General features: G+C 44.5%; 2 protein-coding genes across 3 annotated transcripts; both read right to left on the bottom strand.

Annotated features, from left to right (window-relative positions):
• Window positions 1-3,693: 3,693 nt before the first annotated feature.
• On the bottom strand, window positions 3,694-19,459 carry TM4SF19 (transmembrane 4 L six family member 19). The gene is made up of 6 exons (XM_077826512.1): window positions 19,187-19,459; window positions 12,777-12,973; window positions 10,318-10,395; window positions 7,379-7,548; window positions 6,390-6,579; window positions 3,694-4,560 (listed from the first exon to the last, which is right to left on the bottom strand). Exons 2-5 carry the CDS (start codon window positions 12,951-12,953, stop codon window positions 6,390-6,392), a joined length of 615 nt encoding a protein of 204 aa, XP_077682638.1. The 5' UTR covers window positions 12,954-12,973; window positions 19,187-19,459; the 3' UTR covers window positions 3,694-4,560.
• Window positions 19,460-62,090: 42,631 nt separating this feature from the next.
• Window positions 62,091-117,788, bottom strand: UBXN7 (UBX domain protein 7). Of its 2 annotated transcripts, XR_013347064.1 has the most exons (12): window positions 117,687-117,788; window positions 114,212-114,359; window positions 112,146-112,213; window positions 108,090-108,155; window positions 104,253-104,365; window positions 97,321-97,467; window positions 96,864-96,954; window positions 94,778-94,905; window positions 92,513-92,906; window positions 91,595-91,674; window positions 68,394-70,103; window positions 62,091-66,619 (listed from the first exon to the last, which is right to left on the bottom strand). XR_013347064.1 is itself a non-coding variant. In XM_077825879.1 (11 exons), exons 1-11 carry the CDS (start codon window positions 117,757-117,759, stop codon window positions 69,942-69,944), a joined length of 1,470 nt encoding a protein of 489 aa, XP_077682005.1. In that variant the 5' UTR covers window positions 117,760-117,788; the 3' UTR covers window positions 62,091-69,941. The 2 variants fall into 2 exon arrangements, 1 of the variants encoding a protein (XP_077682005.1); XM_077825879.1 differs by having other exon boundaries at window positions 62,091-70,103.
• Between the last annotated feature and the right edge of the window lie 18,936 nt (window positions 117,789-136,724).

The raw sequence follows: 136,724 nt of genomic DNA, 5'->3' as shown, positions 1-136,724 counted from the left end.
TCCTGATCACTTTCCTCTCATGTAAGTGCTTCAGGATTGATTCTTTGAGGACCTACTCCATAATTTTTCTGGGGACTGAAGTGAGGCTGACTGGCCTGTAGTTCCCAGGATCCTCATTCTTCCCTTTTTTAAAGATTGGCACTACATTAGCCTTTTTCCAGTCATCCAGGACTTCCCCCGTTCGCCATGAGTTTTCAAAGATAATGGCCAATGGCTCTGCAATCACAGCCGCCAGTTCCTTTAGCACTCTCGGATGCAACTCGTCCGGCCCCATGGACTTGTGCACGTCCAGCTTTTCTAAATAGTCCCTAACCACCTCTTTCTCCACAGATGGCTGGCCATCTATTCCCCATGTTGTGATGGCCAGCGCAGCAGTCTGGGAGCTGACCTTGTTCGTGAAGACAGAGGCAAAAAAAGCATTGAGTACATTAGCTTTTTCCACATCCTCTGTCACTAGGTTGCCTCCCTCATTCAGTAAGGGGCCCATGCTTTCCTTGGCTTTCTTCTTGTTGCCAACATACCTGAAGAAACCCTTCTTGTTACTCTTGACATCTCTCGCTAGCTGCAGCTCCAGGTGCGATTTGGCCCTCCTAATTTCATCCTTGCTCTGGCAGTGGCCACGAGCTCTCAGGCTTTAGGTAGCAGGACCCTTCTTCCCAGTGTCGCCCCTGCCCCATCGGGGTTACGATCCCCCTCCAAGTCTGGCCTGCCAGGTGTCTTGGCTGGGGGCATTTACCTGCGCTGGGCCCGCTACCCAGGGTCCCCCCTCACTCTCCCCAGCTGCTCACCACACCCAGCTCTGGACTGCTCCCGCCTCAGCTCCAGCTCCACCACTCTGCCTCAGCACAGCTGTTGCTGCTCTGCCTCTAGCTCCTTGGGCTGATTCTCTGGCCCCCTGGCTCTGGTTGCTGCAGCTCTCCTCCCAGCACAGGTCTGCTCTGCGGGCTGCTTCTGTGACTCTGCTCCCAGCTCAGACCTCTGATTCCTGGGCTGCTTTTCTGGCTGGCACAGCTCTGCTTCCTAGCTTAGCTTAGGCCCCTGCTTTCCCCTTACCTTGGCCCCACTCTGTCTGACCCAGGCAATTCCAGCTCACACGGAGGACGGGACCCTCCTGACTCCCTGAATAGCCTGCCCGCCCTGTCAATCAGGCTGATCTGGAGCATTGGTCTCTCCTCATTGTTCCTGGGGACTCAGTCTCAGGATCCTGATTTCTCATTGACCCTACCCCTTACTTTTAGTACTGGAGCTAGCTGAACAAAACACCCCCACTGAATGTCAGTAAAGGGACAATGGTCCCCTTACACTAGCAAACAGGCGTGTGAGTTAGAAAACTCTACATATGTGAAAAGAAAAGGAGTACTTGTGGCACCTTAGGGACTAACCAATTTATTTGAGCATAAGCTTTCGTGAGCTACAGCTCACTTCATCGGATGGTGGAGCTGGAGCTGAGGCTGGAACAGTCCAGAGCTGGGTGTGGTGAGCAGCTGGGGAGAGTGAGGGGGGACCCTGGGTAGTGGGCCCAGCGCAGGTAAACGCCCCCAGCCAAGACACCTGGCAGGCCAGACTTGGAGGGGGATCATAACCCCGACGGGGCAGGGGTGACACTGGGAAGAAGGGTCCTGCCACCGAAAGCCTGAGAGCTCGTGGCCACTGCCAGAGCAAGGGTCTGGCCCACCACATCCCTGCAGCTCACGAAAGCTTATGCTCAAATAAATGTGTTAGTCTCTAAGGTGCCACAAGTCCTCCTTTTCTTTTTGCGAATACAGACTAACACGGCTGCTACTCTGAAATCTACATATGTGGGCAGCCTGCCCCTGGACTCTCCATCACATTCTGGCTAGAGGTGAAGACACCACTCCTGGTCCAGACAATCCCCCTAACCCTTTAACTCCCTGCTCCCGTGTCCCCCTAAAACTGCCATGTGTGGTATTGCAAGCTCCTTTACAAACCGATTCGGAGAAGAAAGTTGCAATAGAATTAGTTTTCTTTTGCCTTTTAAGGATGGAGAAAAGCAGCCATAGCAAAGCTTGGCAGGTGCTGTGGTTTTAGCTCCCTCTGGTGGTGTCTAGGAGACTTCTGAATTCACAGTGAGTAGGGCTATGACTGTCACAGAGGTCATAGATTCTGTGACTTTCCAGAACCTCTGTGACGACTTCTGGGGCAGGGCTGTAGCAGCTGTCAGCCCTGGGGCTGCCAGAGCAGCAGCTGGGCTTGGGTCAGCTCCCCTGGGGCTGAAGCAGCAGCTGTCAGCCCCTGTCACAGGAGCAGCAGAGGGGCTGGAGAAGATGCAAGTCCCGGCAGTGTTCTTTGTCCCCTTTCCCCAGGGTATTTTTAGCAAAAGTCAGGGACAGGCCATGGGTTTCCGTGAATTTTTGTTTGTTGCCATGAGCTGTCTCTGACTTTTGCTAAAAATAACCATGACACAATTTTAGCCTCAACAATGAGAGAAATGAATGGTCCCAGACTGCCTTAATGTTGAAGGACAGGGCCTGATTTTTAAAGTCATATCATTCTTTGATAGGCATTACCTCATGATTAAAAATTGTGTAGTCTTTTGACAAAAAGTGTCCAATAAAACATATCCAGCATGTAAACAGTGTGGCTGTATCAGTTCTCTCCAGCAGTTCAGCGTGGATCTGTTTCAGTAGCTACTAAATGTCCATGGGCATACCCAATTGACTTCAATGGGTTTACGAGTCATAAACTACATCATTCTAGCCTTTGTAGGCCGACAAGATATGGGAATGGGGCAGGGATGACTTAATTCACTCTGCCTTTGGAGAAAGCATCCCTCAGTCCGGACCGGTGTACCCTCTAGGCTGTGCGGTCGGGCAGCTGCCCAGGAGTGATTTAAGGGCTGCGCACTTGATTAGCAGAGCTGTGCACATCTGTCAGCATGTGTTTAGGTGCCCCTCCCCCCCGCTACTTTGCAGCCATGTTGCTGCTGCTCCTGGGACCCTCCTGCAGAAGGGGAAGAAGAGGGGGGTGCTGATGTCAGGGTGTCCCCTTCCCTCACCCCTGTACCCCATCTCCACAGGGCAGGGGAGAGGGGACAGCCTGGCTCAGGACTCTGAGCGGCAGAGAGCTGCTGTGGTCTGAGGTTTGAACGAGCCTTCCAGGTGAGTGACTGAGTCAGTGCCTTAAAGAGACAGTGCACGGTCTCTCAGACTTCCCCAGCAGCCAGCTCACACACTCACACACACTCCCAACACATACTTGTATTATTGTTGTTACTACTTGGTACTTCCTGCAATGCACATATATTCTCGGTAATTTTAGTCTTTCAAAGAGTATTTTTGTTTAACTGGTCTACACATTTCATAATTATTTCTCTCTTACACTTAATTTTAATTCTTTGAGTAGTGAGTTCTAAAATGCCTAATCTGTCCTGGCTGGAGTAATTATCCCTATAATATCTTTTTAAAATATATATTATATCTAGGTGTTTTGTTTCTGTTGGTGGCATACATCCGCATATTACCTTAGTGCACTAACAATTTATTCCACACATGGATGGAAAAAATTAGAGAGAACACTGGTCCTGACCCAGAGTCCAGGAATTGGTTTCTCTCTCTTCAGAGATGCCAAATAATGATCAAACCCAATGGCAGCATCCAGAAGGCTCCAACTCAGTATGTCTAAATTCAGATTTATTAGATTAATAAATTAAATAAAATAAAAAATAAACCACGTTTTGGACTAATGTCACTATAAATATCGCTACATAGGCTACAGTCATATGGGTTGTGTAAACAGGAAAAAATGGGGCTCATGGCTATTTTGCTTTGTTATGATGAATAAAGGTCAAAAAGGTTATTGGTCCCAAGTGATGCCCCCTTCCATCTCTTTGTCATTAAGAAAAATGTAAGCTCAAGGGTCACATAGTCCATCCATAGTCTCTCTGTTAATCAGCAGCCCTCAGACAGGCCAGTTTCAAGCCACTAGTTAGAGGCATTGCCTCAGCACAGATGAAACCACAGGGTGGGAAAACCCAGATCAGATGACACAGGATTCATTTGTTCTTCAAAGCAATCCCTTGCATGTGCAGAATCTGTCATGTCTAGTGCCCTAGGTCTTGGCTTCTTTCCAGACTTGCACAGTGTTCTTCCCTTGACAAAGGGTCTGTACATTTCCTGAATCTGGTGCTAAGGGAAATCCCACCCTTCCCAGACAAAGGTAAACAGCTAGCACAGATTATTTCCGCTTCCTCCGGGGTTTGTGCCTGTAGAAATCAAAGGGTATTCATATAATGGCCCCATCAATTCAGTACAACGTGTTCATACAGAAACTACATTGAAGCTCCATCACACAAGCATAAGTCTGATATCCACCTCTAGCTGCCACCCAGGTATAAGATGGTGGCAGTGATTCTAGTGTGTATTAAATGTCCTTGTAGTGATGAGTAATATGGCTACCCAGGAGACCACGATCGGTTTAATATTTGCACAGGTGTAGCTGATGTAAAGGCTCAAAGCTCTGGGATGATCACCCCTTTGTAAATGCCACCTCTACTCTGCACAGCAAAATCCAGGCAACACAGGAGTCTGATGTGCACTGAACCTGCAACAAAATCAAACAGCAGATCAGCTTAGAGGATAGCACTTTAGCCTCACCTGTAGTGGGAGGAAAGCAAGGATAGTCCATCTCTAAATTATCTGTTTCCCACAGCTTCCCAGATGTGCTCAGAGCAGCCCCCGATGGCACAGCAGTGGAAATGGCAGCAGCCAGTACATCCTAGCCCTCCCACCAGCGCTAACATCAGTCGAGCAGCCACAGGGCAACATTAGAAGATTGACTGATTGCTTGAAAATCTTCAGTTTAGACAAGGCTTTACTACCACTGGATTTTTGTTCTGCTTTCCCTCTCTTGCCTGGTAAGGACTGGGTGTGACTGGGAAACATGGTGGGTTTGCAGAGCTAGCTTCACTCAATTGGTGTTAAGTAGGTTTTTTTTTTTTTTTTTTTTTTTTTCAAATTAGCCACAGTTAACACTTCTAGGAAGTCAAATAATAATGTAGGGTTCCCCCGCCAGTTTTAGCTTGATCAGTTCAGCACATGCTAAAATTAAATGTGGCAGAATTTTTTAAAATAAGTTTGATGGATGAGATCAATATTTATTTTAAAGCATTTTTTCTGATTTGTATCTATTTTAACTTTCAGAGTTATGCAAAATTATGGGCAGTTTAAATTTTTTCACCAATTTTTATTTATTTAAATGTTCATAGCTGTGGGAAATTATCAATCATAATTATTTAATGACAGTAAACGGTGACATTCAAAACTGTTAAAACAAATTGTCTCTATCACATCCAAATATACAAAATAAATATTCTTAAATCAAACTAATACGTTTTCAAGCAGCATTGTTCTTATTTTGCCTGTCTGTAAATTTCAGTTATGAGTGAGAGGAATGTTTTTTATTGCTCGGTGTGTGGAGGCACAGCAGGGTGTGTGTGTATGTGCGGGGGGGGGGTGCATGCGGGTGTGTATGGTGAAATTGACATTTACTGATTAAAAAATTGAATCCTTCCAAGCCTACCTAAAATCCTCATCAAGACGAGGCCTGATTCATTCTACTGGCTGAATCCATCATCACATTCTTGCCTGTCTCCACTAGCATTTGTCACTAGCTGAAATAAACCCTGCCTAGAAGGAATATTCAGGGAGATTTCTTTTTCTGCTACTGGGTTCCTAATGCTGGGATTGACCTAACCGTGTGGGAATAAAGGGCTGCTAGGGGAGCATGCCTCAGCCCTGTCTGAGCACTGGCTACATCTGAGCATTCCAGAGCCCCATTACACTGTACCATCACTGTGGGCCTGCAGTGAGAATATCAGTTGATCCAGTGTAGTATAGTGCACTACAAGATGTATCTCAGTCAAGACGCTACCCTTGGTGACCAGACAGCAAGTGTGAAAAATCAGGCCGGGGAGTAATAGGAGCCTATATAAGAAAGACCCAAAAATCAGGACTGTCCCTATAAAATTGGGACACCTGGTCACCCTACGCTACACATCATCTGCTTTGAACACTACACTTCAACCCACGGCTGCCTCTCACACAGCTGCTCTATAGATAGACTCCTAACCCTTTACTCCAATCCAGTAGAAGGGGTAACTTGGGGTCAGCCAGCCGTGCTCTCACACTGTCCTCCGCTTTCTGCCCTGTCCACCACATTTTACCTTGCACTGATACATAATTCCACTCCCACTCTGTGCAGAATCAAACCCTTATTGTGCATCACACCTGGGCAAAGTCTCAGCAAAAAGATGATGCACTCAGATCATGCAGGAAAGCCTGCAGGAGTTTTTGCCTGAAATTCTTGGTGGCACCATTCACACAGGAAAGATGAGGAAAAGCAGTGACAGAGTTATTAGGAATTGAAATTACCTATTTGCCTTCACATAAGCCACAGAGGCATCCAAAGAAGCCATTGATGATCTGAAGAGAAGCCAGGACCATTTCGACCACGCTGATGACCAGCAGAACAGAGAAGAAGTAAATATTCCAGGCTACAACATTCGGGGGCTCAATGCAGACTGAATTCCAGAGAGATTGGTCATACAAATAATTCTGAGCCCTTAAAGAGAGACTCTGATGAGACAGTGATAGGACAAAGACATCTGAAGAGATGACATGCAGTTGATTGTGTAAAAAGTGTGTGTGTGGAGGGGGGCATGTGTTCCCTTTTTGCTTCATTGTGATGGATAAAGGCAGCCTGCTACTTTTGTAATTTTAAAAATAACATGAATCTGATCAGACCTTCCTTGACTTTTCTGAAGGACCTCATAGGGGTCTCAGATATGTGTATTGTGAGCTATCAGGTCTGAATTATAAAACATCAACAAACACTTCCTTCCCCCAAAATATTCAGTAGCCATTAAAGTTAAATAGCAAAAGCATGGAATGCTAAAGATGCCCTACACTGACATCTGCTCAGCTTGAGCACATGGCTCTTGTTAATGTAATAATTTCAGTTTCTCCAGGCACTGCAGAGCCATCCCAGCTAGACTGGACCTGATCTAATGGAAAAAACAAGCAGGTAAAAACCCCCACCCTTAAAATCACCTTTCAGACCTGTCTATGTATTATAAAGCCATAAGAGGAAATAAGCCCCCACTAGTCCCCCATTTTAAGGTCATCTTTAGTGGCCATTCATCCTGGACTGCTCCACTCCCTGTTTCCTGGCAAGCCAGCTTGCTGTAATGCTGGTTTAATGCTCCTCAGCAGGAGGAGAACTTCGTTCTCAATGTTACCAAGTCTGTTGAATGCTGAATCATTTAACGTTCTTCCTCAGATTGTTGGATTAAGGGAAGAGATGAAGCTTTGTGAGTATTTTAGCCCTACTTCTGCCTGGACATCACACAAGCTCCTTCTACCTGGTGTGGAAGGCCTGGTTTTCCATGTTTATGAAAGGGTAATCCCACTGCGGGACTTCAGTCTGGTTGTATAGACAGAGGGGTCCATTTGTCAAGCCCACACCCGAAAGGATAAAGCAAGCAGTAGATCCCAGCAACGCCAGCCCCGACAATACAATGGAAAGGAACATCTGTGGGTAAAAGACACAGAAACAAACTTGTAATTCCAGGTGATCATGCTTCTCTCCTCAAATGTCAGGAGTCCCGCATGGCTGGACCTACCCTTAGCAGAGACTGGAGCAACAAAAAACTGCCAAGGGCGTGAAATGAACTCTAATGGCCTCAGATGCTGCAATTACAACTGCTGGAAGAAGCTGGGAAACCCTTGCAGCTCCTGTATGACTTTAACCAAAGGAGTCACTGCAGATGAGAACTGTCTCGGCTCCTAGCCAGAGCTTCTTTACAACTGCAACATGAGTCCTGATCCCCCCCCGCCCTGCAACTTGCACCACCAGTTACAGCTACGTGCCATGACTTCAAAACACGGACAGATCAGATCGGCCGCTTGCTGCGTGCTGGAAGAGAATACACAAGGCAGAAGACCCTGTGCACTTAACCCCCTCCCAACACGTTATTGGGCATATGTGCACAGGAAGTCACTCAGAAAGTAATCAAATCAGTCCCATGGCATGATCCAACACAAAGTGCTGGCAGGAGGCAAGGCTGCTGTTGTGGTTCTCCTCCTCCACTTCAACTTGCTCATCCACACTCAGCCATGAGGCATTGAGGCCATTTGCAAAAGTGGACCTGATTTGCAGAAGTGCTGAGCATGCGTGACTCCAGCTGGAGGCCATGAGAGCTGCAGGCCCTAAGCACCGCTGAACATCAGGCCCAGGTGGTGCCCAAAGTCAGTGGCTCCTTTTGAAAGCGTGGCCTTAGTGTACAAGATTACTGTGATGGGAGCATATGCTGCTTTATACTCTTCCGGAAAGCTGCATTTGCATGAGATATCCTGGGAAAGGGCTAGGGGAGATTACCCTTCCAGCTCCATTAGGGCAGGTACGCTGGCTATTTCCCTGCCATTGTCAGGTATGTCCCTTTAAAAGGCCTAAGGATCAGAAACTCCCATCAGGATTGCAATGCCAAGAAAGGCAGGTTCCTTGCTTCTGCAGGCTAGAGGCAAACTGCAAGCTCCAGCATGGGATTTTTTATTTTTATTTTTTTTTGTCCTGCCTAACAGAACAGCCGGTGGGGACAGAGCAGTGAGTGATAACTAGGGTCCTGTTATCACGCAAGCTCTTGTGACAATATCATTCAGATCTGCATTGAAGAAAGGGCTGTATCCTTTTTACCATTAGAGACCCAGCACCCTAAACCTGCGGGTGGGTGCGGAGATGCGGATAAAGGAGGATTTGCAAAATGGGGGCTTAGCTCACCGATTTAGCGACTTACCCAAGCTCATACAAGGAGCAGGGCTGCCAAGAGCAGGGCAAAGGGGACCCCCAAAAATGCCTGTACCTGATTGGAAATGGGAGGGGGTGACGCCCCAGCAAACATGGTGTATGGGGCCCCAAATTTCCCTTGATGGGCCTAACAGAGAGTTAGGCTTGCCAACTTTCTACTCGCACAAAACCAAACACTCTTGCCCTGCCCCACCCCTCCTCCAATGCCCTGCCTCTGCCCCACCCCTTCTCTGAGGCCTTGCCCCCCGCTCACTCCATCCCCATTCCCTCTGTCACTCACTCTCCCCGCCCCCACTCACTCACTCATTTTCACTGGGCTGGCTCAGGGGGTTGGGGTGCAGGAGGGGGTGAGGACTCTGGCTGGGCGTGCAGGCTCTGGGGTTGAGCCAGGGATGAGGATTTTGGGGTGCAGGAGAGGGCTGTGGGGTGCAGCTGAGGGGTTCACAGTATGGGAGGGGGCTCCAGGCTGAGACAGGGGGTTGGTGTGTGGGAGAGGGTACAGTCTCTGAGCTGGAGGTGCAGGTTCCAGGGTGGGCCAGAAATGAGGGGTTCAGGGTGTGGGAGGGGGCTCTGGCTGGGGCAGGAGGCTCAAGTATGTGAGGGGGAGGGCTCTGGCTGGTGGTGCGGGTTCTGGTGTGGGGCCAGAGATGAGGGGTTTGGGGTGTAGGAGGGTGCTCTGGGCTGGGAACGAAGGGTTCAGAGGGTGGGAGGGGGAATTAGGGCTGGGGTAAGGGGTTGGGGCATGGGAGGGGGTCGGGGTGCAAGATCTGGGTGACATTTACCGCAAGCAGCTCCCGGAAGTAGTGTCATGTCCCCTCTCCAGCTCCTAGGCAAAGGTGCGACCAGGCGGCTCTGCATGCTGCCCCATCCGCAGGCACCACCCCCTTAGATCCCATTGGCTGTGGTTCCCAGCCAGTGGGAGCTGCGGAGGTGGCAGTTGGGGAGGGTGCAACATGCGGCTCCCCCTGGGTGCCCCTATGCGTAAGAGCCAGAGGTGGAACATGACGCTGCTTCCGGCAGCCGTATGGAGCCATGGCAAGCAGGGAGCCCGCCTTAGCCCTGCTGCTCCGCTGACGGGACTTTTAACAGCCCAGTCAGTGGTGTTGACCAGAGCCGGTCAAAAACCGGACACCTGGCAACCCTACAGGGAGTCCAGGGTGGAGCAAGCACCTGAACCGAGGTCTCCCGAGTTCCAGGCTAGTGCTTTAATCACTGGATCACCCTTCCTCTCTTTGCCACATAATTGCAGCTCGTTGGGCTGTCTCACTCCCTATCTAAACAGTGGCCTGTTTGGAACATAAGCCAAGGAAGTTTTCTTTCTACTTGTCTGCAAAAAGTCTCGTTCCCTTCTGGGGCTACGCTAACACAGCACCATTAAATCTGGTGGCCCAGTGACAGAGAGGTGTGGCCTGTTAACTCCAGAACTGTGGGTCTGGAGTCTGGTTCTGCAGCTAAAATAAGAACATTTTCCACAAGTCAAAGGAATCTCTGTCTTACATTCCGGCAAGTTCTGCAGTCGGAGGAACGGCCACAGCGCCACCCAACAGCCGTGATCTGAGTTGCAGCCAGAAGAACCTGAGAGAGCAGGAAATGATTCAGGATGAATGGGACGATCCAGTCTGCTGGCACCAAGAGCTGGCAGTTAGTTCTTTCCCTTATTCAGCATGGAGCAGTTATGAACTACCCTTCATCCCAGTCTTAAAGATCCCAAATCCTGCAACAAGACCTGTGGACGGATCCTCATGCCTATGCAGAGCACCACCGAAGTCATTCATGGAGGTTCTGGCTTGTGCTGTGCTCCTTGTGTGATTAAGGCTAAAGTTAGAACCCTGGCAATAGGCTGTACCATGTCAATCTAATATCTGTCTGCAACATCTAGGTGGCTGCTTATGAGCGTGTGCTTTTCTTTTAGAGAAAACATTTTGCTGCATATGGAAAGTTAGAAATGTCAGAAGGACCAGCATTTAGAATCTGTTATCCACCACCATCTCTTTATTGTGTGTTTGTACAGAGCCCTGCGACTAAGTCCTGGGCTGTAACTAGGGCTCGTAGGAGCTACAGTAATAAAAATAAACCATAACAAATCGGGGTATGCAAAATGGAAGATGAATTCCCAGTGAAATAGAACTGGGACTACAGACACCTGAGTTCTATTACCAGGGCTTCGACAAAGACAAATCACTTAATGTCTATGTGCTTCAGTTATGAACATAACACATGCCTTTAAAGTGGCGATACGGGGTAGAATACTGGACTCACTGAAGTCTATGGGAATTTTGCCAAAGACGTCAATGAGGCCACAGGAACTGATTTTCCTCGAGCAGCAAAATGGTATTATTACTGTTTAAAACCAGCCAAGGAGCCATTGCAAACAATCGTGCAGGAGACTTTGTTAGTTATACTGACACTAGCATAACATACCAGTAGCCAGCGGGGAGCCGAGCTAGGCAAACAATAAGAAAAGTTAATTTAAAAGCATCCCAGAATTCATCAAATATGCTATTAGACTATTGTTGGCTACCCCACTCCATCCCAGTCCTTGCCAGGGCGCCTGATTGCACTGCCGAGGTGCAGAGCAAAGCATTGCCATACTGGAGCAGCTTTCTTGGAAGATAACGATCATTTCACTCAGTGGCCTGATGTGTCACCGTGAACCTGGCGAGGCTCCAAAATGGCCTCCCTGGAGAGCAGCATGGAGAAGTTTGGATTAGCAAATACAGAAGTTACTAGCACCAAGCAGATGGGCAACATGACGACATGGCATGGGCGGCGGGTACCATAGCCTGGGGGAGGCTGTGCCTCCCCAAACAGCCAGGCATGGCCTCACCCATGCTCTGCCCCCAGGCTCCCTGCTTCTGCTCTGCAGCCCGGCTCCAGGGGCCGGGGCTGCACCACCCGCCCTCCTGGCGCTCCAGGGCTGGGGGGGGCCTGCGGTGGCACTGCCTGCCCTCCCTCCTGGCGCTCCAGGGCTGGGGGGGGCCTGCGGTGGCACTGCCTGCCCTCCCTCCTGGCGCTCCAGGCCTAGGGGGGCTGTGGCCGGGTGGGTGGCTGTGGTGGTGGGGTTCTGGGCTCTGGCAGAGGGGGCGGAAGGGGTGGTGTCTGGGGGAGAAGGGACGGGGCTGAGAGCTAGCCTCCCGCAGCTGGCGGTTCATGTGTTGCCCATGTGACATAGAAGTGATTCTTGCTAATGGTCATTATACCAACTGAGGACGTTATGGAGGAAAGGACTAATTAGTTTAATCTGTTAACTGTTCCAAGAAGTTTGTAAATATGTGATTTTCTTTTCTGTTACCCTTAGGACTTGATCCAAAGCCTGTTAAAGCTGATGTGAGTCTTTCAGCTGACTTCAGGTCAGGGCCTATACAGTATATAGGTATGAGAAGTATGTTAGTGTCAGCCACCAGCATACAAAGCCCTATAGAATCATAGAATATCAGGGTTGGAAGGGACCTCAGGAGGTCATCTAGTCCAACCTTCTGCTCAAAGCAGGACCAATCCCCAATTTTTGCCCCAGATCCCAAATGGCCCCCTCAAGGATTGAACTCACAACCATGGGTTTAGCAGGCCAATGCTCAAACCACTGAGCTATCCCTCCCCTGAGGAAAAAGGGGACATAATGACATCCAGAAGCCTTTCATAAGGCTGTAAGGGGTCACCCTGATCATCCAGTCTGCCCTGCTGTCTAACACAGCCCATAGAATGTCAGCCAGGGGTTGTAGCATGGAGCCCAACTGTGCCCCAGCTTACCAACATCCCCACTTCTCAGATGGGGAAACTGAGGCACAGAGTGGGGAATGAACTTGCCCAAAGTCACGCAGCAGGCCAGTGGTATCATGCCCTACCCACTGGACACATTGTGCCTTGGTCCTGTGACTCCCGTGGTGAATGTTCTGTCCAAGACAGTGCACACATGCTGGGGAAAAGGGAAAGGAGGGCAAAGAAGTCACACCACTTACAATTATGCCTCCTCCCCAGACTCCTGGCACTTGCATAGCCTGTTTGGTGATGTGGCCCTCCTTCAGATAGCTCCACATCCAGCTGGGAAAGAGGAGGAGCACGTTGGCAGCAATGGAAAGCACACCCAAGGCAATGAGGCATGGGCCCAGAATCCGAGTGCACTTCCCTACGCACATTGTCGGCAAGCCAGTGAGCCCTGCACAGAGGGGAGGGGAAAAAAGAATGATTGGATTTCACAGTCTCTGGGCCAGATCCTCAGCTGGTAGAAGGAAAAGTAGCACCATAGGCTAACGGCATTTTGGGTTGTATAAGTAGGGGCATTGCCAGCAGATCATTCCCCTCTATTCGACATTGGTGAGGCCTCATCTGGGGTACTGTGTCCAGTTTTGGGCCCCACACTACAAGAAGGATGTGGAAAAATTGGAAAGAGTCCAGCAGAGGGCAACAAAAATTGTTAGGGGGCTGGAGCACAGGACTTATGAGGAGAGGCTGAGTGAACTGGGATTGTTTAGTCTGCAGAAGAGAAGAATGAGGGGGGGATTTGATAGCTGCTTTCAACTACCTGAAAGGGGGTTCCAAAGAGGATGGATCCAGACTGTTCTCAGTGGTACCAGATGACAGAACAAGGAGTAATGGTCTCAAGTTGCAGTGGGGAAGATTTAGGTTGGATGTTAGGAAAAACTTTTTCACTAGGAGGGTGGTAAAGCACTGGAATGGGTTATCTAGGGAGGTGGTGGAATCTCCTTCCTTAGAGGTTTTCAAGGTCAGGCTTGACAAAGCCCTGGCTGGGATGATTTAGTTGGGGATTGGTCCTGCTTTGAGCAGGGGGTTGGACTAGATGACCTCCTGAGGTCCCTTCCAACCCTGATATTCTATGATTCACCACTGACTTCTTCAGAGCTTCGCTGAGGATAGGACTCCCCTTCTGGGTTTGTATGACATCTAAATGCCATTTCTGAGACTTACTTAGGTACTTAAGCCATGGGCACTTGCCTCTTTGCTTGCTGTTAAGGTCATGTCTGCCTTCTCACTAGGGCTGGATGTTTTCGCTTTAGCTGCATGTACCCAGGTAAGAGCATTGCCATAACCATGGTAAAGGATTGACAAGAAAGAGCTGTATATACCCAATGTATTTCCGCTTTGTTTCCACTCTCCATGCTGCTGGCTAGCACAAAAGAAAACAAGGGAGATGTTGGATGCTTTCGAAAACCTGGCCTCTTTATTTTGGTGAGCTCTCAAAATCCAATCCAATGGTGAGTTCTGACAGGGGCAATGGAAGCTCCCTAAAAGTGTGTGTGGGGGGGCACTGGTGCCTGAAATGAGGCCCCACCCTTGCGCTGTCCCTTCCCCCAAGGCCCTGCCCTCGCACTGCCTCTTCCTCCAGGGCCCTGCCCCCTGCCACCTCTTCCCTCAAAGCCCCACCCCTGCACCGCCTCTTCCCCCAGGACCCCGCCCCCTGCTTCCTCCTCTCCACTCTCTCCCTCCTGGCCAGTACAAAGTGGGAGGGCATAGCCCTCGTACTTTAAAAAGTCATGGGGCCATGGCCCCCTGGTCCCCCAGTTCTGGTGCCCCTGAGTTCTGAGCACTTGAAAAATCTGGAGCCTAGTGTATAGCTTCCATCTGAAAAAATTCTCTGACAAGGATAGGAATAGCCCTTTTTCTGCACATCATGATAAAAATTAACTGCCAAGAGATTTTAGCTGTTTGATTGTGCCCTTTCCTGAAATCTATCTATCAGCTATGACCTGGCATACCAAATATAGTAGATAAAATATTTGGTCAATAAAGCAAAACCTCTTCATCTCTCATGACACAAAGATACCATGGATAAAGAGACGTAATCCATAACTAATCTAAAAATCCCAGCCCTAGGATGAGAGGGGTGACCTTCTGGTGCAATACTGAGATGTCTCATTTAGACAGCTTTTTAAAGGATATGAAGAAAAGCAAACATCTGCCCAAGAACAGCAATTAGTCAACACTACCAGATTGCTACTAATCAACACCTAGCTCTTCCCTCGCACTTTGCAGCTAGAGTGCTCAGTGCACTTCACAAAGGAGGTGAGCACCATCATCATTCCATTTCACAGAGAAGGAAATAGAGGCACAGAAAGGTGCAGTGATTGCCAAAGGCCATTCAAATTTGGGAATAATACCTAGATCACCAGGATCTCAGTCCCTGTTCTAGTCTCTGGGTTTAAGCAGCTTCTGCTGTTACAGCAAGCTAAGAAAGGAGCCCGGCAAGGCCAGATTCTACTGGTCAGCACTGGAAATAGTTGGAGGCTTTCTTTCAAGTGGGGGCTAAGACTGAAAGATATTGATCTGCACCAAAGTTGGCTCCTGGGTAGATTCTTGGATTTCCAAACCAATTAAATGGTACATTTTGCCATCCATAAAGACAGCTGAACAAATCTTTGTATCTATCAGTGGCTATTGCACAGATCTTCTATAGTCAATATATTGCAATGGGATTGCAACTTTAGTAATGTCCCAGATCAGAGAGACTGTTTCTTGACAAAAACCCCACATAGTTTATGACAAAGCAAGAACATATTTAAATAATCCCCTCTTGAAACTCACATCCCAGGCAGAGAAAGGTAAGTATCTCTAATAAAATCAACAAGCTTTGCTGGAGTGAGAAACGCCTTAAATAGGAACTTAAAATGTTATCTCCACAGTCTTGTGGTCAAAATTTTGTTTGTCTCCCCAAATGTCTTACAGTTTGAGAACAACAGATAAGACAGGGCCAGAAAAGGAACTCTGTTTATATTAAAATCTCCAGGGCAGGGACTGTCTCGTACCATGTGTTTGTAAAGTGCCTCGCATGCTGGGGCTCTAATCTCGGTTGGGGGCCGTAGTCACTACCCTGGGGTTTTTTTGCCTTCCTCTGCAGCATGGGGGACAGGTCATTTGCAGGTTTAAACTAGTGCAAATGGTGAATTCTCTGTAAGTGGAAGTCTTCAAACCATTATGTGAGGTCTTCAGCAACTCAGCTAGAGGTTAGGGGTCCATTACAGGAGTGGGTGGGTGAGGTTCTTGGCCTGCGATGTGCAGGAGGTCAGACTAGATGATCATGATGGTCCCTTCTGGTCTTAAAGTCTATGATATAATAAATCCTAGAGGGATTTATTATCCCTGTGTTGGTCCAACCAACAGATCTTCTCCAGAGCAGTTTCTACCAATTTATCAATCTCTTTACACTTGCCCCACTCCCCTGCCCTTGCTTATAATGATTAGGGTCTCCTGGCAAAGACCAGAAACTAAACTATGCAACTTTGCGAACAACCCACACAGCTCAAACAGTGAATTCTGATTGAATACTCAAAGGAACTTGTTATGAAACTGGTTATAGCAACCCATAGGTGTTTGTACAAAAACAGTTTCAAATAAGAAAAAAGTCATGATCTGTTCATGGTCAATATGAAAAGAGAAGGGGAAAATCTAACCAAGCTGTTTGCTCTGAATACTTTGACCAGCTCCACTTAATAACACTTTGCCTTGTCTCTTCAAAATTTTACTTGGAATTTATTTACAAAGTAGCAGTGAACATCATTTGATAACATTCGGACTATTTTAATCTCATTTACACTAGTATGAATCCAGTAATGCTACTGAAGTCAACTGAGTTACCATGGATTTACATTGGTGTGACAGATTAGAACATGATTCAGTGACTTTACTGTGAGTTTTGAAGCTCACTGACCAGATTTAGTCTAAGGGACAACTTTTCACACCAGCATATACAGTTTAAACTGGAGATTTTGGCAAAGTGGTGGGGTTTCCAGTTTAAATCTCTTTCTATCCCGTGCACAGGATATTTAGTGTTTATGTTTCAGATACAACATTTTACACAAATTCCTCTCCTAGCCACATCTTCCTAAAGTCCTCAGGCCAAATTCCACTCAGTTACACCAGAATACATTTGGAATAATTATTCATTTCAATAGAGTTACCCCTGTTTAAACTCATGGGTGGGGGAATCATAGGCTGGCGGAAGTTGTGCCTCCCCAAACAGCCAGGCATGGCCCTGCCCATGCTCTGCCTTCAGGCCCCTCTTCTCCTGCTTCCCACTCTGCATGGCTCCATCCCTGTGCAGTGGCCCTGGTTCGGTGTGGGGCTGCACCGCCCGGCCTCTCGGTGCTCTGGGGCTGCACTGCCCATCTGCCCTGCACTCTGGGCCTGGAGGCGCTAGCCGGGAGGGATGGGGGGCTGGTGGCTATGGTGGGTTGGGCTCTGATGTGGGGAAGGCGCGGAAAGGGCAGGGCCTCAGGTGGAAGGGGCAGGGTTGGGGGCTAGCCAACCCCAGCTGGCATTTCATGCACCGTCCGTGTTTAAATTGATAAAACCAAGACCAAAACTTGGCCCTACATCAGAAGAAAATTAGAGTTCCTGTCTATCGGCAATAGTTGTGAGGATAGATCAGTTTCTCAAATAACCTTTTCCCGATCATTTAGCATCTCCTTTGTGAATGGCTTGATTAGTAAACAGTTTGGCACCATTTAGTAAGAGTAGCGTAGTGTTCTTTTGAAATTGGGTAATATCAATCTAGATTCACTTTACTTTGTATAACAAGGAACTTCAAATTATAAAGGGTCAGTGCAAAACTCCATTTTGGGCGGTATTGTAGTCAGATAAAGTTAACTTCTGGGCATTTACTGGTGCAAATAAAGTGGCAACATACTTACAACATGCAGTGATTTTTAACTATGGCTAGTAGTTTTGCAGACAACAGCAGCAGCAAATGAAATTCAGTCTTGCCGGGCCATTCAGTTAACTCACATGAGCATATGCCCATTTGGGTTAAACAGATTTCCAGTGTTTTTTATAGTATCATGCCTGAACAGTGCAGTTACTATTTAACTCATTTATTTGATGCATCTGGATTCTATGGCATTTATTGTGCAATCACAGTAAGGCAATCATTTTAAAAATATTTTGCTTCAAAAAAATAGACCGACTGGAACTGTTGAAGTGAAATTTCAGAAGTGAAAGTCGAAATAATTATGCAACAACCCCTTGTAGACCTCTGATGTCCTGAAAAACCTTGGCATCAGGGGCAGAACACATCAATTTTGCAAGAGCTGAAGTAGGTAGAACAATTCATCCTGCCAGAGCTGAACCAGAAGGAAGCGGACATGGAACCCATCAAGCTGCCACTCACTGAGAATTCTCTTAGCCCAGCTATTTCACGTTCTAAGGAAGCTTGATATCTGAAACCACTGCAGTGCAGAAGCCAGCCAATCAGTGCAACTGACTAGTGACAAGCTAATCAGGTGCCAGGAAGACCCTAGAGTAACCATATAACCCTAGAGTAACAACATTACAAGATGTGTGCACTATTGCTTGGGATACTCTGCTCTCAACCCTTTGCTAATGTAAATTCACTGACACTGATGGACTTGGAGAGGGTGCTAGACTGACAGTTGGGAAGTCCAGTGTGATTCTTGCCTCTGACACTGAGCTGCTGTACCCTCTTCAGGGACTCATGTCCCCTTAGAATCATAGAATATCAGGGTTGGAAGGGACCTCAGGAGGTCATCTAGTCCAACCCCCTGCTCAAAGCAGGACCAATCCCCAATTTTTGCCCCAGATCCCTAAATAGCTCCCTCAAGGATTGAACTCACAACCCTGGGTTTAGCAGGCCAAAGCTCAAACCACTGAGCTATACCTCCCCGCCCTTGTGTGCCTCTGTTTCCCCTACCACCTGTTGCCTTGTCTATTTCGATTATAAGCTCTTTGGGGCAGGCACTATGTGTTTGTACAGCACCTAGCACAATGGGGTCCAGATCTCTGTTGCACTCTCTAGGCACTACCACAGTACATTGCTTAGCCTTCCAAAGAAGCTGCTCTTCAGGGCCAGGTGTGATGTGGGCACCACCTGCTAGGAATTGGACTGAGTCCACAAGCTGATTCCACACTGGCAGTCGCACATGATGGAAGACAATGACCACCAGAACCTCCCTGTTTCTTGTACCAAGTGACATCCCTCGGGATGCTTTGGAAATGGTATCAATCTCTTTCCCAGAAGATGTTTAACTGCTTTAATTGACCTTTCCCCTCAAGCTGCAAACAGGTTCTGTGTCAGCTGATCTCATACACAACAGGCTACTGCTGGGTCACTAGAGGAGATGAAATCCAGAAGGGAGAAAGATTTTACACCAACAATCACAAATCAACAAGCACAGATGCCCAAGGCTTGGCAACAGAGGTTGAATCAGTCCCAGATTGGGAACCCCAGAGAAACTCTCCAATCCCTCTAACCTTCCATTGATGTTAGACCCAGGTGCTACGGTAATACAAATAAATCATCATCATCACTCAGAGCAGATGCATTCGGTCCCTAAATCATCCTTCTCAAGTAGCCCACAGTCACATCAAATCCCAGTGAATGCTTTCCTTCTCCACTTACCTGAGAGAAATGAAGTGATGTGATGCAAAAGCAATGAGTTGTCTCCCAGTACAATGGCAGTCTCACCTCTGTCTCCCCCAATGGACAATATCTAGGTTACTGGAGAGGGTCTAATGAGGCTTGTTATCGTCCCAAGGAAAGGCGAAGATCCCTGAAGAGTCATGGATATTGGATATTTATAAGTGTTTTGACTGTATCAGGCTGTCTCCAGTTTTTCCCATAGATGGTCTGAAGTTCTATTCATCCGTCACCCACACACCAGTCATATGCCTCATCTCTTCCACATGACTGACAGCTCTGAAGTGGTGATGACACATTCTCAAAAAAGCACCTTGCACTCATGGAAGGAAATGAGAATTGTTACTAAACAAGAAAGCTGGTTCCTGGAGGAAGGGTGGGGCAGAGCGTGTGCATATTTGCATGGAATGATGTGGGCATCCAAGAGCCAGGCAGAGTGGCTGAAGCTGATTGTCTATGCAAGGAGCTTCCCTCTGTGCCCCTGGCATGTGAATTAATCAAGCAAACGTGAATGGCTTGGACACCCAAGGCCCTGATCCTGCAAACACTTGCAATGAGACCCTGCTGAGGCCATCTGTGGGGACTGGATCTGGGACTGCTGGAGCTAAAGGCATGACTCTCTTACTGCTGGAGCGAAAGAAGCAGCGGCATTACATCAGAGACAGTAGCAGACCTGACGACTATGCTGTGCTCCAGACTCTGGAAGCGGACAGATAGCCACGCTATCAGAACGGGTTATGCACTTAGGCAGGTGTGTAACCCTACTCACATGTAGTGCCACTGAAATAAATTGAAGCACTCAGATGCATACTTATATGCATGATAGGGTCTGATCTTGCTAACACTTAAGGAAGCACAGAAAGATTGTTCTACAGAGACAACGGATACACACACTTCTGTCAACACATCATCAAATGCAAAAATGGTGTGCAAGAGGTTCATTGCATTTAAGAATGTCCCAAGTTACTGTAATGACAAAATGTCAAGATAAGAATATTAAACTTTACAAGTATCAACTCAACATTTATCAGGTACTTGTCACTAAAGAAAAATGCATTCATCAAGTTATGTTTATTCCAGTAATGCCTGGTGATCTACTGAGAGCAGGGCCCTACTGTGCTATGTGCTATATGTACACACATGAAGAGACAGGCTCTGCCCTGAAGAGCTTACACTACAAATAGCCTACACATCCAAAGGGCAGGAGAAAGGGATATAACATCCAAAATTCTTGGGAAAGCTCTATGGACATCTTAAGGAGAAATCTATTCCTCATAAGATAATGACAATTTTTTTAAACAGAGCTGTTTCAAGTCAGTATTTCACGACATGGAAAAAACTTTCCGTCATACTTGGTAGCAAGATTCCACATATGAGTTAATAAATTATTATTAGATGTTAGAAGCATGTTACAGAAATTAATGGCATGTATTGTAGCAGGTTATCAGCACATCAGCAGAGACTGTTAGAAGTATGTCTAGAAGTCTGTCTACTGTCTAGATCCATCCCCTTTGGAACCCCCTTTCAGGTAGTTAAAAGCAGTTATCAAATCCCCCCTCATTCTTCTCTTCTGCAGACTAAACAATCCCAGTTCACTCAGCCTCTCCTCATAAGTCATGTGTTCCAGTCCCCTAATCATTTTTGTTGCCCTCCGCTGGACTCTTTCCAATTTTTCCACATCCTTCTTGTAGTGTGGGGCCCAGAGCTGGACACAGTACTCCAGTTGAGGCCTCACCAACGTCGAATAGAGGGTAACGATTATGTCCCTCAATCTGCTGGCAATGCCCCTACTTATACAGCCCAAAATGCTGTTAGCCTTCTTGGCAACAAGGGCACACTGTTGACTCATATCCAGCTTCTCGTCCCTAGGTCCTTTTCTGCAGAACTGCTGCCTAGCTATTCGGTCCCTAGTCTGTAGTCGTGAATGGGATTCTTTCATCCTAAGTGCAGAACTCTGCACTTGTCCTTGTTGAACCTCATCAGATTTCTTTTGGGCCAATCCTCCAATTTGTCTAGGTCCCTCTGGACCCTATCCCTACCCTCCATCGTTTCTATCTCTCCCCCCAGCTTAGTGTCACCTGCGAACTTGCTGAGGGTGCAATTAATCTCTTCATCCAGATAATTTTAAATGTACTGTTTGTTAAATGTACTATTTGTAAATGTAATGTTAATGGAGACCAGACTTTTAAATCTATTGAGGCACATCTTGGGTGTTTTAGGATTTTTTTTCTTGGATTGACAAGTAAATACCTTAATAGGAGAGACTTCCGGTATTCAAATGCTGCATTTGCATGTCTCAAACTAAATCTGCAGCCTGGAATGCCTGATGAGCGACATCTATTAAAGGACACCACAATTCAGAAGTAGAGATAGTGAACACTAAAAACACGCTGGAAAATACACATTTGTTGAAATTCTGCAGATTTGCATTCCAATATGTATACTCACACTTTAAATATTTGTGACGCTATCCTCAGTTATGATAGCTCATTACTGCAACTTTAGTTTCCTGACTACTATCCCAAATTATGTATAGGCCCTTCCTTCCATCAGTGTTTCCCCAACCCCTCCCCATTACCAACCCCAAGCATTTAAAAAGCATGACATTTTAAAATAAGTTTTGGATTCTTTTTGTTTGCATTCTGGTTTTTGAGCCATTGGGATTCACATTTTCCATTTTTCCTCCACAACCATGAGGACTAGAAACTTTGTTTTTCAATGAAAGCTGGGATCTTCATGTGACTCCAGGCACTGGGGCTTTGAGGAAAACATCCAGTATTGGGAGACCGGGCAACCCTGATGCTACTTAAAAAAATTAAAAAAAACCCCAAACCCCCAAAACCAACCCTTTTGAAACTAGAAAAAATCTAAAATGAAACCAATAAGTAGTGTCTGTTTATGCCGCTTTGGTTTGGTTTTTTGCTGTAAATAGATATTCATGATTTTAAAAGTTCCTTTGCATGAATTTGTGATGCATTCAAATGCTGAGCACCCACTAATTTTTCCCTGTAGGTGCTCCAGCCCCGGAGCACCCACAGAGTCGGCGCCTATCTATATAGGGGTACTCTGGCAACCTGTCCTCAGTTCCTCCTCTACTCAGTCATCCCCTAAGAAACAACCGAAGCGGAGGGGAAGGAGAGAGGGGAGTGGAGCACTCCTAGGGATACACATCTCAAAGAACTCCAGTTACTGCTCAGGGTGAGTAACATTTCCTTCTTCTTTGAGTTGTGTCCCTATGTGTGCCCCACTTCAGAGCAGTATCCAATGAAGGGGCAGAAGCTTCAGAACAGAATCCAGAACTGAAGACTGCACTGCAGAGCCAAGTGCTGCATCAGATCTGAGGCCATGGAGCAGGGTGGAACACTTCGAAAACACATAGATTGGAGACTAGCTATCTACATAGCTCAGGTACTGGGACATTCTTCAAAAATGCAGTAGTTATTGCTTGTGATATGGTTGAATGCGCTCTCAGACCTGGGGGTTCTGAGGACCTGCAATGTCATACCAGGTGTAGATACTACAAATTATCCATTTTGAAAGTCTTTGTGCAGAAATGGAAGCCCTCTTAGATCTGTCTGTGAAGGCTATGAAGAGTATAGGCAATCTCCTAAACTGCTTAGTCCTATCAAGGTAGAAGGCCAAGGGCCTTCTAAAGTCCAGAGTCTGGAAAGAAGATTCCCAAATTGTGAGGTTTTGGAAAAAATTCTGGTAGATGGATAGATTGGTTATGATGAAAATCCGATGTAACCTTGGTTAGGAACCTAGGATGTGGATGTAAAGAGACCTTATCACAAAAAAACATGGTAAAGGGGGAATCTCTCATAAAGGCTCTAATCTCCTTGACCCTATGGGCTGACACAATGGCGACTAGGAAGGCTGTCTTCGCAGATACATGAAGTAGGGAACAGGTTCAAATGGAGGTCTTGTGAGGTGGTTGAAAATCAGGTTGAGGTCCCAAGATGGGGTGGGATGTCTAGTGTGGGGGTAAGAGATTACCCAGACCCTTAATAACTCTGGAAGACACCAGGTGAGCAAAAATGGAGAATCCTTTGACTGGGGGATGAAAGGCTGTACCTTGACATAACTGATGGATAACCCGGATGTCTTCGGATCCAGCAATGAATCTAAGATGAGGGAAAGGGAAACTAATTCAGGCCTGAGGTAGTGACGACTTTATCAACGGATGAATCTCTTCCATTTCTGCAGGTAAGTAGTGCGGGTTGACATTTTTCTACTGTTTAATAACACCAGCTGCACTTCTATTAGAGCAGGAAACCTTTAATCCTGAGAACCATCCAGGAGTCAGACTCTGAGTGTAGAACTGCCAGGTTGGGGGGAAGTGTGTGACCTGGATCCTGAGGCACGAGATGAGGGATGGTTGGGAGCTTGACTGGCAGTTGGCCACAGCTGAAGCAGGTAAGGGTACAAAGCTTGCCTCGGCCAGGTAGGTACTATGAGGATAACTTACCTGGCCAGATCTTGTTCATCATCCTTAGAATTGGGGGTGTTGGGGGAAAGGCATAGAACAGACTCCTCTTCGACAGTAGAAGGAAGGCATCCCCTAGGAAGTGGTGACCCAGACCCCCCGAACAGAAGAGAGGGCACTTCCTTTTCTTGGAGGTGGCAAAAAGATTGATCTCTGGCCATCCCCATCTCTGGAATATCTCTCAGGGGACCTGAGCATCCAGGTCCCATTCATAGTCGTGGCAGAAGTGTCTGCTGAGGGCATTGGCTGTGGTGTTCCGGAAGCCTGGAAGATAGGCTGCTGAAATCTGGATGTGGTTGGTTACGCGCCAGTTCCAAAGCTTTCATAGCTTCAGCTCTCAAGGAGGGGGATCTTACTCCTCCTCCTTGTTGATATAAAATATGCAGGACATTTTGTTCATCAAGACTGATTATTTTGTACCTGATGAAGGACAGGGCTTTCCTGACTCCCCTGAGCTCCAACAAGTTGATGTGGAGACTGGTTTTGTGGCGTCTCTGTTTTTATTTGCCCTAAACCATGAGTGTGCCAAGTTGGGCTTCCCATCCTAACAGGGATGCACCAATTGTTAGAGTTGCTGATGGGGTTGGGTAGCAGAAAGAAATGCCCGCACAAACATGGAATTGCTCCTTCCAGCAGTTTAGGGAGTTCTTTATGTGCAAGGGGACCACCACCTGCCTGTCCAAGGCATCTCTGGTCAGAGAACAGCAGTTCTCAACTAACCTTAGAAGCAGCAGAAGCTCAGCCATGCATGACTGGTTACAAAGATTCATGCTGCCATATGACCAAGGAGTTGGAGACAATTCCTTCCAGATGTCTGATGGCTTCCCTGAATCATCCCTATCAGTCTTAACAGAGTCATGAATCTATCTAAAGGGAGGTATGCTCTGGCTGTCACTGAGTCCAAGTAGGCCCCCTATCAACTGTATCCTTTGCACTGGTACTAACATGGATTTCTTTGCATTCAGCTATAGGTCCAACTCCCAGAACAGAGCAACAGCCTTTTGGATGGATGACAACATCGCCTTGAAAGAGCGGCCTTTGAGAAACCAGTCATTGAGGCATGGGAAGACAAGAATTGCTTCCTGCTGAAGGTAAGCCACCACTACTGCTAGAACCTTTGAAAACACCATTGGGGCCTGTCATAAATATAAAGGGAAGGCTAACCACCTTTAAATCCCTCTTGGCCAGAGGAAAAACCCTTTCACCTGTAAAGGGTTAAGAAGCTAAAGATAACCTCGCTGGCACCTGACCAAAATGACCAATGAGGAGACAAGATACTTTCAAAGCTGGAGGGGGGGGGGAACAAAGGGTTCTCTCTGTCGTGTGTTGCTTTTGCCGGGACCAGAGCAGGAATGCAGGTCAGAACTCCTGTAAAGGGTTAATAAGCAATCTAGTTAGATATGCATTAGATTCTGCTTTGTTTAAATGGCCGATAAAATAAGTTGTGCTGATTGGAATGTATATTCCTGTTTTGTGTCTTTTTGTAACTTAAGGTTTAGCCTAGAGGGATTCTCTGTGTTTTGAATCTGATTACCCTGTAAGGTATTTACCATCCTGATTTTACAGAGGTGATTCTTTTACTTTTCTTTAATTAAAATTCTTCTTTTAAGAACCTGATTGCTTTTTCACTGTTCTTAAGATCCAAGGGTTTGGGTCTGTGTTCACCTATGCAAATTGGTGAGGATTTTTATCAAGCCTTCCCCAGGAAAGGGGGTGTAGGGCTTGGGGGGATTTTGGGGGGAAAGACATTTCCAAGTGGGCTCTTTCCCAGTTATATTTGTTAGACACTTGGTGGTGGCAGCAATAAAGTCCAGGGACAACAGGAAAAAATAGTTTGTACCTTGGGGAAGTTTTAACCTAAGCTGGTAAAAATAAGCTTAGGGGGTTTTCATGCAGGTCCCCACATCTGTACCCTAGAGTTCAGAGTGAGGAAGGAACCTTGACAGGGCCAAAGACAGGCTGAAGGGAAGCACTTGGTACTAGAAATTATCTTGGTCTATGGTTAAATGTAGATATTTCCTTTGTGATGGATGTATACTTATATGGAAATAGGTGTCTTGTAGGTCGAGGGATGAAAACCAATCACCTTCCTCTGGAGAATAAATTATAGGTGCTAAAGTCACCATCCTGAACTTCTGAGGCCTCAGAAACATGTTCAGCTGTCTTAGATCTAAGATTGGCCTCAAACCTCTGTCCGTCTTTGGTACTGGGGAGTATTTTGAGTAGAACTCCCTGCCCCTGTAAGGGACTGCTTCTGTTGCTACTAGCTAGAGGAGATAGTCCACTTTTTGCCTTAATAGCAGTTTGTTAGAGGGTCTCCTGAAGGAGGGTGGAAGGGAGAGAATGCCCAAAACTGGATGGTATAGCCCAATATTATGACCTCCAAGACCCATTGGTCTGTAGTGATCCATTCCCAAGCCTGGTGGAGATGGACAAGGCCATCCCCAGAGTACGGGAAATGGGCTAAAGGACACAACTGTAAAATCAGAGGAGTGGGAGGATTGAGACCTTTGGCCAACCCATCAGAACGGCTGTTTTGATGTCACCTGGGTGGCTGTGGAGGGTGCATGGGCAGACCTCTTCCTCTGAAACCTGCCTCTTTCTGGAGGATTCTGGAGGTCTTTGGTACCTCAAGAACTGAGCAAGGCATGAGCTCTGGGCACTCTGTGGCCTACTGAAACATTTCTTGCTTGTAGATGTGTAAATGCCCAAAGAACGTAGGGTAGCCCTGGAGTCCTTAGGCATGTGCCGGGAGTCATTCTTGGCCTTGAGAAGAGCTTATTACCATCAAAGGCAAGGTCTTCTACAGAAATCCCAAAAGCTGGAGCCAGAACACCCTGTGCATAACTACTGCAATGGAGGTAGATCTGGCAGCAGTGTCCACAGTGTCTAGAGCGTTTCTCAAATGCAGCCACTGTGGCCACATGCGGCCACCAGGGGCTTTTCTTGCTGCCACAGCCTCCTGGGCTGTGATTGAGGGAAGCAGTGGCCCATCTCCCAGGGCCACCAGCGGGAGTTGGGCCCTGTCCCCCTCCAGAGACACAAACATTGGAGGTGCAGGCAGCTGGTGAATTCCCTCCTCTTCCAGGGGCGGAGGGACAGGCTTCATCCAAATGGTAGCAGGCCCTGGTCCCAGGCTTATCATCCACGCCATCATCCCTGGGCCCGGCAGCCTCCCTGCCCACCTCCCAATCCAGGGCTTAATTTGTCCCCGGACTTGCTGGGGCTGAGTAAGTCTGCTGTGAAAAGTGATAGTAACAAACATACAAATAGAAAAGGAGTACTAGTGGCACCTTAGAGACGAACCAATTTATTTCAGCATAAGCTTTGCATCCGATGAAGTGAGCTGTAGCTCACGAAAGCTCATGCTCAAATAAATTGGTTCGTCTCTAAGGTGCCACTGGTACTCCTTTTTTTTTTGCGAATACAGACTAACACGGCTGCTACTCTGAAACCAAACATACAAATATCACTTTTCACAGCAGCAGACTTACTATCTAGCAAGTTTTTTTAAAAAAGCAACCAAAAAAAGCAAAAGAAACAAGAACAAAAAGACAAGAACATGCAAAGCACCTTATTTGTGTTTCTATTCTGTTTAAGTCCAGTATAGAGACCACTCTACATTTTTTTTATTACTGAGTGGGGGAGGTTTAGGAAAAACTTTTTCACTAGGAGGGTGGTGAAACGCTGGAATGCGTTACCTAGGGAGGTGGTAGAATCTCCTTCCTTAGAAGTTTTTAAGGTCAGGCTTGACAAAGCCCTGGCTGGGATGTTTTAATTGGGGATTGGTCCTGCTTTGAGCAGGGTGTTGGACTAGATGACCTCCTGAGGTCCCTTCCAACCCTGATATTCTATGATTCTATGAGTCTAAAAAAACCCTACATCAATAAATTACAATGATTTGGACATGTATATGTGCATATTTATTTGTTTTTCCTAAAGTTAATTAAGTATTTTAGGAAAAATTGTCAGTGTGGCCACCAGCAAGAGTTGGTGGCTGCACTCTGAAGTCACCAAAAAATTTGCTGTGAAAACCCCTGGTCACTTGGAGAGCTGTTCTGACCATCAGCTGACCCTTTGCAACAATACAGCGGAATTGCTCCCTGCAGTGGTGTAGCAGTTGTTCAGCAGAGGCTGTGAGCTTGTTATAATTAGTAAAGTTATAGTTGGCCACAACTGCCTGGTAGTTTGGAATGAGAAACTGAAGGATTGTGGACAAGTAAGACTTTAATTCAAAGAGAGCCATTCACTTTTGGTCCTTATCATAGGGGTTAGCCCTCAAAAAGTGCTGCCTACCCCACTCATTCACAGCATCCACCACAGGGAAGCTAGGTGAGACATGGGAAAATAAGAAGTCACAGTCCTTAGTGGGTACATAATACTTCGTGTCCACCCATTTGCATGTTGGTGGAATAGTGGCCGGCATCTGCCATACTGTCTGAGTCGGATCCAGGGCGGCGTCCCTGGCAGGTAGCGCCACTCCGGAGGGTATTGCCTGTGCTGCTGATCTTTGACCTTCTCCGGAGGGACCTGCAGAGTTTCCACTACCCTTCTCATGCGGTCATGGGACTGTCTGAAATGGTTGGCAACGGAAGGAAGGGGAGGCATGAGCGGCTTATCTGGCAACGTCAACGAAATGAGAGTCTCAGGGGTGAATAGCCTTCAACTCCTCAAACATCTCCTCCTGCCTTGGCAGGGTAGAGGGAGGGAGTGAAATCCCAGTTTACCTAAGGCACAATACCTGTGGTCTATTGAATTGCTGCTGATAGACAGTCCAGGGTCCAGTATGGCCATTTCGGGGGCCCATAAGGGAGTAGGGTGGCATACAGGGTTGGTTCCACCATGCTTGATGAACTGCAGGGCCCTCTCTGTATAAGGATGGGTTCAAAGGGGTTGTAGGAGAACCTCAACAGCAACAGGGACTCTGATTCATCTGACACCAAGAGGTCCCTCGAGTATCAGAACTCCTGTGGTACCAGAAAGGACCCTGGTACCGATACCATAGCCAAATTTGCCATGGCTGGAGCCAAAGGTACCAATGATGATCTGTGTACTGCAGGCTTTGTAGATGTCAGAGACTGATGCTTGCTCAGCACTGCGGGTATGGCTTGTACAGGTACCCACAGCTGAGCTAAGCGCATTGGTACTGATGGTTGGGCTAAGGTGCATGACGACACCAACACTGAGCGGGATGTTCAGTGCTGATGTAGGGGCTGAGCTCGATGGTACCCTGTGCCCACTCTCCTTGCTAGTGGAGGATACAGGAGCCTCTCCTTGGAGCTTCAGGGCTTCACGGGCCTGCTGGAACCGGAGCATGAGTCCTTGGCCTCCGGTACCCTTGGAGACGAGGGACCACAACAGGGACCTGGGTTTTTTTGGAGCTGGCTCGTTAGGTATGGAGTCTGGGCTCCTCTTTTTGGCAGTCTTCCCAGCATGCTCCAAAGGATTCTCTTTCTTAGGTGAAGTATGCCCTAAGGCTGGATCCAGGATGCCGGAGCTATACAAGCACAGACGTACAGGAGGGGGATGTCTCCTGACCTGGCTCAGAGGGTAGCTGTAGGGACCATTCCATTGCCAGCAATCTGAGCTTTATCTCCCTGTGCTTCCTAGCCCTGGACTTAAGGGCTAAACAAAAAGCAGCACTTCTGGGAGATGTGGGACTTCCCCAGGCAACTGTCACCCACTGGCAATAGCCTCCCGGCAAGAGAATCAGCATTTGAAGCCCAGTGAACCAGGCTTCTGCTAGGAAGACAAGTCTCCTGGGAAAAAAAGAGGGAAATGGTCCTCTCACCTAAAACTAACTAACTAGTTGTAACACTAACAACAACTCTAACTCACTTTGATAGAAAAAAGAGTGAAAGAGAGCCAAGTACACTCTAGGCAGACATGCTAGTGTTCCGTCTTGGGCCAAGGAACTGAGCGTGGTTCACCTGCACACCTCTTCATAGCCTTGAGGAGGCTGCCATGAGGAGGCACAGTGCATGTGTGTGGGCTGAATGGGCACCGCTAACTAGAACTCGCCAATCAAGGGCTCAAGCAGTACATGCACACCTGATGCACAGCACCCATAGGGACAATACTGGAAGAAGAACTACACTGATGGCCCTTGAAGTATCAGAAACAAAGCCCAGAAATTCACCTACTGGCCTGCCTAATAAGGCTGGTGGTAAAAAGGTGAGAGAGCAAGAGGATTCTCTCTGTGTCCCAGAAGCGAGTGTCTGAACCAGGACAGCCCAATGAGTTGTAGGAGAACAGATATTTGCAGTATGGAGAAGGTTAGAGAGAATGCTCCTTTCTGGTTTAAACACATGCAGCTGTGGAACAATGCCGGCCAATGGAAATGACAGCATTAACCTGTCAGAAAAGCCCTGGATTGAATGAGCTACTCCTGGGGGAATTCTGTACCACTGTGCAATGCAGAATTTTGCAGAAATTAACATTGTGTATGAAAAATTTCCTTCCCCCCCCCGACCCTCACCTGAAATGGGCTACAGTGCTGCTAGCCACCACTAGGGGACATGGGACTCGGTGGAGCCCAGCTCATACATAGAAGACACTGCTTGGAGGAGGGAGAAGGAGCTAGAGCAGGGCAGGCAAACTTTTTGGCCCGAGGGGACACATCTGGGTATGGAAATTGTATGGGGAGCCATGAATGCTCACAAAACTGGGGGTTGGGGTGCGGTAGGGGGTGAGGGCTCCGGCTGGGAGTGCGAGCTCTGGGGTGGGGCCAGAAATGAGGAGTCCAGGGTGCACGAAAGGGCTCCGGGCTGGGGCAGGGGTGCGTGCGTGTGTGTGTGTGTTTGTGAGGGCTCCAGCTGAGGGTGCAGGAGGGTGCTCCAGGCTGAGACCGAGGGATTCGGAAGGCAGGAGGGGGATCAGGGCTGGGGCAGGGGGTTGGGGCGTGGGAGGGGGTCAGGGGTGCAGGCTCCGGGTGGCGCTTACCTCAAGCAGAACCTGGAAGCAGCGGTATGTCCCCGCTCTGTCTCCTATGTGGAGGTGCAGCCAGGCGGCTCTGCGCGCTGCCCCATCCATAGACACCACCCTTGCAGCTCCCATTGACCACGGTTCCTGACCAATGGCAGCTGCAGAGCTGGCACTTGGGGAGGGAGCATGAGGAGACCCCTGGCTGCCCCATGTGTAGGAACTGGAGGGGGGACATGCCGCTGCTTCTGGGAGCCATGCAGAGCCACGGCACATGCAGAGTGGGGGCAAGCCCCTAACCCCACTCTCCAGCTGCAGCCCCAGAGCCCGCTCCCTGGTGGGAGCTCGATGGCCAGATTAAAATGTCTGAAGGGCTGGATGTGGCCCCCCAGGCCATAGTTTGTCCGCTCCTGAGCTAGAGGGTTTCTGGCAGCTGCTGTTCCCAGCATGCCCTGAGGGGAGAAGAGGGCAGTATTCAGAAAACTCTGTGCAAGCCTGGGACCAAGCATCAGGCTGTTTTTCCATCTGGATCCCTGGGCTCTGGGGAAAAGGGGGACGGGTGTCTGGGCTTGGGGGAGTAGGGGGAGAGACAGGGTGCTGGTATCTGGGCTGTGGGGGGCCTGCGGTTGGACTCTGGGGAGGAGAAGGTTTGGGTGTATTGGCTGGGGGAAGGCCCTACAGGTGGGCTCTGGGAGGGAGGTGTTGTGGGTGTCTCGACTCCTGGCTGGCTTCTGGGGGAGGGGGGAAGAGAACAAGAAACAAGAACTGGGTTGTCATGGGTGTTTCTTTAACTCTCTACTTCCGGGGGATTTTTTGTCTGTGTCTGTATTGTTACAGATATACTTGCTGACAGGTATTTGGAAATAAATTACCAAAATAATTGAAACTAGCATGATTATGTAGTGTTTATTTTGACAAATAAAATTAGCAGAATTTTAAAATATTGTGTGCAGAATGTTTCAATTTTTGACACAGAATGCCCCCAGGATTAATGAGCACAAGGAGATGATTTTCCTCTTCCCTCAAGGATGAGCCCTCTGGTGGCATGAGAAGGAATGCTGAGATCCAAGGACTAGAGTCAGTCAGGAGGAAAATTGGGTTTCTGAATCAAACCTGTTATTTGCCATCATGGCTGTTCTTAGAGAGACGATTGCACCCAGGGATGAATGCACCCTGGATAGTAGCTCAATCTCCAGAAAGTAGTGTCCCTGGGCCCAGTTGTCCTTTGCCCCCTCATACAGGGCTCTCTGGGATGAGAGGTACATTTCCCCCACTCTTCCCAGCACCTGAGGGAACATCAGGGGAGGTCAGTGCCAGAGCGAAGGGAGCAGATGCTGAGGTATCACCGACACTACTCCCCCTCAGTGCTGAAGCAGACAGAGAGTGCTGCATTTCTCTGCCTTGGACAACACAGAGAGGTGACCTGAGAGAACCAAGCCTCTACTCTTTTTCCCTTCAGCCAGGCAAAGAAGGATCCCAAGCCATACCCCTGCCCCATGCAAAACTGGGGTCCTGATCCATTCAGCACCTGCACCCACCTTCGTGCTCCTGGTCAGCTGAGGCAGGACTTTGATGCCCCTTTAGCTGGAGTTAAAAGCCTGTTCACTTGGGGCGAACAGGCTGGAGTGGAGATGCTCAGTGTCAGCGATACCTCATGTTTGATACTGGATGAGACTAGGGACTCTGCCACTTTGTGCAGGACAGAAGAGGACTTTGGCAAATAGGTCTTTGGAATAGATATGCCTCGGGGCATTGCTGCCGAACACTCTGTATTGGACTCAGTCACTCAGGCCTGGAGAGTCTTCCCGTTCAGCAGGGGTTTGAAACAACTTTCTGATTTTCATGGGTTGAGAGATGAGGCAGATGGGCTACCTCTCTGACTTGTGACCTTCTGTCAGGCACCAGACACTGAATGTGGGCTCTGAAACAGGCATCATGCTGAAGCACGAAGCACAAGACCTGAAGCCAGCTTAGCTATGTCTATGAGGCCATGTGTTAGGGAGCTGACTGCAGCCAGGGAGGACACTTACAAAGAAAAGCTGGCTGAACAAGACTGACATTAGGAAACAGGACCTAATGAATGGCCTCCAAATCACAGGGTCCCGGACAATATAGGCAATGGGCAAGCCTAGAGTTGACCATAATAGCTGAGAATTTTAAACACTGCTTGGCCTTATCTACACTAGATTCAAAGTAGTATTTAAAACAGTGTTTACTAACATGTTTCAAAACATAATCTATTTTCCCAGTCTAGATGTGACCACCAGTGGAAGCAGGGAGAATACAAAACATGCTCTAAGCACCTTCAGTTGTCAGCAGGAACTGAAGAGCAGTTCGTGCCAGGCTCCTTATTTACACCTTTGCAGGAAAGGCCCAGTGTTAGCAAGTGCTCTCAGTGGACCTTGCTTTGCTTTCTAGAAGACCCTATGGTCTGGGGGATGTGCTTATCCTGAGTGTGCAAGTCCACATGGGCAGTTCTTCACAGAGAGTCAATTGTCTTCCTCCAGGAGAAAATCTGAATTTGCCCTAACATGGAAATACCCGTTTATTCTTGGATAGCATGACTTACTCAGCTCAACCTAGTGATTGCTTAACCTTGAGAAGGCAGGTCACAGCACCAAAGAAACATTCCCTTAAGAAATTCATGGTATTGAAACAGCTGACAAAAGAGAGTAACTCAAGGAGTTTCTTTTTACAGAAGGAAGAGGAAGTGTTTTTTCCACTGGAAAAGTGTTGCAACTTCATCTTGTGTCCTTGATACGTCAAACCAGCGTGAGCAGCCTGCATTGCTACACCGATGGTCTGATCAGCTGTGGCTCAAAGCAAACCACACAGTATGAAACATCAGAAATAGCTTTTCTTCTCAAGTTTGTAGCATTCTTACCCTCCCTCATTTAGGGACACAGCAAAGTATTTTTAGAACTATATGGGAGGGCAACACCTTTCTGAATAAGAGGTGAAACGGTCACGTTTCACATCAATTCCAGTTGTGAAAGCAACAATATAATCAGGTCTGGATGAAGAGCTCAATATTCAGTCACCAGTGATGAGGATCATAACGATGACCCTGTACAAATGACTCAGATCTGGCAAGATGCTTTCATTCATTTTTTCTCCCCACTATTAACATAGCTTGAGTGTTGTATAATAGCTGCTGAAAAGCTGGTGGTCACTTAATCTAGGAAATCTGCATGCCTTTTGGCAGAGGTTAATATATCACCGGCATGGGGATGGAAGTCAGAGGCCATGGCCACTTATTTGTATCAAGACAGTTCAGTTTAGCTTTGTGACAGCACAACCTAAATGCTGTGCTCCACAGAGTTGAAATGATTTACACTTAGCAAGGGACATAGGTCAATAGAAAGAGTTTCTTTATAGGAGCAAGAGAAAGCCAAAAGAAAGTGTAGGTCCTCTACTTAGTGAAGAAGGAGAGGTAATAATGGATGACCCCAAGAAGACTGGTTTCAGAGTAGCAGCTGTGTTAGTCTGTATTCGCAAAAGGAGTACTTATGGCACCTTAGAGACTAACCAATTTATCTGAGCATAAGCTTTTGTGAGCTACAGCTCTCTTCATCGGATGCATTCAGTGGAAAATACTGTGGCATTTAATGATTATTTTGCTTCAGTCTTCACAAAAAAGGTAGTGTGGCTAAATACTTAATACAATATTCAAAACAAGAGAGAAGGAACACAAGCCAAAACAGGGAAAGGATAGGTTAAAGAATAATTAGATGGATTCAAGTTGGTAGGGCCTGACAAAATTCACCCTAGGGTACTCAAGGAACTAGCTTAAGCAATCTTGGAACCATTAGCGATTATCTTCAAGAACTCATGGAGGATAGGTGAGGGAGTCCCAGAGGACTGGATAAGGGCAAACACAGAAGCAGCCTTTTAAAAGGGGTGAGGTGAGGGGAGGAGGGAACTGGAGACAGACAGCCTAATTTTGATAAGTGCAAAGATACTGGAATAAAGTATTAATTTGTAAGCACCTAGAGGGTAAAAGGTTACAAGGAATAACTGACATGGATTTGTCAAGAACAAATCACGTCAAACCAACCAAATTTCTTTCTTTGACCAAGTTACTACCATGGTGGATGGGTGGAATCTGTAGACATGATATATTTTGATTTTAATAAGGTTTTTGACACAGACCCACATGACATTCCCATATGCAAATCAGGGGAAAGTGGTCTAGATTAAATTACTATAAAATGAGTGCACAACTGGTTGAAAATTTGGACTCAAAAAGAAGTTACCGATGGTTTGCTTTCAAACTGGGAGCGTGGCTCTAGTGGGATATCACAGGGGTCTGGTATGATTCAATAGTCTCATTAATGACATGGATAATGAAGTGGACAGTATGCTTATAAAGTCTGCAGATGACACAAAGCTGGGAGGTTTTACAAGCGTTTGAAGGACAGGATTAGAATTTAAAATGAGCTTGACACATTGGAGAACTGGTCTGAAATCAACAAAATGAAATTCAATAAAGACAGGTACGAAGTACTTCACTTAGGAAGGAAAAATCAAAATGTACAACTACAAAATGGGGAATAATTGGCTAGGCAACAGCCCTGCCTAAAAGGATCTGGGGTTATAGTGGATCACAAATTGAATACAAGTCAAAAAGTGATGCAGTTGCAAAAAAAGACATCATTCTTGGGTCTATTAACAGAAGTGTAATTGTCACTAATTGTCCTGCTCTATGTGGCACTGATGAGGCCTTAGCTAAAGTGCTATGTCCGATTCTGGGCACCTCACTTTAGGAAACACAGATAAACTGGAGAGAGTCAAGGAGAGCAACAAAAGTGATCAAAGGTTTTGAAAACCTGACCTGTGAGGAAAGGTTAAAAAAACTGGGCAGGTTCAGTCTTGAGAAAAGACGACTTAGGAGGGACCTAACAACAGTCTTCAAATGTGTTACAGGCCATTATAAAGAAGACAAGTATCAGGGGGTAGCTGTGTTAGTCTGTATCCACAAAAACAACAAGGAGTCCGGTGGCACCTTAAAGACTAACAGATTTATTTGGGCATAAGCTTTCGTGGGTAAAAACCCCACATCTTCAGATGCATGGAGTGAAAATTACAGATGCAGGCATGAATATACTGACACATGAAGCATAGGCGCCAACTTCTCCTGGTGCCAGTGGGGAGGTCGACCCCCCAACCCTGACTCCACCCCCGCCCCACCCCTGCCCCCCTTCCAACCCCTTCCCCAAAGTCCCCGCCCCAACTCTGTCCCCTCCCTGCCCCTATTGGACTCCTTCCCCAAATCCCCGCTCTGGCCCCATCTCTTCCCTGCCTCCTCCTCTGAGCACGCTGCATTCCCTCTCCTCCTCCCTCCCTCCCACAGCTTGTTACACCACAAAACAGCTGTTTTGCAGCAGCAAGCACTGGGAGGAGAAGCGGGGACGCGGCTTGCTCAGGGGAGGAGGCAGAGGCGGAGGCGAGCTGGGGCGGGGGGGACGGGGGGGGAGCTTGGCTACCAGTGGGTGCAGAGCACCCACCAATTTTTCCCCGTGGGTGCTCCAGCCACGGAGCACCCAAGCAGTCGGCGCCTATGACATGAAGAGAAGGGAGTTACCTTATAAGTGGAGAACCAGTGTTGATAGGGCCAATTCAATCAGGGTGGATGTAATTCCCCAATAATTGATGAGGAGGTGTCAATACCAAGAGAGGGAAAATTGCTTTTGTAGTGAGCTAGCCACTCCCAGTCCCTGATTCAAGCCCAAATTAATGGTGTTAAATTTGCAAATGAATTGTAGCTCTGCAGTTTCTCTTTGAAGTCTGTTTTTGATGTTTTTTTTGTTGAAGGATGGCTACTTTTAAATCTATTGTTGAATGTCCAGGGAGATTGAAGTGTTCTCCTACTGGCTTTTGTATGTTATCATTCATTCCTGATGTCTGATTTATGTCCATTTATTCTTTTACATAGAGAACAGTGATCAGCTGATCTTCATGTCCTTTGAAGGTAGGACAAGCAGTAATGGGCTTAATCTGCTGTAAGGGAACCTAACTGCCAGACTGTGTCAGATCAATGGTCCATCTAGCCCAGTATCCTGTCTTCTGACAGTGCTCAGTGCCAGGAACTTCAGAAGACATGGGCAGAACAGGGCAACTGAGTGACCCATTCCATGTCATACAGTCCCAGCTTCTCGTAGTCAGAGGCTTAGGGACACCCAGAGCACGGGATTGTGTCCCTGACCATCTTGGCTGGTAGCCATTAAAGTTCCTGGAGGATAGGTCCGTATCTAACTCTTTTTTGAACCTAGTTATAGTTTTGGCCATCACAACATCCCCTGGCACCAAGTTTTACAGGTTGACTGTGCATTGTATGAAGAAATACTTCCTTTTGTTTATTTTAAACCTGTTGCCTATTAATTTGATAGGGTGTCCTGGGGTTCTTGTGTTATGAGAAAGGGTAAATAACACTTCCTTATTCACTGCTCCACTCCATTCATGATTTTATAGACCTCTATTATATTCCTCCTCCTCCTCCCCATCATTTCTTTTCTAAGATGAACTGTCCCTGTCTTTTTAATCTCCCCTCATATGGAAGTTGTTCTAGCCCCTTAATCATTTTTGTTGCCCTTTTCTGTACCTTTTTCGTTTCTAGTTTCTTTTTTGAGACAGGGTAACCAGCTCTGCTCACCGTGGTCTAGGTGTGGGCATGCCATGGCCTGTGCTATGTGGGTCAGGCTAGATGATCATAAGCATCCCTTGTGGCCTTTAGAAACCCTCTGTCCTTCTTTGGCAGAAGACAGAACTTTCCATGGGCCTGTTATAGCGAGAGCTGGTGAGAACATTGTAACTGAAATGAGAGTTTGGTAAGAAATGCAGTTTTGAACAAGAGCCAAAATGTTTTGTGGAGATGTCGTGGGTTCCACAAAGCTTTTGTCACATAGGTGTTTGGGTCGGAGATAGACACGCTATAGGATGTAAGAAATCTAGGTTCAAGTCCTGCTCTGCCCAATTTGGCGTGATCTGGGATGAAAAGTGCTGCGCTGAATCAGGCACAGCACAGCAGGGAGTTGAATCTTGGTCTTCCTCACCCCAGGCCAGCACCCTAACCACCAATCTACAGACCACATGACAGACACTCACACAAAAACAAATTTCAAAATCTCAGAAGTTGTTGTGAAATGGAACTGTCATCCTCCAGTCAGCTCTAATTATAACCGCTGCTTTTGGGTTTCACTCAACTCTTCTGCTGGGACTGGCTTTCCCACACACACTAGGTTTTGATGAAGTTGCATGGTGAGTTAGAATTTAGGAAGGGAATGGATGGACAGCTAAAGGATGGGTAACATACAATGGAGTCTTTCATTACTAGGTCACCAGTTCAACTCCAGCCTGGGTCAGCCCTAAATCATTAAAAGAAGGTTGTTCAAAGTGAAGTGATTTAGAGGTTTGTGTCCACTTCCTGGAGGAGAGGCATCCCCTTTAAAAAAACAACAACACAGCATCATAACTGCCACTCTTGTTAACAGGCTCAGTAGAAAGATCATAAAGACAAATATGTGATCCCATGATAGCTGGTCCCGCCAGGCAGAGGGACACTGATGGGGTTGCAGGGAGAAAACTGCATAGGCAATAGCCCCGCTGGAGACACAGGTAGGATTTTGTTTTCCAGAGCTCTCAGCATGGTATCTTTCATGAAGTACTAACCATGCTTAACTTTTGATACTCGGATTTAGCTTATCGAGAACAGTGAACTTTAACCTAATTTTAGGGCTAAGGGAGTCGGGTCAGATGAACACACACAAAACAAGAACCCACCTTCGAAAACATTAGTAATTTCTAAAGAGGTCCTCACATGACTGTACTTCTTGTTTTTTTGACCTAGATAGCGGAAGGGAAAAAAAAAACCCACCATAAATCAAGAGGTATTTTTGACTCAGTCAGTACTTAAGATTTTGCAAGCTAGACAAGAAATATTGCAGATTCATGCTGTTTTCCCTTTCAGAGAGGTGGAGATGAACATTCCAATTTCTGAGATGGATTGTCTTTAGTATTGTTTCCTTTAGTGTAGCTAGAAGACTGATCTATGTGGTGAAGTTATAGGACAGGTAAACTGGGTAGGCAAGGGAATGCTGATTTTAAGATAGCACTAGGAATTAAGCCTTGGAGACAGCAGAAGTTGCCTCTCTCAGGCTCCTTTGGCAAATCTCCATGGCTTCTATAGTGAAATACTAGTGCAAAACGGGGGAACCTTCCTGAACAAGCTTTTGCTTTGGTTGGGCCAGGCCTGGTGCAGATGTTATCTGTCACTTTCCCTGATTCTATGCTGACACATTGTATTACTGACACCCAGCTGAATGACACTTTAAGGACAGCATAGCAGAGTTGTTGCCTGGCAGGTAGTCAACTCCATGACCTGTCAACACTCAAGAGAACAAAAAGCTGGTGGAAGAAGCTGTGATTTTTTTTAACACTGCCTGTAATGTACATGTCAATCAACTACAATGATGAATATATTTGTCCCTGTTTATTGAAGGGATGTAAGTAAGTGTAAGAAGAGTCTGAATGAGCTCTCCCCTGCCATCTAGTGATGAGCTGTGGAAGAGGACTTCAGGAGCTGATCTCATTTGCATGGGCACACCCACCCTGCCTATGTGGTCAGCATGAGGGGATTGCTTCCCCAATTGATTACTTTGCTTTATATTCTAGTTGAGTCTTTCCTGATTTGGAGAAGAATGTTCTGAACTTCAGCTGACCAGCTTCTTCTGATGGATGTCATCCAGCCAGCATCCAAGGCTGTCAACTGTAATTACCTATGCTGAGCCTGGATGTATGATGTGACCATTGTACTGCGAGGCTGTCAGACAGCCAGTAAGGTTCTGGGGGAGGTGCACTAAGAGTTTCACCAGATCTGAATACTAGAAGTGCCCACACCAAGCAAGGACTTTTGCAAGATTTATTAATGGATCTTGCCTCCATTTTCTCAGGACCCTCTATCATGGGGAAGGCATACCCCAGTCCTGATGCCTAGGGGATGAGAAAGCCTTCAACAGGGAGTCTGGACTGGAACCCCCCTGGAACAGAACACTGGGTATTTGTTGTTCTGGTCTGTGGCAAATAGGTCTATGGATGGATAAACCCCTTGCAAAAGATGCCCTACAACACTAGGTCCTTAATTGACCCCTTGTGGTTGTCTGAGAACTGCCTGCTGAGATGAGCCACTAGTGAGTTCTAAATGCCTGGAAGATGCAGGGCCAGCAGCGTGATCTTGGTGATGGATGCCAAGTGCAGAGGCAAATGGCCTCCTGATAGCAGTGAGATAACCTGCCTCTTCCTTGTCTGCTTTCATAAGACATAGCTGTGGTGTTATCCAGCAGCACTTGGATTGTGGATCCCTGGAGACAAAGCAGCAATGTTTTGTATGCCAGGCAGATGGCTCTGAGCTCTAAGAAGTTTATGAGCAGTTGAGCTTCTTAAGGAGACCATAGGCCCGGAGTTTGAAGGTGATCTTGGTAGGCAGTAGTGCAGAGAAGCTCGGCCCACATGAACTGCGGCTTTCCCACCAGTTTAATCAGCAGAGGACTTCTTGAGGGACCATGACCAACATGTGCATGTGGTGACTGCTGGCTAGATACACTCATTTCAATCTAGGCAAAGTCTGGCAAACTGCATGACACAGGAGCATGAAGCCATATATCCCAGAAGTCTGAAGCATATGCTTACTGATATATTTGGGTGAGCTTGGAGTTGGTTGATGAGGTTCAGTTTGGAATTTCTTGGGGAAGGTAAGGTCTTGCTGACCTGGAATGCAAGCCTGCTCCTATTAACTCTGCTTTGAATCAGAATAAGGTGAATTTTTCTCTGGTGATTTTGAGGCCTGGTGAGGCAAAGAGCACTAAGGTTACTCACCTATTGGTGTGATCTTCATTAAGTCAGCCAGTTATCAGCAAGGGTACACCTGAATTCCTTGTTTCTTTAGAGGAGCTAACACTAGCGTCAAGCACTTGGCAAACACCCTCAGTGCTGTGGGAAGGCCGAAGGCTAGAGCCCAGAACTGGCAGCGAGATGTTTCTGCTAGGAACATAAAGTATTTCCTATGGGCTGAATGAATGGATGCCTGAAAACAGGCATCTTGAAGGTCAAGAGCCACAAACTAGTCTTGTGGATCTAATGAGGGAATAATGGAGGCTAGAGTCCCTATTTTGAACTTCAAACAATGGATGAATCTGTTGAGACACTGAAGGTCCAGAATGGGACACCAATCCACTTCCTTCTTGGAGATCAGAAGATAATGGGAATAACTCCACTGCCCCTGAACTCTAAGGGCATCTGCTCCACTTCTGCTGCATCTCAGAGCAAGTCCACTTCTGGCTTCAATCATATCTTGTAAGATGGGTCCCTGAAGAGGGCATGGGAAGGTGATTGTGGTGGAGATAGGAGTGGAATTGTATGCAATATTTTTTGCTGACACTCTGTCAGACCCACTACCATATGGTGATCCCAGTCCAGGTTTTCCAAAAATATGCATATTTGGAGACCGGCACAGGAATGTATTTTTCTGCCAAGCAGATCCAGTCTCTTAGAGTCATTTTCCCTTGAAGTTGTTTTAAGGGGCCCTTGCTGCTTGGATCTTTCCTGAACAACCACTACAACGAATGAGCCTGGAACCAGACGCAAATGAAAGTACTAGAAGCCATTGAGGAAAACTTTGTACGATCTGCCCTTTTAGAAGTGGTACATATAGATGCTGGAGTCTGCCACAAGTCCTTTACAGGCTCTAACAATCCCTTGTCAATGGACATAGTGAGTCTAGTAGGCATGGAAGGATGCACAGCATGTCTAGCAGCTGGGGTGACTTTCTCTTCCAGTGCTTCCAGCAGGAGGTCAAGGGCTTTGGCCACATATTTCATCAGGTCTTGGAACACCTTAAAGTTATCTGTTGGACGAGATAGAGATTGACTGCCTGATCAGGAGAGGATGACAAAATTGCCACCAGGATCAATTGTTTCTCTACTTCTGCCCATTGCAGCTCTCCTCACTCTCCTTCTGTCTCTCTTTGATTTGTGATTGCATTAACTCACCTGTATTCTACCTCTTAGGGGAAGGGAATCAAACTCTAGAAGGCAGGGGGGAGGGGGCAAGAGGATGTTGGCTAGTAAGCATATGACTGCATACCCCAGGGTGACCACTGGAGCCATGACTGATCAGCATAAGGAGACGAGGGGGCCTGTTCCCTGCAAGACCCATGCCTTCTCCTGCCCAAAGAATGGCCTCTAGGCTACCCTTTCCCGTGTGCTAAGGTGCGCCTGCTCCCCTTCTACGTGAGTAAAGGAAGTCACCAGTACCAACATCTCTACCACTGTATGAGGGGTACCATGCTTTTGGTGACCAAAGTTATAGTTAGCACTACAGTAGATGGTTTAAATCATCACATGGAAAGCCTCAATTTAAATCAGGAATTTTAATTGTTTTCTAAAGGCAGGTGCACTCCCATTGGTGATATCATTAAAGCATGTTGATTTACAACTAAATAGAGCCCTTACACTAGATTTGGTATATCTTTTTGCTACTTAGGAAGGTATATAGTTGTAGTGTACATTTATTTAGGTAATTACATAGTTCAATATTTTCAGATTAATTCTACATTTCTAGTATGTTAGAAAATGGTGAATATGCTGCCTATTTTCTATTGACTTTTTGCTCATGCTTTGTGTCAAGCTGCATTAGGATAATAACTACAATTTAATTAAACATACAAAATTGCATATATGATTTCTTTTTTATTAAATGATACAAGCCCTTAATATAGCACATGATCTATTGTGCGATGCTGATAAAGTTTGACCTTGAAAGGTAGATGGTTTTCCTGATTCTTTCTTTATATAGAAAAGCAGCCTTTAAACTCAAAAGTTTCTGAGAGAGGCTCCTACGTACAGCAGGCTTATATTTTATATAAATGTTCTAAGAGATTATAAATTTAGGCCTTAACATATTTTATATTAAATTCAGATTTAAATTTTAAAGAGTTTTATTTTATAAAGAAAAAATATAATTTAAATTTAAATAAGTTCAATTTTTTTTCTTCACAAAGGTCATCAATTTTTATTCACACTGGTTAGCACTGTTGCATCAGGCCCACACTCAGGCCACTTGGTGCCATATGGGCTGTAGGCACCAAAAGAGACAGCAGAGAAGTGTTAGGAGCTGAGGCAGAGTGCTGGAGGAAAAGTGGGCCGAGCTGGTACTGCAGGCAGTCTGTTCATAACTGGCACAGATGCCGAGGGCTCATCTTTGGCCATTGGCTGCAGAGCTTGAGACAAGCCTGACACGTGTGGCCTCTTGTAGCTCAGGTCTGAGGGCTTTGGAGAGGGGATCCATGTCTCTTCTCTGGAGTGATGCTCCTGCCTATTTCTTCTGGAAGAGGTTAACAAGTGGATCAAAGTTGACAACTCTGGAGCTGTGGAGTTCGGTGCGGAAACATGGCTGGCTGGGGCCCTAGTTGATAAAGAAAGGAGAGAGGACTGAGAGAAGTTTACTCAGCCTGTGAAGTACCTGAGGTTCTTTGAGATGTGTGTCCCTGTGGGTGCTCCACTTCAGATGTTGGTGTGTCCCTGCGCTTTTGATTGGAAAATTTCAGCAGCAGTGCCTGTCCAGGTTGCCCATGCCTGGGCCCTGTCTCATGGCGCCATTGGCTCCTCATCTAGCGCACACACGACCCAATCTCCTCAGTTCCTTCTCTACCAGAGAGTCCAGAAATTGAACTCCGAAGTAGCGGGAAGGAGAGTGGGTAGTGGAGCACCCACAGGGACACACATCTCAAAGAACCTCAATTATTGCACAGGGAGTAACCTTCTCTTCTTCAAGTGCTGTCCCTATGGATGCTCCGCTTCAGGTGACTATAAATCACCGCCCCACTTTGGAGGGAAGGGGCTTTGGCATTTCATGAGTAAGTGAAGATAACGCTGCTAGACCTAGTGGTGAATCTAAGCCAGAGCTCTGGGGTATTGCATAGTGTTTTGTGAATGTATGTTCAGAGACCAGGTGGCATATCTACATATGTCTGTAAGTGGTACATTGTTCAGAAATGCTACTGAAGTTGCTATATACCTGGTAGAATGAATTCTGATGCCTAATGGGGGTTGCAGGTTCTTTTGTTGGTAACAGAGATGAATGCACCCTCAGATCCATTTTGATAAGTCTCTGTGTTGAGATAGTCTCTACTACAGAACATTCTAAAGTCTTGCAGATCTTCTGAATGGCTTAATTCTGTTGAGGTAGAATGCTACTGCATGTCGGATGTCCAGTGTATGTAGTATGGAGTCCCGCGTGCGCCATGCGGTTTGGGAAAGAATGCAGGGAGATGGAGTGGCTGATTTATGTGGAAGAAAGAGGCTATCTTGGGTTTAAATTCTGGATGTGGACTTAAGGCAGAGGTCCCCAAACTGTAGGGCATGCTCCCCTCGGGGGCATGGTGGGGCCCAGGCCAGCCCCTACGGGGGGTGGGGAGGCATCCCCACCCAGCTCCCAGCTCTGCTCTGGTCACAATCCCAGCTATGGTTCTATGCCAGGCCCCATCCCCAGCAACAGCTCCACACCCAGCTGCAGCTTTGTTTCCGGTCCCAGACCAAGGCCCTGCCTCGGTCTCCTTACCCCTGTCCATGTTTCCCCCACCCCCATGGGAGCCATAGCCCCACTCCTGGCTCTGGAGTGTGTGGGGGGGCTCCACCCTGCAAAGTTTGGGGACCACTGTCTTAACATGACCTTGTCTTTGGGGGGAAAAATGGTATAAGGTAGGTGTGCCATGAGGGCCCCTAACTCACCCATGTGGAGGGCTGATATAATGAACACTAAGAATGTTACCTTCATTGAAAGGTGTATCAGGGAGCATGTCGCTCAGGGTTCAAATGGGGCCTGAATGAAGCACTGTAATACCAGGTTCAAGTCCAATGGTCACGTAGGTACACGTATTTTGGGGTAAACATGCTGAACGCTCGTAAGGAAGTGTTTGTTAATTGGGTGCGCGAATATTGATGCGCTGTCAATCTTATGGTGGAAGAGGGTAATAGCTGCTAGACGTACTTTGAGAGAACTAATGGATAATCTAGACTCTTAGCTCCAAGATGTAATCCAATATCAAGGGCAAAGGTGCCAAAACTGCAGGAATGTGTTTGTTTTGGCACCATAAGTAGAACCTCTTCCATTTCTGGAGGTAGGTATTACCAATGGTTGACCTTCTGCTGTTCAGTAATACGTGTTTAACTTGTTCTGAACAAGCTAGCTCATCACGATGGAACTATGTAGGAGCCACGCTTTCAGGTGGAGTCTTTCCAGGGTGGGGTAGTGAACATAGCCATTGTTCTGAGCTAGAAGGTCTGGTTGGAGCAGAAGAGTGCATAGTACCACGTACATGAGGTAAAAGTACCAAGTCTCTCTGGACCATGTTAGGGCTATGAGTATGTCTTTCGCTTTGGCAATATGTATTTTGTGAATTATCCTCAATAGTGGTATCGATGGGAATTAAGGTTATCAAGCAATTAAATAAATGGTATTCTATTGTTTAACAGCATGATTTAAATCACAATTTTAAAAAAATATTTTGGATATTTTCTACATTTTCATATATACTGATTTCAATTACAACCAAATACAGTGCTCACTCTATATTTATTTTTAATTACAAATATTTGCACTGTAAAAAACAAAATAGTATTTTTCAATTCACCTAATACAAGTACTGTAGTGCAATCTTTTTATTATGAAAGTTGAACTTACAAATGTAGTATTATGTTAAAAAAAAACTGCACTCAAAAACAAAACAATGTAAAACTTTAGAGCCTACAAATCCACTTAGTCCTACTTCTTGTTCAGCCAAACAAGTTTGTTTACAGTGCAGGAGATAATGCTGCCCCATTATTCACAATATCACCTGAAATGAGAACAGGTGTTCACATAGCACTTTTGTAGCTGGCGTCGCAAGGTATTTACGTGCCACATATGCTAAACATTTGTATGCCCCTTCATGCATCACCCACCCTTCCAGAGGACATGCTTCCATGCTGATGACTTATTAAAAAAATAATGCATTAAGTAAATGTGTGACTGAACTCCTTGGGGGAGAATTGTGCGGCTCCTGCTCTGTTTTACCTGCATTCAGATGTATATTTCATGTTACAGCAGTCTCAGATGATGATCCAGTATCTGTTGTTCATTTTAAGTACACTTTCACTGCAGATTTGTCAAAACGCAAAGAAGGTACCAATGTGAGATTTCTAAAGACAGCTACAGCACTCGACCCAAGGTTTAAGAATCTGAAGTGCCGTCCAAAATTTGAGATGAAGTGTGGACCATGCTTTTATAAGCCTTAAAAGAGCAACACTCCAATGTGAAAACTATAGAATCCGAACCACTGTAGCCAGACAGCCAGCCCTCCCCCCAGACCAGCATTGCTGGAAACACAGGAGGAAGCCGGAACAGGGCACTTAACATATATTCCAGCACAGCCTTTGAAGCTGTGAAAAGCACAGGTGTGCTGCTACAATGTGCCTCTGGGAACAGATACAACGATTAAGCTCACAGCAGGCAGAGGCCCTGTGACAGACATGGCTCTTAGCCCCTACTAAATAGCGTGATGCACACACACCAACATCCTAGGTGGGAAAATATTTACCCTGATAAAAGAAATGTCCAGTAGTTGAAACTTATTGTTTCTCTCCCTTGCAAGTGTAAACTACTCTTGCGAAAGCTGGCGTCACCCAGACAGACCAGCCTCAATTTGGCATAAGAAAGGAGAAAGAGAATAAAGGAGTACAGAGGTATAAGTAGGGGACCTACAGCACCATGATTTTTGAGTGCTTTTCACTATCTATCTGCTGGTCAGATAAGTGACAGCCTCCCAAGGCTTCTGCAGCTAAGAGGGTCCCTAAGCCTTGTCCCTTATTCATCTTTCCGCGGAATTGAGTGACCGATCCTGGCTTGGCACCGCTGGAATCGAGAGATGCAAGGAGGGTAAGAAGCACCCACACCTGATCTCCTATCTTTAGTGTACACATATTTTGAAATAGAGCTCTATACTTTGTTTTCTTTCTTTGGGATTGTGGCTTCAGTTTTGTAACTTGTTTGTGTGTGTAACATCTCTACATTTAAATAAGTAGGCACTAGCAATTTTGTAACCACATGATTAGAATCTAGCTTAATAAATTTTGGTAACCATTTATGCATAAGCCTGACTTGTTTTCTCTGGTTTACTGTAAAGCAGCCAACACAATTAAAGAACCTCAGCCGTTTTGGCTCTAAAGCCTGGCCATTAGGTGAGAGTACTAAGAGCCTAGCGTTGAGTTGTGCCGCCTCCACGGGGCAAACTCTTGGGGCACCTGTCAGTCAATCCTGGCTGCCCGCTGTGAAGGAGCTCTGAGCTCTAGCAGTTAAAGTCACGGGTGTGGAGAGGCTCTTAGTGCTGCCATTGGGGCACCTGTCAGTCAGTATTGACTGCCCGCTGCGAAGGAGCTCTGAGCTCTAGCAGTTAAAGTCACGGGTGGTTAGGACCTTGGGGCATCCGTCAGCCTAGCCCGGGCTGCCCGCCACGAAAGGACAGTGCGTCCTAGCGGTTAAAGTCACGGATGGTATAAACGGGCATAGCTGGCACCTCACCAAACATCCTTGGCCGTCGGCTAACAACCACCAGAAAAGAAAAGCAATCTTCGGCTGATGGCATCTGACTCCGATGATGAAAATGAACATGCATCAGTCCACACTGCTTTGGATCATTATAGAGCAGAACCCGCCACCAGCATGGACATGTCCTCTGGAAGGGTGGTTGAAGCATGAAGGGACGTATGACTCTTTAGCACTTCTGGCATGTAAATATCTTGCTACGCCAGCTACAATAGTACCACGTGAACGCCTCTTCTCACTTTCAGGTGACACTATAAACAGGAAGCGGACAGCATTATCTCCTAAAAATGTAAACAAACTTGTTTGGCTGAACAAGAAGTAGGACTGAGTGGACTTATAGGCTCTAAAGTTTCACATTGTTTTGTTCTTGAGTGCAGTTATGTAACAAAAAAAAAAAATCTACATTTGTAAGTTGCAAGAGTTTGCACTACAGTACGTGTATGAGATGCATTGAAAAATACTGTTTCATTTGTTTATATTTTTTATTACAAATATTTGCACTGTAAAAATTATAAAGTGAGCACTGTACACTTTGCTTTCTGTGTTGTAATTGAAATGTATTTGAAAATGTAGAAAAACATCCAAAAATATTTAATAAATTTCAATTGATATTTTGTTTAAACAGTACAATTAAAACTGCGAATAATCGCAATTAATTTTTGAGTTAATCACGTGAGTTACTAATTAACTGACAGCCCTAGTGGGAATGTATATAAAAGTGATGCTTGCCATTTGCGAAGGGATCCACAGACCTGCTTTCAAGCAGAACTGTTGGCATTTGTAGTTTTGTGATGTCGCAAAGACGTCGATACAATGAGTGTCCCCATTGTTAAAATATGTTTTGCAGGACCACATCATTCAGTTCCCATTCATGATCATGAGAAGATTCCCTACTCAGCGTGTCCGCTGTAGTGTTCTGGCAGCCTGGAAAGCAAGAGGCCAAGATGTTGATATTGTGTTGAATACCCAGTTCCACGGTTTCATGGCTTTGGTGCACAGGTAGTGGGATCAGGCTCCTCCCTGTCAATTTACATAAAACATACAAGCAAGGTTTCTGTCATCACTCATATTGTCTCATTCTTTATCAACATCAGGAAGTGGAGGCATATGTTATGGACTGCGCAGAGTTCTAATAGATTTATGTGCAACTATGGAGGAGACCACTTGTCCTGAATTGTGTGATGTTACAGATGGGCTCCCCAGCCAAATCAAGGATGCATCGGTTGTATCATTGAAGGTGGGTCCTGAGTGAAAGGAACCCTCTCCCCTTGCACACATTGTTGGGTTGTATCCACCAATGTAGAGAGTCTGACTTTGATTGGCATCATAAGGCATCTGTTTAGGCTGTGTTTGTGAGATACATGTTTGAGGTTGAAGGCAATGCATGTGGAGACACGCATGTCGTACCATGAATGTGGTAGTAGCCATGTGTCCTAAAATTGGGAGACAGGTAAGTGCCGATACGTGTGGACTGTTCATTACTGAAGAGATTAGGTTGGTCACAGTAATAAACCTTTTTGTTGGTAAAGATGCTTTAGCTTCCAGGGAGCTGAAATGGGCCTCGATGAAGTCCAACTGTTGCACAGGATTTAGAGTTGATTTTTGTGCATTTATCTGTAAGAGGAAGTTACTCACCTTGTGCAGTAACGATGGTTCTTCGAGATGTGTGTCCCTATGGGTGCTCCACTGTAGGTGTATGTGTGCCCCTGCACCTCTAATCGGAGATTTTTGGTAGCAGTGTCCCATTGAGCCCGCGCACGTGCCCTCCCCCTCCCTCGTGGTCTGCCTCAAGGCTACTTAGCACTGCACGGGCGAACCCCCCTCACATCCTTCTCTACTGCAGAGCCCTAAAGAGAACTCCGAAGTAGAGGGGAGGAGGGCGGGTTGTGGAGCACCCCTAGGGGGACACAGTTTGAAGAACCACAGTTACTGCACAAGGGGAGTAACTTCTTCTTCGAGTAGTGTCCTTATGGGTGCTCCACTGTAGGTGACTCCTGAGCAGTACCCACCACTGGAGGCTGGGACTTCGGAGTGGAGTTTTTTTACTACAGAGAGTACTGTGGACTCAAAGATGGTGAGAGTGGCCAAATCTTCAGGGATTGCATAATGTTCTGCGAAAGCATGGGTAGAGGCCCAAGTCGTTGCTCAATAGATTGCTGAGATAGTGGTATCCCTGCGGACAGTGACTGAGGTAAAAACTGATCTCATGGAGGGCGTATGGACTCTGAACAGAAGCAAGTAGCATGCTTGATAAGTGATTAATGCAACTAGAGATCCATTTGGATAGTCTTTGAGCTGATACCACAGAGCTTTTGGATCTTTCTGTGGACAAAAGAAAGAGTTTAGGGGATTTCCTGGAGCCCCTTAGTCCTGTCCAAGTAGGACGCTAATGTCCTTCTAATATCTAGCATATGCACAATTATCTCCCAGTTGTCACAATGTGGTTTTGGGAAAAAACAGGGAGACGGATCTGTTGATTCATATGGAAAGTACAGCGAAAGTAGGGAGAAACTTGGGATATGGCCTTAGAATTACTTTGTCTGTAAAAAAAAAAAAAATGTGAATGATGGATGTGTCATCAGGGCCGCTATTTCTCCTATGTGCCTAGCTGAGGTGCTGGCAATTAGTAATGCTGTCTTCATGGACAGGTGTAAGAAAGAACAAGTTGCCCTGGACTCGGAGGGAGGTCTAGTCAAAGCCCTGAGAACTAGGTTAAAGTCCCAGGCTGGAGCGGGTGGTGTCACATGCGGGAAGAGATTCCCAATGCCCTTAAAGAATCTGTGCATTAGTGGATGAGCAAACACCAAGCGGGAAACCGATTTCACCACGAGATGAACCATAAGGAAGTTGAATGAGAGTTTAAATATAGTGCAAAATCAGAGGGAGGAAAGATGAGGTTGAGTCTGTGTGTTTGAAATGACACAAATTTGGAGTCGTTTCCATTTTGTAGACAAGTATGTCAAGTGGTCAGCTTTTGGTTGTGTTGCAACACATCTTTCAGCTTGTCAGAGCTTAGTTCCTCTAAGCCTTGGAACTAAGAAGGAGCCGTGCCTGGAGGCAGAGGACCCGCAGGCTGGGGTGAAGGGTCAGCCCATTGTTTTAAGAGAGCGGGTGAGGGATGGGCTGAAGAGAAACAGGAGGGCATATTGCCATCTGTGTCAGGTAAGGGAGCCAGAATTGTCATGGTCAAGAGGGGCAATCAGAATAACTCTTGCTTTGTCTTGTTGACTTTTCAACAGAATCTTGGATAGAGTAGGAAACTGGGAAGAGACATACAAGTGGGCCCTGTCCCATGGGAAGATGAGGGCAACTGCCAGTGAATGTTTCCCCAGGCCAGCCCTGGAGCAGTAACACACATCTTTCTTGTTCTGTTAAGTAGGGAAGAGATCCATCGGCAGGGTTCCCCAAAGGGCGGATATATCTTGGAGCACCTCTGAATTCAGTACACACTCATTGTCATGAGAAAACTGCAACTGAGACTGTCGGCTGTGATGTTCCATATCCCTGCTAGACAGACGGCTGAGATGATGGGTGCACGATTGTGATGGGTGCATCAATTCCAAAGTTTGAGTGCTGCCTTGTAGAGGGAGGGAGATCTGGCAGCTCCTTGGTGGTTTATACAAAACATACAGGTCCATCATGACCTTTGTGTGTTGTTTTTGATAAAAGGCAGAAAGTGTGCACAGGCACTCCTGACAGGCCTTAGCCCCAAAAGAGTGATATGGAAGGTCATTTCTATGGAAGGCCATTTGTCTTGAACCTTGTGGTTGTATAGGTGATCTTCCCAGCGTATTAAGGAGATGTGTCCCAGGGTGGTGAATGTGGGTAACGAGAGGAACGCTCTCGCTTGTACTGCATCAGGTTGGTGCTGATAAAGTCCAGTCACTGTACCGGGGTTAGTATGCTGCTACAATGAAGAGAAACTTGGAGAACACCCTGTGTGGAGCAGTCTGTACTGAAAATGATCCTGCCCCAAAGGTAAGCAGTAGGAAATCTGCTGTTCGATGGTTGTCTTGAGATATGGAAGTAGGCACCCTGTAGGTTCAGGGCTAGAAATCAATCTCCTTGCTTTAGAGCTGGTCTTAACTGCTATGGATGTAAGGCAAGGTGACTTCCGAGTGGTGTGACAAGTGTATAGATGGCAGTTGATGCTGTAAGATATCGTTGTTCAGGCCCTCGACCAGCTCATCAAAAGTGCTTATAAGAGTCAGTTTGAGAGGCCACAGACTGGGGTGCAGCCTGTTCCCACTTTTGAGCCCTGGTCCTCTTACATTGTGGCTCATAACAGCACTGAGATGGTGGGTATTGAGAAGATTGTGACCTGTGGTGTGGTTGAGAGGTATATCATAGAATATCAGGGTTGGAAGGGACCTCAGGAGGTCATCTAGTCCAACCCTCTGCTCAAAGCAGGACCAATCCCCAATTAAATCATCCCAGCCAGGGCTTTGTCAAGACTGACCTTAAAAACTTCTAAGGAAGGAGATTCTACCACCTCCCTAGGTAACGCATTCCAGTGTTTCACCACCCTCTTATTGAAAAAGTTTTTCCTAATATCCAACCTAAACCTCCCCCACTGCAACTTGAGACCATTACTCCTTGTCCTGTCCTCTTCTACCACTGAGAATAGTCTAGATCCATCCTCTCTGGAACCACCTCTCAGGTAGTTGAAAGCAGCTATCAAATCCCCCCTCATTCTTCTCTTCTGCAGACTAAACAATCCCAGTTCCCTCAGCCTCTCCTCATAAGTCATGTGTTCCAGACCCCTAATAATTTTTGTTGCCCTTCGCTGGACTCTCTCCAATTTATCCACATCCTTCTTGTAGTGTGGGGCCCAAAACTGGACACAGTACTCCAGATGAGGCCTCACCAATGTCGAATAGAGGAGGACGATCACGTCCCTCGATCTGCTCGCTATGCCCCTACTTATACATCCCAAAATGCCATTGGCCTTCTTGGCAACAAGGGCACACTGCTGACTCATATCCAGCTTCTCGTCCACTGTCACCCCTAGGTCCTTTTCTGCAGAACTGCTGCCTAGCCATTCGGTCCCTAGTCTGTAGCTGTGCATTGGGTTCTTCCGTCTTAAGTGCAGGACCCTGCACTTATCCTTATTGAATCTCATCAGATTTCTTTTGGCCCAATCCTCTGATTTGTCTAGGTCCCTCTGTATCCTATCCTTGCCCTCCAGCGTATCTACCACTCCTCCCAGTTTAGTATCATCCGCAAATTTGCTGAGAGTGCAATCCACACCATCCTCCAGATCATTAATGAAGATATTGAACAAAACCGGCCCCAGGACCGACCCCTGGGGCACTCCACTTGACACCGGCTGCCAACTAGACATGGAGCCATTGATCACTACCCATTGAGCCCAACAATCTAGCCAACTTTCTGCCCACCTTATAGTGCATTCATCCAGCCCATACTTCTTTAACTTGCTGACAAGAATACTGTGGGAGACCGTCTCAAAAGCTTTGCTAAAGTCAAGAAACAATACATCCACTGCTTTCCCTTCATCCATAGAACCAGTAATCTCATGATAGAAGGCGATTAGATTAGTCAGGTATGACCTTCCCTTGGTGAATCCATGCTGACTGTTCCTGATCACTTTCCTCTCATCTAAGTGCTTCAGGATTGATTCTTCGAGGACCTGCTCCATGATTTTTCCGGGGACTGAGGTGAGGCTGACTGGCCTGTGTATCTTCTCTTCTGTCCCACAGTGTAGATTCCTAAGGAGTGTAACGTGGTCCGAGAATTGTTCAGGATTTGGAGAGAAAATCTGTCTTCTCTGCATAGAGTTTGGCCCTTCAAACTGGAAGTCCGTAGTTCTTGGGGCAATCTAGAGGTGTAGCCCAAAAAACAAAAACAACACAACCCACCTCAGTACCACTGTCATGGAGACTGGGTGGGCAGCTCTAACAGCTATATCCAGTGCTGTCTCTAGGACCAGTCTGGCTATTAACTGACCATCTCTAAGAATGGCCTGAATCTGTTCTTTTCGTGTTTCCAGTAATGTTCCAGAAACACACTGGGTTTCCCATAATTAATAAAATTGTATTTGGCCATGACAGTTTGGTAATTTATTATTCTAAACAGTAATGATTGATTGGTTGTTTGTTTGAAAAGTGTGAATTGGGAGTACTTTGTTCCAGGTGAGCCTTGAGTGGGCCTGTTATAAAAAGCCAGTCAGCTGTGAACCAGCTAAGTGTCGAACAGCAGAGAGGCTAACAGAGAGAGTTTGCCTGGGGAGAGCCCACTGAGGCTTACATCTTGACGGCCTCTCTGAGTAGTTACTACAACTCCTGAGGAAGCTCATAGAAGGAAGGTAATATGGATGGGGAGCTGTTGTGACCTGCACTGGATGTGCCATGTTTGTCTTTCTTCCACAGGACAGAAGCGACTTTGTCTGTACAAAGTGCAAGCTGGCCTCCATATTGGAAGAGAAGGTTCAAGCTCTGGAGAAACAAGTATCGACCCTGTGTTGCATAAGAGAAACTGAAGATTTCCTGAATAGACGTCAGGAAATGCTTCTACGGGCACAATGTTCTGAAGATTCAGAGCAGGCTGCGCAGCAGGGACAGGAGGACGGTGAAGAAATTTGGCAGCATGTGACCTACAGAAGAAGAAAGGGGAGCGTCCATGTACCCGCAGCGCAGATACAGGTAAGCAACCGTTTTCATGTTCTCTCCACAGGTACTAATGCGGAGAGTGGACTAGATGATACATCTGAGGGAAGGGAACAGAAGGAGACTCCGCCGAGTGGAAGGCATGAGATGCACTGTCCTAGGGATGGGGGTTCCACGACCACCGCTCCCAAGAGGAGGCGGCAGGTGGTGGTGGTCAGGGACTCTCTCCTCAGGGGGACTGAGTCATCTATCTGCTGCCCCGACTGGGAAAACCGAGAAGTCTGCTGCTTGCCAGGAGCTATGATTCACAATGTGATGGAGAAACTGCTGAGACTCATCAAGCCCTCAAATCGCTACCCCTTCCTGCTTCTCCACGTGGGCACCAATGATACTGCCAAGAATAACCTTGAGCAGATCACTGCGGACTATGTGGCTCTGGGAAGAAGGATAAAGGAGTTTGAGGTGCAAGTGGTGTTTTCGTCCATCCTCCCTGTGGAAGGAGAAGGCCTGGGTAGAGACCGTTGAATCGTGGAAGTCAATGAATGGCTACGCAGGTGGTGTCAGAGAGAAGGCTTTGGATTCTTTGACCATGGGATGGTGTTCCAAGAAAGAGGAGTGCTAGGCAGAGATGGGCTCCACCTAACGAAGAGAGGGAAGAGCATCTTCGCAAGAGGCTGGCTAACCTAGTGAGGAGGGCTTTAAACTAGGTTCACCGGGGGAAGGAGACCAAAGCCCTAAGGTAAGTGGGGATGTGGGATACCGGGAGGAAGCACGAGCAGGAGAATGCGAAAGGGAAGGGCTCCTGCCTCATACTAAAAAAGCAGGACAAACAGCAAGTTATCTCAAGTGCCTATACACAAATGCAAGAAGCCTGGGAAACAAGCAGGGAGAACTGGAAGTCCTGGCACAGTCAAGGAATTGTGATGTGATTGGAATAACAGACTTAGTGGGATAACTCACATGACTGGAGTACTGTCATGGATGGATATAAACTGTTCAGGAAGGACAGGCAGGGCAGAAAAGGTGGGGGAGTTGCATTGTATGTAAGAGAGCAGTATGACTGCTCAGAGCTCCAGTATGGAACGGCAGAAAAACTTGAGTGTCTCTGGATTAAGTTTAGAAGCATGAGCAACAAGGATGATGTCGTGGTGGGAGTCTGCTATAGACCACAGGATCAGGGGGATGAGGTGGATGAGGCTTTCTTCCGGCAACTAACGGAAGTTACTAGATCACAGGCTCTGGTTCTTATGGGAGACTTCAATCACCCTGATATCTGCTGGGAGAGCAATACAGCGGTGCACAGACAATCCAGGAACTTTTTGGAAAGTCTAAGGGACAATTTCCTGGTGCAAGTGCTGGAGGAACCAACTAGGGGCAGAGCTCTTCTTGACCTGCTGCTCACAAACTGGGAAGAATTAGTAGGGGAAGCAAAAGTGGATGGGAACCTGGGAGGCAGTGACCATGAGATGGTCGAGTTCAGGATCCTGAGACAGGGAAGAAAAGAGAGCAGCAGAATACGTACTCTGGACTTCAGAAAAGCAGACTTTGACAACCTCAGGAAACTGATGGTCAGGATCCCCTGGGAGAATAACATGAGGGGGAAAGGAGTCCAGGAAAGCTTGCTGTATTTTAAATAATCCTTACTGAGGTTATAGGGACAAACCATCCCGATGTGTAGAAAGAATAGTAAATATGGCAGGCGACCAGCTTGGCTTAACAGTGAAATCCTTGCTGATCTTACACACAAAAAAGAAGCTTACAAGAAGTGGAAGATTGGACAAATGACCAGGGAAGAGTATAAAAATATTGCTCAGACATGCAGGAGTGAAATCAGGAAGGCCAAATCACACCTGGAGTTGCAGCTAGCAAGAGATGTTAAGAGTAACAAGAAGGGTTTTCTTCTGGTTGCTAACATACCTGAAGAAGTCAAGGAAAGTGTGGGCCCCTTACTGAATGAGGGAGGCAAGCTAGTGACAGAGGATGTGGAAAAAGCTAATGAACTCAATGCTTTTGTTGCCTCTGTCTTCACGAACAAGGTCAACTCCCAGACTGCTGCACTGGGCAGCACAGCATGGGGAGGAGGTGACTAGCCCTCTGTGAAGAAAGAATTGGTTCGGGACTATTTAGACAAGCTGGACGAACACAAGTCCATAGGGCCGGATGCGCTGCATCCGAGAGTGCTATAGGAGTTGGCAGTTGTGATTGCAGAGCCATTGGCCATTATCTTTGAAAACTCATGGCGATCGGGAGAGGTCCCGGACGACTGGAAAAAGACTAATGAAGTGCCTATCTTTAAAAAAGGGAAGGAGGAGGATCCTGGGAACTACAGGCCAGTCAGCCTCACCTCAGTCCTCGGAAAAATCATGGAGCAGGTCCTCAAGGAATCAATTTTGAAGCACTTAGAGGAGAGGAAAGTGATCAGGAACAGTCAGCATGGATTCACCAAGGGAAAGTCATGCCTGACTAATCTAATTGCCTTCTATGACGAGATAACTGGCTCTGTGGATGAGGGGAAAGCAGTGGATGTGTTGTTCCTTGACTTTAGCAAAGCTTTTGACATGGTCTCCCACAGTATTCTTGCCAGTAAGTTAAAGAAATATGGGCTGGATGAATGGATGATAAGGTGGATAGAAAGCTGGCTAGATTGTCGGGCTCAGTGGGTAGTGATCAATGGCTCCATGTCTAGTTGGCAGCCGGTATTAAGTGGAGTGCCCCAGGGGTCGGTCCTGGGGCCGGTTTTGTTCAATATCTTCATTAATGATCTGGAGGATGGTGTGGATTGCACCCTCAGCAAGTATGCAGATGACACTAAACTGGGAGGAGAGGTAGATACGTTGGAGGGTAGGGATAGGATACAGAGGGCCCTAGACAAATCAGAAGATTGGGCCAAAAGAAATCTGATGAGGTTCAACAAGGTCAAGTGCATAGTCCTGCACTTAGGATGGAAGAATCCCATGCACCGCTACAGACTAGGGACCGAATGGCTCGGCAGCAGTTCTGCAGAAAAGGACCTAGGGGTTACAGTAGACAAGAAGCTGGATATGAGTCAACAGTGTGCCCTTGTTGCCAAGAAGGCCAATGGCATTTTGGGATGTATAAGTAAGGGCATTGCCAGCAGATCGAGGGACGTGATCGTTCCCCTCTATTTGACATTGGTGAGGCCTCATCTGGAGTACTGTGTCCAGTTTTGGGCCCCACACTACAAGAAGGATGCGAAAAGTTGGAAAACGTCCAGCGGAGGGCAACAAAAATTATTAGGGGACTGGAATACATGACTTATGAGAAGAGTCTGAGGGAACTGGGACTGTTTAGTCTGTGGAAGAGAAGAATGAGGGGGAATTTGATAGCTGCTTTCAACTACCTGAAAGGGGGTTCCAAAGAGGATGGATCTAGACTGTTCTCAGTGGTAGCAGATGACAGAACGAGGACTAGTGGTCTCAAGTTGCAGTGGGGGAGGTTTAGGTTGGATATTAGGAAAAACTTTTTCACCAGGAGGGTGGTGAAACACTGGAATGCGTTTCCTAGGGAGGTGGTGGAATCTCCTTCCTTAGAATTTTTTGAGGTCGGGGGGGGGGATGCGAGGGAGGAAGGCGGGCATGGGTGGTGGACTTACCTCAGGGGGCCCGTACCGCAACTGTAGGTTGGCTTGATGGAACTGGGGAGGACCCTTGCAGCGTGAAGGTGGGCCATGATGAGGGCCAGGGAAATGATCTCTTCCTGGCCAGTGTCAGATTCTTCAGTGCCTAAGGGTGGCACTGACTGGGGTATTGGACATATGATGCGAACCTGCCACACTGATAAGGTTGATACCCATGTTGTTTTCTCTTGGTTTCAGGCGTATATAGTCCCAGAGTGCAGAAAGTCACTTGGGAGTCTGTCACTGTGTGGAGAACTTTATCTGTCTTTGCAGCAAACAGTTTCTGTCGGTTGAAGGAGAGGTCCTCCACCATGGATTGCATCTCCCTGGAAAAACCCGAAGAGTGGAGCCAAGATGCGTGGTGCATGACAACCACGGTGGCTGTAGATCTCCCCATTGTGTCTGCCACATCAAAGGATGTTTGCAGAGCTACAAGCTGACCTTCAGTCACGATAGATTTAAATTGATCTCGTCTTCTGGGATGTCGTTAATAAAGTCCATAAGCTTGGAGTTGTTGCTGTGGTTGTATTTAGCTAGTAATGCCGCATAGTTGGCCACCCAAAATCGCAGTGTTGCTGATAAGTAAACCTTGCATCCAAAAAGATCCAATTCCTTCCACTCTTTATCATGGGGAGTGGATCTGTACTGAGTTTGTCTACCACATTGGTTGATGGCCTCCACAACAAGGGAGTTTTGTGTAGGATACGAAAATAGGAAGTCCATGCCGTTGGAGGGCACTTTTTTTTTTTTTTTTTAAATCAGCCCTCTTGCAGTTGGGTGGTATTGTTGGCAGGGTTTGCCAAATGTTCTTGGCTGGTTCCATTAGTACGTCATTGATTGGAAGCACTATTTTTGTGGCTGAGGAGGTTTGCAGGGTGTTCAATAGTTTGTATTGGGATTCTGGTACCTCCTCAAGAAGGATCTCTAGGCCTTCAACCACACATTTAAAGAGTTCTTTAAATTGCATCAAGTCATCAGCGGCAATGTTCCCTCTAATTTTTTACATCCATGTGCGGAATGAATTTTGTTATGTGCACCAATATGAAGGTGATTTGTGGTGGGGGTGGGGCAGAGGAGTTCAGAGTGTGGGAGGGGGTTCAGGGTTGGGCATAGGGTTGGGGTGTGTGGGGGGGTGAGGGCTCCGGGGTGGGGCTGGGGATGATGGGTTTGGGTTGCAGGCTGCCCAAGGGCTGGGACAGGGGAGAGGAAGATAGAGAATGAACTCCCCCCAGCCCTCTCTCACTGCAACAGTCCGGGGCTGGGGGAGAGGCACCTCTACTCACCTGCTTGGCCCTTGATAGCCTGCTGCATGGTGCAGAGGGAACTTAGGTGGTGTGGTGTCTTGTTTTAGTCTCTCCTCCCTTTGCTCAACTGTTTCCTTAGGGGACTCTGACGTTACAAGCACTGAAGGTGGTGATGGTGGAGGCAATCTAATCCCCTCCCTATTGGGGTAGAGTGGCCTGCTGTAATGCCTTCTCTAGGCAGCCCAGGGATCCCAATAGGGCCACTGTGTGGGGAACAGCATGGGTGAGGACATCCTTGGGTGACCACACCACAGATGTATGTCCTGTATGACCTTGATCGTAGAGGTCCAGATGGTGGTGCCAGCTGGACAGGAGAGGAGTGGTGTGAAGAAAAGAGACCCTCTTTCTGATCCTCTTCCTCCTCGCTGGAAATTGGAAGAGGTAGTGGTGATATGGGTTGTTCTGATACTGCGTGCACTGGAGAGATGTTGGTGCCGAAAAGTGATGAGTCCAGCGTTGATGATACTAATATGAAGGAACTGGCACGCTGGTTTCGGCACTGACTTCTTCGGTGCCAATAGTTGCGGCATCGCAGTGGACAATGCCAATGATTTTGTCCATAAAGTTTTTGGTGCCAATGGCATCAACGAGGCTGGCGGAGCCGGCAGTGGTGCTGTAGCCTGTGTTGGAGATCTCAATGCCACTGCCTTAAGCAGTGTCGACAGTGTCACGGCAGAGGAGGTAGGCTTGCCTTTGCCTCTTGAGTCAGCACCGGAGTGCTGGGGATTGGCAGAGGCCACAATGCGGGTGGTGCTGGAGGATCCCGGTGCCTCATAGGTACTCAGCCATAGTGCGATCATTACTGAGGCAGGAGACTAAGCTAGAGATAGTTTATTTTTGGTCAGTTCTCTCTGAGAAGTTGCTGCTTGTTTCCTTGTTGATTTTTAGAGGAATGAGTCTTCCTCTGGGAAGAACGTGAGGTCTCCAGGGATCTTTGATGATTTAGTTGGGGATTGGTCCTGCTTTGAGCACGGGGTTGGACTAGATGACCTCCTGAGGTCCCTTCTAACCTTGATATTCTATGATTCTATTTGTCCAGTGGGAGTCTGCTGGCTGGGGTCTGAAGCTGGTTGCAGAGACTTCTCCATTAAAATGAGATTGAGGCACAGATCCCTGTACCTCCTATCTCAAGCCTTTAGGTTGCTGCAGTGAGTGAATTTTTGCCGGATGTGCGACTCACCCAAGCAGTGGATGCATCGGAAGTGTCTGTCCAACACCAGCATGGAATCCTGGCACGAAAGGTATTGCTTAAAGCCCAGTGAACCAGGCATAACTGGAAAGATGTCTGTTTACTCCAGGGGTGAGCTTAACTAGTCTATGGAAAGAAAAAAAAATATTTTAAAAACTAAGGAAAATAGGGAAAAGGAGGTGAATAACTGAACTAAGCTAAAACTATTTTAATGCTAAATGAGCTAATTTTGTGACACTGCTGGGAGCTCCATCTCATGCAGAGGATGGCTGAGAAGGAACGGAGGGAGTCAGGTTGTGCATGCGCTAGATGAGGTGCCAACGATGCTGCAAGACAGGGACCATGCATGCACACTGCTGCTGAAATTCTCTGATCAAAGGCGCAGGGATGCATCAACACCTGAAGTGGAGCACCCACAGGGACACCACTCGAAGAAGCTGCCTGAGCTATATCATCCTTCCCCATGTGGGATGAGTCCTTCCTTCTCTGCTCCAGACAAACTAACTTTAGGAGGGCATTCCTAGCCTTCTGAGTGCACTTGGGAAAAAAGAGTGGCCAAAAGAGCAGTGGCCAGGGAGGCAGTGAAAAAGTCACACATGTGAGCACCATCGCTATGCCGACCTAATGCCCAACATAGATGCAACTAGGTTGATGGACGAATGCTTTCGTCTACCTAGCTACTGTTGCTCAGTGAGATGGAGTTCCCATAGCGATGGGAAAAACCCCTTCTGTCACTGTACAAAGGGGCTGTATTACCGTGTTAAAGCAGCATAGCTACAGTGCCATCACTGTAGTGCCTGTAGCGTAGACATGCCCTTGGAATGCCCATTATTGAGTGGCAAGATCACTGGAGGGGCATGTCTTAAACCTCAGATTTAGCTTCATCCATAACAGCTTGGAGTCACAGTATGGGGGTGGGGCAACTATCTATGAAAAAAACCAGTAAAAAATTCCCTTGGTTTAAATCAACAGGCAAATTAACAAGACTAACTAATCACTAACACTACTGCAACTGCTGAGAGGTTGTTGAGTCCATTCTGCCCTTATTCCCTCAGATGGGGGTTGCAAAGACATCTGGGGCCTTGGTGTGCTCACAATGGACACTGCTAGCCAAAAGAATCCATTCTTGGATGCATGGAGCATGTGTACTCAAAAATGGGATCCCTGTGAACAAATATGCATAGAACCTGGTATTAAAGCTACTGCACTCCATCTTTAAAGGGCAACAGTATTATTCCTATTGCAGAAAAAAGTGACCCCTTTTAATACAGCATCTTAAACAGGGTGCCCACAGGTCTTGTACAGTAAATTAATTTAGCTTTTGATCATATACAATAAATAACCCACAGGGGCAGAAATTTAGCTATCACACCTTGAATTACTCTGCTAAATCATCTAACACTCAGAGGCAATTAGCAAAAGAAAGATTGAACACAGGGTCTAACTCCCCATATGAGCTCTGGCAATTCCACCACCTTGTAAGATCACACATGAACAAAAAATTGACTCTCAATGGGTACATCTACACAGCAATAAAAAATCCAAAGCAGAGTCTCAAAGCCAGCGTCAGCTGACTCAGGTGCATGGGGCTTGGACTGTAAGGCTAAAGAGTTGCAGTATTGACCAGTGGTTCTCAACCGGTTTACCATTGTGGGTTGGATATGCAGCTCTGACTTTGTTATGTGGGCCACATCCACACAATATATATACTACCTGTATGGCCCTGAGGATGTCATTTGGAGCCGCAGCTGTGTGCTGACTGGCCGCAAGCAGTCCACAAGTTGAGAACCACTGGTGTAGCCAACTGGGCTCGGGCTGGAGGCCAGGTACTGAGAGCTTCCCCCTTTTGGGGTGTCAGAGCCTAGGCTCCAGCCCAAGCCTGAATGTCTACACTGCTTCTTTTAGCCCTGTTGCCCAAGCCCTGCAAGCCCGTGTCGTCTGACCTTGGCTCCAAGACTGGATGCTGCAGGTCTTTTATTGCTGCGTACATGTACCCAATGAGATAAAATTCTGTCAACTGATGAAAATGCAGGAGCTCCATACATAGCCTAGGGTCATGACCATTCCCACTAAAAAAACAAAAGATGAAGCTACTGAAAACAGTTTGTTTTATTTCCAGGATCAAATATTACAATAGGACATTTACATATATTTATAAAAAAATGCAGCAGTTGTTTATATCGATTAGAGAGGTTTCCTTGAGTTTGCTCCCTCCCAGCACAGTGAGCTGAAATCTTCCGAAGACTTCTCCTCCTCCCACTTAGTTGCATCATAATTAAAGAAAATTGCTGCTGTACAAAATGACAGGCAAAGTCACAATTTTGCACAGTTAAAAACTACGTTTATCAACTGGAGGACCCAACCCCATAAACAAACAACGTATTGTATCAGAGTGCACGATGTGCCTGGTTAGACACTACACTTCTTAGACTCAATTGAGTTTGACTCAGATTTTTGTCAATTAAAGCTGTTCTATAAGATAGCACCTCATCCCCCTCCTTCATCTACGTTTATATTGTATCCTCTTACGACTCAAAAGTTCCTATACCTTTAAACAATTAAAAGATACAGGATTATTACTCTCTTCCGTACTGAAGGTGTATTGGTGGAAATAATGACAACTGACAGTGACCAAGACCAGAATTTCTATAATTATTAATGTATTTTTGCATAATGGTAGATGATAAAAGTGAGGCAATTTAAGGCATAAGACAGTGACACTAAGTGCTGCATTCTTCAATAAAAAGCCAGTATGGCCATTTTTATTGGGACTGGATAGACACTGCAAGTGATCTCACAGCTAACTATTAAGAGATTCAAATAAAATTCTCCTGTATTACCCAAGGCTGCGTCTATTAATCTCACATGCTCAAAAAGCAAACAGCAGATCATAACTGAGCTGGAATAAAATTGAGCACTTTTCTGGCATACAAGGGAAAAATCCTTGTAAAATAATTATTTTAGAATGCCTGTAGCAGTAATGTGCACAGATTTCAACAGCAGTTGTCAAAATCTGTTCTGATTAATTTGCAGAGGAACTAGTTAGAATCTGGAGATTAATGAAAATTCCAACTCAGGTAGGTGTCTGGCACATTTATATGGGTCAATACTTTACCCAGTTTTGAGTTGATTAAAAAAGAACATCCTAGCCTTTATATAACAGGGGAAGGTTGCTTTTTAAAAAAATAGCATAATCAGAAATGTTAACACAGCATGACAAAGGCATGCCTATCTATACTTCATGTGACTGACGGCTGTCAGTATTTATACTTAATATAGCCAAAGCATGTCCATACACCTCCATGCCCTGGACTGCGTCACTGTGTTAACTACTAGCTTGGTAAAAGAAAGGGTGAAAAATCTAAGAAATGATGCAAACTGATTCAGCAGAGCTGCTGAATTAGGCAAGAAGAGTGGGGGGAAAAACAGTTAGTATATAGTCCACAAAGCCACTACAAGGATAACTGCTAAAGGGACGTCTCAAAGGATACATCCAGTTTCACCCCAAAAAGTCTCTGTAACAAATCCTCAGCTAACCTCAATACATGAATAGCATTAATCACTTGTCTATTTGTATTCATCTTTACACTGTTTGGCATCTGGAATAAGGATAGAAGACCAATGAGTTCTCTCACATGGTGCCTTATTTCCCTCCTAGAAAAGTGATGATTTGTAGATCAAACTTTCATGGTCTTTCAGTGCTAGTGGACCCAGCACTCCAGCTGGGAAGAGCAAACACAACAAATAGAGAAACGGACTTCTTACTCCAAAGGTTACATTCTAATAATCACTGTCACTAACTAGTCATGCACAGTACTGATTGCAAAGGTCATACACCACTCAACTGGGAATCCACTAGGCTGTACCACATAGCTACATATGCAGTTCTGTTTGAGCACTACAGATCAAACACTCAGAACAGAAAAGGTGAAAGGTAGTTATTGTTAGTTATACTCTACTGGTACCCAACTGTTGGTATATTTAATCTGTTTGGTTTGATAACAAAAATGAGTTCTCACTACAGTAGTATCAGACATACAAGGCCAATATTGCTATTGAAGGGCAATCTGGGATTTTTTTTTAAATTTTTTTTAGAATTTCAGGATCTTTGTCAATTATACTCTTAAAACAAAGCTGTATTCTGAGCAGACTGAGGACTTAGTGCTGTCAGTTATGTAGCTCATTCAAACTTCTGTAAAATGCATAAATATTATGGGGAAGTAACAATGAGAATATGGAACATTGCAATGAGCTATTTCTTTCAGTCTATAAATCCCATTTTAACTGCAGTCTGCACAACTATGTGGGTAAGTCTACTGAAACAGAAAGACAGAGAGGGTTTTGTTAAATCTGCTAGTTTTTAAAATGTGCACCAGTGTGAGGCAAGAATGTATTTCATCAGATGGTTTCTAGCAACTGCATAAACCGTGATAGCAGAAATAGAGGTTTGTATGCATTACTGTGTCTCAGATGAAAAATGCAGAATTATATGCACTTGAGTGTATTTACAACACTAATACTAACAAATTACAGGCACCTAAATTTCTATTCAACTATCCACACTGGTTAGGAATGGATTGCACCTCCCACCCCCCAAAGTTTTTCATTCTAGTGTACTAACAGACTAGCAGATTTGGTTCTTTCTGAAAAGCTTTGATGTACCACAGCTAAGGAAATGCTGTTTAAACAACTCCTGATAACTCTGACACCCTTTGTAACACTATATTGTGTTACTATAGTTTAATAACACTTTAAAGACTGTAAAAGCCTGTAATTACAAGGCTATTAGACATAATTTCAAAAAGAGAGTACAAGCACGTTTGCTGATTTACAAGGGAGTGCAATGTGCTTCCAGAAGTAAAGCTTAGGATGTGAGTGTACAATACCAATCTTTTAAGTCCTAATTCAAAGTTCACTGAAGTCAGTGAAAAGACTCCCAGTGGCTTTTGCTCAGGCCCTCACTGCCTTCTCTGGACAGAGCATGTTGCAAGGTTGAAGCTTTCGGTCAGCTTGCTTTACTATATGCTGTGTCTGAAAACCTAGCATAGTGGTGATCGCTCGCTCCACAGGGGAGTGGAGATGACTATAAAGACGGCCAAGGCTCCCAGTATCCTGGGAGTCACACATCTCAAATTCCTCCACGGTAGGGATGAGCTAGTATCAATCCTTTAAACCGATGCTCTCTTGATCTGATGTTTATGAAGCTACTATACACGTCCTACTCCTAGTCATGATTAACTGTTATACTCGTGATTAATTTTCAAGGAATTAACGAGTCGGAGAGCAAAACAAGACAAATGGAACACATGGGACAAACTGCTCCTTTTAAAAGAAAGGAGCTACAAATCAAAACATAAGAGTTTGAAATACTATTAATCTGAGAGGATGGAGATGGCTATTCCCTCCCGTATCTGCCAAGGATACGGACTCCCATTCTATAAACACATCTCTACTCCCTAGTACTCTTCATGACAGATCCACAAAGTAGCACCCATTAGTAAGACCAAACTACGCAGTCATTTAGGTTAAGGGTCTTGCATGAAGCTACACAGCATGTCCACTTCCAAACATTTGTTTTGCTAGCCCTTAGATCACCACTTTCCCTTGCAACTAACATGAGACCTTTCCCCAGCCCACTCCAAAGTAATGCGCATCACAGTCTCAGTGTCATGAAACAATTTGACAAAGTTGTTGTTTACAGGGCGCCTTCTGTGTCAATACAAAAAACCTCTGACCAGGCTAGCTTACATTCCTGTCAGCCAAAGCTCTGTTCTATGTAAATCCCAGGTTAGATTCCCAGTCTCACTCCTCCAGCCTTTTAAGACTAGGTTTGTCAGAGGCAATGCATGAAGGTTCAGACTGAGGAGAGAAGATTTCTCTTAACAGGAGCCTCTCTGGCCACTTACTGACTCTTGGGAGTCCGAACTACAATGCTTTAGCCATACTGCGTAGTTGATGTTTGCAGTGGGGGTCTTAAAAAGACAGATGTGCATAAGGGGAAACTTGGGACTTTGGCAGAGATGCAGAGAACTGAAAGATAAAGGACCCAACCAGAACAAGCACTAACCACTTCTTGGGAAGGGAAGAGACAAGCTACCAGGGCCTGGCACAAAGATCACGTTTTAGTCCATGACCAGTCAGCCATTCACCCCCCAATTGCCAGGACCTACTCATAGTGTTAAATGAAGTCACTGGAAATAGCCATAGTGCAGGAAGTATTTCATATCTTTGAACCTTCTGTGTACCTAAGTCGGGTAGCTAGCTTGCTTTTCTAAGAGGAAAAATTCTCAATGGGTGTGCACTGGTACAATAAGTGATCACCACCTCAGCTTCAGATACTTAAAATTAAGGACCCATGCCACTCTGAACGTCTCAAAAAAAGCCAAATCAAAAAACATTAGAAGCCAGTTTCTTTGGGGAATGGGGTTTAATCCACCAAATACCTTTCTACTATTGTTCACAGCACAAGAGAAAGTACTATGTTATGGATATATTTATTGTTGTATTTTCCTCCCTTTCAGGTTCCCTGGAGTTTTGACATCTTGTCTCTTCAGATCTCCAACCCAGTGAGCTGAGCTGCCTTTCTTCATCAGTTTCTCGCCAATGGCTACTTTCAACTTCTTAAAATCATGAAAATAAGTTTGGGAGATTAGTGATCACTGGAGGAATATGAAAATGTATAGAAATTCATTATCCAGTAGTTAAAGTACAGTTGGGGAAGGAGATGGAGTAGAAGGAAATGGCAGTGGACAACTGAAATCCCTCACCTTCCTCCTTGTCCAACAGCTAGGCTCTTTTGAAAAATGTCATTTGCTTAAAAATGAACTGGGAGCAAGCTGCAGGCTCCCAATTCAGCTTACATTATGCTAAAAATCTAGTGCTAAGCACCACTGCCAGACTGGGTAAGAGGCAGATTTTCTTTCCATACCTCCACCACTAAAAAGCATAAGTGGCTTCTTCTCAAAGTATAATTATTGCTTCCCTGCCAGACCAGACTGCTTGAGAGGTGGGTGGGCAAGCTTTTAACATAACAAAGCTGACTTAAAAGCTGGTTCAGGACTCTAAATTCAGCTTTTTAATGCAAGATGGCCAATATAAGAGAGTCTAGCTCCTTGCAACTAAGCAGGAAGAGAAAATAAAAAGGAGCTTTTATGGCTTTTGGCTGCCTTGCAGCTAAAGTCAAAATGTAATTAAGAATGGGGTTTCGAAAGAGAAGTTCCCCTCCATCCATTCAATGTAAAGTGTGTACAGAATTATTTAGGGAGATCATAGCTGAGAGTGTATGATGTCAAAAAGGACCAACTACCCAATCAGAATATTGCTTTGAACAATCAGCGTCCCCCCACCAAACAGAAATAATTTAACACAAGAGTTAGTGGAACTGCCAAGGCCCCCACTCCCATGTACATAAAGGGGCATCAGGGGAGAGCCACAGAAACTTGCAGCCTTAAATCAATCAATTTAGTGCACAAGGAAAAGCCCATGGATAAATGCTAGATACTAAATCTTGGTGCTCTTAAACCTCAAATTCTTCAGATATTCACCAGTTGGGAAGGTGCAAACAGATTCATGCACACAAGTGTCAGAGTTAATCATTTCAATTAGCCCTTGGGAGCCCAGGAAAGCATTTAGAACTAAATGATACAGGCTACCACTACACCGCTCCCTATGCGGCCAAGTCTGAATTGGGTATTTTGTGGTTCAGAGGATCCTCCATTCTAGAAGCACCATTTTTCCTTCTCCCACAACCACCAGTGCCCTCCCTTTCTCTTTGATTGTTGCAGTTCTCTTTCTCGGGTCAGTATAGCGGAGGAATAGTTCCCTTTGAGAACAATGCTGATAATGACCAGTTATCACTTTAGAGTCTCAACACGTCACCTTTGATGTGACTCGACAACTAGACAGGGAATGGAGATCAGAATTGGCTTTTGTATCCTGGAACAGAACTCAAAAAGTGGTATCAATGTGAATGCTTTTAGTCAAATGATCCATTTGTAAAGCATTGTATAAATATACTTATAAATTATATATAAGAATTCACAGTTTTAAGGGCAAAGGACAGTTAGCTTGCAAAGACCCACAAGGAATAAACTGGGTAATCACCATGATTTCCCATGTAACATCTTCTAATGCAGGAATGCAGCCTGGAGTGAAATTAAAGGCAAAAGTATCTTGAAAAGTTTTATCCCACATAATATTCCTAGCCATCCACTCAGAGGATTCTTTTCTGGCTTGGAAATAGTTATTGCCAGCATTAATTCTTTTCTTTGACACTGATGCCAGGAGATAAGATTTCCTGACAAACACAATGAAGCAAAATTGCCCGGGGGGGGCACACTAATCTTTCACCCTATAAAAACTGCCAGTTTTGTCTGATTCTCAAGTTAACCCTACCTGTATTTTTATGTCCAACGTGAAGCAGCTTGTTTTCCTCCACAAATACAGAATACGCGAACACAAACTATCAGTTACAAAAGAGCACCCTGGATCAGCACCAGTTTCTGTAAAAGGATGAGTTAGCAATGAAATGGTTTTGTCTCACTGCAGTCTTCTGTAAATCCTTGAACACGATTGTGCTCAGACTCAGGGTAAAGTATCTGAGGACAAAGGAGAGTACATGGTGCAGAAAGCCATTTGGATGCACTGTACGTTGCATTATATGTTTGGCTAACTGATTCCTTAGTCATAATGTACGTATGGCTTACACTAACAGTTTTTATAGCTTTGAACGATGTAAAGCCCGAATCATACTGACATGAGTTAGTTACCGTTGCTTTACACAACTCAAAACTTTTGTTACAGATACAATTCTATATATTTCACTGCAGTTCCAATTAGGAAGTGGGATAACAGAGAGTTCAAGTCACCCTGATGATGTGACCCAATAAAATGATCATTCTAAATTAGTGGGATGTCTATCAATGACAGTTTTTTACAATTTATAATAAAAAGGAACCTCAGCACTAGAGCCTACTTATCTTATAGCCTGACTGCTTTGTGAATGCCCTATTGCCCCAAGAAAGTGAATTACCTAGGAAACAGAGAATCAAATTAGTTTTTAAATTGTACGATGGCAAAAGTTTTTGTTTGAGATTCTTACAATATCCCACCACCAATGAAGTCCTGACAACAAAGAGGCCATGTTTTGGAATAAGAGAATAGATTCTGGAGGGGTAAGTTCTAACTATGAAAACAGCAGGTTTCAGCTCCAGATCAAGCATCCAATTCCCATATCAGGCATGCTAAATATCTGCCAAATCCACTGGCAGGTCAACCCTCACTTAAAACAAGATGCCACCTCGTCAGCAGGAAGAGAGAGAAAAATATGCATGTGTAATCTACCAAGCTGCCCCAACCTGAATTGTTAAACACAGCTCACACCACATCCTTCCAGCAAATCAGTATTCTGCAGAGGACATGACAAGGGATCCTCACGAGGCTGTAAGGTTAATGGAGACCTTTTGTGTAGAAAACCAAAACGAAGAAAAATTCTACTGCAAATTACAATTTCTCTGTGCAGAGAGACAATTCAGTGCCTAGCTGCATGGTATTTCTCAATAAAAATAAAATATATTAACAAAATAGATTTTTCTTTTAGGGGTAGCGGTGAGAAATATTTGTTTGTTATGGCCATCCCGAACCCCAGCATGTTGGATGCACAGACTACCCTCTTATTCTGAGAAAGGGATGTGCAGTTGTAGGAGGCATGTTCCTCCACAATTAGCGCATGATTTTTCCAAGGCCAAAGCTGGGAAAGCTCATATCTTAGCATTTTCATTTGGTCACAAAACTAGGAGAAAGGAAGAAGAGGGAGATGTGGCAAATGCCTGCCTGTCTGATTTCAGCTCGATGATCCCATGAGCCCAGCTGCATACTTAGTGCATTGGTATCACAGGCAAAGAAGAGGAGGGGAGGGAGGCTGGGAGAGCTCAGGCCTTGGTGCTAATTCCTTTCCTGCACAAAGACAGTCTCTTGAGGGCACAGGCCAGCCTCCTGCAATGTGATGTCATAGTCCAGATGAGAAAGCTTCCTTCGAGGGAAATTGGTGAGAAGTTCAAAACGTTCATTAGGGTATCCTTTTGACTGGACATGCTTCACGAGAGCCTGCAGAAAAAGGCAGAAAAGTATTGATTCACATCAGAATCAAGTACAGACAACTGTTTCTTTGAAATATTAAAGTTTGCCATCATGGACAAAAGGGCATTGAATGAGAAGTTAGGTAATAAAGGAGTTGTATTATATACACATTTCTATAGCTCCCATGACTACAATACTGGACACTATTAAACCAAATGGTCCCTAGCTAACGAACACTTTAACAGAAGAGAAATAGATATTAGAATATTAATGCAAACAAGCTGGATTTTGGACTACACATTAAGACAGTAAAATGGCACCTGCAAGAGGATCCTAAAATATCCAAAGGTGGAAGCCCCTTAGTTGTTTATTCGTAGTCACCACTAGAAAGAGTTAAAAATGATCCTCTGTGAAACAAGTGACTTTTCTAAATTACTTGAACAGGACCATATTGAGTTCATCATATTTTACCTACAATTTAATCTTTTTCTTATTCTCAAAATATATATTTCTTTGTAAACTGCCCTCATTAGCTCCTTTGCTTCTCTCCCTAGAATGGCAATATTGGTTTTTGTTTTTTTTTTCCCTCAGAGTAGCAGCCGTGTTAGTCTGTATCCGCAAAAAGAAAAGGAGGACTTGTGGCACCTTAGAGACTAACCAATTTATTTGAGCATAAGCTTTCGTGAGCTACAGCTATTCAGCCTTTAATTTTTACCAGTCTGGATATTGCTTCATTGCACACCAATGTTCACAGAATATGCTTGCACTCTCAATACTGCCCTATTCCCTAGATAGTTTGGGGGGGTGGGAGGGAGCAGAAGCATATGTTGTTGTGTTGGCTCCACTTAAAGGATTGACTCACACTTGTCTTCCCATTTTCCATGTCTTTCCTTCTTTCACTCTTTTGGGTTCAAACAGGCAAAGAAAACAGTGTTAATGTTCTTTTATAGTAGCATTTCCTGTGGATGCCTGTTTCGAGGGCAGTGATGTACAGTAAATAGCTCAGTTTCACTCTTTGTAGGTAACATTGTTCTATGCAGGAACACAGTACTGCTTTTCATCTCTGGCTGTCAGATTTTGTTGTCTAGAAAATGTCTATTGCCTACCAAGTGGTTTGAGGTGTATGGACAGGGTGGGCTTTAAAATGTTCAGGGAGGTGTGAGCAGCAAACTTAACTGATTGAATTTTAAATAAAAGAGCATGTAGGAGAATTTCCTTTTTCTCTCTTGTTCTTGAAAAGTGGCATTTGCTTTCCTATTATCCTTTAGCCCCTGCCCCATTTCTGTTTGCTATGTTGTTTCTTCCCTCTTGCACCCCTTTTAACTATTTCCTGTATTCTTTTCTCTCCACAGTCCACTTTTCCACACATGGTGGTTCCTTTCCCCTCCTCTCCTGACATGGGCATTCACCCACACTTCCTGACACATTGCTGTTGGACAGGTTGGATATCTCTTCTTCCTCTCACGTTTTTCCCCCTCTTCCTCCTCAAAAACAAACAAACAAACAAACAAAAAAAAACAATAAAAAGAAAAGGAGTACTTGTGGCACCTTAGAGACTAACACACTTATTTGAGCATAAGCATTCATGAGCTACAGCTCACTTCATCGGATGCATTCAGTGGAAAATACAGTGGGGAGGTTTATATACATAGAGAACATGAAACAATGGGTGTTACCATACACACTGTAACGAGAGTGATCAGGTAAGGTGAGCTATTACCAGCAGCAGAGCAGGGTGGGACGGCGGGGGGGGGGGGGGGGAGGTGGAACCTTTTGTAGTGATGATCAAGGTGGGCCATTTCCAGCAGTTGACAAGAACGTCTGAGGAACTGGGGGAGGAGGGGGCAAAGGGTGAGGAATAAACATGGGGAAATAGTTTTCCTTTGTGTAATGACCCATCCACTCCCAGTCTTTATTCAAGCCGAAGTTAATTGTTTCCCGTTTGCAAATTAATTCCAATTCAGCAGTCTCTCGTTGGGAGTCTGTTTTTGAATTTTTTTGTTGAAGAATTGCCACTTTTAGGTCTGTAATCGAGTGACCAAAGAGATTGAAGTGTTCTCTGACTGGTTTTTGACTGTTATAATTCTTGACGTCTGATTTGTGTCCATTTATTCTTTTACATAGAGACTGTCCAGTTTGACCAATGTACATGGCAGAGGGGCATTGCTGGCACATGGCCCATCACTCTCACAGATCTTGGGAGACAGGCCAGTCCTTGCTTACAGACAGCCCCCCAACCTGAAGCAAATACTCACCAGCAACCACACACCACACAACAAAAACACTAACCCAGGAACCTATCCTTGCAACAAAGCCCGTTACCAACTATGTCCACATATCTATTCAGGGGACACCATCATAGGACCTAATCACATCAGCCACCCTATCAGGCTCGTTCACCTCACATCTACCAATGTGATATATGCTATCATGTGCCCCCCCCAGTTCCTCAGACGTTCTTGTCAACTGCTGGAAATAGGAAAGCAAATGCCACTTTTCAAGAACAGAAGAGAAAAAGGAAATTCTCCTACATGCTCTTTTATTTAAAAATCAGTTAAGTTTGCTGCTCACACCTCCCTGAACATTTTAAAGCCCACCCTGTCCATACACCTCAAACCACTTGGTAGGCAACAGACATTTTCTAGACAACAAAATCTGACAGCCAGAGATGAAAAGCAGTACTGTGTTCCTGCATAGAACAATGTTACCTGCAAAGAGCGAAACTGAGCTTTTACTGTACATCACTGCCCTCGAAACAGGCATCCACAGGAAATGCTACTATAAAAGAACATTAACACTGTTTTCTTTGCCTGTTTGAACCCAAAAGAGTGAAAGAAGGAAAGACATGGAAAATGGGAAGACAAGTGTGAGTCAATCCTTTAAGTGGAGCCAACACAACAACATATGCTTCTGCTCCCTCCCACCCCCCCAAACTATCTAGGGAATAGGGCAGTATTGAGAGTGCAAGCATATTCTGTGAACATTGGTGTGCAATGAAGCAATATCCAGACTGGTAAAAATTAAAGGCTGAATAGCTGTAGCTCACGAAAGCTTATGCTCAAATAAATTGGTTAGTCTCTAAGGTGCCACAAGTCCTCCTTTTCTTTTTGTGAATAGTCTGAGTTTTCAACAAATTCAATGTTAGTGTAATGGCAACTGCCATTAATTAAAGTCTCAGTTTTAACTTCAAAATGCAATTTTTCCTCATTATAAACAATTCTTATGACTGTTTTGGACAACACTAACTGAAACCATGGAAGGTAAAAAACAATTCAGCATGGAAATAGCCATCATGAAGAACTGTCTTTGAAACTTGGCTCTGATTTGACTGAAAGCACTTGACAACTGCATAAGAATCAGCACATTTGCAGTACACATTAAGTGTGCCACTAAATAAGGCTGCCCATGTGCACAGCCAACTGTAAAGTAAAATGTATTGAGAGGGCATACTGGTTGAGTATGACATTCTTGGCAGATGTGTAGTTGTAGCCATGTCAGTCCCAGGATATTAGGGACAAGGTGGGTAAGGTAATATCTTTTATTGGACCAACTTTTGGTGGAGAGAGAGAGAGAAGCTTTTGAACTACAAAGAGCTCTGGTGAAAGTATGTCTCTCTCACCATCAGAAGTTGGTCCAATAAAAGATATTACTTCATCTTCCTTGTCTCTCTAATATCCTTAGAAGGTGGTGTGACACCATGCCCCATATTTTTCATAGTAATGTTATTGTGATATGAGTATGGCATAATTACAATGTATTTTATACAAGATAGGTCATGTGAGATATCACTGAAAAGGTTATGATTTACTGAATATGATTATCATACTTGCATGCAAGTATGATTTTGGTATCTGAAGTTAGGAATATTGTCTATGTATCTATTACCAATGTGTTTACACCTGGGAAATGCCCACTAGGCAAAAGACTGTCAGTCTAGATGGCTGGCTGGGAAGGGCCCATTCAACTCAAATGGACCATTAAGCAGAACAACTGGTCTAAGAAAATGCTAATCTCCCACCAGGGAGCCTTCCTGATGAAGCTACAAATAGCCTCCGAGTCATGGCTGCTATGACACTACAGGGGCATGTGACCAGATCACCTGGTACTGGTCTCCTTGGAATACCAGCATTTTTCCACTGAAAGGTGTGGGAAGCAAGCTGGGAGACAAAGGGTTCCTGCCATATGCAAAAGCTGTTTGAGGCAGGGGAGTGACATCATCAGGGTTCTTCACTGACTCCTTACCCATAGGAGATTCTTGGACACAAGGAACAAGGACTGAGATGGGGTGGTGGGGGGAGCAGCGGTGCTGGACCCAGGCTAGAGGGATTTCTAGCCTGTGTGACGGGGCAAGGCCAGATGGGGCTATAGAAAAGTAGTGGGAGATAGATATATTAGCTCCAGGCTAAACGAATCCCTGGTACCAGGTTAAGTGAAATGGAAGCTGCTCCATGTCAATTAAGATACCTGGGGCCAATTAAGAACTTTCCAGAAGGCAGGGAGAATGCTAGGTTGATTGGGACACCTGAAGCCAATCGGGGGCTGGCTGAAACTAGTTAAAAGCCTCCCAGCCAGTCAGTGGGGGTGCATGTCAGGAGCTGTGGAAGGAAGTTGCGCTGTTGGAGAGGCTGAATAGTACACACCATATCAGGCTCAAGGAAGGAGGCCCTGAGGTAAGGGTGAAGTGGAGCTTGAGGAAGTGAGGGCTGCTGTGGGGGAAGCAGCCCAGGGAATTCTACATGTCATGTTTCTAAAAGGTCAGCTACCATAGCTGATACTATTATGGTCCCTGGGCTGGAGACCCGAGTAGAGGGTGGGCCTGGGCCCGGGCTCCCACCCCCCCCTTTGCTCCCTGATTAATCACCGAGACTGGGAGACAACAGAGACTGTGCAAGGAAGGATAACTTCTCCTCACCTCCCTTGCTGGCTTATGATGAAAATGGCTCAGTAGACTGTGACCCTTGTCTCTAGAGAAAGAAGGGTTATGTGGAGGGCCACAATGAGCCTCTGAGGCTAGCGAAATCCGCCAGGAAACGTGGGACCCACGGAAGCAAGGACAGTGCTTTGTCACACCTGTGAAAGCAATACTTGGGGTTTTAAGCTGCAAGCAAGTGCAGCTTGCTCCTTAAGAGCCTGAGGTTGGCTTAAATAATTATTTTGGGTGAGAATTTGCTACTTCCTTAGTATACTAAGCTTAGATTGTGTTTTTGTTTATTCGCTAGGTAATCTGCTTTGATCTATTTGCTATCCCTTATAATCACTTAAATTTTATCTTTCTGTAGTTAATAAATATGTTTTTGTTTTATCACAAACCAGTGTGGGAGAGTTATATCTTGGGGCAGAAAACTGTTGCATATTTCCTCTCCACATTGGGGAGGGGTGTGTGTGTGTGTGAATTTCATGAGCTTATGCTGTACAGATCTCTGGACAGTGGAAGGCAGCATAATTTTGGGTTTACACTCCAAAGGGTGGTGTGCTTTTGAGCAGCTGGTCAGTTCCTTAGCTGTAGCCTCCCAATGCAGAGCTGACCTCAGCAGCCTGTAAGTACTGCACTGGGTGTGTCCCTACTTGTGTGTATGCTGGCGAAAGAGCAATCTTGGAGAGCTTGGCAACTTACCACAGCAGCAGTGTGAGAGGGAGCCCAGGCTGGTGGGTCAGGGGGCTCAGTGGTACCCCAGTTGCAGGTGGCACCCAGGGGGAACCCGCCACAGGTGTAAATGACAATAGCCTTCAGAAGGTTCAAAGGACCTTAGCCAAGGTGGTAGAATTTGTCTTTTAACTATATATTTTATTGTAATCAGGGGAAGAGTTATCAATCACAGACTACCAGAATTCATATACACAAAGGGTAGAGTTAAGGCTGTACATGCAAAAGAAGGTTCCTTACCTGTACTGTAATTGTTGTTCTTCAAGATGTGGGTGCCGACATATATTCCATGCCATTCGGCCCAGTCACGTTCCTATGCCTATGTAAGGGTGGCACCAACCTCACCCTCATCAGATCTCTCCCACTGGAATCCAAGGCTAAAGACTCCAATGCAGAGGGGATGGAAGGTAGGTCGTGGAATACACATCTGTACCCAAATCTCAAACAACAACAAGTTACAGAACAGATAAGTCACGGTCATTATTTCTTCGAGTGGTTGCGAACGTGTATTCCACTCAGGTGATTTACAAGCAGTAACTGAAGGAGGTGGGGCTCAGCATCTACCTAAAGAACGACCGCAGGACTCCCTTTCCAAAGTTTGCATCTGATCTAGATGCAGTTGTAATAGCTGCACTGAAGACCAGGTAGCTGCTCTGCAAATGTCCAATGTAGAAACGCTGAGGAATGCGACTGAAGCCGCTTGGGCCCTTGTCAAATGAGCTACCAGTCTTTGTGGAGGGATGGACTGAGCTACTCCATATACTGCCATAATATAAGTAGTAATCCACCTGCAGATTGTCTGCACAGAAACCACCTGACCCTTCACCCAATCAGCGTAAGACACAAAGAGCCAAGGTGAACAATGAAATGGTCAGTCCTTTCCAAATAGAATGCCAAACAAACAATCTCACATCCAATGTATGAAGGTGCTAATCCTCTGTATTCGAGGGCTGTTTAGGAAAGACTACACGCGAATACATAGTTTAAGGTGAAACTGAAATCACTTTAGAAAAACTTTTCTTACATGTCCTTAGGGCCAACTTATTCTTGAAAAACTATGTGCAGAGGCCCTGCCATGAGAAAAACCTGTCTTTTGTCAAAGAATGGACAGAGAACAGGTTGCCAAGGGCTCAGATGGATGTCCTGTGAGGGCAGCCAGCATTCAATTATGGTCTCACAATAGTGCTCTTAACAGGAAGTAGGGATCACCACCACCACCTTTAAAAAATAAAGTCTAGCCACAAGGCAGTTATCCAAAGGAAGTCAATTTTGTCTTGGCAGGTGGAACACCGAGATAGCCACTAAGTGGACCCCTGAACGAACATAAGAGACAGACCTGAGGACTTAAAATGCAACAGATAATCCAAGAAGTCATGAAGGAGCCTTGGCCGGATTCCTCGAGCTAGAGACCACACTGAAAAACGCTTCTACTTGGCCAAATATGTACTCCTAGCAGAGAGCTTTCTACTGCACTGCTTCTGAGCATTTTTCTTCCTCCTCATCTAACCATGTGTTATGGAATGGGATGTAGGTGGTCCAGGCTAGTAGTCATAGCAGGAGTCATGGCTAGTGGGTGGAGCAGACGTCCAGGGTGGGGAGTGAAGCCAAGGGTCAGCACCAGAGTCAACTGCCAATCACCAGAGGGGCAAGCCAGAGTCAAGGTCACAAGTTAGAGGCCAGGACTGGTAACTGATTGGAGACGAGGCGTAAGGGCAGGAACTGGAGGAGACACGAGGATCAAAGCACAGAACAGGAGCACGGTGGGAACAGATGTAAAGAGAGAGGTAAGAGGCCAGGAGCGGACCAGAGCAGGAATCAGGAACAGGGTTAGGTGAAAGAGACAGGCATAAGCAGGGTCCAATGCAGCCATAACAGGAAATCACCTTATTGCTCAGACAGACTTCCTGTGCCTCCTTCAGCCTGAAATAGTGTGGTTGGACCAATTGGTGGAGCTGGGTGATCCTTCAATCAGGGTTCCTGTGTGTAATGTCTTGGCTGAGGCTATAGTCCTACTAGCTTCTCGGACCACCAGGTTTTGACAGACATTGGGTGGAGGCCAGGATGCAGCAGCGGTCTTGGTTCATGATCCAGGACATCACACATGCAGCATCCATGCCAAGAGATGCAGACTGATCAGCATTGGATGCCAAATATTGTGTCAGAAGGTTTGGGAGGAGGTGAAAAGGTCTGGAAGGCTGAACAGAAAAAAAAAAAGTCCAAGAACCAACACTCATCACACCAGTTTGGCTAAGACAGTATCAATGTGACATGATCCAACTTCAGTTTGAGGATAAACTGAGGAATTAGCAGGAACAGGGGGAAAGCATACATCATCTCTGGTCCCCAGCCTATATGAAAGGCATTGCTTAAAGAGCTCAGACCAAAACTGACTGCATTTCTTGTTGTCTTTTGTTGCAAAACTGGTCAATTGCTGAATACCACGATCTCTGAACACCTTGTTCTTCAGGGACCATTCATGATTCTGGAAGAAAACTCTGCTGAGGTGGTTGGCTAACTGATTCTGAGCATGGGGTAAGTGTGCCACTGTGGGGCTAATATCCTCCTTGATGCAAAAGTGCCAAAAAGACTTCACTTCCTGGAAAAGCTGGTTGAAGTGAGTTCCCCCTGTGGAACACTGCGGTAGAATTACTGGTAAGTACATGAACAGCTGTGCACCTGATTTCAGTCCGAAAGGCCTGGCATTCACTTTAAATGGCTCAAAGCTCCAGAATGTTGATATGAAGAGAAGCTTCCTGTTTGGTCCCCAAACCTTGAACTTTTAATGACCCTAGATGTGCTCCGCAGCCCACTTTGGATGCAACAGTAACTGTAGTCCTGGTTGGAGAAGGGCAGGCAAAGGGAACACCCTGGCAAACGTTGCTCTGATTTCTCCACAACTCTAGGGAATCCAGGATCTTTGGTAGAATCCTTACGAAGCTGTCCATCACCTGACAATTCAGGAGAGAGACTTAATTTAAACCAGGCTTGAAAAGGATGAAAATGCAATTTTGTGTGCTGAACTATGGAAGTGCATGCTGTCATATACCCTAGCAATCTCAGGCATATGCAGATTGTAGCTGAAGGGTGAGGCTGGAGGCATAGATGGATGACAAATTACCTGAAGTCTCTCAATCATCAGGAAAGCTTTCAAACTCATACAGTCTAGCATGGCCCCAGTAAACTCTATGGTTTGTGCTGGCATTAACGTTGACTTCCCTTTGTTCAAAATCAGACCTAGATCAAAGAGATGACGGGTGAACTGGACGTGCAGAGGAGTCACGTGTTGGCCTATCCTTAGCCTCAAAGGGAGCACTGAATTGATGACGATGACCTGCCAGTACAAATCTCAAACTTCCTGTGGACTGGGAAAATTGCCACATGGAAGTAGGCAGCCTGAAGATTGAGAGCAATATACCAGGTAATTGTGATCCAATGTAGGGAGGGATTATACCCAGGGTTACCATGCAGAATCTCATATTTCATTAGTTTGTTGAGACCTGGAAGATTGAGAATAGATCTCACCTCTCCCTTGGATTTGAGGCTCAGGAAATAGAATTCCTCTTGCTGATGCTGAAGGAGGAACTTCCTCTGTAGTTCCCAAAGTCCACAGAGTCTGGATTTATGAGAGATGTCCCTGAAAAGGGGTGGGGTAGGGAGGTAGGAATGGGAAATGAACATAAGTTGGATGGCATAACCTGATCCCACAGTGCGTAGGACTCAGTAGTTGTTTCCCAAGGACTGCAGAAGTTGAACAGCCTGTCCCTGAATTCAAGGGATATGGTGAGACTGTCACAACTGGAATGCCCCTCTCGATATGCAAGTCAAATAGGCTCCCTGCCTGAAACTAGCAGAGAGCAAGCTGACTGATTAAAATGGGACCCAGGGGGTTTTCTCCTCTGTGATTTACATTCCTTTCTAGGGAACTCTAGCTGCCTAGCAGGGTAGGATGACTGTTGGAAACATTGCTATGAATGATATTGCTGGTGACCTCCATAATGACGTCTCTTTGTGGCCAGGGTACAAATCTCCCAATGACTGCAAAGTAGCACAAGAGTCCTTAAATGAATGTAAAGTCTCACCAGTTTTCTTAGAAAATGAAAATGGACCTCTATGTTATGTTGGATGTCAGGAGCTATGCCATAAACTTGCAGCCATGAGGTATCATTACAGCTGAGGCCAAAGTCTGGACAAAGGGTCTGCTACATTCAGTGCCGACTGCAAAGAAGTCTTTCCCACCAAACAGCCTCGGGCAACGAATGCCTTCAATTCTTCCTTGGAGGATTCTGGCAACTCATCTGTAAACTTGGACATAGTGTTGCAATTTACTAAGTCATATCTTGTAATGAAGAGGTTGAATAAAAATTTCTCCCCCCATCAAATCTAACCTTTTAGACTGTCGTCTTTTGGTGTGCATTTATACCTAGTCTGCCACAGTCTTTCGTTTGTCACCGCCACAACAAGGGAATTACAGGCTGGATGTGAGGAAAAAACCCACACAAACCCTACCTGGGGGACATACCGCCTTTTATCAGTACACCTCACAATAGGCGTTAAGGATGTGGAGGTATTCCACAGAGACTTTGTAGGTTCCAAAACTGACTCTCCCTGTAAGTGAAACATTCTCCCTGGAGCTGAAGAATGAATATCCACTGACTTATGCGTTTTCTCCTTAAACTCGGTCTGAATACCCGTCAAAGCCATTTGTCTCAATAGATCATGATAGGATTTAAAATCCTCAGGCACCAGAGATAAAGAATCTGGCACTGCAGTGTCATCTGGTGACAAGAAAGAGGACACTAGCAAAACCAGTGACATCTCTGTGGCAACATGTGTCTGTAACAAGGGCTCAAGCTGAACCAACTCAGAGGGAGCCCCTCAGTCTGTGACTGCTTCACAAACAGCTCAGGCAGGGAGATTACTAGGGGACAGGCAACCCTGTCCTCGACTGAGCTATGGATCAGGACGTCACAAAGTGAGGAACCTCCCAGGGTTTCCAAGGAGGCCACTGTGGATTGGGGTATGGCATTGGTGACCATTAGGAACTAGGCCAAGAGTCTTTATAGTGCAGGAATGGTACCCCAGGATGTCTCAACAACCTTTGAGAGCAGTAATGCAAAGGTGAAGGAGAGGGAGATGTCTCCAAACTTGATCTTACAGAACCTTCCAAGTAGGCTGAAGGTAACGGAGGAGCAATTCTAGGCGGAGCCTGTCGCATCCAAAGCCAATATACAGGTATCAGTGGAACCAACAATGGCACAGGAGCTGGCACTTCAAGTAGTGAGGGGGGATTGCACTCGTACTCAGTGCGTAAACAGATGTTGGTGCTGAAGCTGAAGCTGGTACCGGACCTGCAGATACAGACAGCACTGCAATCGTTGTCAGCACCAAAGATAGTACGGGGCCAACGAGACTCTGTACTGAGAAGGAAGCAGACAAATTCTGCCCCTGGGTTATGATGTGGTGTGGACAACAGTGCAGACAATAAATGATATGTCTGCAATCAGTCTGGGTGATCCTGAAGCTACCGAAACAGGAAGCCACCATAGTTGTCTGTTCCTGAGTAAAGGGAGAGTCAGGAACAGAAAGGCACAGCAAGTCCACTGCTGCCTGATAAGTCGCCAGCGTGGAAAGAGACTGTGCTGACACTGTCCTCAGTAATAGACTCAACAGACACCCCACAGAAGGTACTGGAGTCAATGGTATGGCGTCTAACTAGTCACACGCTGGTACCGGAGAGTAGGTAGATGACTCTAATCTATCTTGTGTATGGGAAGACTCAGTGCCAGTGTCCACTCCTCTTAGAAGGGAAGGACAACGCTCTGAGCTCTGGAATGGCCCCAGTCCATTTTGTGAGTTCTTTTTCTCAGAGATCTAGAAGAATGCTCTCTCTTCCTCCCGGGTGGAGGATCCAAATCCAGCTATGGAACCCCAGTATGTACCGGCTCAGGTGCTCTCTGGAGGGTCTGATGATCTGCGGAGGTCCCTGGTGTCAAACTGGGCCTCATGGGCTGCTCCGAGTGCAAGTCTCTAGCCACTTGTGTTTTCTTTTTAAAAGATCTGCAGATGGAGCACATTTCCTTAATGTGCCCTTCCCCATGGGACAACAAACACGGAGCGTGGGGATCACTGGTAAGGACAGCCATTCCACATGATTGATAATGCTTAAAAATCCAGTGAAGGCACCACACAAGGCTACATTTCTACTAAACTACCTCCTACAGTACTACTAAAATTAACCATTTACTCAAAAAGTACAGAAAACATTGCAATAGAGAAACATGAAGGGAGATACCACACCGAATGCTCCATCTCAAGCAGCAAGTGGTGAGAAAGAACTGAGTAGGGTCAGGGCAGCACCGCTCTTATATTACCATGGGAAGGGCTAGGGGCTTAAGGGTGTAAGTGCTGTCCTGATGCATGCTGCTAAGCAAAGTTTTTCAACTTTGGTGCACTGGGCATGTGCACACCTGAGGGGAATGTATGCCTCCAATCACTGGAAGAACATTAACTTTGATATTTTCTAACTTTTGAGTATTTAACAAATCAACTGTAACTGTTTCGTTTCATTGGATGAAGTGAGCTATAGCTCATGAAAGCTTATGCTCAAATAAATTTGTTAGTCTCTAAGGTGCCACAAGTCCTCCTTTTCGTTTTGCGGATACAGACTAACATGGGTGATACTCTGAAACCTGTTTTTGCTATGGAATTATAAGACTTTTTAAGAATTCAAGTAAAATATAAAAGCAAATTTGAAAAGATTCCACACAAATGATTGCTGGCTAAGACAAGGCATAAATGAGGGTTGAAGTGCATGAAGTAAAACTGGTTCCCAAACATAAGATTAATAGCTTTGTCAATGCTCTTTGGGTGTGATTTTTAACACAGTGATATTCAAATCCCAGGTCTATAGAACAATCTGACAATGATACCAAAATATCCTGTAGGTTTGGTATATTTTCTTTAAAAATGTGCCTGAACTAGGGTGAGACCAAAAACTTTCACTTGGAAAATAAAGCAAAATTTCAACTCAAGAGTAAGGTGAATGTCTAATATATCGCATTTGGACCAAGCCATGTCCTCATTTTCTTCAGCTAAATAGTAGTAGGCATCCTTCAGTCTCGAGAGACCATAGATCCGCACCCCTGAGAGAGAAAGAATTTACTCAACTGTTTTTTATGGCAGCCGTGACCGTGGCTGAAGAGACCCGCTCAAGAGAGAATCTCCGATGCGTCTGACACATTTAAAGGTGGTGTTTCAATCCTTTGGGCTCTGCTTTCTGCGAGCTCTTTTCTCCTCTGCTAAGCTGAACTGCTTTCTCTCATAACTCTGGAGACCTTTGTTAAGCTCATTTAAAAAGGCTGCGGTCCCGAGTGTGATCTTCCCAGTTATCCACATCCATGTCCATTTCTTTGACGTCTTGCTTGTACACATCCTTAAAACGCAGTTTTGGGTGTCCTTTGGGTCTTTTTCCAGATGCCAGTTTGCCATAGAGGATATCCTTTGGGATAAGCCCATCATTCATTTGGCACATATACCTAAGCCAGCAAAGGTGTCGCTGTTTGAGGAGTGTTTGCATGCTGGGTATACTGGCCCACTTGAGCACTTCAATATTGGTGACTCCGTCCCTCCAGGAAATTCCAAAAATTTGACAAAGGCAACACATATGAAAGCTGTTAAGCCTCTTTTCCTGATGAGAGTAGAAGTTCCATGCCTTGCTTCCCGAACTAAAAAAGTGTGTCGGTTAAATGATACATGATAAATAGCAATCTTACCCTAGTTCTTCCCAGAGTTGAGCAAATGCTCTCTGAAGTTTTGTACTTTTACAAAAGGACATCAGAGAATTCCAGAAAAGGCTTTTATGTCTACTCAGTTTGCAGGGTCACTGCTGGTCATACCCCACATCATGAGCAAGCCTGGTTGCTAGTAGTATAATGGTACTTGGGAGAGTTATGCTATTGCTACCACATGACCACCTTCCTATTATAGTAAACAGTTCTGAGGAACAGTGCAGAAACGCACCAGGAACTGTGTTGACAAAAAAATTCCCATGTTAGGGGGATCCCACTATGGGGAAAGTTCTATTATCTATGTACAGAGGGGAGCTGTGGAAATATGTAGTCAAAATTAGAGAAAAGGACCCAAGAATCAGGAGTTTTGTATTCTATTCCTGTCTATCACAAAGGGCAAGTCACTTCTCACCGTTTTGCTCACCATAAAATAAAGAACACCTAAAACGCTGGAGTCAGATGAGACGATGTTTGTAAAGTGCTTTAAGTTGCTAATGAAAAGGTATTTAATTAGAAAGGTTATCATATGAAAGAAGCAAGCAGCATTAGGACCAGGGAAGACACTGGGGAGCCTGTATAGGGACTGGACGTGGCAGTGAGAACAAAGAACCAGCAGTGTCTGAATGTGGTACTCTTGGGGGGGATTCTGCACTAGTGTGCATGCGCAAAATTTATGTTCCCTGCAGATTTCTTTGCTTCCCCACAGAAAAATGACTTTTGAGAGGGAAGCAAAGGGAAGTGTGAAAGTAGAATGAATTATATTGAAATTATAATTCATTAAAGAAATGCTACTTGAGGGGTTTGTTGAAATATAGTTGTCAGGAAGAGAGATGTTAAGGAGTGTGAGACAATGGGTCCTCAAACTAATTAAACTTAGAGCTCCTCCCGAGCTAGGAGATTGGTAAATGTTAGTATGCAAATAAGATATGTATGTATATTTGTCAGTTTCCGCTTTCGTCTCTTATGTTAAATTGGCTTTGGCTTAGCTGTATAAATAAGTTATCTTGAGCCTCAGAGAGGGGCTCACATCTGGGTGCATTAGCAAAGAGCTTGGCTAATAAACAGAGTGGTCTGACAAATTATGTGAGTCCTGAATCTGACTTTGACAATTTGGAGGTTCCACCGAGATGGCAACCGTCTTCTCTGGGGCTGTGTGACTCCTGACTGTTCTTAGGACGGCCGTGGCAAGCCGGCACCTGGGCATTTGGCCCGAGCGGTCCTCTGCCAGAACGGAAGGGTGCATGACCACAGTGAAGTCTACGCCATCGAACCTGTTGGTTCCCACTCTGTTCTGGTAGGGATCCCGGGATCTGACATCAGGAATCTGGTCAGGTAATTATTTCTGTGTTTTGTCCAGACTGAGGACTGTCTTGTCTCTGTGTCTATCCGTCCTCCCTGTGGTGTGTTTGAGTCTGGGTGCCGTCTCCGTCCGGGGATCGGCTGATCAAAGGGTTCCTGTCCCCATGGTCTGAGTGAGTGAAATCTGCACAATCGCAGCCGCACCGCACCTTGGGTAAAACCCTTGGTGTGAAAGCAAGGGCGATTGAGGCAGTAGCCTGTGGGCTCCTTTTGTGTGTTGCACCGGGCATCGCTCTGACGAACCCGACTTTCCTTCTTGTGTGATTGGTGTGTAAAGTCCTCCTGAATGGGTAACCAGACGTCTAAGTCGGGACAGTTCTCTAAAGGAATGCCGGTTCAGTTTATGTATTTTAGGAAGAGTCCGGACTCCTGTAAATTTCTGGAGAAATGGTCTAGGCTAAGGGGGTCAGATAGAGTGGCTACTACCACCACTATGCTTCTGTCCCCAGAAGCCTTTACAGCTATTCTGAGGGAAAATGGGCCCTTTTCCCACAGAAATGGTCTATAAGGGACTGCTGCAGGCAGAGAGAGAATCTGATCAAAATTGTTTGACTATTGGGTAATGTAATCAAAATCACTAAAGGATGTAAGAGGTTTCTATTGGAACTTAACTTGGCTGCTCCTGGTTGTGTCTAGTTGTACACGATGGAAGTGTAATCGGGGTACAGTTGTGTAAAAGAGTAATCACAGTGCAAGGGATGTTAGGCAAAAGAGAATTTTGCGTGTGTGTATAGTGCTAAAATCCAAAGCTGTGTCTCAGCTATTACCTGAGAATAAACTTGTAGCTTGGTACAGCAGAGAAACTATTGCAAACATGGTCTGTTGCACAAGAGGGGAAACTGAGGTACACCACCTCATGAATTTCATAAATGATCAGTGAGTGGGGTAATTCACTAGTCTGACTATAGAACAGCCTAACTATAGAACAAAATAAGTACAGCCTGGAGGTAATTCTGTTTTTCCTGCAATTAGCAAAGAAATTTGCAAAAGAAAGTGGTATTATTATTAAGCAATAATCTGTCCCCACCAAGGCGGTGGAAATTGTTTCTTTTGTTTTTAGACTCTACGAGCAAGCTGGCGCCAGCGGAAGAATAACTCAGAATACCATGGATCTATGTTTTGTGTTGTTTCTCTGTGGTGTTTGTCTTGTTGCTAGCATTGTTGTATTTTAATGAACAGAAAACCTCATGACATGGGTGGGGGATGGCTTCAAAAGGCTGACCTCGGGGGCGGGGAAGATGTGTATGGGAATGCAAAAGGCTAACTTAGGAGAATCCCAAAATTCAGTGGCCACTGTTAGGATCTTGGGACAAAGACCGAGTAGACGTCTTAAAAGACAAACTCGGCCAACTTAAAACTAAATTGGCAAAAGGAGAGGTTGATTGTTTCATGCAGTGGTGGGAAGAGGCAAATCACAGGTGGACAGAATCAAAGATTCTGGCTTCTATCCCACCAGATGCAACTCATTTTACTGTTGTTGATTTCTGTCCTGGTTCACCCTGACTCCCAGTTCCTGTTTGCCTTTTCTTACACGGGGCAACAGTACACATGGACCACACTGCCCCAGGGGTATACTGAAAGCCCGTCATTTTTCCCAAGCATTAGCCCGAGACCTTGCTGACCTTGTTTTCCCATCCAGGTCCACACTAGTCCAATATGTAGATGATCTACTCCTCTGTTCCCCTTTGTTGTCTGCCTCTGAAACTGACTCTTTAGTGCTCCTTACTGCCCTAGCAAATAAGGGTCACAAAGTTTTCTCACTCTAAACTACAACTTTATCAAGCTTCTGTCACATACCTTGGCTTTCTCCTCTCCCAGGGTTCCTGTGCACTTTCTCCCACCCGCGTCCAAGCTATCCTTAGCTTTCCCCAACCCTGCTCCCCACGCCAGGTCCAGAAGTTTTTAGGCATGGCTGGATTTTGTAGACAATGGATTCCCCAATATGCCTCCCGTGAAAAACCTCTCCAGGAACTCACTCGATTCTCTGTGCCTGACCGCATGCCGTGGCCCCCTGAGGCCAATTCTGCCTTTGTTTCTCTCAAACAGGGTTTGGCTTCTGCCCCTGCCTTAGGGCTTCCTGACTATTCTAAGCCTTTTACCCTTTTCTGCCACTAACAATCTGGGTGTGCACTTGGAGTTCTCACTCAGATGCACGGAGAAAAGAACCACCCAGTGGCTTATTTCTCTGCCACTTTAGACCCTGTTGCCCAAGGCTTACCCCCCTGCCTGCGTGCTGTGGCTGCTGCAGCGTGCCTAGTTGAAATGTCTGATTCCCTTGTTCTCCACTCTCCTCTTACCCTCTTGGTCCCTCACTGACCTCACCCTGCTCCAAGACTCTGCCCCAGAAACCGAGAGAGAATCCTGGGTTGCTCTCTACATCCCGATTCCTTTTGGCACTCGCCTACTGGCACCTTTGTAGCCCTCCTTTCACTCTACCCATCTCTGGCCGCCCTGCTACACGGTGTTTCGCATGTCATAAAGGAGGGGATGGTCTCTGCTGTAACAAAGACAGGATGGTGGGCCCCCCCATTTTAGCTCTTTTGCAGCCCGCCACTGTGCAGCCTGTACCATTTGCCAAAGCCATAATATTGGTAAACCTGTAAAAGTGGCCATGGGGTTCCGGGGCCTGCCTCAAGCACCATTCTTGAACAAATACCTAAGTGTCAACAATATGAATTTATATTGGTTATGGTATGTTTATTCTCCGGTTGGATTGAAGCCTTTCCTTGTTGCAAGGCTGACTCACTGTCTGTTGCCAAATGTTTGTTAAATCATATTATGCCTGCCAAGGGAATTCCTGCTACTCTGTCCAGTGATCAGGGTATACATTTTACTGGACAATTTGTTCAACACCTGGACTGTATATTGCATATCAAACACCTGTTGCACTGTCCCTACCACCCACAGAGTGCAGGTGCAGTTGAAAGAAAAAATGGTGTACTTAAGAATAAGCTTGCTAAAATTTGTTACTCTACAGGATTAAGCTGGCCAGTAGCCCTTACGGACATGAGATCCACTCCATCCCAAAGGCATAAATTAAGTCCCTTTGAAATTGTTATGGGACACCCTATGCGAGCTACGACTACCATTACTCCCGTTCCAGATTTGAACTTGACTCACAGTGCGCTTCTTCAGTATTGCAAGGGACTAATGCAAGCTGTAAGTCACTTCCATTCACAGGTTCGAGTCGCCTGGCCCACAGAACCCACCTCCGATGCTTGCCACAACCTCAAGCCAGGTGATTTGGTCTACGTACGGCACCATCATTGAAAGCACGCCTTGGAGCCCCGGTGGAAGGGTCCTCATCAGGTACTGCTTACTACACAGACGGCTGTTAAACCATCTGGCATTGCAGCGTGGATACATACTTCACAGTGTAAGAAGGCACCATCCCCAGAGAAACTATCACCACCTCAGGACAACGCAGAGTCAATTTTGACTCCAGAAGACGACGTAGAGGAACACTCTACAATACCTTACAATCTACGCTCTCGTAAGGGTTGCCAGAAGCAGACAACGAACAAAAAAAAAACCCAAAAAAAAGCAGTAGCGAGCCTAGTGCCTACTGCCTGGTGGGCATAAAACCATGACTGCGGTTCCCTCAGTTGAGGTTGTCAGAACCAGAAGAGCCTTGCCTCCAACATGCGCCTCTGCCTGTTCCTCAGCTGCTGGTATCTTACAGCCTGGGGAGACCACGATGACAATTCTTTTATCCAGCAGCAGGTATGGATAGCTCAGACCCTTAATATTTCTAATTGCTGGGTCTGCAGCCACATCCCAGCCCACTCTCAAACTGGTGTTCCTGTCCTGGCTATCCCACTCAAGTCCCCAGACCTCACTGGAGGGCCTTGTCCGTTTAACAAAATATGGAACAGCAATGACACTTGGGAAGCGGTGGGAATAAATGCATCTAAATGGATAAGTGTGGTGGAAGGAAAAGGTCACTGGTGTTGGGTGTGTAATGGGACAGGGCTGGATCTGGGGAAAAGCCGTTGCCTTCAGCATATTGTGGCCAATGGTGTATGGGATTATTCAAACAAAACTAAAAAGTGGCGGGCCAGGTATGGAGATATGAATTTTTTTCTCAACCTGGGATCAAACAGAGAAATCACTCATGTTCCCCCTACAGTAACCTTAGTGAAAACAATACAATCTTTCAATGTCATGCAAATCACACTATTCCTCGTAAGGAGAATTACCCTGTACCCTTTGGGGGATACTACTCCTCCTTTGCAAACACCTATATGACAAACGGGTGCAACCCACCCTTCCTGGCCTTAATAGGCCATCACTGGGTGTGTGGGACCAGAGCTTATACCGTACTACCAGCTAATTGGTCAGGAATCTGTTATCCCGCCCGACTCTTCCCACAATTCCAAGTGCTGGGAACCTTCCCTCAAGAACGCCTCCGCAATTTCAGGCGAAAAAGAAAGGACTTAACAGATGCCCAATGGTATGTAAACAACATAAGCCCCTTAACTTGGGAAGAGGCCATTGGCGGTTCCTTAATACCATTAGGGGGAGTAATACATCATGCAAAAAGGCTCCTAAGGTTACAAGCAGTAGTTGAAATAATGGTAAATGAAACCGGAGAAAGTTTAAGAGCCCTGGCCAAAGAAACAGGGGCAGTCCGACAGATAGCCCTCCAAAACCATCAGGCATTGGACATAGTGCTGGCGGCAAAAGGAGGGACTTGTGCTCTCATTGGAAAAGACTGCTGTGTGTATATACCAGACACCACCAATGAGGTAATAGATCGTGCTAGCCACTTAGAACAAATCGCATATCTTCCATAAAGAACTTGGCTCTTCGTGGGGAAGTGGCTAAGTAACCTTTTCAATTTCTCTGGCATAGGAAACTGGTTGTTTCAGGGAACCCTAACTCTCCTGTTTGGAATCCTAATAATTTTTGTATGTTTTCAGTTACTTTCCTGTTGTATCCAAAATTGTGTCAGGCATGCTACACAGATAGCTGCCCCAAACCAGAGTGCTAATTTGATGATTTTAAATATGACTGATGAACAAAGAGATAAAGAACGATTGATATGTGGAACCCAGTCATTGTTGGTCATTGCGTAGCTTGACCAAAAGGAGGGATTGTGAAAGTAGAATGAATTATATTGAAATTATAATTCATTAAAGAAATGCTACTTGAGGGGTTTGTTGAAATATAGTTGTAAGGAAGAGAAATATTAAGGAGTGTGAGACAATGGGTCCTCAAACTAATTAACTTAGAGCTCCTACTGAGCTAGGAGATTGGTAAACGTGAGTATGCAAATAAGATATAGTATGTATATTTGTCAGTTTCTGCTTTCTTTTGTCTCTTATGTTAAATTGGCTTTGGCTTAGCTGTATAAATAAGTTATCTTGAGCCTCAGAGAGGGGCTCACATCTGGGTGCATTAGCAAAGCGCTTTGCTAATAAACAGAGAGTGGTCTGACAAATTATGTGAGTCCTAAATCTGACTTTGACAGAAGCCACAAGAGTGATCCTGTGACCCTCCCCAGGAGTATGTTTCAAGAGGCCTAGGGCAGGTGGCAGAGAGGTAAATCACTGTGGGGCAAGAGGCGGGACTGTGGAAGACCTGGCTGGTGGTTTTTACCCTGCGCCAGGCTCAACTGCTAGTCCTGGCTGGGCTGCGGACAATGGGACTTCCTCTTCTCTTGCATAGCATCTGGGGCCAGGTCAGACCCACCCCCAGATTTATCCCACAGCTGAAGGAAGCTCTGCAAACTCCTTCCACTCCTTCCCCCCCCCCCCCTTGCTTCCTACACCCATCGCCCCTCAGCTGCAGGAATCCCTGTACAGGGAGCTGCTCCCCCGACCCCCGTGCATCCAGTTGCCCTCATGTGCAGACCCTCCCACCAAACCTCACCCCCCCACCCAGAAACACTCCCCCAATGAGCCCATTCCCCTGCATCTGGACCACCTAGACAAGCCAGCCATACCTATATCCCCACCCCACCAAGCCCTAGCCAGCTGCATCTGGACCCCCCACTGAGCTCTACCCCCACACACACACCCCCAGACCCCCACCGAGCCCCAACCACCTTCACCTGGACATCCCTGCAGAGTCCCATTACTGTTGCACCCAGAACACGCCCCCCCCAAACAAGCCCTTGTGCATCCAGATCCCCCTCTGAACTGCCCGCACTCAGATTGCCCCACACAGAACCCTCTCAACCCACACCTGGATCCCCCCACATTAGGCCTCTCCATACTTGGATCCTGCCTTGCTGAGTCTGCCTTCCCAAACCTGGTGAACCTGAAGCAGTGGTGCAGGACCCTAGCGTGTTTCTGGGGCAGGCCCGGTCTTTATGCTGTGTCAGGGTTGGGTGCAGCCTCACTGCTGAGTCAGTGACCTGGGGGAGGCTGCACAGTGATCTCCCACCTCTGTGCAGCCAGTGCCCTGTGCTTCCTAATTCCATGCTGGAGCCTCCCCATTTATTTGACAAATAAAATTTGCAGAATTTTAAAATATTGTGTGCATAATATTTTTGGCAAAGAATTTTTAATTTTCTGGAGCAGAATGCCCTCAGGAGTAATGTGGGAAAGATAGTTATATAGCAAGAAAGAAGCCTCATAGCCTGACAGCACAAGCCCCTCCATATGTATACCAACCACTTTCATATTTGGTTAAGTCTAATTTCAAAGTGACATCAGAAAAAAGTATTTTCTAGTTTCAGCTCTCTTCCATTCAAACAAGGATCTCCAATTAGCTTCACTTACCAGAAGTTTAGCTTGTTCGGGCAGTGAAATTTGTTCCCTCTTTCCATCTGGATACCTTAGCATCAGCTGTGCCTTTGGTCCTAGTGTAAAGTAAATTGCTACAGGTTAACAACAGGGCATCTGAATTGAGCTCTTTTGCACTTCACTCTAAGAGAGAAGAGGATTAGTGAGTGGAAATTAACACACAAAAGTCTTAAAGGTGAGCTGCAAAGCTTGGTCCATGAAGATGAACTTCTGTTACATGTATTTTTTTAATCAAAATCCCTGTTTTCATTATTTTTTTTTTAAGTTAAAACCAGTGACTGATACTACTCCTCCCCCCCCCATCTCCACAGGGAAACCACAGCAAAGGGAATTTAAGGTGCAGCCCTCTGCTGACTTCATAGCCATTTGCATGCCAAACTGATGCCATTCCCCTCTCTTCAGTGCACTCTCTACTTGAACACTGCTGCACTGTCTTGTGGAAAACTGCTGTAGTCCTACTGCCTACCAGCAGAGAAAGCCAGGGTGTGGGTGTGGGGGTGTAGAACTTTTGAGGTCCATCTACACTAGGAAAACGTGCACCGATACAGCCACACCAGCGCAGATATGCTGCATAAGTGCAAAATGGACTTACATTTGTGCAGTGTACCTCACTACGCACATCTACATTACACAAATGCCAATTTCTCTAATATAGATGGGCCCTCAGACCAATAGAAACTCAGAATACAGTTCAGTGATTAACAGGTTCTTGGCGTTTGTGACGTCATTTTATGCTGCTGAAAGTAGAGGGACGTATCCAAACGGCAAACTTTAAGGATAAAGACCAAAAAGGTGTTCTTAAAATTAGGACTTAAGCATGCTTGATAATATAAAAAGGCTGTTGCAAAGCTTTTTAAAAAAAATTTAAGTTACGTTTAAAGGGGAAAAGCTCACCATTCAGATCCAATCCCTCCACTGCACTTTCAGGCTTGTCAGCTGATTCCTCCAGTATCCCAGCATCAATACAGGACACTACTCGATGGTTTGATGTTGTTCCAGGATCAGTCCTTGTGGGAGGCTCAGGTGGAGGCCTCCGGCTCTCCTCTTTCCTACACCCCAAGTCCTTGTGTGGAGACTTCCTAGACTTGGCAGGATTCTCGGACTCATCATCATCATCGGAGCCACAAACAGAAATAAATTCCTCACTTCCAGAGAAAAGCTCAGATTCAGACTCCTCATCTGATCGGCTGTCCTGTTTGACCTGGGAGGAATCAAAATGTGTCTCCTGCAGGGAGGCCCTGATGGCAGCTTCCATCTGGCTATCCTCACTAGCATCAATGAGGCTCTCCTGTTTGATATAGCCATAACACAGAAACGAAAAAAAAACAACCCAAAAAACAACAAATAAGCAAAATATTTTAACAGGAATTAGAGGACTTTAACAAAGGGTTCTCAGGTGACATCTGATAGGTGTGTAATGATTAAATGGTGTGGCAGCCAGCTGTTCTACAATTTTAAAGCCTGCATTTCTCCTTTTTGAGGAATACGTAAATTCTCCACAATTGACATCTCCCCCTCCCCCACTCCACTATATTCTCTGAAGCAATGCTGATCATGGAGTACTGTCTATTCCAATCATTCCCAAACCTTCATAATATGGTGGATCACCTGCACTCTTCCAACTGTCCAGTCTTGATTTCCATATTGCAGCTACAGTATTTGTCTGCATGGAAAAGTACTAAAAGGTCTATAATAAAGAGGCAAGTTGTAATAAGCTCCCTTTAACGTGGTGGTCCCAAACTTTTCATGCAACACCCTCCCTTATCTCTGCTGCCTCCCACCTCCCAGGAGGGACAGTCGGGAGCCATGGCCAGGGCTCCTGGGAGAGGGGAAGGTGCGGAGGTAAGGGGGCTGAGGATGGGGCCAGAGCTGCAGCTGGGCCAGCAGTCAGTGGCGGGTGGCCTGGGGAGGGTCTGCAGTTGGGCGCAGGGGGCAGAGAGGGTGGGTAGTGCCTCCTCCCACGAACATTCCTCTGAACCCCCTTAAGGGGCTGTGCCCCAGCGTGGGGACCACTCTTTTAATGTGATCTGTGCAGCTGCTGGATGAACCTCTCCTTCTCTCAGGGCACAGGAGTTGACAGTTCTAATCCCAAGTTTTCTTTAGTTGCCAACCTAGTCTTTCCAGATCACTCAGTAGTTTGGTTCTATCCTCTGCTTGCAACCCCTTCAATCTGTTTTTTGCAAATTTCATCACGGCTTAGTTTATACTGAAGAATCACTCAAAAGACACAAACAAAACTACTGCACAAGTTACAGCAAGGTGCTTGGGTTTTAGTTTAGTTGCTCACAAAAAACTCTGGAAACTGTAAGAATCCAGGTTTGGGGTACAATTAGCAGGAAAAACAATTGTGTAAAGAGTGACAGAAGTGTCATCATTTTGAAAGAGGCAATTCTATTGAGATTAAGTAATCTAAACAGGAAATTATGCATTCTACACTTTTCATGGATTAACTCCAGTACTGAAATTTGTATTAGCTTACTGAAAGTCATTCTGCACGACATTAAAATCACAATGAGTATTTTTAAAAAGTTTCCTTTTAGGATTATTGTATTCTAGAAAACTGTACAAGTGAACCTGGTGGTGGGAGAACAAGCACTAGTGCCAAGTACCTGTACTTTCCTCTCACCTTTATTTTCAGTCCGTCCTTCCAAGACACCAATCCTACCACTTAGTCTTATTTTATTTGGAGGTGTGGGGTTGTGAGGTTATGGATACCACAGATGGTTGAAAACCCAACTACAGAGAAGAACAAACATTTTCCCCACCCCCATACTATCTATCAAATAAACAACATTTAAATTATAGTGCACCCTTTCTAATATTTAGACCTCAGAATTCACATCCACCAAACCTCTCATTTCTACCTAGCAATTTTAACAACAAAGTGCCGTAGTGAAAGCTCACATTACTATGGCTATTACATTTGTAACAAATACTATAGATTATGTAGCATCGAATAAAACAAAACTACTGATCAAAAAGGAGAGAAAGTACTTTCTCTGATGCATTATCTGCATGTTTTGTGTTTTTACTCACTTGCTAGTTCACACAAGTCTATTTGTATTTCCCATGCAGAGGGGTGAGAGGTTCTACTGGACCAGACACAATGTGCTGAGTTTAACTCTTTCCCTCCCCCTACCCACAAGGCCTTATACTTACAGAGCGGGAACATTTTTGGGGAGGGCTGGTAGAATGTCCATCCAATTGCCCATGCTCACCCAGGAAACCAGTCACTTGGTCCAAGAAAGAAGTTACATCCAGTTGGTGCCACTCCACTAATTTCTGGCCTATGAAAAACATAGGAACATTGGACTGCATTTCACTGAGGGGGACCCTCAAGAGATTTTTGCTTAGCCACAAGGAGCATAAAACAAATTTATCTTAAAGCACATAATGCTTATTAGTTTTTATAAAGGTCCAATTTTGGTCTGCAAAACTGATGAGGTGGTGAGGAGGCAAGGGTGGATTTATGGGGACCCTACATTATTTTTATACTAAAGGTCAGCAGTTTCCTTTTTCTCCAAAGCTTTCACACCTTCTAAAGAGCCTCATTCTTGGCCCTACCAAGCTAGAGGTATGAGCCGGTCTCCATTTAAAGTGCTGATCACAACAGAAGTAATGGCTTCTTTCCTGTATGCAAGAATGTATGCATACCACACATAATGAATGGAATGTTAAAATTCAAGTTTTGAGAAAATAAATTCACAGCTAAGATTTCTTCAGTGTGCATAACTCAATCTTTTGCCTAGATGGATCTGACATCCCAATCTGCGAGCTCTCTTTCCATAAATGTAACTCACTACAATATACATTTATTTGTTTTCTACCTTAAAAAAAAATGGGGAAGATTACAAGGCTGGAGAAGCAAACAAAACTAAGGCCTAATTCTATACAACAGAAGGTTAAATGGAAAAATCCTAATACAACTGCGAGGTCTTTCTTAAGCTTGCAATGAAAACGCCAGTGAAGGGAAGGGAATAGATATCAGAACCTGGTTTTCCTATAGCCACATACTAAGTGACTAGTTCTAAACAGAACAGCAAGGTTTGGAATTCTCAAAGGGCTGCGGCCCACCGGGAATAAAGACTCCTAAGTAAACTGCAATTCAGTCCCTTTGGAAGGAGCACTAGAGAGAAGTTACTCTTATAACCTTAGTTATATGTATAACCTTCGTACATAAAAGTCAAGAGCATTATCTGAGCCTGAGTTTCGGTAATGCAGATTCTTTTATTGTTATCAAGCGGTAAGAAATCTCAGATCAGCATTCATTACAGAAACCAATAATTCAGTATGAAGAAATTGAGGACCAGTAATGGTTTGGAGGGAAGGGAAGAGAATCAGAAAATTCCTTGGGGACCTTAAAAAGCCAAAAAACCAGTAGATTAATTTTGTCTAGCATTCCAAAAAAAAAAAAAAAAAAAAGGGTCAAAGCCAAAAGCAAACAAACAAAATATTGCACTGATATTTGAAAATTAAGATGTGACTAAAATAATAATTTCTGAGCCTCCTGGTAGTGACTAACATGCTACTATGACATTAACTTTTGATTTGCAGTGTTGTTGTAGCAGTGTTGGTCCGAGGATATTAGAAAGACAAGGTGGGTGAGAGTATTTTTTATTGGACCAACTTCTGTTGGTGAAATTGGCAAGCTTTTGAGCAATACAGAGCTCTTCTTCAGGTCAGTTTGAAGACTAAGACCCTAAAAGTAAGTAACGGACTTCAGATTTGCATCACTCAAGCAGAGAGAAATGAAAATAGTAAACAAGGAGCACCACTAATGAGTGAACAGATTTTTAAAATTATTTCACTTTTAACAGCCTAAGGTGTTTTTAATACCACAAGTAAAGAAATATTTGTTTATAACATGGTTTAAATTAGCCCTTTAAAGGGCACTTCAAAGCCAGTTCATGATTTGGCCATGAAGTGTTATCAATTTTGTTTTCCAAATGGATAGATAAAGTTAGCAACCTAAACTGAAATCAAGTGTCACTACGCAAAATTTGTGCAGAACTTGAATTTTTATTCATTTAGTTCTTTTGTTAGATTTTTAGTCCACATAATCTTTAACGGCTTCAGTACCTCTCAGAGAATGCTGCTGTTTGTGTACAGACCTTTAGAATGTTACAATGTAATTTACATGTTTTAACCCATATTAACTAGCACTGCCAAAAACAAGCAGAACTAAGTATTCCAGATTACAATCAGCAGTCTGTCTGAAGATCATATATATTGTCCTTTCTCTTACCTGTCCTCGGGTCCAGAATGGAGACATAAGGGAAATCTGCCAGTTTATAAAACTGTATGTATCTCTGTCCTTCCTCACTGTCATGGTATACCTACAGACCACCACATTTGAAAAAAGTTAATGCCTCAAAACTGAACAAAACGTGTCTTTATTTTACCATATACTCTACAGTTTGTAAGTACACAATTCCCATTAACTCTTCCAAACATTAGTATGTGGATTTTATTAGCGTAGAAAGGTCATAGACCCAAAAAGGGTAGTTTTGAACACATGGCTTTTAAAACTGTTTTAATATACACTCATTTCGGTAATCTGAGATTAAATCCACAGTTCCATCTTTCTTGGCAGTTCTTAGAGAGCACTGGGTTTTGTTTTGTTTATAAATTACAAGAGGCTTGATTTTGTTGTCTCACTCCTATCAACTCCTATCTTCAACGTATCTCTATTAGCCTCTCACCTGCCAAAAAATGAAATGCTCCCGGATAATGTTCTTCACAGCCTCGTTGCTCCAGACGTCACGGTTAAGACACTGGCATGCAAAGTCCTGCACATTCTGGATGTTAATCATGAGCCATTTATTCTGCATCTGACCACACTCTTTGGCCTTCAAGCAGACAGAAATAATACATTATTTAAAAACAAAAGGCTAGACAGAAACAATGTCAGCAACGATGGGTTGATTTGTGCACCAGGCTTCACCAAAACCCCTTTACAGTAGAAAGGATGATCAGGACTAGCAAAAGTCATCCTCAAAACACCTGACAAACAAAAGGCAGGGCTAGAAGACCTGCTTAACTGCAGTTCAAGTTGGCTAAATGTATTAAAAAAAAAATAAAATAAAAAAATCACACTTTGGTTAACTGAGATCAACAAGCCAAGCCCAGAAGGATAGGGAAAGGAAGCAACTTGCGAAGCAAAAGACTGAAAATGGAAAAAAATCTGAATTAACCATTTGTTCAGAGAAAACAGAGTGAAGTGAGTCACATCTGATAGCAGAGGAAAGACCTGATTACTCAAAAGGAAAGCCTGTGGACCCTTTTTCTGTGTAAATAGGCTAAAGCTACTGACTGGGGACTTGTATTTATACAACAGCCCCCTTTTTCCACTCTTCATTTTTTCTAGATTTTATGTTGTTAAACTTAATTTTGGTGTGACTGCCAAATCAGGAGTCATTTTCTGATGCTCATTCAGACTGCAAGTGGAGGGAGGGTGAGGGGGGAAAAGAGATGGGAGGGTTTGAAGTCGCAGGAAGAGATCTTACTGGTTTGAGTCACAAAGCTGGCATTGTCTGATTGGTTGGTTGCAAGTTAATGGTAGGAGTTTGATCAAGAATGTAATTCTGATCGCTGAATTGTCAAACCTGTTGAAAAAAAGAGGGCTTTATCAAAAGCAGGAATGCTCATATCTCCAGGATAGATTGGAAATAGTGATGAACTTTCCTTAAAAAAAAAAAAAAAAAAGATTTACTTACATGAGTTTGCACTAACTGCATTACTCACAAGGGGGGAAAACAGCAAATTCAAAGGTTTAGGGTATTTCACCAGATTTTACTGTTTTCTTCAGAACCTAAGCTTTAACTTTTAGAATGAAGTTTCTTGTCTTGTCTACCCACTCATGCCAATGAATTGTAAATTTAAAACCTCAGTATTACCATTCCAATGCTAATACCTCATTTAACTGGTAATTCAGTTAGGGCCTGTATATGTTAAGGAAAGCTGGTTCAAGTTTACTTACTGTACACAGGACCTCACATTAAACACCTAGGTAATAAGATTTCTGCCTGGCCAGATGACAGACCAATTGTGGCCTGATTTTCCATTCACTTTAAAGGACATCATACAGAAATTAGGTGCACGTAGGATATGCCAGTACTCTTGCATATTCACATAATGAGCACTTCAGTACTTATCTTTAAAGTGCTTCTCATTCGTTAGTTAATCCTCACAACACTCCTTGGGCACCTATTTAACAGAAGGCGAATCTAAGTAAGTGGCCTGATTTTTCAATATGCTCACCGGCTCCAAAGGAGACAAGCCTTTTATTTAAGAACCGAAATACAGATTTGGATGTCTAATTTTTGGAATTATGACTTGCCCAAGGCTCAGGGGAAAATCCATATCAGAATGTATATTTAGACCCAAGAGTCCTGGTCCCAGTCCTGTGCTCTGACACCCAACGCTGCTGGATTACAGGGACAATGACTAAGAGGTCTATTCTGTCTGCAGTTTCTCTCCTACTCGTTACATATAGCTAAATTACTATTAAAAAAAAGACTCAAAGTGTTTTTCTAGGTTTCAGAGTAACAGCCGTGTTAGTCTGTATTCGCAAAAAGAAAAGGAGTACTTGTGGCACCTTAGAGACTAACCAATTTATTTGAGCATGAGCTTTCGTGAGCTACAGCTCACTTCATCGGATGCATACCGTGGAAACTGCAGCAGACTTTATATATACACACAGAGAATATGAAACAATACCTCCTCCCACCCCACTGTCCTGCTGGTAATAGCTTATCTAAAGTGATCATCAGGTTAGGCCATTTCCAGCACAAATCCAGGAACCTGGATTTGTGCAGGAAATGGCCTAACTTGATTATCATGCACATTGTGTAAAGAGTTGTCACTTTGGATGGGCTATCACCAGCAGGAGAGTGAATTTGTGTGGGGGGGTGGAGGGTGAGAAAACCTGGATTTGTGCTGGAAATGGCCTAACCTGATGATCACTTTAGATAAGCTATTACCAGCAGGACAGTGGGGTGGGAGGAGGTATTGTTTCATATTCTCTGTGTATATATAAAGTCTGCTGCAGTTTCCACGGTATGCATCCGATGAAGTGAGCTGTAGCTCACGAAAGCTCATGCTCAAATAAATTGGTTAGTCTCTAAGGTGCCACAAGTACTCCTTTTCTTTTTAGTGTTTTTCTAATTTTCTAATTCTAATTTTTCAACTTTTGTGTGTATTTGCCAGCGTTTTGTGTAATGAATTTCACTCCCCTCCCACCCAAATATAGTCACTTTCCCCTTTAAAGTTTGTGAACAAGAAAAACCCCATACTATGTATTTACAAAAACAAGTCTACAGAGATTGATTGGGAGGGCAGGGGGTTGGAGGGGCAGGGGAGAGAAAAGGGAGGGAGAGGGGGAGTTCTTCAGGGCAGGTGTAATGCCAGAATTACTTTAAACTCATTTTTAAAACTGATCAGATTTTATACTGTGTCCTTTCAAGTAGTAAGACTCTTGCAATTACCTTTATTTATAATAAAAATTGAGTTTACAGCATTAGACAAGCACTGGACTCCCAGAAATGACTTGCAGTACCTGAATTTTCTACAAAACTTGGACCTAGTTCAATAGCAGTCACTATTTACTTTAATAATGTGATGAATATTTCTGAATGACTCCTTTTTTATTACTGAACTAACTGGAACTAGTATCAAGTTTATTTATTTATTGGAACCCTATTGTGCCAAGTGCTATACAAATACAGACTGTCTGTTTCAAAGAGTTTGCAGTTTAGACACAAAAGGGAAAGGAAAGAGGCACAGACTTGTCCAAGGTCACAACAGGTCAGTGGTAGAGCCAGAAATAGAATCCCCAGTCCCCTGATCCCTGCCTGGTGCCCCATCTACTGGACCATACTGCCTGTCCAATGTATGATAGATGTGACCAAGAAGAAAAGTTGCACATTTAAAAAGACAGCATCTTCTCAGAGTTCTCTTGTTTGTATGTGGTAGAGTGAAACAGGAGGAGTCTGAACTGGTTGATCCAAACAGCTGGTCATATTTGGTGTTCCATTTATACCAAGCAGCCCTATAGCTCTGTATTTGTTGTTGTTAGAAACAGAAATTCATAAGTATTTTACTAATTAAGTTACACAAATACAAATTCACTGACTCATGGGATTGAACAAAATTAAAGGACAGCCTAATTTGGCCATCAGAACCTTTATTATATGTGAGGATAAACAAACCCAAACTTTACTTAGAGCAAGACTGATAGTTGGAAGACATCTTTTTAACCTGAAAAACTAACAGTATTTGATGTGGACACAAAGACAACATTGAGCTCTACAACATAATTTTTATTAGGCTTTTCAAAGAAGCGACACACTTTTAAGGTTCAAATAAATGTTTTACTCATTAAAAGTTCAGAACCAGATGCCACATGGCTAGTTGCTTACACACATCTAAGAATGCACTGAATCCTGACCACCAGATTCCTAGCTATGCCAGCTTCATGTGTATCATGAGCAGATACTGCTAATTACACCTACCATGCTTGTGGGCGTAGAAACATACAAAAGGCCTGTGATATACAAAAGCGTTATTTTGGGAGTAGGATGAAACCAAGTGTTCACTTATGATCCTCTCAAGAGCTATTCAGCAAGAACTCAACGCTCCTTTTAACCATAACTAAACCTTCCTCTTATTAGTCCCAACCCCTTGATCTGTCCCTGAATCGCCTCCCAATTCCCATCTTCACACTCTACATGCATATTTCCCTCGCCTTCAAGTACTCTACAGTAACTCCTATCATGGAGTGCCTCATTTCACCTCTCCTCTATTTCATTACCCTAATTGGATCCATGTACAACGACAATATTTAGCGTCGCAGTGGTTTAGTGCATGGGCTCAACTCCATTTTAATTGTTTGTTCCATGCAGAAGTCTACATTAAGGAAAAAGATTAGTTGCAAGGCTGAATATGGCAGAGTCAGGAAATGCCAATGAGAATGTTTGAATAATCTCAATTCTGCCTCCTTGTGCATAAGGCATGCAATTACAGACTATTACTTGCTCACATACTATTTCTCAAACACAACACACACTTTCTACAGTTTCAGAGACACTTCAGTGCTTAAACATGCAATCTTAATGCTTTCAACACAGGCTTGTGGTGTGTGTGGAATTTCCTAGTTATTTAAAAAGAAAGGTGGGGGTGGTTTCAAGCTGTTTAAGACTGTAACATATTGTTGTTAGTAGTATGTTCTGAGCCATGGACCTCTTGAGATCTGCAAGAATGAATCCCCCGTCCTGTTTACTGAGGAGCCCTTTTCCACAAACATGAGGAGCTGCAGAGAGCCCTCACCTGCAAACCTTTAGGTGTTCGTGTACAGCAACTCCCGCTATTACTTTAAAAGGTCTGCAACAATGGTTCTCAACCTTTCTAGACTACTGTACCCCTTTTCAGGAGTCTGATTTGTCTTGCATACCTCAAGTTTCACCTCACTTAAAAACAACTTCCTTATAAAAGCAGATAAAAATACAAAAAAGTGTCACAGCACACTATTACTGAAAAATTGTTTCCAATCTCATTTTTATATAATTATAAAATAAACCTATTGGAATATTATACTTACATTTCAGTGTATAGTATACAGAGCAGTATAAACAAGTCATTGTATGAAATTTTAGTTTGCACTGACTTCACTAGTGCTTTTTATGTTGGCTGTAGTAAAACTAAGCAAAAATCTAGATGAGTTGATGTACCCCCTGGAAGACCTCTGCGTACCCCCAGAGGTATGCATACCACTGGTTGAGCACCATTGGTCTACAGAACTAAATCAGGTCTCTTACACAATCCTTGCCTCAACCTATGTACACCCTCACAATACAGCCAAGTAAACCACATGCAGATAGCAATAAACTCTACGTAAAGTGTACTGATCACATGCAAAATGGGTCATAACTTGATCAAAGACACATCAATACTCACTGGAACATTCAAAGGCATTTTTTCCTCAACAAAAGCTACTTTCAATGCCAAAACTGAATTTTCTATCCATAACAGTTTAAACCAGAGGTGGGGGAATGGCTGGTGCAAAAAGTTGCAATTTTTTAAATTGCATTTTTTTTTAATAGTTGGAAAAGCTTTTTTCCCTCCCTCTCTCTACATGTATTTAAAAAATGAGAACTGGTCATGACAGAAAACCTCAAAAAACATTAAGAAGTGCGTAAGTTAACTTAAGTTGCAGATGAAAACTGGAAAATTTCAGCCCAAAGAGATGAGCTACAAAAATCTGAATGATTGAAAATAAGGGATTGAATAGAAATGCTCATACAACCTTAACTAGAGTGGACACTGCCACTCCTGCTATCTTTTGTGTAAATGTCACAATAAGCTATGGCCCCGCCCCAGAGGAATTTAGCATCTAAATATTTATTTAAATAAGATAATACCAAGATCTGAGGGCGTAAGCAGTACGAAACATTTGTTCTTAGATATTTCTGGAGGCAAAAACTTTAGCTTATGACCATTAGAACTGTCACATTAGATTTACTCGATTTCATAAATGTATCATGTAGTCAGGTACATGGAGGGGGGTTAGCTAGAAGTGAGTTTTGAGGAAGGTCTAGAAAACTGTGTGGTTATCAGGTATACAAAAGGAAGGAGGCTGTCCCAGGCTTAGGAGTAACATAAAAGAGCGAAGATGACAAAGAACATGGAAGCGAGGATAGTGGTTAACTGATGGACAGGAGAGTGATTTGGGGATGGGGGAAAAAGTAAGTTCCTCTAGGAGCCCTAGTCATGGATCAGCTGTACAAACAGAACAAAAAAGATGGTGCCTGCCCCAATAAGCTTACCATCTAGTCTTTGCCACATTACAATTGAGTTGTTGGGACACCAGGGTGAGATGCCAGATGCAGTCACACTTGTAAAACTGAACAAAGAGGCAGAGGTCACAAGTGAGTGGAGGTGTAGACTTGGAAGCAGTTAGATACCTGTCCTTGTGCTACCTCATCCCCTCTCAAGGGTTCAGTGCATCCAGGGAGAAGAGAAGAGCACAGAGGAACACTGGTGATGAAAGATTGATCTGTGAGACAGGAGAACCAGGCAATTACAATGCTCTGGAATTCCTCAGAGAGGGAAGAGCAAGGACAATATTGATTATGATGATACTTGATCTGTGGAATACTATTTCCGTCACCACCGTGCTTCTGCGCAGAAAGATCATGATTCTGCACAGACATCTGGTACCCAGAGCACCTATAAAGAAAACCTTTAGCCACAGCATCTTTCCTGAATTTAAACAACTAGGATTCTTCCATCCTGGTCAGCTTCACTCATGCACTGAAATCTTTCACCAGTGGCATCTGCGTAACTTCACATTTAAAAAAAAAGAAAAAGAAAAGAGTGTGGGCCAGGGAAGAGAACAGTGGATAACAAGCCCACCCTTTTCAGAAATCAGTTACTACTTGCTAAGATCAGTCCTATACAACTCATAAAATTACTACCACATGCAAGTGCTAGCTGCCAATATTTAGAAGCAGACTATTTTCTTGTAATTTATTGTATGATCATGTTATAAATCAATTTGGACATGCATGCTGATGTAGGGCTTACAAGCTATGCCCAATTAATACATAGGTAGTCTTACTGAAAGACAGAAACCTACCGTTTCAAAGCTGCCTTTGTGCATCAGATCGATGGGAGGCCTGAAGAGGTCTGCAAGGGTAGTGAGTTTCTTATCTATTGCACCTCCATTCCGCAGCTCCTGCTCCTGTCGAACTATACAGCCCCGGGAGGAACAGGAGTTGAATTAGACAAAATATTCAAAACAGTGCATTACAGTGCCTTCATCCCCATTCCCTGGATACAAATTCACCTGGTTGAAATAATTTTAAAAGGTTACAAAGTCCACAGGCCAAGTTTTTTTTTAAGACAGGATCCTAAAGTGAGGATTCTAAATACATAACAAGGCAACTAAGTGCTCTGATTTTCTGAAGTGCTGAACACTCAACTCTCATTGATTTAAATATATTTTGATTTGTAAAATGTACACATTAGTGGGATCTGCTTGTGAAAAATCAGACAACTTATTCTGGTTCCCAGATATGGATTTAGTAGTCTAACTTTAGGCTCCTGTTTTTCAAATTTTGACCTACATCCAAAAATATTTCTGGTTTGATCTTTCACCGGTTCCCTCACTTTCACAAACATCAAAGGACCCCTTTGACAGAATCAGATATTTCTTCACATAAATAGAATATTCTTTGAAACTCACATTTATTGTAGAGCCAAGCTCTACGATACAACCGCATTTGCTCCAACTACTCAGACAGAGACAAACACCTACAAGATCTCTATCAAGCGTTCTTACAACTACAATACCCACCTGCTGAAGTGAAGAAACAGATTGACAGAGCCAGAAGGGTACCCTGAAGTTACCTACTACAGGACAGGCCCAACAAAGAAAATAACAGAATGACACTAGCCGTCACCTTCAGCCCCCAACTAAAACCTCTCCAATGCATCATCAAGGATCTACAACCTATCCTGAAGGATGACTCATCACTCTCACAGATCTTGGGAGACAGGCCAGTCCTTGCTTACAGACAGCCCCCCAGCCTGAAGCAAATACTCACCAGCAACCACTCACCACACAACAGAACAACTAACCCAGGAACCTATCCTTGCAACAAAGCCCTTTGCCAACTGTATCCACATATCTATTCAGAGGACACCATCATAGGGCCTAATCACATCAGCCACCCTATCAGAAGCTCGTTCACCTGCACATCTACCAATGTGATATATGCCATCATGTGCCAGTAATGCCCCTCTGCCATGTACATTGGCCAAACTGGACAGTCTCTACGTAAAAGAATAAATGGACACAAATCAGATGGCAAGAATTATAACATTCAAAAACCAGTCGGAGAACACTTCAATCTCTCTGGTCACTCGACTACAGACCTAAAAGTGGCAATTCTTCAACAAAAAAACTTCAAAAACAGACTCCAACAAGAGACTGCTGAATTGGAATTAATCTGCAAACAGGATACAATTAACTTAGGCTTGAATAAAGACTGGGAGTGGATGGGTCAATTACACAAAGTAAAACTATTTCCCCATGTTTATTCCTCCCCTGCCCCTGCTGTTCCTCAGATGTTCTTGTCAACTGCTGGAAATGGCCCACCTTGATTACCACTACAAAAGGTTCCCCCCCTCCCCCCCACCTTCCTGCTGGTAATAGCTCACCTTACCTAATCACTCATTACAGTGTGCATGGTAACACCCATTGTTTCATGTTCTCTGTGTATATAAATCTCCCCACTGTATTTTCCACTGAATGCATCCGATGAAGTGAGCTGTAGCTCATGAAAGCTTATGCTCAAATAAATTTGTTAGTCTCTAAGGTGCCACAAGTCCTCCTTTTTTTTTTTTTGCGGATACAGACTAACACGGCTGCTACTCTGAAACTTGATATTTAACATTAAATCCTTTCACTGATAGACTTAGTTACTGCAACCTCTTATAGGTCAGAGGTTCTCAAACTCTATCTATAGTCTACACCACACTTTGAAAAACAGTGTCCTCTGGATACCACCTCTCCCATTCATGACCATGGAGGCCACCTTGCATGCCCATCTGTGATCACATGAAATCTTTGGAGGAATTACAGCAATTGCTTACCTAAAAAAGCAAATTCACAAAGTATTTTATGCAGTTTAGCAGCTGGAAATGGGGAGCCAGGGCCATGTGGTCAGCCAACTCTCCACTAGACACAAGCAAGTGGACAGTGGACCAGAGTATAGAAGCCTCCTGTACCTGTAAATATCACTATTTTGCCGCCTCTGGAAACATGTCTGCAAACATTAAAGGCCAGATTAGTGTCAGACTTTAACTATTACGTTTCCAGCTTTCATTTAGGTGAAAAAAGCTTTTGGTGTATTTATGTATTTTTATTGAATTTTATTAAGTTAGAGGAGAGAGAATGTGTAACTGGATCATATATCCTTCTTCAAGAGCTACTGCTGACATGGTGGAATGCTTCCAGATTCAAAGACATTTAGTATAGGGATATGAAAGAATTAAACATTGCCTGCAATATTAATCACTTTTAGTAACACACATCATAGTAACAGACAAAAGGTTGTGTTCCATCTAACTGACCCATGTTGGTGATCATGGAGCTGTAGAGTCCACTTTTTATGCACCAGCATGGGCCATTCCACTTTGGATTATTTGTAAGGATGTGTCAAAAAACATTTTGGAACATCTTCCTTTGTGGAAACAGAGTAATTAGAGTAATGGAACCCTAAATTCCACTGTGTTGTTTAATCTACCACTTCCCAGTACATTACTAAACTTTAACATAGACTCCTCAGTTTGTATATCTTTTGTTCAAATAATATGAAGCACACTGTCTGAGACTATGTGTTGGAGTCAAAAAATGTGGTTATGCAGTAGGGTATAGGTTATTAACAGAGAAGCCAATGACACTACCTTTAAATACATTATTATTAAAGAGTCTGACGGGGACCCTTTGAAAAATGCCAGTAGAAGATTGTCAGCTTTTTGTTCAGTGTTCGTACAGTGCCTTGCACAAAGGGGTCCTGGTCCATGACTAGGGCTCTTAGGCACTACAGTAATGCAAATGATTAACAACAATAAAAGTTATTAAGGCTGCATTTGTCACAGCTGCCAAAGGAGTCATTTTTTGAAATTTTATGATTTAGAAGAGTCTCTCTATTACTTTTGTCATTTGGAGATTTTGCACATGGGTGGGTGGATGTAATGGTAAATGGCTAAACAAATTCATGGAGAACTTCGTGTGCTACCAAGTAAAACCCAGGACTAATCTGAAGACTAATAAGAGTGCGGGCAGAGCAACAGTGGCCACACAAAAGACCAGATTAGTGAATGAGAGCTTTAATTCCCCTAGGATTCTTGAGTTCTTTCCCCACCGTTCTACCCCCCACCACCAAAGGAAAAAAATGCTTTTGAAGAATTAGATTGGGTTATCAAAGTCCATTCTGGTATGGCAAGTACTTTACTCATATGTCCAGTACTGCCACAGAGCACACACAGATTTTTTGGTTTTATAAGATTGGAGGTATGTATCAGGGTCACAACAAGGTCCACTAGTATCTGCCAAGATTCATATTTCCATGACTTGGAATCTTCATCATAATCACCCCACAACTATTTAAGATTGCATGATTATAAAAGCAGTCCTCACTGTGACACTAGTATCCGTGGGGAGACAGCTGTAGTTAATAAATAGACATACCTTTAATTATAAAAGTAGTAATGGCACTACTACAATTAAAGATTAATAAAGTAGTTTTAGAATAGAATATTGCCTACTTCACTGGAAATTCCAATCTCATTTAAAATTAAAAATTGTTTGATGACTGCAGCCAATGATCATGGCCAATAGCAGATAACTCTGTTCATTCCACACCACAAACTAGAAACCCTACCATAATGAACTACAGATACTTACTGGTTTCTGTTTGAAAATCCCGAAAACCATCAAATATTGAACGGGCAGGTCTGCGTCGTTTAGGAGCTTTAAAAAATAAAAAAAGATCTCTCATATGTAATTTCAAAGCTAGATTGTCAAAGAATTACTTTTGAATGATGGCTTACCACAAATTTGTGATGCAAAAGACTGAAGACCCAAAGCATTAATAAGGAGGAAGGTCACTGGGGCAGGGTAGGGGGTAACCAGAACAACAGACACAAGTATCACCATATTTTACTTTAGGATATCCCCCACAAGAGCAAGTCTTTCCTCAAAGCAAATCCAGGTTGCTGATGAAAGCAAGTAAAATGCTGGGCCTCCCATTTCTGATATGCTTGTACATACCCATGCTGATTGCTTTTCTGCCATGCTGCCCAATGTAGTATTTAATGAAATAATTCTTACCACACTGAACCCAAAACATAAAATAGGGACCCTCTTTAGAAAATAACTATGTGTCCTGTAGGAGTTATAATGGAAAACCCTCTAGGAAGGCAGCCACTCCCAGGGTTCTCCAATTTAGTTCTGTCAGGCCTCTCACCCACATCATCTTCTTGGCTGTTGGGTGGGGTGGGCAATACCTGGATTCAAAAGGAGGAATCTTGCTATTACCCTATCCCCAAGCAAACCCCTCTCAAGGAGCTCTATGCAGTTGCCTCTGGGCACAAAAGGAGGGGCAGAGATACTGGTCCAATTCTCTGTCTGGGCAATTCACTCACACGGACCTCTGTAATACCAGGATAAAGGGCTGGGCTGAAGTCACCTGGCATTACTATCTATAGCTGCTGCTCCAAAGTACTCCTGATGGGGCCATAAGACAAGACACCATAGAGCGATTTATTTCAAATTTTTGTCTGCCTAGGAATGGTCATTTTTAACAATTAAGACAGTATTTTCCAAGTAATTCAGTTACAGGAGATGTTCAAACACTCAAAGTAAATGGAAAGAGGCCACCATACAAATTAAACTTAAAGCCTGTTTTTAAAAAATCCATTTGCAGGGAGACTGGTTGAACTAATGGGCATTGCCTACTCCTGAGGGAATTCTGCACCAAAAAATTAAAATTCTGCATAATTCTGCATATTTTATTTGTCAATAAACAAACATATATACATGAAGGTTCCAGCATGGCAGTGGGGAGCACAGGCCACTGGCAGCATGGAGGTGCGAGATCACCCTGCAGCCCTCCCCCACCCCAGGACAAGAACTCGGCAGTGAGGCTGCACCTGACTCTGACACAGCATGAAGGCCAGGCCTGTCCCAGAACGGTGTACCAAGACAGTAAGCAAGAGGGACAGAGTCTCGCACACCCAGCTCTAGCCCCCAAACTAGGTGTGGGGCAAGCAGGCTCAGCCCAGCAGGATCCAAGAATGGAGATGCTTAGTGTGGGGGGATCCAGATGTTCGGTGAGAGGGTTCTGTGTGGGGCAATTTGAATGCTCAGGAGCTCATTGAGGGGGTTCCAGGTGTGGGGGAAGAGGTCCTGGTGAAGGTAACTGGGGCGCAGGGGGGTCTGGATGTGGGGGGGATGGAGGCTGGGGGGGGCAGGTGCTCGGGGTGGGGGGCTTGATGAGGTGGAGGTCCAGGCGCAGCTGGCTGGGGCTCAGTGGAGTGGAGATCTAGGTGCGAGGGCTTCTTGGGGTGGTCCAGGTGTAAGGGAGGTGGGGCTCAAGTGCAGGGGGCCTCAGTGAGGGTTGGTCTGAGTGCAGGGGGAGGTCTTGGTGAGGGTCCAGAGGGCTCTAGATGAAGGGGGGAAAGGCATGGTGGGGTGGGGAGTCAGGTGTGGAGGGTGGTCTGGGTGCAGGAGTGGGGACTGGATGCAGGGGGGAAGGGCTTGGTGGAGGTCTGGATGCACAAGGGGTTGGGCAGAGGGGGGACGAGCAGTTCCTCATACAGTGACCCCTCCCCCTGTGGGCTGAGGAGCAATGGGGACAGGAAGCGGGGAGGCCTGGGGAAGTGCAGAGCTCCTTAGAGCCTGGGAGGTTTCTGGGGGTGGGTCTGATCTGGACCAGGCCACTCTGGGTAAGGAAAGAGAAGGTCCCATTGTCCTCCCCCGCCCCCCCAGCCAGGACTAGCAGCTAAGACCGGCGCAGGGTAGGAGCCACTGGCTAGGATGTCTCCTCCACAGTGATTTACCTCTCTGCCGGCTGCTCCGGGCGCCCGAAACGATGTGCCCGCACCGCTGGGGAGGGGTGCATGACCGCTCTTGTGGCTTCCCTTTGCTTCCCCGTCATTTTCTGCGGGGAAGCAAAGAAATCTGCGGGGGACATGAATTCTGCACACACGCAGTAGCGCACAATTCCCCCAGGAGTAATTTCCATCTCTAATAACTATGAAAAAAGGTATCATATTTTTGACCCCAAGTGATCTGCTTTGTACATTATAATCACAAATTTTCAGACTTGGGTGCTTCAATGTGAACTTCGGAGTTAAATACTAAGCACCCATAAATCTCACACAAATCAACAGGTGCTACAAGTGCTCAGCATTTGTGAAAATCAGCTGTCTGTAGTTAGGTATTTATGTGTGGCTTTAGGAACCTGAGATTAGGCACGCAAGTCTGAAAACATTGTCCTATATTTGTGTGTTTCTTTGGGATGTAATTTAATAGTTGGCTATGGATTGCGGTTATCTTCTGTTTCAGACAATTATTTAAGTATCCCATTCTCAAGAGAGTTCCATGCAAAAAACAACCAGACAACATTCAAATTCAAATATCCTTATACCTAGACGGAGTTCTGTAGGGCAAAGACTGTCCTTACATATCTGTATAGTGCCTAGCACAATGGGACCCTGAACCTTTATTGGGGTTCCCAGGGATCATCATAAATATCCATCTCTTCTCAGAAGATCAATATTTTAACTAATAGGAAAATGATCTTCTCATTAGCCCGTCACTTTAAAAAGGGAAAAAAGACAACACTTCAAAAGCAAAAGATGATAAAGCAATCTTATACTTAAAGCAAACAGTAAATAAAAACTACAAGGTGCATTTCAAAACTTCAGTTTATTCTCCAAAGGAGAAAATGAGATTAAACTACCAATAGCAGTAACAAATGGGAAAAGCTACTATTACCATCTAAAACGAATTCACACGGTATCCTTACTTTGCACTGTGCCAAGTGTACAATTACTCGAGCCTTGGTGCATTACACCGTAATGCCCATTGCATATTGCCTGTAGAACGCCCAGGAACCACCCCCTTTCTCAGAAACCTTCTACTTTCTAAGCCTTCCCAAAAATATTTCTTCAGCAGATAGGGAGGTTCAGATCACTCAAGAAATTCAATACAAAGCAGAACTAAAATAATCAAATATTTTTCTTTAACATTTCATTAATAGTTTGTCTTTACCCTTCATATACTTCTGACTTCATTTCTAATCCTCCTATCTCCTTTGTAGCTCTAGTCCTCTTGAATCTTCAGCAGTTCTTCTTCCCTTCATCACTAATCACTCTACCCTTCAATCCCATCACTTTGAGCATCTCTAATATGGGAGAAGTATCTTCCAGTCCTGTTCCTGGACCACTGTACTCAGCCAGTAAACGGGAGTATTTTAGCGTAACTTATGAGGCAGCACCCACTATAAATGGCACATAAAGCAAACTTCACTCCCAGTGGTGCATGATTTATTACCTATGTCTCCTTTGAGAAACCGTACTTCCAACTGCATAGAGGTATTTCAAAATGTGCAATCACATCCTATGGCTATAGAGTTATTGTAGAGAAGAGCAGCAAGAAGCAGTGACGGGATTACATTTCTCAGGCTTGGTCTACACTCCAGACTTATCCACACTCTCTGAGAAATGCATTTATACTGACTGAACTCCTGGTATAGACAGCGCTGCGCTGACTGGGGGCGGGGGGAGAGCTTCTCGCATCAACATAGCCACTGCCTCTTGAGCAGGTGGAGTACCTAGAGTGGTGCAGCTGCACCACTGTAGGCATGTGTAGACAACCCCTCAGTCAGTTATGATTTTTCTTTTGTCACTCACCCAGGTTGGAAGCCACGTAAACAAAAACACAAACAAATCTTACCTCCAAACAAGGGCTCTGGCTCTACCAAAATTTCCTGCTTTTGTGGAATTGGTGCTCGTACTTCATCCCTACCAGAGGGGAAAAAAAATAACTTCATGTTTACCGAGGGATGTGCTGGGCACTGTATAACCAAACACTACCAGTTCCTGCCCCAAGGATCTTGCAGCTTAAATGACAGACAATAATAGAGATGCATACCACCACGGTGAAGTAAGGATGTTATACACGTTTTTAATGATGTTATCATTTCAGGTGGCTCAAAGGCTCCACAGAGGAAGTGAATGTTTAAAAGACCTGAATTGAGAGAGGTTCTTTGACACATAAGAGATTCCATGCATACAGGGTGTCACAGACTAGAGTCTACAACCCTACATAATGCAGAGAGAAATGCTTTATTTGTTTTACCAATTTCTTCACAGTCTTTTAGGCACTGTGTTTGAAGTTTAGGAGATGGACTGGCTGGCTCCTGAATGGAGCCAAGGTATCAAATTTATTCCAATAAAAGCACTTCTAGGTTTTAACTTATGGTGGTATAAAAAGAAAAGGAGGACTTGTGGCACCTTAGAGACTAACAAATTTATTTGAGCATAAGCTTTCGTGAGCTACAAGCATCCAATGAAGTGAGATGTAGCTCACAAAAGCTTATGCTCAAATAAATTTGTTAGTCTCTAAGGTGCCACAAGTACTCCTTTTCTTTTTGCGAATACAGACTAACACAGCTGCTACTCTGAAAAGTGGTAAAAAAGTCACTGATTCACACAGACACAAGGCCTCCACACTAATGAATACAGACTTTTAGCTTCAGTACCTGTCAAAGGCAACTGGCAAAAAGGAACGGAATTTAGCATCAGCTAGGACTGTTGGAATCACTCCAGCTGTTTTAACCTCAAGTACACCCTTTTCTGGCACTTTCATCTTTATACTTAACCTGAATTTAGACAGAAAGTTTAATAAGATTGTTTCTAGGGTCAAAGTTCTCCATCCATAGAGCAGCTAGAGCAAAAGGAGCAGCACTGCCAGCTTCCCTACAATGCCCAAATGCAACGCACTCATGCCTTTCAGTGACCAACTCTGCATATGAGCGGGTAATATGCTCTTCATAATTATTCATACCCTGGCCTTTCATGAACAACATGGACACCAATTAATGGCAAAAAGAAAAGGAGTACCTGTGGCACCTTAGAGACTAACCAATTTATTTGAGCATGAGCTTTCCGATGAAGTGAGCTGTAGCTCACGAAAGCTCATGCTCAAATAAATTGGTTAGTCTCTAAGGTGCCACAGGTACTCCTTTTCTTTTTGCGAATACAGACTAACACGGCTGTTACTCTAAAACCTGCAATTAATGGCAAACATTGCCGTGGATTTTATGGTAGGACACAAGCCCCCTAGGAACCAGACAGAAACCACTAACTCATTTCTTGAAGAGCAAAAACCTAATTACTTTTTAGCCATGACTAATCCAATTTAGACCAAGTTTAAACCAGTGACTTGGAGGTGAAAGTAACTGTCATTACTACCACTTACACATCCACTGTGCAAGACCCAGCTTCATTGTCCCCTGACAGCAGCATTTAGCTAGCATGGCTTGTAACCAATATTCCTGATAGGTATGCAAATGTTATCCAAAACTTACAGGTGAGGAAATTGAGTCCTGGTACAATTTTCAGGACAGGGGACTATCTCTTTGTTATATGTTTGTATAGCACCAACAAGGTGCTAGCCTCTAGGTACTATTTTAACACCAGCAGTGAGAACAGGTAATTTTCCCAAGTCAAAACGAGAAACAAACCCCAGTTCTCTTAAAACCCAGTTCTGTGTTTTAACCACAAGACAATTCTTACTACCAGATAAAAGTTTTACTAGAACAGCCCTACCAGAGGAGTGGAGAAATGGACAAGATCATTAAAGAACTACATAGTAACAGTGAAGTGACAGCAGGTTATGAGAGAAATGAACAATGCAACAGCAAAATGCCTTGATGCCATAACTTTCCCACCTTTCTATCCTACCACCATTCAACACAGGTTATTCATTCACATGGATACATTCACACAGGCACATACTCAGTATGTGGTCGTACAGTTGATACTGCTGCTGAACTGGTGCTGGGCTCCTCTGCTATGCCTCCACCATCCAGAAACATAGTGACAGCCATCTCTAGATTATTGTTGCATGCTTCAAGCATATGTTTCCCCACACTTTCACTGGCACCTATAATACCAAAGACAAAAAAAGTCTCAGAAAATAGTATCAAGACCCTGATCAAAGAGGTGCTGGGAATAGCTGACAGGCAAGATTGCTCTTCCAAAGAATTGGTAATTAGTAAGAATGCACAACTTATATGGCTGTCACTTGCTTTGCATTTACAGTTTAGAAACCACCAGAAGAAACACTAATATACATATCTTGCCTGGGGAGGGGAAAAAAGAGAGATGGAAACGTGGCTCTCCTTCAATCCTATCCCCTTCCTTAAAAAAGTAAAGTTTAGCAATAGCCATTTAATCTTTTTTGTTTTTTTAATAGGTTTCAGATCTTTGCCCAACACAAAATTCAAAACATGAAGAAGGTGCAAGGATCCAGAAAGATGTTGGGTTATACACAAAATTAACTACCAACTTCTCAACACCCTATAGACAGCTCAATATTAAATCAGCAATGAGTATAATGCAAGGTGGATTTGATTTAAATTACTAGTCAGGAAGATCCGATTTAATCATGGATTTCTACATAAAGTGCATTCTTGTTGGTTGTTATAACCTTAATACATATTCTTCACAACTCAGAGATAGAATCAAGGTTTCGTTTTTAGAAGGTACACACTATACATTTTTAAAGTGATTTCGCAAATTTTTCAGATTAGTTTTACAGCTATATCAGAAAATGAATGATTTTGTAAATGAAATACCCAAACAAAGGTAATTGAAGCAGATATTTATGAAGTCACTGGGAGGTGAACTATCTCCAGTTCAACAGGTTAATCATGAATATTTGGAGGATTTTCTTGCCATGCTGTATTACGAGGAGAACATCACCAGACAGAAAATTGTTTTATTTAACTAAAGCAACAATGTTAAGTATTCTGGATTTTTTTCTTCAACAGCAAACATCGTATTTTAACAAAACAAGCATATAAATTTTTGAATTTAGTTAAACATTCAAGTTTTTAAAAATCATTGTTGTTTTTGTTAAAATCAAATTTTAACTATTTTAGTTAAATACTACTATGTCAGCCAGGTCAACATGAGAAACTTAAAATACTGGCTTCTACAGCTATCTCACTCGTCTTCATTTTCCTGTTTGTTTATAATCTGGAAAAGAAAAACAAGCTTTCCTGCTTTTTCAGGTCCCAAACGATTTCTCAATTTGTAATGAATTAGTCCAAAGAAGCTACTGCTGTTAAAAGTGAGATTATCACTTCAACAGCCTCTGAATCCAAGAGCTTAAGTGACTTCCACCAGTTCACTGGTGTGACTTTCTTTAAAGCATCAATCAGCAAATGTATAATCCTTGAATGGTTCACCCTTGGCTGTGACATGGGCATCCAGCAATCATTCCTCCATAATGCCAATTATAATAAACTTCAGCACTAACTCCTCTTCTTCAGCAGTTAAAGTTTGACCCTGGTACTGTCACTGCATATTTCTTTCTTAAGATCTCACTCCGTTCCTTCCAAATGTCAACAGTGTCAGCAACAAAAACAGCCATTTCCCTGCATTTTGTTCAAGGCTACAGAAATAGGCTTCACGGTACTCAGCATGTTTTCAACATTTCTCTTAAGCCCAATGTTGAGAACTTTGGCTGTGACAGTGCCATCTATTTTCTTATGATTTTGTTCACAGTCATCAGATTAGGCCAATTCTTGATATAGTGCTCAAAACAGTCCACTACTGAGTTCCATCGCACGTCTTGTGGGAGAGTTAACTTAGTTACTCCCACTTTTTTCAGAGAAGCTGCTGCAAAGTGGTGTTACGGAAGCATTTTGCAATTTCAACAACATTAGCCTTTATTTCTGGAACACGGAAGTCTTTGGCTCGGAGGTGCATCAAATGAGCACTGCAACTGTATGTTATTAGGTTGGGACTCTCTTCACCCTCTGCTAAATAATTTCTTCTCATCTTGGATACATTTGCAGCATTGTCTGTGACCAAGCTACATACTAGACATTTGAATTGTTTTCCACAATTTGTTATAGCTTTTACTGCTACTTCTTGGAAGTATTCTGCTCTGTGTGCATTTCCTGATGTATCAATTGTTTTTGTAAGGAAGACATTCCCTTCTTGTTGTCACACAAGCACATACAACAGGATCATTGTGGACACTGCTCCACCCATCAAGACTCAGGTTAACAATTTTACCCTCTAGACCTTTTGCACACTGTTCAATTTCTCTTTCATACACTTTATCCAGCAATTGGGTGGACTGTATCCTGGTCTTAATGACTAAACCATGTTAATGAAGTGTGGGTTCTCAATCATATGGAATGGAGAGTTTGTTGCATAAACAAACCGGGCAATTTTTTCATCAATTACCTCTTTTTATAATCTGCTGGTTCTTATCACAAACTTATCTATGGCTGTTTCTGGATGATGGAGATTTTCTTTTCGCTACAGGTGACATACTGTGGCTATGTGACATACATAATGTGACTGAAACGCCATCATTGACAAGTAACTCTGAAACTATAGAAAATGACAACCATATTTTCCTATCTTTTAAAACCCTTCCCTTCTCTATTGTGGTTTGAAGGCACACAAAGAGAGGAAACTATAATGGAACAGACTATGCACAAGTTGTAGCAAGTGCTCAAGATAAACCAAACAAAGAATTTTCATAGGGAGCAATCCAGTGCCGTTTGTAAGAACAGGGGGGAAATATATATGGAAAAAAGGATCATTTCAGTGTATTAATAGATTACTTCCACAGATCATGTTACACCAGAATCTGCCCACTAATTACTCAAGCAAACAGAACTTCAGTTGCACTGGGGGAAGCAGGAGGAGGAAGACTGCTGCATCTTGTGGTCTCTGTTGAGTACAAGGAGCACTTGTCTTGGCGACGGAGGGAAAAGGAAAAGAGCATCTGACAGCATTGGAGTTTCACCCTTACAGCAGACAGGGATTCCGTGCCAGGACCCCCAGCAGCCTGTCCCCCCCACGCATGTCCCTCCGCCCGCCCACCCGGCTCCGGGTCTCTGTGCCGCAGACACAGGCCGGGCAGCGGCCCACCTGCCAGGTGGGGTGCCTGAGCGCCCTTCCCTGGGCCCAGGACTTTGCCGGGAGAGCAGGGCCGGGGCCACCCCTCGAAGGGCACAGAGAAACGGGCCAGCCCCTGATCTGGCCCACCTTAGGGAGGAGGGGGAACCCGACATCCCCTCAGCCGGGAGCCTCCGTGCCGGCGCCCCCCGGCCGGAAGCCGCCGCTGGCCCAGGCCGGCTCCGCCCGGAGCTGGCCAAGAGCAGCGGGACCCAGCTCCCCGGTGTTGCCCCCCGATACCGGGGCTACAGGACGTGCACAGCCCCCCGGCTTCCGTGTGTCTCACCCGTGATAGCAGTGAACTGCTGGATTAACCCTTTGAGCGCCGAGGAGGCCGCAGAGCCCCCGTGCGCCGCCATCTTGCCGCCGCCGCCGCCGAACAACAACACACCAGCCACCTGCCCGGTTGCTGTGCACAGGCGCAGAGCCGCCCAAACTCCTTTCCCTTCGCTCGCCCCCAGGGAGGCGCTTTCAATTTCAATATCAAGCTTTATTGGTGGCCGCGGCTGCTCAGCCCACTTCCCTGCCCCTCCCGGGGCGGGGCGCTACTGTCCCCTTCCCTCAACAGTGGGAGGTGCCCAGGGCCAAAGTCGGGGTTCTAGATCTGCTCCCTCCAGCAAGGCCAAACACTGACAGCCCCTGGTGCGGCCATGTCCTTCCTTGGGCCAGGCACTAAAAACTCAAGAGTCAGGCTCTTGCTCTCATAAGATAAGATAGATAATCAGGAGGGTGTTTTAAAGAAACAACGGGTTTCAGAGTAACAGCCGTGTTAGTCTCTAAGGTGCCACAAGTACTCCTTTTCTTTTAAAGAAACAACGTGATTCTTTAAATGTGGCAGTGGGGCTGAGCCTTGTCCCATTCTTCATGCTACCAGGCAGGCTAGAAAATGCCTTTTTTTATTATTACATACAGTTTCTCCTATTCACATGACTCCAAGAGCTGGGGCTTTATGAAAAGTACCATATATCATGCAATGCACTATAGATTAATGAGAAGTGGTGGCACTGTCTCCATAGGCTGGCCATCTACACCAAAGCTACCCTCGGGGGATCCATCACCACCATGCTGTAAGGAGGTGGCTCACACCACACCCATGCTGAGTCTGCTGCTAGGAATCATAGAATATCAGGGTTGGAAGGGACCTCAAGAGGTCATCTAGTCCAACCCCCTGCTCAAAGCAGGACCAATCCCCAACTAAATCATCCCAGGCAGGGCTTTGTCAAGCCTGACCTTAAAAACTTCTAAGGAAGGCAGCAGTTGGGTTCCACCCACCCCCTGGCCTTAGTGACGGTGACAGGAATCTGGTGGCAGAAGTCCAGTGCCAGTGAGCGTTCTGTAAACACAACAGGCAGACGAATGGGGTAATTAAAACTTCTCAGATGCTTCCTGTAGATGTCACAGAGACCGCACTGTAATTAAATTTTAGCTTCGTTGTAACGGAAAAAATACCAAAGAAACACACAACGGTAGCATTTTTTAACTTTAAAGAAAGGAACTACACAAAAATAAAGAAGCTAGTTAAACAGAAATTAAAAGGAACAGTCACAAGAATGAAATGCCTGCAAGTTGCATGGAACAGACTTAAATGCCACAATGGAGGTTCAAACTAAACATATACCCCTAATAAAATAATAATAATAATAATAATTATTAATAATAATAAAAAACAACAAAAATAGGACCAAAAATTGCCACCCTGGCTAATCAGCAGACTAAAAAGGTGGTTCAAGGCAAACAGGCATCGTTTAAAAACTGGATGTCAAATCCTGCTGAGGAAAATAGAAAGGAGCATAAACTTTGGCAAGTGTATAAGTGTAATTAAGCAGGTCAAAAAAGAATGTGAAGAGCAAATAGCAAAAGACACAAACAGCAAAAAATAAAATAATAATATTCAAGTACATCAGAAGTGGGAAGCCTACCAAACAACCTAGGGCCACTATGATCAAGGTACTCAAGGAGGACAAGACTGTTGCAGAGAAGCTAAATGAATTCTTTGCATTAGTCTTCACTGCAGAGGATATAAGAGAGATTCCCACACCTAAGCGATTAGAATCATAGAATCTTAGACTTTAAGGTCAGACAGGACCATTACAATCGTCTAGTCTAACCTCCTGCACAATGCAAGCCACAGAATCTCACCCATCCACTCCGGTAACAAACCCCTACCCCTATGCCTGAGCTACTGAAGTCCTCAAATCGTGGTTTAAAGACTTCAAGGTGCAGAGAATTCTTCAGCAAGTGACCTGTGCCCCACACTGCAGAGGAAGGCGAAAAACCCCAGGGCCTCTGCCAATCTGCCCTTTCCTGACCCCAAATATGGCAATCAGCTAAACCCTGAGCGTATGGGCAAGATTCACCAGCCAGATACCCAGGAAACAATTTTCTGTAGTAACTCAGATCCCACCCCATTTAACATCCCATCACAGGCCATTGGGCCTATTTACCATGAATAGTTAAAGATCAATTAATTACCAAAATCATATTATCCCATCATACCATCTCCTCCATAAACTTATTGAGTTTAATCTTAAAGCCAGATAGGTCTTTTGCCCCCACTGCTTCCCTTGGAAGGCTATTCCAAAACTTCACTCCTCTGATGGTTAGAAACCTTTGTCTAATTTCAAGTCTAAACTTCCCAGTGACCAGGTTATATCCATTTGTTCTTGTGTCCACATTGATACTGAGCTTAAATAATTCCTCTCCCTCTCTGGTATTTATCCCTCTGATATATTTATAGAGAGCAATCATATCTCCCCTCAGCCTTCTTTTGGTTAGGCTAAACAAGCCAAGCTCTTTGACTCTCCTTTCATAAGACAGGTTTTCCATTCCTTTGGATCATCCTAGTAGCCCTTCTCTGTACCTGTTCCACTTTGAATTCATCCTTCTTAAACACAGGAGATCAAACTGCACACAATATTCCAGATGAGGTCTCACCAGTACCTTGTATAACAGTACTAACACCTCCTTATCTCTACTGGAAATACCTCGCCTGATGCATCCCAAGACCGCATTAGCTTTTTTCACGGCCATATCACATTGGCGGCTCATACTCATCCTGTGATCAACCAATATTCCGAGGTCCTTCTCCTCCTTTGTTACTTCCAAGTGATGCACCCCCAGCTTATAACGAAAATTCTTATTAATCCCCAAATGCATGACCTTGCACTTTTCACTATTAAATTTCATCCTAGTACTATTACTCCAGTTTACAAGGTCCAGATCTTCCTGTATGATATCCTGGTCCTTCTCTGTATTGGCAATACCTCCCAGCTTCGTGTCATCACAAACTTTATTAGCACATTCCCACTTTTTGTGCCAAGGTCAGTAATAAAAAGATTAAATAAGATTTCTCCCAAAACCAATCCCTGAGGAATTCCACTAGTAACCTCCTTCCAGCCTGACAGTTCACCTTTCAGTATGACCCATTGTAGTCTCCCCTTTAACCAGTTCCTTATTCACTTTTCAGTTTTCATATTGATCCCTATCTTTTCCAATTTAGCTAATAATTCCCCATGTGGAACCATATCAAATGCCTTATTGAAATTGAGGTAAATTAGATCCACTGTGTTTCCTTTGTTTAAAAAATCTGTTATCTTCTCAAAGAAGGGATCAGGTTGGTTTGGCATGATCTACCTTTTGTAAAACCATGTTGTATTTTGTCCCAATTACCATTGACCTCAATGTCCTTAAATTTTTCCTTGACCTTGCATACTTCAGATGTCAAACTAACAGGCCTGTAGTTACCCAGATCACTTTTTTTCCCCTTTCTTAAAAATTGGAACTATGTTAGCAAGTCTCCAGGCATATGGTACAACCCCTGAGTTTACAAATACATTAAAAATTCTTGCTAATGGGCTTGCAATTTCATGTGCCAGTTCCTTTAATATTCTTAGATGAAGATTATCTGGGCCCCCCAATTTAGTCCCATTAAGATGTTAGAGTTTGGCTTCTACCTCAGATGTGGTAATATCTACCTCCATATCCTCATTCCCATTTGTCATCCTACCATTATCCCTAAGCTCCTCATTAGCCTCATTAAAGACTGAGGCAAAGTATTTGTTTAGATATTGGGCCATGCCTAGATTATCCTTGACCTCCACTCCATCCTCAGTGTTTAGCGGTCCCACTTCTTCTTTCTTTGTTTTCTTCTTATTTATATGGCTACAGAACCTTTTACTATTGGTTTTAATTCCCTTTGCAAGGTCCAACTCTACTTGACTTTTAGCCTTTCACACTTCATCCCTACATGTTCTGACTTCAATAAGGTAGCTTTCCTTGCTGATCCTTCCCATCGTCCACTCCCTATATGCTTTCTGCTTTTTCTTAATCACCTCTCTGAGATGCTTGCTCATCCAGCTTGGTCTACAACTCCTGCCTATGAATTTTTTCCCCCTTTCTTGGGATGCAGGCTTCTGATAAAAAGAAAAGGAGTACTTGTGGCACCTTAGAGACTAACCAATTTATTTGAGCATGAGCTTTCGTGAGCTACAGCTCACTTCATCGGATGCATACCGTGGAAACTGCAGCAGACTTTATATACACACAGAGATCATGAAACAATACCTCCTCCCACCCCACTGTCCTGCTGGTAATAGCTTATCTAAAGTGATCATCAAGTTGGGCCATTTCCAGCACAAATCCAGGTTTTCTCACCCTCCACCCCCCACACACAAACTCACTCTCCTGCTGGTAATAGCTCATCCAAAGTGACAACTCTCTACACAGTGTGCATGATAATCAAGGTGGGCCATTTCCTGCACAAATCCAGGTTCTCTCATCCCCTCGCCCCCCCTCCAAAAAACACACACACACACAAACTCACTCTCCTGCTGGTAATAGCTCATCCAAGTGACCACTCTCCCTACAATGTGCATGGTAATCAAGGTGGGCCATGTCCAGCACAAATCCGGGCTCTCTCACCCTCCCCCTTTTTTTTTTCTGGACACACACACACACACACAAACTCACTCTCCTGCTGGCAATAGCTCATCCAAACTGACCACTCTCCAAGTTTAAATCCAAGTTTAACCAGAACGTCTGGGGGGGGGGGGGAGCGGTAGGAAAATACAAGGGGAAATAGGCTACCTTGCCTAATGACTTAGCCACTCCCAGTCTCTATTTAAGCCTAAATTAATAGTATCCAATTTGCAAATGAATTCCAATTCAGCAGTTTCTCGCTGGAGTCTGGATTTGAAGTTTTTTTGTTTTAAGATAGCGACCTTCATGTCTGTGATTGCGTGACCAGAGAGATTGAAGTGTTCTCCGACTATTTCCCCTTGTTTTTTCCTACCCCCCCCCCCCAGACGTTCCAGTTAAACTTGGATTTAAACTTGGAGAGTGGTCAGTTTGGATGAGCTATTGCCAGCAGGAGAGTGAGTTTGTGTGTGTGTGTGTGTCCCCGGAAAAAAAAAAAAAAGGGTGGGGGGGTGAGAAAGCCTGGATTTGTGCTGGACATGGCCCACCTTGATTACCATGCACATTGTAGGGAGAGTAGTCACTTGGATGAGCTATTACCAGCAGGAGAGTGAGTTTGTGTGTGTATGGGGGTGGGGGGGGGGGGTGAGAAAACCTGGATTTGTGCTGGAAATGGCCCACCTTGATTATCATGCACATTGTAGGGAGAGTGGTCACTTTGGATGAGCTATTACCAGCAGGAGAGTGAGTCTGTGTGTGTGTGTGTGTTTTTTGGAGGGGGTGAGGGGATGAGAGAACCTGGATTTGTGCAGGAAATGGCCCACCTTGATTATCATGCACATTGTGTAGAGAGTTGTCACTTTGGATGGGCTATTACCAGCAGGAGAGTGAGTTTGTGTGTGGGGGGGTGGAGGGTGAGAAAACCTGGATTTGTGCTGGAAATGGCCCAACTTGATGATCACTTTAGATAAGCTATTACCAGCAGGACAGTGGGGTGGGAGGAGGTATTGTTTCATGATCTCTGTGTGTATATAAAGTCTGCTGCAGTTTCCACGGTATGCATCCGATGAAGTGAGCTGTAGCTCACGAAAGCTCATGCTCAAATAAATTGGTTAGTCTCTAAGGTGCCACAAGTACTCCTTTTCTTTTTGCGAATACAGACTAACACGGCTGTTACTCTGAAACAAGGCTTCTGATAGTGTCTGCAACTTTGACTTGAAGTGATTCCAGGCCTCCTCCACCTTTAGATCCACAAGTTCTTCAGTCCAATCCACTTCCCTAACTAATTGCCTTCATTTTTTAAAGGTAGCCCTTTTGAAATAAAAAACCCTAGTCACAGATCTATTTTTGTTTATCCTTCCATTTAGTTTGAATTGAATTAGCTCATGATCGCTCGAACCAAGGTTGTCCCCTAAAACCATTTCTTCTAGGAGGTCCTCACTACTCACCAAAACCAAATCTAAAATCAAATCCCCTCTTGTTGGTTCAGCAACTACGCGGTGAAGGAATCCAGGAAAATCTGAGTCCTATTATTGTTTCTAGCACTTGTCCTGCAGTCTATATCTAGGAAGTTAAAGTCTCCCGTGATCACACAATTCTCATTAGTATTTACTTCATTAAAAGCATTAAAGAGGGCTCTATCCATATCCAAATCGGATCCTGGTGGTCTATAACACACCCCAAGCACTACCCCAGGGAAGGCTCTAGTCGCTTTATTTTCCAATGTGATTTTTGCCCGGACAGACTCTGTCTTACCCATTCCATCACTTCTTATTTCTTTACAGTCTACCTCATCCTTGATGTACAATACTACTCCATCACCTTTGCCTTTATTTCTGTCTTTCCTAAACAGCACATACCTTTCAATACCTGTACTCCAGTCATGACTAATATTCTACCATGTTTGTGTTATCCCTATAATATTTGGTTGCACTTCCTGCACCAGTAACTCTAGTTCCTCCATTTTGTTACTTAGACTCCTCGCATTAGTGTACAAACATCTTACTTTTTGCTGTTTGGCTTTGCTCACATTCTTTACCCGATTAGGCACAAACATTCTACCACCAGTATCACCTATTAGACTGGTATCTACACTACCCTTCCTCTTTATGTCCATTCTCCTACCCACGGCTGTATCCTTTCTAACTTCGTTTTCTTCCCTCTCAATGTTAAAATCTGGCTTGGAGATTACCTGGACATCTCCCAACCATCTCCCACAGATTCCTAGTTTAAAGCTCTCCTAATCAGTTGTGCCAGCCTCCATCCTAGAAGTCTATTTCCCTCCCTATTCAGGTGAAGTCCATCCCAAGAGAACAGTCCTCTGTCCATGAATGCTTCTCAGTGGCTATACACCCCAAAGGCCTCCTTATAGCACCAATGCCTGAGCCATCTGTTGATCCTCATAATCTTGTCACACCCTTGTTGCCCTTCTCCAGGAACAGGCAGAATCCCACTGAAGATCACCTGAGTCTCAATTTCCTTAAGCGTCTTCCCCAGCCTGGCATAGTCTCCCTTGATACGTTCCAGCAAGAATCTAGCTGTATCATTTGTTCCCACATGAAGGACAATCAGTGAATTCTTTCCCGCTCCTGTTAGGATCCTCTTCAGCCTCAGGTCCACATCCCGTATCTTAGCACCCGGCAGACAGCACACCCTTCTATTCTCTGGATCAGCTCTGGTTACAGGCCTGTCTATTCTTCTCAGTAAGGAGTCCCCAGTCATGTAGACCTGCCTTTTCCTGGTGATGGTGCGATTCTCTGGTCTATTCCCTGTTCCCTCTGGCTGCAAGTCCTCTCAATTCCTATTGTCCTTTGCAAGCCTCTGCAACCCATCCTGTATCCTCCTGGGGCTCATATTTGGTGTTATGTCTATTGACTCTTCCCCTCTTCCTATAGAACTAGCTGCTCTTCTCTTCTTCCTTGCTGTCTCACCTTCAGAGACCACCTGCTGTGCCCCTTCTTCATTTTCCAACTCCGCAAACCTGTTCCTGAGCTCTATTTCTCCTTTACTAGCCTGTCTTTTCCTCTGCTTGGTTCTCTTAGTCACATGCTTCAACTGTCCACTTTCCTCACCCAGCAGTCTCCCCTCAGAGTTCTTTGGTCCTGCTTCCATCTGCAAGTCTGAGCTTTTCCCCTCAGCCTCCTTCTGTCTTTGCTCCATCATCTGCTCAAACCCCCTTCTAAACTAAACCAGAGTTTCCACCTGCATCTCCAATCCTCGGATCTTTTCTTCCAACAGCTCTATCAGGTGGCACTTCATACAGACAAAACTCTTTTCAGGTACCCCCTCGAGGATCAGGTACATCAGCTCCACATCCAGTCATCTTCATTCTTTTTAGGTGGCAAATTTGAGGAACTGTCCTAGATTGAGGTGTCAATAGAGGTGTAACAAATTGAGAAAAAGCAGGACCACATGGTATTCACTCAAGAGTTCTGAAGGAACTCAAATATGAAATTGCAGAACTACTAACTGTTGTATGTAACCTATTGCTTAAATCAGCCTCTGTACCATAGGACTCAAGAATAGCTAACATTACGCTGATTTTTAAAGAAGGCTCCAGAGGCAATCCTTGCAGTGACAGGCCAGTAAGCCTTACTTCAGTACCAGGCAAACTGGTTTAAGTTATAGTAAAGAACAGAATTACCAGGCACATAGATTAACATAATATTATAGAAACGGATGGAAGGGACCTCAAGATCTTATCTAGTCCATGTCCCTGTGATGAGGAAGGACCAAGTTTACCTCGACCATCCCTGACAGGAGTTTGTCTAACTTGTTCTTAAAAACTTCAAAGGATGGGGATTCCACAATTTTCCTAGCTATTATGGGGAAGAGTCAACACAGTTTTTGTAAAGGGAAATCATACCTCACCAATATATTAGAATTCTTTGAGGGGGTCAACAAGCATGTGGACAAGGGTGATCCGGTTGATATAGTGTACTTGGACTTTCAGAAAGCCTTTGACGTGATCCCACACCAAAGGCTCTTAAGCAAAGTAAGCAGTCATGGGATAAGAGGGAAGGTCCTCTCATGACTCAGTAATTGGTTAAAAGATAGGAAACAAAAAAGATGAGAATTAAATGGTCAGTTTACACAGTGAACAGGTAAATAGTGGGGTTTCCCAAGGATTTGTAGTGGGATCTGTGCTGTTCAACATATTCAAAAATTATCAGGAAAAGAGGATAAGCACTGAGGTGGCCAAGTTTGCAGATGATACCAAAATATTCAAGATTGTAAAGTCCAAAGCTGACTGTGACGAGTTACAAAGGGATCTCACAAAATGGGGTGAGTAAGGAAGAAAATGGCAGAGGAAATTAAATGTTGATAAATGCAAAGTAACGCACATTGAAAACATAATCACAATATACAAGCAAAATGATGGTATCAAAATTAGCTGTTAACACTCAAGAAAAAGATCTTGGAGTCATCATGGATAGCTCTCTGACAACATCCACTCAAAATGTGCAGCAGCAGTCAAAAAAAGCTAACAATATTAAGAACCATTAGGAAACAGATAAAATATAATGCCACTATATAAATGCATGGTACACCCACAGTTCTGCTTGCCCCATCTCAATATATATATAAAGAGAGAGAGAGAATTGGAAAAAGTACAGAGGGCAACAAAATGATTAGGGATCTGGAACAGCTTTCATAGGAGGAGAGGTTTAAAAGGCCAGGACTGTTCAGCTTAGAAACTAAATGATTAAGGGGGGATATGATAGAGGTCTATAAAATCATGAATGGGTTGGAGAAAGTGAATAAGGGAGCGTTATGTATCCCTTCACATAACACAAGAACCCCAGGATACCCTACGAAATTAATAGGTAGCAGTTTAAAACAAACATAAGGAAGTACTTCTTCACACAATGCACAGTCAATCTGTGGAACTCATTGCCAGGGGATGTTCTAGATTTGATTTTGACAAATAGGGAAGAACTGGTTGAGAATTTGAAAGTGGAAGGCAACTTGGGTGAAAGTGATCATGAAATGGTAGAGTTCATGATTCTAAGGAATGGTAGGAGGGAGAACAGCACAATAAAGACAATGGATTTCAAGAAGGCAGACTTTAGCTCAGGGAGTTGGTAGGTAAAATCCCCTGGGAAGCAAGTCTAAGGGGAAAAACAATTGAACACAGTTGGCAGTTTTTCAAAGAGACGTTATTAAGGGCACAAGAGCAAACTATCCCACTGCATAGGAAAGATAGGAAGTATGGCAAGAGACCACCATGGCTTAACCAGGAGATCTTCAATAATCTAAAAGTCAAAAAAGAGTCCCACAAAAAGTGGAAACCTCGTTCAAATTACAAAGGATGAATATAAACAAATAACACAAGTATGTAGGGACGAAATTAGAAAAGCTAAGGCACAAAACGAGATCAAACTAGAGACATAAAAGGAAACAATAAAACTTTATACAAATACATTAGAAGCAAAAGGAAGACCAAGGACAGAGTAGGCCCATTACTTAATGAGGGGGGACAGACAATAACAGAAAATGTGGAAATGGCAGAGGTGCTTAATGACTTCTTTGTTTCAGTATTCACCAAGAAGGTTGGTGGCGATTGGACGTCTAACCTAGTGAATGCCAGTGAAAATGAGGTAGGATCAGAGTCTAAAATAGGGAAAGAACGGGTCAAAAATTACTTAGACAAGTTAGATGTCTTCAAATCACCAGGGCCTGGTGAAATGCATCCTAGAATACTCAAGGAGCTAACTGAGTCATTAGCACTTATCTTTGAAAAGTCGTGGAAGATGGGAAGACTGGAAAATGGCAAATATAGTGCCCATCTATAAAAAGGGAAATAAGGACAACCCGAGGAATTACAGATCAGTCAGCTTAACTTCTGTACCCAGAAAGATAATGGAGCAAATAATTAAGCAATCAATTTGCAAACACCTAGAAGATGGGAGAAGAGAGGAGCTCCTGGTATCCAAGAAGGTGGTTCCTATGGTCAAGAACAAATCGCGTCAGACCAACCTGATAACTTTCATTGACAGGGTAACAAGCCTTGTGGATAGGGGGGAAGCAGTAGATGTGGTATATCTTGACATTAGTAAGGCTTTTGATACAGTCTCACATGACCTTCTCATAAACAAACTAGGGAAATGCAACCTAGATGGAGCTACTATAAGATGGGTGCAGAACTGGTTGGAAAATCATTCCCAGAGAGTAGTTATCAGTGGTTCAGAGTCATGCTAGAAGGGCATACCGAGGGGGGTCCCACAGGGATCGGTTCTGGGTCCGGTTCAGTTCAATATTTTCATAAATAATTTAGATAATGGCATAGAGAGTACACCCATAAAGTTTGCGGATGATACCAAGCTGTGAGGGGTTGCAAGTGCTTTGGAGGATATGATTAAAATTCAAAATGATCTGAACAAACTGGAGAAATGGTCTGAAGTAAATAGGATGAAATTCAATAAGGACAAATGCAAAGTACTCCACTTAGGAAGGAACAATCAGTTGCATACATACAAAATGGGAAATGACTGCCTAGGAAGGAGTACTGCGGAAAGGGATCTGGGGATCATAGTGGATCACAAGCTAAATATGAGTCAACAGTGTAACGCTGTTGCAAAAAAAGCAAACATAATTCTGGGATGTATTAGCAGGAGTATTGTAAGCAAGACACAAGATGTAATTCTACTGCACACTGATTAGGCCTCAACTGGAGTATTGTGTCTAGGTCTGGGTGTCACATTTCAGGAAAGATGTGGACAAATTGGAGAAAGTCCAGAGAAGAGCAATTAAAATGATTAAAGGTCTAGAAAATATGACCTATAAGGGAAGATTGAAAAAATTGGGTTTGTTTAGTCTGGAGAAGAGAAGACTGAGAGGGGACATAACAGTTTTCAAGTACATAAAAGGTTGTTACAAGGAGGAGGGAGAAAAATTGTTCTTCTTAACAAGAAACAATGGCCTTAAATTGCAGCAAGCGCAGTTTAGGTTGGACATTAGGAAAAACTTCCTAAGTGTCAGAGTGGTTAAGCACTGGAATAAATTGCCTAGGGACATTGTGGAATCGCCATCATTGGGGATTTTTAAGAGCAGGTTAGACAAACACCTGTGAAGGAGTGTCTAGATAATACTTAGTCTTGCCTTGAGTGCAGGGGACTGGACTAGATGACCTCTCGAGGTCCCTTCCAGTTCTATGATTCTGTGTTGTGAAGGCATAAAGTATAACTGGGTTCAAAAAAGAGTTAGATAAGTTCATGGAGTATAGGTCCATCAATGGCTATTAGCCAAGATGGTCAGGGTGCAACCCCATGCTCTGAGTGTCCCTAAACCTTTGATTGACAGAAGCTGGAACTGGATGACAATGGATGGATCACTTGATAGCTGCTGTGTTCTGTTCATTCCCTCTGAAGCATCTGACGCCAACCATAACACTTAGTCCTGCCTTGAGTGCAGGGGACTGGATTAGATGACCTCTTGAGGTCCCTCCCAATTCTATGATTCTATGATTGTTGGAAGACAGCAGACGGCTTAATGGACCATTGGTCTGACCCAGTATGACAATTCTTATGTTGGTTACTCTCAGACCAGTTCACACCTTAGAGCGGCTGTTCAAGGCTGCCTGTAGACTCAGGCACACATCATTGCATATGGGATGTTCAGCTCATGGTTTGAAGTGTTTTTTTAAATATTTTTTTAAACAACCATGAAATCTAAAGAAGAAAAGGAGTACTTGTGGCACCTTAGAGACTAACCAGTTTATTTGAGCATGAGCTTTCGTGAGCTACAGCTCACTTCATCAGATACATACCGTGGAAACTGCAGCAGACTTTATATATACACAGAGAATATGAAACAATACCTCCTCCCACCCCACTGTCCTGCTGGTAATAGCTTATCTAAACCGCATTTGCTCCAACCCCTCAGACAGAGACAAACACCTACAAGATCTCTGTCAAGCTTTCTTACAACTACAATACCCACCTGCGGAAGTAAAGAAACAGATTGATAGAGCCAGAAGAGTTCCCAGAAGTTACCTACTACAGGACAGGCCTAACAAAGAAAATAACAGAACGCCACTAGCCGTCACCTTCAGCCCCCAACTAAAACCCCTCCAACGCATTATTAAGGATCTACAACCTATCCTAAAGGATGACCCAACACTCTCACAAATCTTGGGAGACAGACCAGTCCTTGCCTACAGACAGCCCCGCAACCTGAAGCAAATACTCACCAACAACCACATACCACACAACAGAACCACTAACCCAGGAACTTATCCTTGCAACAAAGCCCGTTGCCAATTGTGCCCACATATCTATTCAGGGGACACCATCACAGGGCCTAATAACATCAGCCACACTATCAGAGGCTCGTTCACCTGCACATCCACCAATGTGATTTATGCCATCATGTGCCAGCAATGCCCCTCTGCCATGTACATTGGTCAAACTGGACAGTCTCTACGTAAAAGAATAAATGGACACAAATCAGATGTCAAGAATTATAACATTCATAAACCAGTCGGAGAACACTTCAATCTCTCTGGTCACGCAATCACAGACATGAAGGTCGCTATCTTAAAACAAAAAAACTTCAAATCCAGACTCCAGCGAGAAACTGCTGAATTGGAATTCATTTGCAAATTGGATACTATTAATTTAGGCTTAAATAGAGACTGGGAGTGGCTAAGTCATTATGCAAGGTAGCCTATTTCCTCTTGTTTTTTCCTCCTCCCCCCCCCCCCCCAGATGTTCTGGTTTAACTTGGATTTAAACTTGGAGAGTGGTCAGTTTGGACGAGCTATTACCAGCAGGAGAGTGAGTCTGTGTGTGTATGGGGGTGGGTTTTTGGAGGGGGGTGAGGGAGTGAGAGAACCTGGATTTGTGCAGGAAATGGCCTAACTTCATTATCATGCACATTGTGTAAAGAGTTGTCACTTTGGATGGGCTATCACCAGCAGGAGAGTGAATTTGTGTGGGGGGGTGGAGGGTGAGAAAACCTGGATTTGTGCTGGAAATGGCCTAACCTGACGATTACTTTAGATAAGGTATTACCAGCAGGACAGTGGGGTGGGAGGAGGTATTGTTTCATATTCTCTGTGTATATATAAAGTCTGCTGCAGTTTCCACGGTATGTATCTGATGAAGTGAGCTGTAGCTCACGAAAGCTCATGCTCAAATAAACTGGTTAGTCTCTAAGGTGCCACAAGTACTCCTTTTCTTCTTGCGAATACAGACTAACACGGCTGTTACTCTGAAACATGAAATCTAAACCCATTATTAAGTTAAGCGCTGGAATAAATTGCCTAGAGACGTTGTGGAATCTCCATCAGTGGAGATTTTTAATAGCAGGTTAGACGAACACCTGTCAGGAATGGTCTAGATATACTTTGTCCTGCCATGAGTGCAGGGGACTGGACTAGATGACCTCCTGAGGTCCCTATCAGTCCTATGAGTCTATGTTTTTTTTTAATTAAACTTGAGATTCATCACAGGACTCCAGGAACTAGGGCTTTAGGCAGGTACCTAGAGCGCTATGCTTCAGTGCAGACCTTGGAGGCCGCACATTGAAGCTAAAGGCCTCAAGCACTATCAATGGTGAGACTTGGGCTCTGGGGGGAGTGCTCAGAACTTCCATACTTCAGCAGGCCTACACATTATAGTCAGGGCTACAAAGCACAAGCACTATGAATGCAGTGGGTGCTATAGGTGGCATAGGTGCTGAGAGGTATTGAATTGGGAAGTGCTGGAGGGGCAGCAGTGGTGCAAATGTTGTGGGTGAGGCAGAACGTAGAAGTGTAATACCTGTGTGTGGGCCAAGTGATGTCATGAGTAGTGTGGGTGCTTTGGTGGCAGCTCATGCTATGAACAGCTTGACTGAAGGTTTTGTAGCTCTAAAAGTGACACTGGACTAGACTAGAGAAACAATAGTGAAATATGTCCTATCCGTAGAAGGCAGTTCCCTTTGTCATGTAGCTTACCTTAACAACAGGAGTTTTAAAACTTTTTAGTGAGAACTACATCTCACTAGAGCAACTGTCTCATGGGTAACTTCACCTTCCATGTACACTCCTATAAGAGCCCTGTGCCAACTACTGTAATTGTTTACCTTGAGTAGTAACAATTGGAAAGTATTTTTTGTGTTTTCAGTTGTCTTTTAATTCAATTTGGCAGCAGGCCACCAGGAGAGTTAGAACTGAATGGCCAGCTTGCTCACAGACAGCCTTGAGAACAAATGTTTTAACATTAATGGAGATTTTTTTTTTTTTTTTTATACAGAACCAACTCCAGATTATCCCTGAGATGGAAAGATCTTCAAATTAAGTAATCTGTGCATGGACCAATTTTAGAAATACACATTTTTAAAATAAATTGAAATAGTTTTGTGTTGTTAATTAGTTTTATTTTCATTTGAACACTAATTTAGAGTCACACTCAGATTAACCATTTGGCCCATAAGGCATTCACGATAGAGGACATTCAAGATAGCGGAATTTTGAATACCATTATTTAAGGATGACTTCTGAAGTGTATTTAATCAATGAATGCACGTGCTATGGCAATAGATACTACAATTTAAAAAAAAAAGTTTGGAGGGTCTTTTTCTACCATCTTTGATTTATAAGACAGGAAAAAAGCATTCTTGAAAATAGAATACACTTTTGCACTTCTATCATCCAATAATTCAGCACCAGCTGAGCAGATTTAACCAATTTCCCCCACAACATATGTAGTTTGGGAAGCATGAAAAATGGCAGCCCTACAGAAGAAATTAAATTAAAAGCAGAGGAGGTGGAAGGGGAATTTATTATAAAACCAGACTCACACTGATTTTGGGGGGGGGGTATATGAAATCTAAAGGCGGAGCCAATCCGGAATTTTAAAGATGGTTCTTACCTTTATAGACACAAAGGCCAAGGTAAAATAGGCAAAGAACCCTGGCTCCATATACCCCTGAACTTTGAAGTGCTTGAAATCAGATCCAGGTCCAATTTTTGCCATTTGGATAGGTTTGTTTTTAACATCGCTATAACTGTAGGTTTTCTTATTTGTTATTAACCTCAATGGGAAAAGCACTTCTGAAAAATCAGGCCATTTATTTAGTTGTCTACATACAGACTGAGGAGCCTAACTGTAGGCATTCTTAAAAATCTTGCTCCTTTTCCCTAAATAATGCATCAGGTGAAACAAAGCATCAATGTTGTATCTGTTGAAAGTATGTAAAGAAAATGAGCCAGTAGCCACTGGTTCAGGAAGTCACAATAATCTCTGTAGGACATAATCTGATAGTTGGTGGGACAAGAGCCTCACCAGCAAAATTTCTCCAATACACGGTTTAATCCAGCAAGCTAATGTGACTGCCATCCAAGTTTTTAAAAAGCATGAGTCAAGCACCCCAAAAGTCATGAAACTGACTTGAAAATAACTTTTTGTGCTTTTAGGAGTCACATTTTCAAGCCTTCCTTTACAACCATAAGGGTTAGAAGATTTTTTTTTTTTAAATTAATGAAAAGTAAGCTGAGATTCTCACAATCACATGAGTGAAAGGCTCTTCACAGGAGTGAAAGATCAGTTTTACAAAAACAATTTGAATGGGAAGTGGAAGGGAAGAGTTTGAGAGTCAAGGGGTAGATTTTTGGTTATTTTTTATATAGAAGCTGAAACCCCAGGAGCAGATGAGATCTCATGATCTTAAAGCAGTTAGCCAAGGAAAAATCTCCCTTTGAACTGTGCATACTTCTCAGCTTCATCAAGGCACTGACATCACTCTGAAACAGTTACACAGACTTGAACCTCCAGATGAGGCACAAACAAAATGGGTCCTTCTCCTTCTGTTGCCACTGCCACCCTTTGGCTTAAGGAAAAGCAAACTGACCAACAAACCAGGCAACCATGAGTTTTAGATTCACTTCTCCTAACTGGTGTTAGTGCTGCACATTCCACAATCATTAACACTGAGTAAGGTCTCATATCTGTAACATTAGGAGGTAAGAGGATACAGAGTCACTGCTGGCAGAAAGCTGTAGAACTATTCTCTCTAATATGGCAGCCCAAATCTCAGCTGTATTGCCTCTCAAAGAATCTGCCAAAGCTAGGTGCTTAGGTATGTTATCTGCAAAATGGGGCCATTCCTGTATATATAACCACTGTTTTAGCATGTTATGTGGCAGGTCCAGAGAGGATAACAGCCTTCTGACTCTGATAAGTAATGTAATTACTTTTTTAGCTCAAGCAGTAGAGGTATGCTACCGCACTGAACTGTCCTAGGTTTTAACTCTGCTGATAATCCAAAGCAGTTGGGGAGGGCAGGGGGGCTGCTAAACTTGCACACAATATATTTTTTTCATTTTTAAACTAGGAAATCACAGAAGAATATTAAAAGATCGTTGAGGTTACCAACAAAGCACTCTAAAGTTAGGAAGTGTCAAAATTAAAGTTGCATTTGTAACTTTAATCCTCTCCCATTGTACGTATGCATTTGAGAGTCTTTAATTATATGACAGTATACCTGAGAAAAATAGGGCCAATGACCCATAGTGTGCCAAAGGCTACGTGTACCCTATGGACCTTACTCTATGGTACAGCTGTGCCACTGTAAGGTCTCCTGTGTGGCTGCTTTATGTCGGCAGGAGAGAGCTCTCCTGCTGGCATAATTAAATCACCTCTAATGAGCAGTGGTATCTATGTCGGCGGGATAGCATCTGCCACTGCAATAGTGCTGTCTACACCAGCACTTTTGTCAATGAAACTTATGTCAGTCAGGGGTGTGTTTTTTTTCCACCCCCCCACTGACAAATGTTTTACCAACAAAAATGCTAGTGTAGACATAACTGAATTGATCTACCCACAACAGCCAAAAATCCCTCCTTGCCTCAAAGCAGCACTGATAACTCAGACTATGGCTATGTCTAGATTACAGAGGCTGTTCGCATAGCCCCTTAGCCTAGATGCAGCATACACTGACAGAAGTAGCATTTTGGCCGATATAGGAACACCACTTCCCCTGAATGTTAGCTATGCTGACAGAAGCCCTCTTCTGTTGGCATAGCTGTGTCTTACACTGGTGGTTTTGTCAGCATAGCTATGTCACTAGGGGGTATGGTTTTTTTGTATCCCTGATCAATACAGCCATGCTGGTGTAAATTTTTAATGTAGACTAGGCCTATTTCATCTGCAAAGCTAAAAAGCACCAATGGGGAGACAATGCTGTAACCAAAAGAGAACAAAGGAACAATAAAGTTGCAGAAATGCCATCAAAACTGGATAAAAAATTTACCGAGGCAATAGAGAGCTAGACAGGAAACTTCTTTTCTGAACGAAGTCAGAAGGAACTGAAACAAAAAAACTGCAAAAGGTATTAGGGAAGGAAGGAGGAGGATCCTGGGAACTACAGGCCAGTCAGCCTCACCTCAGTCCCCGGAAAGATCATGGAGCAGGTCCTCAAGGAATCAATCCTGAAGCACTTACATGAGAGGAAAGTGATCAGGAACAGTCAGCATGGATTCACCAAGGAAGGTCATGCCTGACTAATCTAATCGCCTTCTATGATGAGATTACTGGTTCTGTGGATGAAGGGAAAGCAGTGGATGTATTGTATCTTGACTTTAGCAAAGCTTTTGACATGGTCTCCCACAGTATTCTTGTCAGCAAGTTAAAGAAGTATGGGCTGGATGAATGCACTATAAGGTGGGTAGAAAGTTGGCTAGATTGTCGGGCTCAACGGGTAGTGATCAATGGCTCCATGTCTAGCTGGCAGCCGGTATCAAGTGGAGTGCCCCAAGGGTTGATCCTGGAGCTTGTTTTGTTCAATATCTTCATAAATGATCTGGGGGAGGTTTAGGTTGGATATTAGGAAAATCTTTTTCACTAGGAGGGTGGTGAAACACTGGAATGCATTACCTAGGGAGGTGGTAGAATCTCCTTCCTTAGAAGTTTTTAAGGTCAGGCTTGACAAAGCCCTGGCTGGGATGATTTAATTGGGGTTTGGTCCTGCTTTGAGCAGGGGGTTGGACTAGATGACCTCCTGAGGTCCCTTCCAACCCTGATATTCTATGTTTCTATGATTAAGTGTAGGCAGCTGGCCTTCAAATGGGGCTGAACTACCAGTGCCTCAAAGAAAAAAAAATCTTTTGAAAGCTAGAGGAATCACAGCTTGTGCATGCTAGGGAGAGCAGGAATCTAGTCAACGTTTTGTTTTTAGAGAAACATTTTAATGTAGGAAAGGGTTAACAGCTTTGGGAAAAGATAAGATTAGTAATAGAGTAAAAACATATTAAATAAGTATAAAAATTGAAAAGAAAAATTAAGGGCTGGACTGGGATAGAATATAAATTAGGTTTCAGAGTAGCAGCCATGTTAGTCTGTATTCGCAAAAAGAAAAGGAGTAGCTCAAATAAATTGGTTAGTCTCTAAGGTGCCACTAGTACTCCTTTTCTTTTTGCGAATATAAA

This window comes from Eretmochelys imbricata, chromosome 9 (assembly GCF_965152235.1).
Source record: "Eretmochelys imbricata isolate rEreImb1 chromosome 9, rEreImb1.hap1, whole genome shotgun sequence".
NCBI lineage: Eukaryota > Metazoa > Chordata > Testudines > Cheloniidae > Eretmochelys > Eretmochelys imbricata.
This window is presented reverse-complemented; position numbering and strand designations above follow the sequence as displayed.

Coding starts and splice junctions, on each gene's coding strand:
- TM4SF19 (XM_077826512.1), bottom strand. CDS start 12,953: ATGTGCGTAGGGAAGTGCACTCGGATTCTGGGCCCATGCCTCATTGCC. Junction 10,396..12,776: donor TCTGGGGAGGAGGCATAATT/GTAAGTGGTGTG, acceptor CTGCTCTCTCAG/GTTCTTCTGGCTGCAACTCA. Junction 7,549..10,317: donor ACTGCAGAACTTGCCGGAAT/GTAAGACAGAGA, acceptor TTTTACCCACAG/ATGTTCCTTTCCATTGTATT.
- UBXN7 (XM_077825879.1), bottom strand. CDS start 117,759: ATGGCGGCGCACGGGGGCTCTGCGGCCTCCTCGGCGCTCAAAGGGTTA. Junction 112,214..114,211: donor ACTGTACGACCACATACTGA/GTATGTGCCTGT, acceptor CCCCTCTGGTAG/GGATGAAGTACGAGCACCAA. Junction 97,468..104,252: donor ACAAAGGCAGCTTTGAAACG/GTAGGTTTCTGT, acceptor GTCTGCTTGAAG/GCCAAAGAGTGTGGTCAGAT.